At 39.3% G+C, this 144,179-nt stretch overlaps 6 protein-coding genes, 1 long non-coding RNA gene and 1 pseudogene across 8 annotated transcripts in view; 4 read left to right on the forward strand and 4 right to left on the reverse strand.

Annotated features, from left to right (window-relative positions):
* Nucleotides 1-1,276: 1,276 nt before the first annotated feature.
* LOC145490460 (uncharacterized) lies at nucleotides 1,277-2,939 on the forward strand. Its single transcript, XM_081469576.1, has 2 exons — nucleotides 1,277-1,318; nucleotides 1,365-2,939. The coding sequence occupies exons 1-2, from the start codon at nucleotides 1,277-1,279 to the stop codon at nucleotides 2,937-2,939; spliced, it is 1,617 nt and encodes a 538-aa protein (XP_081325702.1).
* A 2,182-nt stretch (nucleotides 2,940-5,121) lies between these two features.
* On the forward strand, nucleotides 5,122-8,000 carry LOC145490052 (vesicular inhibitory amino acid transporter-like). The gene has a single exon (XM_081469159.1). It carries the CDS (start codon nucleotides 5,549-5,551, stop codon nucleotides 6,863-6,865), a length of 1,317 nt encoding a protein of 438 aa, XP_081325285.1. The 5' UTR covers nucleotides 5,122-5,548; the 3' UTR covers nucleotides 6,866-8,000.
* A 13,492-nt stretch (nucleotides 8,001-21,492) lies between these two features.
* On the forward strand, nucleotides 21,493-23,648 carry LOC145490108 (uncharacterized). The gene is made up of 2 exons (XM_081469213.1): nucleotides 21,493-22,260; nucleotides 22,985-23,648. Exons 1-2 carry the CDS (start codon nucleotides 22,108-22,110, stop codon nucleotides 23,576-23,578), a joined length of 747 nt encoding a protein of 248 aa, XP_081325339.1. The 5' UTR covers nucleotides 21,493-22,107; the 3' UTR covers nucleotides 23,579-23,648.
* A 29,790-nt stretch (nucleotides 23,649-53,438) lies between these two features.
* Nucleotides 53,439-96,886, reverse strand: LOC145489624 (tectonin beta-propeller repeat-containing protein 1-like). The gene is made up of 18 exons (XM_081468631.1): nucleotides 96,337-96,886; nucleotides 88,535-88,675; nucleotides 88,304-88,426; nucleotides 87,927-88,049; nucleotides 87,218-87,395; nucleotides 86,051-86,166; nucleotides 85,092-85,208; nucleotides 83,888-84,077; nucleotides 83,286-83,569; nucleotides 78,906-79,582; nucleotides 78,476-78,652; nucleotides 77,612-77,668; nucleotides 76,809-76,977; nucleotides 65,523-65,658; nucleotides 57,899-57,988; nucleotides 55,905-56,011; nucleotides 55,631-55,720; nucleotides 53,439-54,734 (listed from the first exon to the last, which is right to left on the reverse strand). Exons 1-18 carry the CDS (start codon nucleotides 96,739-96,741, stop codon nucleotides 54,480-54,482), a joined length of 3,435 nt encoding a protein of 1,144 aa, XP_081324757.1. The 5' UTR covers nucleotides 96,742-96,886; the 3' UTR covers nucleotides 53,439-54,479.
* Nucleotides 57,984-65,379, reverse strand: LOC145489677 (uncharacterized; annotated as a pseudogene).
* Nucleotides 96,887-109,894: 13,008 nt separating the features above from the next.
* On the forward strand, nucleotides 109,895-111,805 carry LOC145489705 (uncharacterized). Its single transcript, XR_014049619.1, has 3 exons — nucleotides 109,895-110,006; nucleotides 110,912-110,989; nucleotides 111,496-111,805. It is a non-coding gene; the product is annotated as an uncharacterized LOC145489705 (long non-coding RNA).
* Nucleotides 111,806-116,650: 4,845 nt separating this feature from the next.
* On the reverse strand, nucleotides 116,651-121,928 carry LOC145490641 (uncharacterized). The gene is made up of 3 exons (XM_081469721.1): nucleotides 121,835-121,928; nucleotides 120,322-121,371; nucleotides 116,651-118,815 (listed from the first exon to the last, which is right to left on the reverse strand). The coding sequence occupies exons 1-3, from the start codon at nucleotides 121,905-121,907 to the stop codon at nucleotides 117,995-117,997; spliced, it is 1,944 nt and encodes a 647-aa protein (XP_081325847.1). The 5' UTR covers nucleotides 121,908-121,928; the 3' UTR covers nucleotides 116,651-117,994.
* A 13,473-nt stretch (nucleotides 121,929-135,401) lies between these two features.
* The window catches only part of LOC145489635 (putative sodium-coupled neutral amino acid transporter 10), a 37,837-nt gene continuing 29,059 nt past the window's right edge, over nucleotides 135,402-144,179 (reverse strand). For both annotated transcript variants that reach the window (XM_081468654.1, XM_081468653.1), the window contains exons 13-15: nucleotides 140,930-141,340; nucleotides 137,151-137,621; nucleotides 135,402-136,296 (exon numbers count right to left, since the gene is read on the reverse strand). In XM_081468654.1, coding sequence (XP_081324780.1) covers nucleotides 136,282-136,296; nucleotides 137,151-137,621; nucleotides 140,930-141,340 — 897 coding nt within the window. In that variant the 3' untranslated portion in view covers nucleotides 135,402-136,281. The remainder of the gene's footprint in view (nucleotides 136,297-137,150; nucleotides 137,622-140,929; nucleotides 141,341-144,179) is intronic.

The following is a 144,179-nucleotide window of genomic DNA, read 5'->3' on the forward strand; positions in this document are numbered from 1 at the left end:
AGCACTGCTAAGCCGTGGGGCTGCCGAACGTATGGGTCTCGTGGAGTACCACCTGGACCTGACCACGAGCACACCACTGCCAGTCATGGGGGAGACACGGCAAGTGACCGTTGACCTAGTCGAAGAGTACAAGGATGTGTTCTCGGGTTTAGGAAAGTTGAGAGGAGTCAAGATGAAATTGCACGTGGACCCAGACGCAAAAGGCGCCGTGCAGAAACAAAGAAGAATATCTCTACCACTCAAAGACAAATTTGATGAGATTCTGGACAAGTGGGAGCAAATGGGTAGAAGATGTTGGAGACGAACCAACAGAATGGTGCAGCAATGTTGTCCTCACTCCGAAGAAAGACGGGCTAGCTTTGGCATGACAGATGCCAACAAGTACTTAACGAGAACCAGACATGCCATCCCCACCTTAAGAGAGCTGGAGACGAGACTTAACGGGGCCAAGTATTTCTCTAACTTAGACATGAACGATGGATACATGCAGCTGGAGCTGGCCGAGGAAAGCAGGAAGCTTACCACATTTTACACGCATAGAGGGCTGAAGCGCTTCAAAAGGCTGCATTTCGGGGTCAACAGCGCGGCAGAGATCTTTAACGAGGAGGTTCGCAAGGTCGTAACACAAGAGCCAAATGCTGTCAGCATCTATGATGACATACTAGTCTTCGGCGCAACGCCCGAGGAGCATGACGAAGCACTCAGGCACATATTCAAGCTGTGGCGCGAGCACGGGCTCACACTTAGCCTGAAGAAGAGCAGGCTCAACCTCCGAGTTGTGAAGTTCTTTGGAAAGGTGTTCTCAAGCGAAGGAATATCACCAGACCCAGATAAAGTAGCAGCCCTGAAGGCAGCAGGTCCCCCACAGTCAGCAGCAGAGGTACGCTCCTTTCTATTCTTCGCTGGAGCAAGCGCAGACTTCATGGAGGCATTTGCACAGGCCACTGCACTGCTGAGAGAGCTACTCAAGGTGAATGCTAAGTTCCAGTGGACATCAGGGTACCAAAGGTCATTTGAACGGGTCCGGGAAATGCGGACGGACGACACAGTGATGGCATACTTTGATCCACGACGGAAGACAAGGCTGAAGACCAATGCAAGACCAGGTGGAATGGCAGCCGCCATGAAGCAGTATGACCCTGAGGCAAAGCCATGGCGACCTGTCACTTATCGATCAAGAGCATTCACCGACACTGAGAGTAGATACTCACAGCTAGAGAAGGAAGCCAAAGCTGTGGAGTAGGGTATCTTTGCCAATCAGATATACCTTTATGGCATGGGAGACACATTTGAGGTTGACACCGACCACAAACCACTGGTACCGCTGCTTTCAGTCTACAGGACAACTGCACCACTTCGTTTAGAGAGGATACGCGTCCGCCTACAAGGCTTCAACTATCAATTACGTACCCGGAAAGAAGGAGGGAGCAGAGAACAATAAAGCAGACTGCCATTCACAGCATCCAGAGCCACTGGATACGCAAAAGAGCCAGGCCAGTAAAACCCAAGCTGAATTTGAGCTAAGAGAGACGGTGGAAGAGTTCGAGAAGGATATCATGGCTATTGTGAAATCTTCAGTGCCCGAAACAGTCACCTGGCAGGAGCTGCTTGAAGAAACGCACTCAGACACTGAACTTTCAGACTTGAAGGAAGTCATAGCTAGAGGATACTTCAGGGCGCAAGAGAAGAGAGCGCTCGGGCCGCAGTACGACTCCATTTTCACTGAGTTGGCTGTTATAGGAGGGCTGGTAGCCCAAGGTCCAAGAATTGTAGTTCCCAGGACTCTGCGGAATAAGGTAGTCAAGCTCGCGCACGAAGGCCACCAAGGTATCACCAAGACTAAGGAGTACCTGCGTACCAGAGTGTGGTTTCCAGGGCTAGACAAAGTGGTGGAGGCGCACATCCAGCACTACCACCAGTGCCAAGTGGTGAACGTGTCACCGGAGCGAGAGCCGTTACGCAGGACACCCATGCCCAGTGGGCCTTGGAAAGATGTTGCTGTAGACTTCTGGGACCCCATCCATACCGGAGAGTATCTGCTGGTTACGGTGTGCAAGCAGTCTAGATGGGCGGAAGTAGAATTTGTCACCTCCACCAGCGCCAGGGCGGTGACACCAAAGGTGGATAAAACCTTTGCCTCGTTGGGCATACCAGTGTCGGTAAGCAGTGACAATGGGCCTCCGTTCAATAGCCAGGACTTCAGTGACTTCAGCAAGTACTATGGCTTCCGTCATGAGCAAAAGACGCCACTGAATCCGCAAGCTAATGCAGAGGCTGAACAATTCATGAGAGTACTGAAGAAGCTGTACCAAATAAGCAGGTTGACGGGATCGAATTTCAAGCAGGTATACAGATTCCTTCGTGCCTACAGAGCGACCCCTCATTGCACCACTAAAATTGCTCCGGTATATCTGTTGTATCCCCGTCGCGAGTTCCGCACCAGGCTTCCCATCGGAGTAATTCCTCGTGAGCATAACTTTGAAGAACTGTTCCAGAGGGATCTTGAGAAGAAAATGCAAATGAAAGGGTATGCAGACAACAAGAGGTATGTCAAACCTTCTGACATACAGGTGGGAGACTCTGTACTAGTCCGAAAGGAGGCAATCGACGAGGCCACACCTGCCTACGAGGCAGAACCATTGCGAGTGCAGTGCAGGAAAGGCACCAGGGTGGTAGCCAAAAGGCCCGATGGCAGCTCCATCACAAGGACCACAGCTCACTTCAAGAAAATTCCCTTCAGATCAATCGAAGAAGCCCACAGGTGGTCCAGTGCAGAATTACCAGCAGAGCCTGTCAATGAGCAGACTGATGGAAGCATGATTGGGACGGGCGACAATGAGTCCACCCCGCCGATGCTTGCCCGGGATCAGGGACCAAGGAGAAGTGAGAGGCACCTAAAAGACACTGACACGTATTTAAAGGAAAAGTACTCAGGCTGAAGTTAGATAACTGTTCCCGGTCTAGAATGGACTTTAGACACTGACTTCTTTCGTGATGAGTTGTTGTTTATTTTTCTGGGTGTCACCCCATAGAACTATCTGTAAGCAAGGGGGGAATGTAGTATCGTATGTTAGGACTGGGCCCTAGGCCCATTGCATGCTAGGCCAGCGCAGGCCCGGTTACCGTTGTCGTTGTAGTTTCGTAGCTAGCATGGCAGCCATAGTCTATTAAAGGAATAGCAATAGCAATAGCAATAGTAATAGTAATAGCAATAGCAATAGCAATAGCAATAGCAATAGCAATAGCAAAAGCAGCAGCAGCAGCAACAGCAACAGCAACAGCAACAGCAATAGCAACAACAGCAGCAGGAGCAGCAACAGCAACAGTAACAGTGACAGTGACAGTGACAGTGACAGTCATAGTCATAGTCATAGTCATAGTCATAGTCATAGTCATAGTCATAGTCATAGTCATAGTCATAGTCATAGTCATAGTCATAGTCATAGTCGTAGTCATAGTAATAGTAATAGTAATAATAATAGTAATAGCAATAGCAATAATAATGCAATGACCTTGCAATGAAATCGCAAATCGTGATTGCAAGGAATTTAAGAAAGATACTAGGGCACTTGAAACTTATATTAACAAAGGCAGATTCTTCAACTCGGATAAATTTTTCACCATTTATAAGCTTTTTGTGTGTTCATGCTGATCAGTAACAACAAAGAACATGATTCAGCTAACTTCCAAACACATGTCAGTATGTATTTCATTACACTCTGTTTGTTTTGCGGAAAATTTCTGTCTTTACACAACGACTCAAGCTCTCACCAGCTAACAGATTCTTAACCGGCGGTGAACTTCAATTCATTAGACTCGTCACCTTAAGGTGCCATTCTGTAGCGGCTTTGTCATTTTGTCGGTAGAAATCTGTATACTTTTATGACAAGGAAGAAACACCAAATGTAGTTAATATTTAATAATCATTCAGGTTACTGGGCGAAGTCTGATATAAATATTATCCCACGACTATCCGGCGTAGACTTAAGAAGATAAAGGATACAAAAAGGAAAAAAAAAAAATTCAGGGTGGCTTTGACAATATGTTTTGTGTGCCATTATCAACGTGAGCATAGCGGGTATTCTAACCGCAGCAATTGTGTAACGTTCGATTTTTAAGAATTTTCTTTTGTTGTTATGCACCTCTATCGGCTTGAACTTTGAAGCTGAGGTTCGCTCAGAAGAGAAACGTTGCTGAAAATTCAGGATATTGCTTTTTGAAAAAGAGGAAAGCTAAAAAAATTTTTCAGTGATAACTATAGCCTTGTTCGTTGAAATAGCTCAAAGCGAGTTGAAGTTGTGAAATGCAAGACACAATGCTTTCACAGAATTAAGAGGATTAGGCGGTGTTTTATGATCCATATGGTCGAAGTCACTTTAGATAGATTAGTGACAATACAAGATGAAATCTACAAAATTAAATTCAAACGGATATTTCAAAGAAAGACATATTTTGTGTGGGCGAACCAAGTTATTATTGGCAATCCGGCCTACTGTCAAGAGCCGATGCGCTTGTAAATAATACGATTAACTACCGCCATTCAAAACATTCAAAAAATAGTATCTATTATTTGGAATCCCAATCAAAAGACGACAATTTTGATAAGCTAATTTTGGTTTGGAAAAGGTAAACAATAAAAATAAGCGGCATCACTACAGTACAGACGCTCTTGATTATTTTCAATTTCGCATTTTGAGGCTTTTTATTTTAAGTAGAATTCTACTTACTGAACTTTTATTATTGGCAAAAATTACCGTGAAAAACTCTTGCCGTTGTTGACAATTATCACGTACGGAAACGAATTCATATCGGTGAAAGAAATATATATTGGGGAAGTATACAGTGTGGAGAGGAAAAAACATGATAAACAGGTCTTTTGCCACGTAATGACGTTGTTATCACTTATTACTATGTGGATTGATAATTTTTTTGTATCTTCCTTTCGTAAGTGAAGGTTCATAAATTATTACCTAACTCACCAAAAGTAGCCAATTTACTGTGCACTGAACACATGATTAAATTATTAATAAGTAGAAAGAATAGTTGAAACTGAATTGTCACATTCAACTTGACCAAAAACTATAGTGTTTCCTACGTTGAATTCGTTCTTAAAGCGCTACCTTAAATAACGATTTAGGTGAAAAGATTTTTTAGACTGTTTGCGCGAGAATTTTCAGGAAAACAGAGCACGTTACTAGCAGGTGGAAATTAGATATATTTTTCCACCAAGCTGTGTCGCTCTTCATTGGTTGTTAAGCGTTAAAGTCCAGCTAATTGGTTCGTGTGCTAATAACGTTTAAGAACTCCTACAAATAAATTGTTTGCGCGCAAGCTTGAACGTTTTATTCAAGGACAGTTCATTGAAAAACAGGAAAGGTTTTCCTTGAATCATTGTAAACCCGGTACGAGATGTAATCCTCCGGTTAAAGCACCGTAACAGCGCCCGAATAGATATCTGACATGAAGCTGAGCGAATTTGAAGCGAACAATATTTGCGAAAAAAGAAAACTTGATTGAAAGTGATACAATCAGTGGCCACGATCTTGCTATGAGTGAGTCTAGAACATCTTCGCCCCTTTTGGCGAAAGGAACCAAACCTGACCAAGAGGACGCCGAAAAAGAGTTAGACAACAAAACGTCTTCTCTTCAAGCGTTTTTCAATATTTTTAATGCTAACATGGGCACGGGAGTCCTCGCCATGCCATATGTTATACGCTTGACCGGTTATTGGGGAATTATTCTCATAATTCTCGTCGCTGCTCTGGGAAATTACACAGGAAAACTCCTGATCTACTGTCTGCGAGAGGACACGGCTTATGAAAATCTTTCTAAGTCGACGTACGCTGACCTAGGTGAGGCATTTTGGCCACGCTATGGCCGTGTTATGGTTCATATCACCAATTTTTTTGAGCAATTTTCGCATTGCACTCTGTTTCTGATCATGTGTGGAACTGTGTTACATCATACGTTCCCGGATAGCTTCGTGTCGGAGAGCGTTTGGATCGCCGTGGTGTCCATTGCCGTGCTGCCGTGTGCGGGCGTACGCACGATGAAGCACATTTCATGGATCAGTCTCTTGACCGTTATTGTCGCTCTGGTCACTTCAACCTGTGTGCTGGTATATGCTTTGGCTCATTATCAGCAATGGAGGACACACGAACTAGCTTCGTTGAGGTTCAAAGAAATGTCCATCGCCATGGGAATAATCGTGGTGACGTATTCCTCGCAGGCTTACCTACCGATCATTGAGAAGTCCATGCGATACCCAGGAGAGTTCAACGCCATCATGGATTTCACCTACACGCTTGTTACCATTATCAAGTTCAACTATGGAATCCTAGTGTTCTTTTGTTTTCGAGAACATACCGAGCAGATTATGACGTTAAGTGTACCGCATGGCGCTTTTCGTATCTCTCTTTCCTTGGCAGTTATCTTGACGGCGCTTTTGTTTTACGTTGTTCCTATGTTCACTCTTTATGACATTTTTGAACACCAGCTCAATATTCCTCTGTTTGCCGAAATGAAAGACGAACCATTGGGGTGCAACAAAAAATCAACGCCAAAATTGGTGTTCAGGTTCGTTTTTATCTTGCTCTCGACTCTAGTTGCAATTTTCGTGCCACACTTCGGTTTACTGATGGCCTTTGTCGGAAGTTTTACTGGCACTATTTTGGTTTTGATTTATCCTTGTCTTTTTCATATTAAGCTTCATTACTCTACTATGCCTTGGTATCACATATTATTCGATCTATCTATAGCTGTGTTTGGTATCGTAGGCTGCGTCTGTGGAGTGGTGTTTTCTTCCATTCAGATCGCTAAAGAGTATGATTTTTATAGAATGTGGGGAATCGAACCCGACGAGTAACGAATAACCTGGTTTCACAGCATTTTTGTTTTGAAAGAGAGAAAAAACAATGTTTTTATCTTTTACATGTAAGTATCCGGGGAGAATGTTCAAGATTGAAATCTACACTGACGTCAGACTGGCGTCATCATGAAAGCAATAATATAGGAATTAATTCTGATAATAATTAGTCGCCAATGGAGAAATCTTTTCAGAATTTCGTTCTTTCGTTTCATTGCCAGTAAACTTCAGGTTAGAAAACATATTTTTTTTGTCACGGTGGCACTATTAAAGAATAAATTTTCACCCAGAAAAATACTTATTTAGCACTTGTGTTAGCAATTCCAGTCCCCTACCAAGTATGAAATATGCATATTTACGTTAAAGCGGTTTTTGATTGAGTGTCTAAGACCAAACCCAAAGTAACCACTCTGACCAATCACAAAGAACAGAGAGGACGTTCAGAGACAATCCTGTGAACCAATCAAAATTTGAAACAAATCAAAGCAATTGAAAATTACTTTCAACACTCAAGTAAAAACCACCTTTTTCAACATTTGTTATGGACAGTTTTCTAATGGAATTCATAACACTTAACTACTCCTATTCACGATTAATGTGATGCAGTAAGCTCACCATATGCCACACCTACACGATAAAAAACTAATTAATTCACTGACATAATTAATACAGTCTTTTGCTTTTATTGTGAAAAATCTGACCTAGGTGCACGCGTGGAGAATAATTATCATTTACCGAAGGAAATTGTTTAATAACTTTCATTTATATGTGCACTGAATAACTTTTGTCACAGAAATAATCTTTTTATTTTCTTGTTTCTTTGTTCGTTTGTTTGGTTCTGAAAAACGGTTGTATTTTTTTATGCAGAGCTGTCTTCAAGCAATATTATCGTAGTCATTTCGCACATACACATATTGTAAATTAGTTATTGTGCAATTAAGTGCTAGTGGAAACAAGTAAAAAAATTGAAAGTGCATGCTTAAATGGAAAACTGTATTGGTGAAAATGTTAAAATAAAGGATCTTCTGATCTATGTTGGAGGAATGGAGTTTCCCTCTTGAGTCATTACCAGCTATAGGGAAATGAATTATGCAATTTGCTTTCAGTTTTAGCTTGGATTTGTTATTTTGTTGTCAGGTTCTGTTTAACAATCGACGAAAGTTCTCATTACGAGACATCAGTTTTTCACCACACTCATTCATTTTGTCGTAACGTAGCTGATGTTGCCTGTCGTGTCCATACATTTGTAAAACACAATAATAATTGATAATAAGTTATTTAAGGTCGAAGACGTATGAAGTGATTGCTCAATCTTCGGAGCCAGAGGACCCTGTTAACAACGCTCGACAAAATAGTGCTAAAATATAAAACAAGGTAAAGTGTAAATTATATGTCTAAAAATCAAGCCAAACCTAACTAAACAGATTGTAATTGGTCAACAAAAACCTATAAGGCGAATGGAAATAGACGCCGTAAAGAATTTTGATAAATTTATATTTCTAAAAACCATGAACAAGTGTTAAAGGTACACCCTTTAAATTCTACCATACTACTGATGCATTCACGAAAATTAGCAATGGATTTACTTTGTTTAACTGAGTCTGGTAAATTGTTCCAGCAATAAAAACAATATTAGATGAAAGTGGATTATGTAAGTAAGAACTACTATACGGTATTTCGTTACGTCATGGTCATAACCTCTTTTACGAGATACCGAGAACACCACTTACGCAGTATGACAAAAAAAATAAACACAAGTAGCAGGGCAAGCCCACCAAAGGACCTCTGAACTAAAGAAAATGACGTAATACAACGCCTATACTAAACCAAGCGCGTAGAGGCGAGGCTACGTAGCTCAACGAAAGATAATCTTTCTATACCTTTACGCTGTTTACAAGAAGTTTAAGTATAAAGACTTAACCAAAAATTATAGTTTTAAAATTATCCAAGGAGTACGCTAAAAAGGGTAACAGGATAACAAAGGGTAATAACAGTAGAAGGTGTAGTAACTCAACAAGGTGTAACAGTAGATGGTGTAGTAACAAAAGGTGAATAGTAACAGTAAAAGGTGCAGTAACAGAAGAAGGTGCAGTAACAGTGCTTCACAAATTTACACTGCACATCTGTCGCAAGTAGCCACAAGTTGAACTTACGTAGAGACTTGCGTTGGGTTGCCAAACGGACTCGGAAGTTTCCTCGCAAGTACACGCAGGTCGCAAAAAAAACCCATTTCAAGGCAGACATATCCTGTATTTCATTGGCTAATAATAGGTTAATGGACGTCACTCAACTTGCGTTGACTTGGGTTGGGCGGCCAGTCGGTGAAAAACTTGCGTCGACTTGCGTGCAAATTTGATCTCGACCAAAGTGAGCGCAAGTCATCGCAAGTCAGCGCAAGTGCACGCAAGGCCTGGCCAAACGGAGTCGCAAGTAGACGCAAGTTGAGAACTTGCGTCTACTTGCGAGTCCGTTTGGCCAGGGCTGTACTATTTAAGAAATGGTAAGCGTGCAGCGTGCAACTATCGAGTTATGGATGCACGTAGGAGGTTGCAGTAAGCACGAAAGAATCGCGAGAGTCGCACCAGGCGATAGCCGAGAGCGACTCTAGCTTCTTTCGTGCTTGGCAAACCTCCCAAGTGCATCCATAACTCGATAATTGCATGCTGCACGCTTACCCTTTCTTTTAGAACATTGAGACTTTTAACATCTTTCCTCGGATGGAAGTATTTATTGAATCTCGTCCTGCTTACATGGGGTCAAAAGCACGATCAACCGTGCGAAAATGTTCATTCAAATATCTGACAAGGCGACACAACAACATTTTTCTTGGATTGCGGTGAGTTAGTTTACGTTTTCTCGATCTCCGACAAAAAACAACTTGAAACTGCTCAGTTAACCTAAATATCAAGCTAACAAACAAAAACTGCTGTCGGTAAAAGCGTTTCTTAAAAGTTAGTAAAATTTGGATCGGTTTTCCGAGGATTGAAGACAAACTTTGGTGGTTGAGCTCTCTGTCCTTCACGGCCTCTTCGGCAAAAGAAAAGAAGAATATGGAACCGGACATTTGTTACAGCTGTAAAAGCGAGAGTGGGGAAGAAAGCGGACAAACGCCCCTGGCTTTGATCGGTTTAATTTGAGATGCTCTCCTTCAATAGCAGGTTTGTGGGTTACGTTTTCCTTTCCACTTCGTTTTAAGTTGATAGTTGCGCTTCTAAGGTTGAAATTGAACACATGATTGATGAATGACTTTAAAAACATGATCTCTGTTACTTTCGTTATTTGGTAAAATAAGGTTAATTGGAAAGAAAACTGAGGCCAAAAGGAAATGTTAGAAATGTAAGCTTACATTTGTGGACGATACAGTCGTTCCTTCAAGCGGCTGTTCCTTCAAGACGAATTCACGATCGAGCCGAAACTGAACCCCGGGCCGACTGAAATAATTCATCAGAGGCTACCAACACTTGATAAAACTTCCTTTATTAAAGTTCAGTAAAAGTACCATTATCTTAATTTAACGTTTTTGAAACAGAAGAATTTCGTATGTAAAGCTGCACTTAAAACAGAAATTTGGTAAAACTCTCATGTACAAGTCTTGCTCGCCGTAAGCATTTACATGTAACAGCCCATGTAAATGGCTTTCGACGCCAGAAAAGTTTTACAATGAAAGCTAGTGCTGAATTTTACTGTCGCCAAATCGCAGAAAAATTCTCTCTAAAATTCCCGCTATGCATTACTAATCTCGAAGGACTGATACAGACCACTTTGTTGTTTTTTGGGGGACCGTCTCCGAGCGCCGAGTGCCTTTATTCAACCAGCTGACTCAACTCCTGCTCACTTAAATGATCAAATCTCTTAGGTGGAGGCCTGGCAAAAAATTTGAGCTCGAAATATAAATTTGGTAGCTCACAGGAATAATCTTCCTCATGTCCGGAAGAATTATTACATTTTTTCCATATTTTACGAAACGAACAATAGGAATTATGTTTTAAAAAGTATCGACATCGATGAAAAAAATTGCCATGAAAAAGTACGCATAAACAAACTGACGTCAGCGTGCAACGCACAAGCAAATGGATCAAGCATATGAGCTAATCAGAACGCCCGCTTCGCTAAGGCTATGTTTATTTATTTTATTTATTTATTTATTTTAACTTTACTTATACACGGGTAAAACATCAGGACTTATAGTGTATACTAAATTTGCATTATTAAATTTGCATTACTTATAGTATATACTAAAATTGCATTATACACCTTCATGTGCTACTATACCTTCTACTGTTTTTACATTCTTGTACTGTTACTACATCTAGTGTTATTTCACCTTCTACTGTTACTACACCTTTTTTTTTAAATTACTAGATCTTATATACTGTTGGAACACCTACTGTTACGACACCTTCTACTGCTATCACACCTTCAACTGCAACACATTTTACTGTTACCACACCTTCCTATTGTTACTACGCCTTCTTACTGTTACTACACCTTTTACAGTCACTATACCTTGTTACTGTTACTACAACCTGTTACTATTACTACATCTGATACTGTTACTACACCTTCTTACTGTTAGCGGCCAGGACCCCCTTATTTTTGGGTAAAAGAGAACAAATCACAGAAGGAAGAAACGCCGGCAGCCCAAGCAAAACGAAACCGGGCACCCCCCCCCCCCCCCCCTCGCCCCTAAAGTTCAAGTTCTAAATTCGGCACTGTTACAACACCTTCTACTGTTACTATATCTACTTATTGTAACTACACCTTCTACTGTTACTACACCTTCTTACTGTTACTACACCTTCTACTGTTACTACACCTTCCAACTGTTACTACACCTTCTACTGTTACTACACCTTCCAACTGTTACTACACCTTCTACTGTTACTACACCTTCCAACTGTTACTACACCTTCTACTGTTACTACACCTTCTTACTGTTACTACACCTTCTACTGTTACTACACCTTCCAACTGTTACTACACCTTCTTACCGTCACTACGCCTTCTTACTGTTACTACACTTTCTACTATTACTGTATCTTCTACTGTTACTACACTTTCTACTGTTACTACACTTTCTACTGTTACTACACCTTCTGCTGTAATTAAATCTTCTACTGTTACTACACCTTCTTACTATAACTAAACCTTCTACTATTACTACACCTTCCACTATTACTACACCTTCTACTGTTACTACATCTTCTACTGTTACTACACCTTCCACTGTTTCTACACCTTCTACTATTACTACACCTTCTACTGTTACTACACTTTCTACTTTTACTGTACCCTCTACTATTACTACACCTTCCACTGTGACTACATCTTCCACTGTTACTACACCGTTTTAATGTTACTGCACCTTCAACTGTTACTACACCTTCTACTGTTCCTATACCTTCTAAAGTTACTACACCTTCTTACTGTTACTACACCTTCCACTGTTACTACATCTTGTACTGTTACTACATCTCATATAGTTGCAACACCTTCTACAGTTAATACACCTTCTACTGTAACTACACCTTGTACTGTTACTACATCTTATACTGTTGCAACAGCTTCTACAGTTAATACACCTTCTACTGTTACTACACCTTCTATTGTTACTACATATTCTATTGTTACTACACCTTATACTGTTGCAATACCTTTTACAGTTAATACACCTTCTACTGTTATACCTTACACCTTACACTGTTACTACACAGTTCAATGTTACTACACCTTCCATTGTTACTACATCTTATACTGTTACTACGCTATCAATCCAACTGATAGGTGATCATATTGTGAGTTTTAATTTGACAACTGCTTAAGTTGTATATATAATTTGACAACTGCCTATGTTGTCTATATAACTGCGATGATTAATCATGTCTTCATATCTTTTTTCGCAGTTCAAATATGAACTTTCATATATTCACTTCCATTATTCACCATCGACGGGTATATAACGAACTCACAATATGATCAGCTCTCAGTTTGCTTGATAGCTCAGTTGGTAGAGCAGTCCACCGGCATCGCAGAGGCCATGGGTTCGAATCTCGTTCAGGCCTAAATTTTTTTCAGGCTTAAATTTCACAACTGCCTAAGTTTTGTATATAACTGCGATGATCAATAATGTCTTCATATCTTTCTCTGCAGTTCAAATATATGCTCTTTCACATATTCTTTTGCATTCTTCACCATCGACGGGTATATAACGAACTCACAATATGATCAGCTCTCAGTTGGCTTGATAGCTCCGTTTATAGGTCACTGCACCGGTATCGTAGAGGTTATGGGTTCGAATCAACTTCAGGCCTGAATTGTTTCAGGCTTTAATTTCACAACTGCCTAAGTTGTGTATATAACTGCGATGATCAATCGTGTCTTTCCACCTTCTACTGTTGCAACACCTTCTACTGTTATATAATACACCTTCTACGGTTACTACATCTTGAAATGTGTCAACACCATCTAATGTTACTACACCTTCTACTGTTGTTACACCTTCTACTGTTACTACATCTTTTACTGTTACTACACCTTCTACTGTTACTACATCTTCTACTGTTACTACATCTTCTACTGTTACTACACCTTCTGCTGATATTACACCTCCTTACTGTTACTACCCCTTCTTACTGTTGCTGTACTTTCTTACTGTTACTACACCTTCTTACTGTTTCTACACCTTCTACTGTCACTACACCTTCTTACTGTTTCTACACCTTCTTCTGTTACTACACCTTCTTACTGCTACTTTTACACCTTCTTACTGTTACTACACTTTCTACTTTTACTACATCTTCTACTGTTACTACACCATCTTACAGTTACTATACCTGCTTACTGTTACCACACCTTCTTACTGCTTCTTTTACTGCTACATTTTTACTGCTACATCCTACTGTTACTACACCTTTCACCGACACTACACCTTTTCACTGTTACTAGACCTTATTGTTACTACACCTTTTTACTGACTACACCTTCTACTGTTACTACACCTGTTTACAGTTGCTACACTGTTACTACACCTTCTTACCGCTACTACATATACTTACTGTTACTATACCTTCTACTGTTACTACACCTGCTATTGTTACTACATCTTCCTACTGTTACTACACTTTCTATTGTTATTACATCTTGTGCTGTTCAGTACTCAACCTCCACTGTTACTGCACCTTTTACTGTTACTGCACCTTCCACTGTTACTACACTTTCTACTTTTACAACACTTTCTTACTGTTACTACACCTTCTTACTGTTACTACACCTTCTTACTGTTACTAAACCTTCCACTGTTACTACACCTTCTACTGTTACTACACTTTCCTGATCAGTGTGATGATGTCGCTGTCTATAAAAGTACAGAAAAAGCTAAACCACATTCGACTGTTAATTTGACTGTAGTAATATTTAAAGGGTAATAATCTCAAATAGGAGAGGGAAAGCTGAGACGTTTTAGTTGAATTTTAACCGGAGTAGGTCTTGCAAGGGATTAAAACTTTAGGCTCGGCAGTAACAGATCAGTGGACGAAAGTAAATAATCTATTAAGGTTAATCGTACCTGATGTTTCTGCCCTGCTGAGAAAGGTAGAAGATAAAATGTTAGGATTAAGAACAGCTACGGTGTCTGAGAGACAGCTACCATAGACTGACGACTAAGTATTTATCCTCTTCACTGATTAGTATCAGTAACTTTATTTAAGCATTTTAAACATTAATCCACTTCTTCTGGAAACTGTATTGTTACTGTTGCAAGTTCCCGGGAGAAAGCGAGGTCTCGAAGTTTCTTTTTTTGCTATTATGCGACTATTTGTTCGTGACTCTGTAAAATTCTCGAAGCTTCGCGAAATTCGGGAACCTTCGTCACGACAAACACTTATATTTTACCAAGATACCATTCTTTACTGTATCACGTTCAGCTATAGCTAATGATGACGATTAAGGAAACATGGACAATACATGACAAGATACATACTACTCTGTTTTACAGCACGAAATCAATTTCGTGCTTGCAAAAAAGTTCGTTATAGCCATGCTAATTCTTGACAGGCTGGCTGACCCCGGATGCTTCCCATTGTAACTTTCGGTCTTATTGCTGGTTTTCAGAGTCACGCAATTCAAAATAGATCAAAATAAAAATTAAAACCGGTCAATAGATAAAGTCCAGAATCTGGGAAATGAAAGAAGGTAAATATGCAAAGACTCTCGCCAAAATTCTGGTCACAGCAATTTTTCTTATGCGAGATATGCGAAGAAATTTTTTACCCAAATTTATAGAGATTTGTATGGAGACGCCATGCTGGTGCCCATCCGTATGGGCACCAACATGGCGACCGGAAACCAACAGAAACATCGGACACTGAGTTTTGCTACAAAAGCGTGAATTTATCCCTCGAGGAACTCTAAAACATTAAAATAATACTTTTTCTAAGACATGAACTGTTCAGATAGCCAAGTTCCCCAAAATAGGTCACTTTTTTAACCATCATTACAGCTCTCTAGGCCGTCATGTAAATGCCGCGTCACGCAAAAGCTTAGAAATTTAAGCGTAGCGTATCACAAAACCAAGAACCCATTCGGAGCGAAAATTCGTATGAATATTAGTTTTCAGCTGCTCTTATACATCATTTAAGTAAAATCTCAGGAAGATCAATAGTTTTGTAGTTCGAATTTTAGTGACGTCATGTGAAAACAGCTATTTGAACAAACCGGTTGTCAAATGTCTCTTCAGTACATAAAAACAAACTAACTAAGGATCAAAGAGATGACGCTAAACTGTAAGGTTTATTTGCTGCTGACCAGCGTGCCACTGGCAGTCATTAAAATATCAAAAACAACAGGAATCCTGAGGTCATCAGAGCCTCGGTTGGTTCCATATTGAATCATCAAAAAATCCGCCTGTAGTCAGATGAGGTGTGGTGAAGTGATCTTTAGTAAGTGGTCGCTTATTTATTCTGTAATAAAAGTGCTGCGCTCGTGATCTGATTGCTTAGTGATCTAGCTGGGCGAAACTTCTGGTATTTTTCGAACAGTAATGGTCTGCGCGACATAACTACTCGCTCAAAGAGAATCGACTGTAGTACACCATCTGTAAGTATCTTTACTTGACAATTTATGCCTTCTTATTTTTGCCTGTACTCTCCGGTACTCTCCTCATCCGCGTACCCCGTTACACTGCAAGAAACAAAGAAATTATGAAAGATTTGATGACTGTATTAAGAGGTTTTTAGCATTTCCAGGCTAAAGATAAACGGTGAATCGGAGGAAAAGTGCTAACTAGTAGAGAAGAGGCCATAACACTGTATATTTTCAAGGACAGAAACTGAACAATTAACAACGAGTTTGCGACTCAGAGCAAAAATTGATGTATTTTTCTTTTATAGTCTGGGTTCTCTTTTTTCTTGGCTCAGTAGTATTAAATTTTGCGATTTTTTTCCAAAACGCGAAAATCGCGAACGTACACGCGCGAAGATTAGTAAGAATAAGGTAGGCAGCGTTCAAGTTGAAGAGTAGAAGCAAAAGCCTCTAAACTATTTGACGCAAGGGGACAGTTGACCTTACTGGCGTTCCACAAATTCGTACAGTTGTTGGCCTCTACATACAGAACATACCTGCTATGAGGCCGGGGAACGCGAGACCTGTCAGAATTCGTCTACCTGTCGATTTCAACGCTTTCATTCGTTTCGGCAATAAGGGACCCATTTCATTGAGAACATGGCACTTTCGTTTTCTTCTTCGGTCGTGCAAAACCTTAAGATAAGGTTAATTATGTAGGGCGGCCGCTATTAATATTACTCAATCATCGGAGCGCAGAGCGCCAAATAGGTTGTAGTACAACCACACTGTTGTAGCGCCTTGTTGTACTCAATCGAAACGGCCAAAATAAAAGTAGTCGGGTTTTTCTTCATGATGGGTTTTTCGTTTTGGGTTTTGGGGAAATAGATCTCAGAGTTCATACGTGTTCCCTACAATGGTGTCGGTACCTGTCATCGCACGCCATAAGCATGGGAGTGAAAACGTCAGGTTAATTCAAAAAACGATGTCTTGAGATCGATAAAAGCAATTAAAAAGAAAGTTTTCTTTGGTATTTCCATTAATCTAAGCTACATTAGGCAATGACTCAGGTACTTCTTTGTTATGGAAATTTAAACTTTTCTCGTGACTAGAGGAAGGGATTTTATAAAACACTTGGACGCGCAGCCGGTCACGGGTGACTGTCTAACAAAGACGAAGTCAACATGCGGTGTGTTCTGCTACCTTGTAATCAAGTTATAAATATCACACAATAAACTCCTCACATTGTTTCTACAATGTCTAGATGTGGATGTATCTATGCAAAAGACTCAATTGAAAGAGAGATTTTAATCACCGTACAAATATTCTGGAATAAAACATGCTTCTCTTTCAATTGTCAGTTCCGCTGCAGTTTTTTTTTTGTGAACACGAGAAACTGAATGGAACAAGTTTGGCTGGGTCACGCACTTGCGGTATCGTTTGACCCGGCCTTTTTTCCGACAACACATTCACTTCCTGTCATCATTTTGCTGCGGAAAATAATCCCCTCATGCTGTACAGTGGCCGGGACAGGTCACGGCAATCATCACGTGCAACTCAACAGTAGTCTAACAATGCACCGACTTACGTTCCCGACGCCAAGGTTTCATTATTTTCGCGGGCAAACCAAAATGCATATATCGCAAGAAAAAAATGAATATCAAAACTCTAAGAAAAGTTTCTTATCGTTCTTTGTAAAATACTTCACCCGTGTTTTCGCCGTTTCTACGAGTCTCCTATAATTTAAATGGTCAGTGTTTGACCCGGTAAGAGACAACACTAAGTGTTGTTATTGTCTAATTACAAAGCCCGGTTGAGACAAAAGCTTTTATTACCTGATATGCGTGGAAACGGAAGTTTTAGTCCCAATCAGTGCCAATAGAAACAATGCCTTTATATTATAAATGATCATTTGCCTGTCAATTATCCATGCGGTCTCAATATCAAGCGCGCACTGGTGACCAAAGGTTGCAACGCATGATCACGTGCCAAACAAAACAAAAATCGAGTTGAAAGGTAGCCGGCGCGTATTCACATATATTGTGTGTGATCAAGCTAATGGAAATTTTCGCGCCAACGTACTTTCACGATTTTGAAAGGTATCTATTTCGCAATAGTAAATTTTCCGCGATTTGCCACCGATAAGGTCCCTTTATTTTGCGATTTCTGAGAGCAGGTTAAAGGTAATCCGGAAACGAGAAAAGGTAGTTGATAAGATAAAGGAAGAGAGAGAGAAAAAAAAATCGTTTTTATGGTTTGTTTGGTAAAATCCCGCGTACAAGAACCTACAGCCTGCAATCTGCCGTTTAAACACCATTTTCATAAGAACCAATTCAGCCTGAAACTTGGAACTGAAGGTTCTTATTTGTTAGGCAAGCAATACTGAATATTATAGATGAGAGATAAGACTGGGAGCTTGGCAGTGATATATTTTCAGAGGAAAGTGTTTCAGGGTATCGACTTCTTGCCGGCAAGATTTATTTTCATGAAACTGTTTCGGACTTAATAATCGAATATCTGAAATCTCGCAACTTTTACACCATACCTATGTTATACATCTGTATTTAAAATGTCATGACCTGTACCACTCTCAAAAAAAGAAGAACCTATTTAAGAACCAAATTTCTTATTTCGTCTTATAAAACCTATTCAGCCTGACCTGGAAAACGGCAGGTTCTTGTACGCGGGACTGTATTACATCATACAGAGAGAGAAGAAAGACTGAAGATAAAACAAAAATCCGCAACTATAATGTGACAGACGATAACGATGTCCTTGTATGAACCTTTTTGGGACATTTACATCAGTTTTACTATTTGATCTCACTTGACACATATTGAATAGATACTAAATAAAAATTAAACATTTAAACTAACTGACTTACTGACTTGCTAATTACTCCATCGTAAAAGGGATGTGAAATCGATGTGAAATTCCATGTTGGCCATGGTGTACCTCCTGATCAGTGAACTGACGTCATTACCGGTGATTTTTTGTTTATTAGGCTTGCAGAAAACATTTCAAAATGAAAAAAAGAGGAAATATTAAACGTTTCGATATCGTCAAGATGTCATGCAATAGTCTGAATATTTATGCTAAAATATCTGTCTCAATATGTGCATAATCTACTACTAGTGAAGACTAGACTCTAGTCACTCTTGAAGAGTTCAAAGTCTTAACACGGTTGGAATATCGAATGATGTTAAGGTTTGTGAGAAAAGCTCCCGGCATTGATCAACCAACAAAGCGTTGTTTACTTACTTCAACGTGGCTTGTTCGATGCAAGAGATGTCGGGTATACAGCTTGCAACGGCCGACACTTGTTTCAACGCATTGTTGAGCATGAGATCTCTCAGTCAGAAAACGTCACGACAGCACAATTTGGATTCAAAGAAACAAGCAGGAGTAAAGCTCGACTTAAGCGTCTGAACTAGTTCAAAAGAAGTACGTTGCTTAAGGACTCTGATATGTCAACATGTAAAACCATTGGTTCCGGTGTAAAACGGAGTGTTTTGTTTTAATATAAATATTCCACATACAGTGATATTTATTTTATCTGACTTGATATTCAGTGTTTCAAAAAGTATAAATATTTCTAAGCTGACAGATGCTAACACTAACACATCTTCATCTGGTAAATAATTTGAAGATATTTTGTCCAGAAAATCTGTCCGAGTGTCATCTCACCTCATTTCATTAATGTTCTGATGTGTAGCAGGCTCAAATGGAAAGATTCCACTGATCTGAAGTGTCTTAATAATCCTTGATACGACTGCTAATATAATCCAGGAAAACCGAAAGGTTATTGATTTAAGACACGTTAACAGTTAGGGCAGCTTCATCATTTCGTATCGTAAGACAGTTAGTACGGGGATTATATCATACACTGCGAAGGGAAACAAATACTCGTCCTCATAAAAAGAGCAAATATAGAATTAAAAATCAAACGTTATGAAGTCGTACTGACGAATCGTTACTCTCCCTGAAGGTTATTAAACCACATCACAAGACCACCAGTGGTTTGTATTTTCCGAGGACATTCAAAGGATTAGATCTGCTGACCAAACAAAGAACAAAAAAAAAAAAAAAAAAAAACATAATGCGCTAGACACTTCGTTTTCTCAGACAACAGCCATTTGTCGATGCCAAACTGATAAAGAACAAAACGATGGTTCTCGACAATTTGGCGACTCAAGGGTTTACAGCAATAAATGAAACTTTTTTTACTGATGAGCTGTTCAGTTTGGACTTGGCCACGGTCTCATCGAGTCTCATAAACTAAAACTCCTGGGAGGTAGAACGAAGTCATAAAATGTTGTCACAAAACTGAGTGGCCTGACAAATTACATCTTTGTTGTCAAACTATTGACCAAATTTCTTCATCTACCACAATAGCTGACTTACCCACTTCAGAAGTCTGCTTCCAAAATGGACAATTTATATGTTGACACGGTAACTGAAACTTCAGTCAAGCGGCCACCGCAAGTCACGTAACTGGAGTACCGCTTAGAGGGCCACTGACTGATTTTGTGCTGCAAATGATTTTTACAACCATGAACGGAATAAATTGTTATCTGGAAGACCTTAAGATAACATCTTATTCTGAGATGGTTTAGAAAGTGTAACAGTGATTAAGAGCTCAGTGGACAAACACAACAGAAACAAAGCTTCTCCAGTGCTAAAATTAGTTCGTTTCAAGTCAGGAGGGTTTACAAACGTCCGAATAATTTGTCTGTATTTCACCTGCTTAATACTATTCTTCGAGACGTGAGCTACAAAAAGAAAAACTCGCAAAGCTGATGGGAGGTCGAGACCCAGAGAGAAAAAAAAAACGGTGGGATTTTCTATTTATTGCCTGTAGGACTCCAGCCATTAATATTTTAACATAAACATACCATATTTATTAAAGCTGAGAGTACTTTTACATGGAAGGCGCCGGTCAAGAATAAAAAAAATGTCAGTGTAGCGCTAATGTCAATGAGTGGGAAACAGCATTTTATTTTAAAAAGCGTATCATCAATTTAGAAGGTGCGTGGGCGAATGCGCTGGTGATTCGGTCGACCAAAGACGATAAAACCTGAAGGTCACGCAATCAAAAGTTTTTTAAAAATACCTTGCTCTTTGCGGCAAACGTTAAACCACTGCGTGTTGTTGTAATTTTTAATGATCTACAAAGGAAAAAGTCCCTTTTGAAGTGAGCCGTTTTGAGTAAGCCAAGGCAATCTATATAATTTCAGTTGTTTTTGTCTTTTATGCCATTTCTTTTAAAATAAGTTTCAGGGTAAACAAACCCTCAATAAACAAAATTCTTACCTTTCCAACTCGCACTTCCAAATTTTCGGAGGTTGATCAATACAGGCATGTTCTGGTTTAAGCGACACTCATAATAACTTACTCTTCACTGAAGCTAAGCATATTTATTAACACGCATCAAGCTCTACCTAAATAAAGCAACCAAAGATGAAACAGTTTCTTTTGTATAAAACCTTTCTCCATTAAGCGTTACATGTGGCTGCGTAGCGTTCGTGTCAATGTTTCGCAATAACTAATTTGCGAGACGAAACGAGAGGTTCGCGAACGTTCTATATTGTAAACGGAGGTCGAAGATAGAACGAAATCTATTTCGGGAACCAATCGGGGTTTGCGAAGTAGATCCGAAGGTTACACGACCTTCTCGAAAATTCTGCGTGACAGAACGACTGCTGAAGCGAGTCGTTAATAATTCGAGGCTTTTCTTTTTGACCTATCGATTATCAACCTACTCTTTATGCACCCCCATTGTATACTTGACACAGAATTAATAGTTGTTTCAAACTTACGGTAACTATAAGGTAAATGCGGGCCGTACTGAACCTCTTCATTTGAGTTAAGATACGCTCTGTTGATGATTTGCTCTTGATCGCTACAGCGTGACCGCTCTTCACTTTAGCCTGGGGGGAAGTGTTTAGAATAGAATAACGGTGCACATCGAACTTTGCATAAGAAAACTCGGTCCTGCCAGATTAAAGCGGACTCGGCACCTGACTCTTGAACAGTAAGGATCCACGCAAACCCACGTCTAACAGTTTTGACACTGACACGCAATCAGGAAGACAAGGCGTGTTTTCTTTAAACTGCCAAACCTAACAGGAGTTAGTTCACCTCACAGTATTTAGTTTGGGCTGTCTTACAAAGAGGCGATCCTTATGCGTATCCGTATGGCTTATGCGAATTACGACGATTTGGTACGAGTGACAGAGAGTTTGAGGCACCCGAACTCCTACCAAGCCGAGGGAAATCCTTTAACGGCGGGGATCTATTCGCTACTCATTCCTAACAGTGAAGATGAGCTACAACAGGTTAGTGGTGATCCTTCTAAAGTAATTTGCTGTTCTTATTTGTGCTGATTGATAAACGGTCGCGTTCCCGAAACGTACGCTGGCTTTGAAATTAAAATACAATTCAACGGAAAGAAAAAGGTTATTGTCACGCTGTGATGATGCTCGCCATTTCACGTTTTAGTAGTGCTTGTAAATACTTGACGTGTACAGTGATAGGAAGTAAATTAGATACTCCCAAAAATTTCTTTAACTATTTTGGATTCGTAAAACGTTTAAGAGAAGCTTGATTAGTTAAGGTTATTACCAGATTCTTTTCCTCCCTCAGGGAATCCAAATAAAAGGTTATTTGTATATCCATATGAAAGTATATAAATCTGAACCGCAAGTCAGTAAATAAAGATATATATATTAGTAGTTTCTGAATTTTTCACTTAGTCGAAATCAAGTTGAACTAAACTCGAGGCCCATGAATGCGAAAAATGACAATTGGGTTTCCAGTTGTAAAAGGCTACAAGGGTCCGAGTTGATTCTTTAACTGCACTCTTAAAACGTCTACCATTCTGAAGTCCTAAATGCCTTCCCATTTCACAACCTCGATCACTCATAACAAAACCAAGGACCTTACCAGTGCGTTTGTTGCTGTCGGGAGGTTGTTAACTCAAATCTTGATTTCAGTTGATCATTGGAGCTCAAATGATCAAGCACAAAATGACAACCTTAAATCGACTTTTCTTTTTGGTAGACACTGATTGAAATGGATAGCTACCTGTGTTCCTCCGCTCCGGAAACCCCGCTGGAATCACCACCAAATGCAGACCCGTCGCAACCAAAGTTCGAAGAAGGGGTAAAAAGAGACTGTCGCTTTCCTGAACCTTTGGCCAGTGTATCTAATCCTGTACAAGCAGCACCTGTAGCTTCTCGTAACTTAAAGCTTGAGTGGCCACAAGTAACTCTTCAAACCACGACAACCACTAGTACTACATCGAGCGATCCGCGGAGCGCGTTTAGTTCCACTACACAACAAGCCTTTCCTACTTCATTCTCTGGCAGTGAACTGGAACTCAACCATGCGTTTCATTGTGATTTTCCCGGTTGTAAAAAGCGCTACACGAAGAGCTCGCATCTTGGGACTCACAAGCGGATTCATACCGGGGAGAAGCCCTTCCTGTGTCCGTGGGAAGATTGTGGGTGGTGTTTCCGCAGATCGGACGAACTTAAGCGGCACTATCGACGGCACACTGGAGAAAAACCCTACGTGTGTCCTCTTTGTGGAAGGTCTTTTAGCCGTTCGGATCACCGATCTTCTCACATAAAGAAAATACATCCGCTAATGTAGGACACTGCAATAAATTGTACAAAGTGCTCAGTTGTTCAGGTACGCGACGCATTTCATAACATGGAGAAATAACGACTCACAATTTGCTTAATCAAGTATTGTATATCCAATTTGTATGTTACATTGTGAAATTATGATTATTTAGTTTATGTAATGAGAATGAGCGTCGTTCAGTTGCATGAAACAGCATTATTTAACAAAATTGTTAAACAAATAGTAAATAATTGTACATACACTCTTATCCTAAGCCCATGTCGCGAAGTTATTGACATTAATTATTTTATTAATATGCCTGAAGTGAAACTCTTATTTGCTCGAGGAAACTCTCTCTTTTTATTCGTGGGACGTCATTCAAACATTGGTATAAGATTGGAAGACATTATATTGTTTTATCATGATGATAATTTAAATATATTCATGGCCACGAGTCTATGAGCGGAGCGGTGATTTTTCAGACATTGAGAGTACCAACTCACTCCGTGGTAAAAGAAGTAACATTTTTAACCGCCAGCCGGTCAACGATGACTTATTGCTGTAATTAACCTGTTATAAGAAAGATTTCTATGAGGGAACACGGGGGCTGGCTCCAAATGTTATGGTATTTAGTAATAAACCAGTAGAATTGTAAAATCGTGTTTTTCTGCCTTTAAACAATCTGAAAAGACTCCGGCCGTAGACAAAGCGTAGACAAACCCATTCCTTCTTGTCGAGGTGTGGAGCTGTAGAAGTGTTGAATTGTGAAGAGCTTTGGTCAACACGTCTTTGTAATTTAACAGACATAACTCTGAAATTATCGCCATTAAACAAACTGCCATGTATTTTCTGTCTTCAAAAGTCCCGTCCAGTTAAAAGCCAATTGAAATACACCAAGGGTCCGACTAGATTCTTTGTGGCTGTCTTTGATTTCACTATTAAAAATCATACATAAATACATCGTGGCTAAATATTACAAAGATGCTCTTGTTTATGAAATTGTATATTTAAAAGGTTGGCACCTACAAAATCGCCATTATGGTCTCACTTTGATGGGAAAGTACAAAGTTATCATCATCATTTTTGAATTTACATCAGTGAAGTTATGCTAATCAAAATCAAGATGGTATATCTGGTTGCTGATTTGCATTTAAACCATATTTTCTAAAGCACAACCAAGATGGGGAGGAAAGCTGGATTCTTGTCCACCTAGCCTCGATGCTTGACAACGTGAACAGTCAAGGGTAAACACAAACTCTGACTTGGCTTCATGAATCACAAAAACGTTCGTGTTTCAAGTGTACCGTGTGTTTATTGAGTTTCAGCGTTTGAAGGTTGGAGTGGGACTTTCTATCCATCTTTCTCTCTTTCTTTGCAAATTAAACATAGACAGAGTAGTTTAAAGCTTAAGGCAAGCTCCTTAGTAACCAGCGAGAAACGTACTTTGGCAACAAATGCCTGCAGCACATCCAAATAATAACTTGATGTGAACGCTGCCACTAACAGTTCAAGATAACTATCTAGTTTGTTAGATCGATCAATAAATATATCTTAAGATATTGAAACGAAACGGAGAATGAAAGATTCATCTCTGGCTGCTAATTCAAGCTGGCAAATCGGGTGAATGTATCCCATTAGGTTATAAAGAGAGCAGAGACCATGTTGGCTAATAGCTGTAATAGACAGAAAGCATTGAAGCTAAAAAAGTCCTCTCCCGGGATTTGATTTGACATTTCCGATCTGTTCGATGTTTGGGTTCAATTGTCTTAAGACTGTAATTTGTGAGCAAGCTCCTTTCAAAAACTGGTTTTTGTTTTGAGCAAATTTATTTGACTTCTTAGTTCCATTTTAGCTCACAAGTCTTTCCAAAAGTTCGCTTCATTTTATTATTTAAGACTTTGCCAGCGGTTTACCTTCGAAGTAAAAAAGTGTTTACATTGCTCGGTAGGTCCCAGTTTCTCGGCGAACAAGATGGCGGACTTTTTAGTATAGCTAACTTCTAAAAATGTCCTTGGAAGCACAAGAACGTCAGGAGTTTTCTGTTTAGAAGCCAAGGAAGCTACAATCAGTTTCAAAAAAGTAAAATATTGGCAAGAGTTTTAAGCTGTTCCTCAACCGTCAGTTTATTTCAGTCTTTGCGGCGATTCTGTACCAGTTGAAGCCACATATTTCAAAATAGTTCTCACAATATAAATCAGTTCATATTTGTGGTATTAGGAACCACGAGAAGAATCCATAGTCGCGACGATTATTGATTGTTATGCTACCGACAAAAGCAGGCTATTGTACTGATGCGTGTGGGTTGCCACATACTAGTGTAAGCACGTGGAAAATGTTATTGTTTAAATCAAATGGTGCAGCACGTTTTTACTGGTACCACCGGCAAACAATTGTGAGCGAAGTTCACACCACTTAATGGTTCCTAACACAAAGAAAACGGAAGGAAATTCTTTTTCTTTTAAAAAGCTTAAAGATTGGTGGCCTATTAGCCTTCCTTAGCAGGCATTAATCGAGGCGGTAGCCCACGCAGTCTTAGTCAGTATTGAACAGCGTCCACCTCACGTCCACGCCCTGTGAAAGATAAATGTGCTCGACATCCTGTCTCACTACCAACTGTTTATTTAACCATTAACCTTTTACGCCTCCTCTTATTTTTTACTCACTACCAGGCTCCACACGCATAAACTTCACGAAGAAATCAAGGTATCGGTTTACATTAAATCACCCACAAGAGTTTTTTTGACTGATAGAAAGTACTTCGCTCATCATTTGGTACGGCAAATGGATATACGTCGAAACTTGTCCTACCACAAAAACCTCTGCTAACATTACGAGAGCGGCCCCCGCACTCATATAACTATTTCACAATCTCATAGCGCCCAACAGCACGCAAGCCAGATATACATGCCACTTTCATTCTCCCCCAAAAAATAATATAGGGCGATTTTGTTTGAATAATGATAGTTTTGGCATCCGGAATGTTATTGGCAAGTCGGTAATGTTTCGAAGGGCGGAAGGGAACTAATGGGCTGGTTACACATCTATTCCTTGCACTTCACTGAAACCTCTTTATGCAATTTTTCTCCAATTTCCATCACTAAATCGTTTGCAGTGTTGTTCCTTGACTGTTGTCTGCAGGTGAGTGGCCTGACAAGATTATAAGACATACAGTGATACAAAATGTAATGCTATACTTCAAGGGTATATCTGAATATCTGAATGCAATATTTTAACCTTGTTTACACTCGACCACATGAAGGTTTGGGAGCGTAGTACAATCAATTGACAACACCTGTAAATAAAATATGCTAACAAACCAAGAGAAGAATATATAGCACAAAGGAAATTTGTTAAAAAAGGTGATTTAACACGATGAATCGTTTCTAATTTACATTTGATACAGAATTTATCGACTATGGTATACCCAAATCTCACCTGTATAATAAATTGTTTGCCAATCGCATAAGAATTATCCGCTACCAATTTAAGTAATTTTTCAGCTATGAATATTTCGTTTGTAAGTTCCGTGTAGTGATTATGATGATCACACCAAAACTAGATGTTAAAAGCTGTTCAGTTGAAGTTAAAAGGATATTTTCTTCATGTTGCTAATTAAGATTTACTCAACGAACGATGACGTCAAAAGTAAGATCTACCACTTTTGACAGTTCTTTCAAAAGTTTTAGCCATACATTAAACGTGGCAAAAACTATTAGTTCTAAACTAAATTTTGTATTCAGGAATTTGTTTACTGATCGGAAACATGATCTTCATATTTCAAACTTGCACTTAGCTCTATGGTTTAGTTTAAGTAAAACTGCACCAGCTTTTTTACATATATGCCACGAAAGATATGCCATCTTGTTTGCTTACTTGATTACTTTGTCATTACCTTAACTACTTACCTATTTGCTTGTTTAGTTTTTCACACTTTTACCCTCTAATTCCTTCTTTTAGCTCCTTCCAGGACAAATCAACTCGGACATCTACTGGTTAGCAAACTTTACATTCTTGGTCTGAGAGATCTTGTATTGATAAATCTAACTTCCTATCACTCATGTTTACGTTATCACTTTCTTGTCTACTTGTTTACTTGATCACTTTCTTGTCTACTTGTTTACTTGATCACTTTCTTGTCTACTTGTTTTCTTTATCACTTTCTTGTCTACTTCTTTACTTGATCACTTTCTTGTCTACTTGTTTACTTTATCACTTTCTTGTCTACCTGTTTATGTTATCAATTTCTTATCTACTTGTTTACTTTATCACTCTTTGATCTACTTGTTTACTTGATCACTTTCTAATCCACTTGTTTACTTTATCACTTTCTTGTCTACTTGTTTACTTTATCACTTTCTTGTCTACTTGTTTGTTTTTTGCTTACTTTGTCACTTTCTTGTCTACTTGTTTGTTTTTTGCTTACTTTGTCACTTTCTTGTCTACTTCTTTGTTTTTTGCTCACTTAATTACCTTCTTGTTTACTTGTTTTCTTAATCACTTTCTTGCCTACTTGTTCACATTGTCACTTTCTTGTCTACTTGTTTACTTTAGCACTTTCTTGTCCACTTGTTTACTTTACCACTTTCCGTGGCCTAGTTGTTCACATTATCACTTTCTCGTCTACCTGTTTACTGTGACACTTTCTTGTCTACTTGTTTACTTTATCACTTTCTTGTCTATTTGTTTTCTTGATCACTTTCTTGTCTGCTTGTTTACTTGATCACTTTTTTGCCTACTTGTTTACTTGATCACTTTCTTGTCTAATTGTTTGCTTTCTTGTTTACTCTATCCCTTTCTTGTATACTTGTTTGTTTTCTTGTTTACTATATCACTTTCTTGTCTACTTGTTTTCTTGATCACTTTCTTGTCTACTTGTTTACTTGATCACTTTCTTGTCTAGTTGTTTACTTGATCACTTTCTTGTCTAATTGTTTGCTTTCTTGTTTACTCTATCCCTTTCTTGTATACTTGTTTGTTTTCTTGTTTACTATATCACTTTCTTGTCTACTTGTTTACTTGATCACTTTCTTGTCTACTTGTTTACTTGATCACTTTCTTGTCTACTTGTTTACTTGATCACTTTCTTGTCTAGTTGTTTACTTGATCACTTTCTTGTCTAATTGTTTGCTTTCTTGTTTACTCTATCCCTTTCTTGTATACTTGTTTGTTTTCTTGTTTACTATATCACTTTCTTGTCTACTTGTTTACTTGATCACTTTCTTGTCTACTTGTTTACTTGATCACTTTCTTGTCTACTTGTTTACTTGATCACTTTCTTGTCTACTTGTTTACTTGATCACTTTCTTGTCTACTTGTTTACTTGATCACTTTCTTGTCTAATTGTTTGCTTTCTTGTTTACTCTATCCCTTTCTTGTATACTTGTTTGTTTTCTTGTTTACTATATCACTTTCTTGTCTACTTGTTTACTTGATCACTTTCTTGTCTACTTGTTTACTTGATCACTTTCTTGTCTAGTTGTTTACTTGATCACTTTCTTGTCTAATTGTTTGCTTTCTTGTTTACTCTATCCCTTTCTTGTATACTTGTTTGTTTTCTTGTTTACTATATCACTTTCTTGTCTACTTGTTTACTTGATCACTTTCTTGTCTACTTGTTTACTTGATCACTTTCTTGTCTAGTTGTTTACTTTATCACTTTCTTGTATACTTGTTTTCTTGATCACTTTCTTGTCTGCTTGTTTACTTGATCACTTTCTTGCCTACGTGTTTACTTGATCACTTTCTTGTTTAATTGTTTGCTTTCTTGTTTACTTTATCCCTTTCTTGTATACTTGTTTGTTTTCTTGTTTACTATATCACTTTCTTGTCTACTTGTTTGTTTTCTTGCTCACTATATCACTTTCCTGTCTGCTTGTTTACTTTATTACCTTCTTGCCTGCTTGTTTACTTTATCACTTTCTTGTGTACTTGTTCACATTATCACTTTCTCGTCTACTTGTTTACTTAATCACTTTCTTGTCTACTTGCTTACTTTATCACTTTCTTGTCTACTTGTTTACTTGATCACTTTCTTGTCTACTTGTTTTCTTGATCACTTTTTTGTCTACTTGTTTACTTGATCACTTTCTTGCCTACTTGTTTACTTGATCGCTTTCTTGTCTAATTGTTTGCTTTCCTGTTTACTTTATCCCTTTCTTGTTTACTTGTTTGTTTTCTTGTTTACTCTATCACTTTCTTGTCTACTTGTTTGTTTTCTTGCTTACTATATCACTTTCCTGTTTGCTTGTTTACTTTATCACTTTCTTGCCAACCTGTTTACTTGATCACCTTCTTGTGTACTTGTTTACTTGATCACTTTCTTGTCTACTTGTTTACTTAATCACTTTCTTGTCTACTTGTTTGCCATATCACTTTCTTGTGTGCTTGTTTTTTTCTTAATTAATCACTTTCTAATGTTTACTTCTTTGTTTTCTATTGTTTACCATATCACTTGTCTACTTGTTTACTTTATCACTTTCTTGTGTACTTGTTTACTTTTTCACTTTCTCGTCTACTTGTTTACTTTATCACTTTCCTATCTACTTGTTTACTTTACCACTTTCTTTTCTAGTTGTTTACTTGATCACTTTCTTGTCTACTTGTGTACTTTATCACTTTCTTGTCTACGGTCTGGATAATAACAAACCTACACAATTTTACATGCTTTTGGGGCCAGATATCAGTTTTCTCCTAACCTTTTTAGTCACACTCCATCACAAAATCAATGTGTTTTTGGTGATCGAAAAGAACCCGGCACTGACTACATCACTTTCTTGTCTACTTGTTTACTTGATCACTTCTTGCCTACTTGTTTACTCTCTCTCTTTTTTGTCTACGTGTTTGTTTTCTAGCTTACTTTCTCGACTTGTTTGTGTCTTTGCTTGTTTCAGATTACGGTCTGGATAATAACAAATCTACACAATTTTACATGCTTTTGGGGCCAGATATCAGTTTTCTCTTAACGTTCTTAGTCACACTCCGTCACAAAATCAATGCTGTTGTTGGTGATCGAAAAGAACCCGGCATTGACTACATCAAGAAGTGAAGATAACAGGTGTGCAGTAACACCGGCTCAAAAACGTGAAATTCAAACCCATTTACCAGACAGAAAATTTGAGACTAAAAATGTTTATGGAGCATATTTTTCTGTTTACGCAAAGTGTCCATGGAAGGTGTAACTGAGCGATACTTCCTGCTAAATTTCACTTTCAGGCACCCTTTTTGGTGCTTCTGGAGAAGTCATTTACACGTTTCCCTTTTTCCCAGTAATGGGTTTTCACTGACAAGAAGTCAAGCTTTTACTAGCAATTGACATATACCTTTTTTTCTATTCATTTGTATTGTTATGTGCAAACGATATTTTGGATTCACTAGATATTTTTGACAGCGTTGCCATTAATTTCTAGAAAGAAACAAATGGCCTTCCGGAATAGGCAATCAGGGACGAAGTTAGGGAACAAAGAAAACGTTGCAGTACATTAGAGAATGCTATATCCACTCTTTGTCAGTGTCTCAGCGGAGTTTTTAATGTCGATAGGCGGTTGGATAAACAGCCAGTGTCAGAACGCTAACGACCAAACTACAAGGACCAAATTTCAATCCCAATTTGACAAAGCACTCATTGCTCCGCTTGTGATTACTCGCATATCATCATATTTGGCTATAAGCGCATCCAGAGACTGATAACTTTTCGTTACTTTTTGCTACACGCGTATGCTGCAAACAAATATGCCCTAAATAATATTACGAAACCTTTCCCCAGAATAGCTTGTTATTTTCACCAATGCTGACGTATGAAATACATGGTGGACAATTTTCAAGCACCACAGCTTTCAGTATGTCTACTACGTAGACCCATCACACAACTGAAACGACGTTTACTACTCGTGGGACGAGAACTTATCGTATGACACGTCACAAAACTGGATAATTCCCTTTTTCGACGTTGTAAAAACAGGCGGGAAATCTGTTTAGCTCCAAGGAACATGGCGCAGATGAGTCTTGTTTAACTCCAATTCCAGCTAAATTTATCGTAGAATTGTATTCATTGGAGTGCAAATCGATCTTTGTTTACGTGATCATTGTACGTGATCAAGCTAATAGCCACGCGATCTTGTCACGTTCGAGTGGCGCTTAGCTTGATCACGTACAATGATCAAGATGAACAAGATTAACATGCGCCGCATTTGTACTAGGAATTTAGCCATGTGTCTAATTGTATAGCTAATGGCCGCACTAGCGATTATATTACGCAACATTGTCCTTGCACCGACAAAGCGACGGACGAGAAAGGTGGGCGTAAAAAACATTTCTCTGTTACGCAACATAATTCAATAATTAGTCGGGTAGTTCAAAATAAAGTAATTAGTGCTATTTTTAACCGCAATGTTGATATTGCTATAGGGACCAAAAAACTCGCGCAATTGGCGAGTTTATTTCGGGAAAATGTTTGATCGATGTTCTGTTAACTTATGAATGTTTTTTCAATACAGTGATTCTGTTGAAATCGAAGCTTCTTGAAAATTCATAGGATGTCACGTTATAACCTGAGGTGTTTTGACGGCACGTGGCTCGCCTTGCATAATACTTTCTTGAGGCTGAGTCACGCAAAAAGACTTCAACGTAAGACTATTTATAACCATAGCACATGTTGAACTTATTCGTTTCCTGTAAACCTCGTGATAATTGCTCACCGCAAAATAATTTATCAAAGTCTTATCTTATGCCACTCCTCGATTTCATCTTACCAGCTTACGTGGATAAGTATGCAAAGTCCATGTCTTGCGAAATAGTCAGTGATATGCAAATTCGTGTCTTTTGAATATACCTTCAAAAGTTATCATTAAACTCCTCTGAGGGTATTCGATCTTTGTTCAGAAATACCAAGCGGTTCTAAATAATGTTCTGGTTTTGTAGTGGACGAATTCTCCGAGCTTGGGTACACTATAGAATTTCTGACTGCAGGGTTTTTATTTTTTTAAAAAACCGTAGCCGTCACAACACGAATTCACTCTTTCTTTTTTTAGAATATATTTTATTAGGATACCGAGACTGAAAGTTGCGAAATTTTAAGAATATCTTAAGAATAAATCCGAGGCTGAAAAGAATATCATTTTGTGTGTTGAAAATCCGTAGATACAATACAATTATACGTTTTAAACTAAACCGTTTTAAACTAAATTCTTCCTTTCTCTAAACGCAAAGCTAGCCAAAAGGCAACAAAAACATCCCTAGCCGTATTTTCGATGATAATAACATTTCTGCAAGAAGTTATGTGTGTCATATCATGCTTTACTACCCTGCAGGCTGGCTTCAAAATTACTTTAACACCATCAAGGCACCGAATACATTCGAAAACAAAAATGTCATACTCTATAATCTTAGGATATTCACAAGAATATTTTCAGCCTAAAATCGGCAGAAAAATAAGAATATTCAGCCTCGGCCGGAAAAATTCTTACAAAAAAGAGTGCCTTTTCTAAGTGCCGAAAGAAAAATTGGAAAATTTGTCAGTTACAAAACAAAAACATTGCTCGAAGTCGCTTGTCGTTTCTGACCAAAGATCGTATATTCAGAAGGTTTCAGTGATAATTTTGGTGCAAATTGATTATCTACAAGTTTTAGGTTTTTTAAAATTGTGCCCAAATTACTTCGATTTGTCTGATAGCCTCCAACATGAGAAACCAGGCCGTGAGGTCTTTTTATCGAATTGTCATACAAAGGTCTTTACGTCAGCATGCGGAAAAATTAAATATTAGCAAGGGCTTTAGGAATTCACAAAGAAAATTGGGGGTAGTCAAGCCTTTTTCCAAGATAAGTGGCCTTGTGAGCGCAGAAGGACGTATCCTCTCGTTGTCACAGATATTCCGAACTCGTTTCAAAACGTTCCCCAGAATAATGTTCGTGACACAGTCTATTGTAAACAGCATTTCCTGAAGCGAAGCGATGTGCATAGGATGATGCGAAGCGTAACGAATCAAATATCGAAGCGAGGCATTGAAGCGTTGAAAAGAGGCTTTGTTGAGAAACGAATGAAAAACGCGTTTACAATATCTGTGACGATGAGAAGATACGTCCTGTCAGTAACGTTAAGTTCTGCGCTCACATTCGCTTCGAAACTTCTGTGTCAACGTGAGGGATTTCACATGCGTTGAGTTATGCCTAATTAAGCGTGTGTTCTTAATACAATGACACGTTGACTAGATCTGAAGGTTTTTCTGAACACGTTAGAAGAAATGTAGCCTAATACAAAGCATAATAGATTTCTTTGTTTCTTTTACCGTACGTGGGCAAACACATCCGCAAAAATAACCACAAAAAGGGGCGTCCTATGATTAATACAAAGAAACTTTTAAGACTAGACAGGAAATTAAAAACCATAAAACATTCGGTAGTAACAAGCCTGTAATCTCCATCAAAAATGCTGACATTAGCATTTTTCTTTAAGAGAAGGAGAAGATATTTCTTCGCACATTTCCTTAGAATTCACTATTACATACAGAAAAGCCAACATATTTAAAAGATCTTTAAACTACACGGTGAAAGGTAACATAAAACCAATTTCGGTACGTTTTTAATAACAAAATCGTCGTTACAGCGCTTTTAGCGTCCCTGGCAGTTCTCCTCTGCTTTGGCCATAGTACAGTCTAAATAGCTTTTCCTAAACATCCAGAAAATAATCACATGTTGAATAGGCTTGCCACTTCCATTTCGTAGCATAAAATGAAGGGGTAACCACGCGTTTTAAAAGTTAGACGAGTTGTTTTCATCTTTTTTGAAAACTTTTTCGGTGCCCGTCACATTTTTTCATGTCACCTCTCCAGCAAGTGAAGCATTTGCGTCTCTCGCACCTGTTTTGCTTGCACATTATGCCATCTGCAGGTAAATGTTTACAGTTGGATTTCAGTATAATTTAACAGTTAGGAGTTAGCGGTATTCTGTTATTCTGGTTTTCCTGGTTTTAGCACAGGTTCATTAAACCTGTTACCTATCCTCCACGTGCCTCATGGCACATATGGTCGTTACAGAGGTCTTCCACTGTTCTCTGTCTGCTGCAATCATCCTCGTTTCCTCCCATGATCTTCACCCTACCTAGGTTCATTAAACAGCAAAAAGATTTTGCTTTCATTCTAGTCGCGTACTTGGTTGCTTAGTTGATTACGACAGTCTCAACCCTAGCGCACGCGTGGCATATAAACCATGTCTTGCGTGTGCGCAGAACGTGTTAGCACTAACTTAGGTAAGCATCTTCCTGACGGGAAAGAGTTTTGGACCTGGTTAAATCCTTGATTTTATGTGCCTCAATGAAATCTAGGAAATAGCATCAAAGACGCCGCCATTTTTTTCACGGACGAGTTTCAGGGGAATGGGGCGAGCGGCACAAAGCGGGCAAGGACTGATATTTCATATATATTAGGTCAGACATGATAAAGATGAAATGAATTAGTTATGCTTAAATCAATCTTGCTTTTGCTTTACATTTTCACCCTGCAAGCAGAGCCTCTTTTATCTCTTTTTGCCTTATCATATGTACCGTAAGAAAAGGCTCTGCTTGCAGGGTGTACATTTTCTGCTATTCAAATGTGTTTCACAAGACTATGATAATGATGATAATGCAACTGACTCGAAATCCGTCGATCAGAAGTTCTCTCACCTGTCCTATTGCGCCAAGATATCAGTTTGAAAACAATGGACAACATTTGCAAATTGTTAGTGGATTTTCATCAGCAAAATGATGCAAAATGATTACAAAAATCTAGAAATAGGAAACTTGTCAAAAAAAAAAAAAATACAAGAAGTAGATGATCACTAATTTCGCGCCAGAAGTGCGGCTTAGTGCTGCACTGAGCAAGCGTACATGGGTCACGCCTTTTACGCGATTTCGGTAATCATCTCAAACATATTAAGAAGCTATAAAAATCGCCAGTCTGTTCACCTGATTTATCCCAAAAAAGGGGTCAGTGCATTTAAGGTAAGATGATAGGAACCGAACTAAGGAACACAAAGCCAAATCGCTTCGCGACTCGGGCAAGTTTGTGAAAACTTTGAAAATACTCGTAAAATCTGATTAAGCCTTATTGCCCATGCGATTGCATCTATTAACTAAAGTGACACTTGAAAATCATCAGGCTATCGATTTCGAGGTGGAGAAGACTTGAACTCTTACAACCTGCTGAAAACAGCAATAAAATAAATAAGGCAAATACTGTACATATGCTGGACTTAGTATTACCTTCAAAACACTTTTCAGTGTATTGCTTTAACTTGAAATTGTTATTCTCGTGGGAAATTCAAAAGTCTCAAACTGCAAAAGTTTGAAACCGACGGCAAATTGTCGCTGTTTGACGGGCTATATAAAACGAAAGCCATCAGACGTTGTCAAAAGTTGTCAAAAGCTAATCAAAACCGTTCATAGGTGGCAATGTTAGGGCGCGTAGCACTGTAACGATAATACATTCACCGCTGGTTTTTTAGCGTCACATTTCTCACTGGATTTTCTATGTTAGGTGTCGGAGGACGCTTAGTGCAAAGTTGTGATCGTTCGATTTACGGCAGTCTCGTTCGATCTCTCTCGCTTGCAATCCTACACTTATTATCCTTCGAGCCGGTCAAGTTCTCTATTTTATACGAGTATAGCGCGTCGATATGATCGAGGATGCCTGTTCCCGGAGACGGCGCAGAACCTAGCGTTACAGAATCTAGTTTTGCTGGTACTTCTAATCCCGGTAATTCGCCTGTCATTAAGAAGTCTTCTCGATGATCAAAAGCTATCTTGAAGTTAAACTGGATGAGAACGGTACAAACAGATCGAGTCGAAATCGAAAGTTGACAAGCAGGTTACTCTCATGAACTTCAAAGGTAACCAGAAGCAGTTGAACATAATGCCTAGATCGATTCAATTTTTTAAGATTAACCTCCGCGAATGTTCCTGAAAACAAAGATTAATTTGATTGTCCAAGGCAAGGAATTGATCCGTAAGCGCCAAAAGTTGATCCGAATGGCCGATAAGAGTGCCGACGGTTGGAGAGCACGTAATGGACGAGTACGTCTTTGATGAATTGGCCTCCGGTTCTGAGGACGAAAAGCGGTTGAAGAAGGCCGCGCTAAGGACGCAGCAAACCGTAAACGAAGTTAGGGTTACAGTATACCTTCGGGTCGGCAATTTTCTTCAAATTTGGATTTTTGGGTCAAAATAGTGGTCGAAGAATAATCTCTAATTTCTGAAGAAAATTTTTGAAAAAGGCTAAATATTGGCGGAGAAATGGCGGTTTTACGTTTTCACCGGAAGTAAAAGTTTACCTCTTGATTGACAGCCCTATGGCGCGTATGCAATCAACCGAGACGATTTTGCGGGAATTACCTATATGGATGTCACGAATTGACTACTCAGTTGATCAGCATTGTTGTTCTGACTACCCAGCATTTTTGGTATTAGGCGTGTCTCTATTAAGTTATAAGTAAACATAGACCACGTTTAAACCATGGACCAGTTCGAAAAAGAGAAAACAGCGAAGAACGAATGAAAATACATCAATGAGTGAAGAAGTTCGCCACGAGGATGAAGCTATAGTTATCGTATAAGGCGGGCAAATACTCGTGGTAAGAGGTAAGAAAGGTTCTGTAAAAATTTCGGAACTTGACAGCAATAATATTTCAAATGGTCTCAACGAGTCCGACGATTCGTCGATATCGGACTCATCAGAAGAGTCTCTGTCAGCATCCCTGTTATTCATGCACAGTTGCCCACACACAGTTGCTCTCCGCGCTTTCTTTTGTTTGTTTCCTTCGCTCAGCCACTCTAGTGTTCGTATCCTTTTTAGTCTTCCTCATTTTGCCAGACCAGCTTCAAGAAAAACCGAGCTACCGAAAAATTATCTCTCTGCCTTCGGTTCCTTGAGCGCATTGCGAAACACAAGACTTTTTTTAGAGATTCGCGCGTAAATTTCACCAGGAGGGTAACGGTAGTAAACTTTTCCTGCACTCATTGGCTTAGTTATCTGAGAACCCAGTTGAAGGCGTTTGTGGGCGGAGTTTGTTTGCGAAGCAGAAAATTTTTCTTAGCGCTGTTTTCTCGAATAAATTTTTTCACTTGAAGCAGACACTTTAAAGAGTTATAACTCAAAGGGAATTTGTTCAATTGCTCTTAAATTTGGACAGTGGCTAGTTTAACATATAAACTACAAAAGCGTGTCTGGGAATTGTTAATTTCGAAATACTTTTTCTTCGAGAGCGATTTTTGTACGATCACTCCACATTTTTTAAATCCTATTTCGAAAATGTTCTGTAACTTTTTACTGCAATTGAATATGCCAAAACGCAGACACGTTTTTTGAGCGCTTTGGGCCCTGAAACCGAGGAAAAAATTAAATTGGCGAAAAACGAAATTCGCTTTGACTTGTAGCTTTCGAAAGGTGATTCGGGCGCTCGCATTTAGTGGTCGTGAAAAATTCGAGAATTCATTTTCTTTCAAAATTCTTGGTATAGTTTGATAGCCAGCTCCATAAGCTTTAATTTGATATAGGGGTTTAGGTATCTACAGCTTAAACTGCCCGCGCTACATCGCTTGCGCGCGAGACACCCCTGAAGGTATACTGTAACCTTAAGCCGCCCAAACTAGCCCCGCGCCAGAAAAGAGAACCACTCCTCCCTTTCTTCGACAGATCAACAGCTTTTTCGCCGTGAGCCTACGTATAGCATTATTTTTTTGTGAGTGTGTGTGTATGTTTCCTCCAGTATTGCTTGTTTTCTGTTGTTTCTTCTAGTTGAGGTACTTTGTTTTTTCTCTATTCTTTAGGGTCCGCATGCGATCCACCCATGCTTTGTTGTACCTGTTTTGCGCATATTTAAGCGGTAAATAATTTACGTTCGTTTGAACGTAGTGAATTAGAACGTAAATATATTTTCCGCTGGTATTTTAGCGTCACATTCCTCACTGGACTTTCTGTGTTAGGTGTCGGAGGACGCTCTCGCGGCGAAGTCGTGATTGGTCGTTCCTTTCTAGTTATACTTTACGGCAGTTTCGTTTGATCTCTCTCGCTTGCTACCCTACACTTATTATCCTTCGGGCCGGTCACGTTCTCTGTTTTACATGAGTATAGCCCGCCAGCCCACCCTCTTTCCGATATGTTCCTTTAATCTGTTCCTGTTTATCCATTGCCTGATACTGCCTCTGTTTTGTTTTCATTTATTTCCAGGCGGCAGAGAGGCTTACATGGATCGCACACGATGCTTCAGATGCTTTAAGCTCGGCCACTGGGCAAGAGACTGTACCAGCGCTTGGTCGAGCCCCAGAAATGCCTACCGTGGAACCGGCTACTCTTACCTCTCCAACAAGCCCAGTCAGGGAATGCAATCCCATCCCGGTCCTAAGCAGTGAGGTGTTTGAAGAGGAAGTTTGGATATTGCACAGGTACACATGTACATTGCGAAAGCGAATTGTTTGAGTTTGAGTTGACTGACCATCCGCCACTTGTTAATGTTAAAGAAAATCTTCGAAGAATTTTGGAGGCGTATTGGAACCTCGAAATTTATTCTTAAAGTGCCTATGAAGTAAAAAATAATTGCTGCTGATTTGAAAGGCTTTTCAAAGTAAAGAAGAATGGCGTTTTACTTTTTGGAATATCTTTTTTCGTTTTAGAGATATTCACGTTTTTGTATTATAAGTGATGACGTCATAGGTGGTTCCACTAAAACAGTTCAACACTCAATCAAGAATATCTCTAGAAATATTAAAGCAGTGTTCTTTAAACTTGGCACCAGAAATGTACATCACAAAAGAAAAAAAATGACACCCGTCGTGCCGTCGCCATGACAACAGTTATGTCACTGTTCCTGTTTTAATTAAAACTAACAATACCAGATTTTATCTTAAACAAGGATCATCCACTCCCAACAATCTAATGGGGAGAGTTTAGACAATATGGAAATCATGTGTGTTCCGAGCAAGACCCTCTGTCTCTTTTCGAAGGGTTGCAAATTGGCATATTTGGTTTTTCACCGAAAGAGACTGGAGCCGAAAGTGTTGCCATAGCAACGTCACAGAAGGTGTCATTCTGTTTCTTTTGTGATGCACATTTGTGGTGCCAAGTTTGAAGAACGCTGCTCCAATATTTCTAGAGATATTCTTGATTCAGTGTTTTACTGTTCAAGTGGAACCACCTATGACGTCATCACTTTCCTCATTTGCATAATACAAAAACGTAAATATCTCTAGAACGAAAACAGATATTCCAAAAGGGGAAACGCCATTCTTCTTTACTTTGAAAAGCTTTTCAAATAAGCAGCAATTATTTTTTACTTCATAGGCACTTTAATGTTAAAGAGAGGGGATATTTGCTACCTTCCCTTAGTCTTCCAGAACGAGCAGTATTTATAAACAACAGATCATCCCTTGCCCATGCTGAATTTGTTGAGGATGCTATACGTAATCTAGTTGAATCGTGTCGTGGTCTTGAAGTTGTCGTACCTTCGGCGTCGACAAAATCTGGATCGGACCGGACCGGATCACGGATCGGATCGCGGATCGGATCACGGACCGGATCACGGACCGGATCACGGACCGGATCACGGACCGGATCACGGACCGGATCACGGACCGGATCACGGACCGGGTCACGGACCGGATCACGGATTCCACGGACCGGATCACGGATCGGATCACGGATCGGATCACAGCAAAAAAAACAAAGTTTTGAAGAAAAAAATATCCCACAAAAAATCAAATCGTTTATAAGATAATAATGAATAAAAAATAAAAGTGGAAGACTAAAATATGTTAAATGAAAATAAGAATCCCGAATTTGACGCAATGACATGTTAATTACAGAGAATGACAAGAGGTCATTTAAAAAGCCACATAACTGCTTAATTTACGAGGAATTTAAATTGTAGTGAACAGGCATATGTTGTTATATTTGAACGTTAGTTGGCTCGAAGCTTGCGTGAACCTCCCATTTTCGTTTTTGAAATTGTTGTTCGTATCAGTAGCTAATTCTCCGCTACATTTTCGTGTCAGATGTGAGCGTTACAGTTGGCGTTACAGTTAATGAGAAAACTTACGTACGAAAACCTATGGACATGGCTTGCTTTACAGGAGCTACGTTACGATTTGCGCGTCTTGAAAAAACTAGCCTAGTTTTTCAAGTTCGTCATTTGCAGTCGTCGTTAATCTCTGCCATCCTTAATGATCCTCATTCCGTTTTGATTTGTTCTTGCCTCTTAAGTGTTTTCTATCATAGAACATGATCATTTTAAGGTTTTATTCTATTTAAAGGCAACTCTTTACGACCCTAAAAATAACTCTAAAAATCGTGACGTAACTCCTAAAATGTTGTTTATTCTCGGGTTGCGTTATCGTTCACACTATCGATGTTATTCCTATAATTTTTTGTAAAACAGCTATATTTCCTTGAAATACAAATGGTTTGTTTCGTTTTATTCCAGTGCGAAATATCGTATTCCAAACCCACATCTTGTAAAAGTATAGACTTGTCTCAAAAACGGAAATTGTTTGAAATCATCAGGTGTTTAATTTTTTAAGTGTTTTTAGTTTTTGCGTTTCGATTCATACGTTCGTCCTATTATTACCATGCTGACTCGTTGTATGACAGTTTACCTTTGATCCAAGTGAATATACGAAATATCATTTATCTGAACTGCGGAGAAAGATATGAGGACATGATTGATCATCGCAATCAAAACCCAACAGCCTGAAAAAAATTCATCTGTGACCAGCTCCCAGTTGCCTTGATATTATAAAAAAATAAAGGAATATCACACCTGAATTAAATAAATCGTTCTGCTCAGAATAGTCACTCTAGTGTAATTTGCTCAACAAAATTTTGAATTTTGAATTTTTTTTCTTGATCCGATCCGTGATCCGATCCGTGATCCGGTCCGATCCAGATTTTGTCAACGCCGTCGTACCTTCGTTGATGGTCAATTCATTGTCAGTTTCCGTTCAAGCCACTGGCAAAAAGAGGCTCATTCTTGATATGCGATACATTAATTAGTCTCTGAGAAAGATGCGCGTCAAATATGAAGACTGGAAAATTGCCTTATCCCACTTCATGACAGAAGCCTTTGTGTTTTCTTTTGACCTGAAGAGCGGATACCACCATATTGAAATTTTTGAGGGTCATCAAACCTACCTCGGTTTCTCTGGGAAGCATGGTAGCTCTAATTTTATTTTACGTGTTTACAGTTTTGCCTTTTGGTTTATCGTCCGCGCCTTAGATTTGCACCAAAACATTTAAGCCTGTAGAAAAACATTGGAGACATCAGAGCATATGCATTGCTATTTTTCTTGACGATGGAAAGAGATCGCCAAGTGTGTAGTAGCATAACTAAAGCAGTAAAAACCGATCTTGGTGAGGCAGGTTTTATCACAAATGACGAGAAATCGATATGGGAACCTTGCCAGCGTGTCGATTGGTTGGGTCTTACATGGGACAGTGCGCGAGGAGCCATTGAAATCGTCGATAGGAGGTGTGCCAAAATACTCAGTACTATTGACAGTATTGCTGACTCTGGCTTCGTTATTTCTGCTAGAAAATTGGCTTCTTTCACAGGGCAAATCATTTCTACATCACCAGTTTCCGGGAACATCTCCAAAATCATGACTAGGCATTGTGTTTTGTCTACGTTAAGTGTCCAGCATTGGGAGGAGAAAATTGAATTAGATCAGTATTGCATTGAAGAGTTGCTTTTCTGGAGAACAGATTTGAATAGCTGTTATTGCAGCTATCAGCGGCTTGACCCACGAACGAGGCGAAAAGGTCAATTCTGCATTGTATTGACCCTTTGGCCTCGTTTGCATGCCTTTTAAAACAAAAAAATATTTGACCGCAGACGCAACTGCAATAACAGCCATTCCCTCAAGGTTCGGGATTGTTTCCTCATTCATAAGCCTCAACGTTTCGTTTATTCCGATGCGAGTGCTACTGGGTGTGGTTCAGTTATCACCCTTAATGAGGAGCATATCGTCATAGACTTTGAGAACCATCCAAATGCTCCAAAAGTTCTACTTGGAGAGAGCTTGCCGCCGTTGATTTTTCTCTCGAATCGTTCGCCCCAGTTCTGGAGGGTTCCCTCGTCAAGTGGTTTACGGATGGTCAGTCGGCTGCGAAAATCGTCGAAGTGAGAAGCATGAAGTTAGATCTACACAGACTAGCTGTCGAGCATAATATTCGTTTGGAGGTCAAGTGGACCTCGCGAACGGAAAATGTTAAAGCAGATATATTATATCAGTCGTCTTATTGACTTTAATGATTGGCAGATTACTCCGGAATTTTTTCTCCGTTTAGAAGAGTTATGGGGCCCGCGCACAGTTGACTGTTTTACTAATTTTTATACAGCGAAACTACCAAGATTTTTTTCCCGTTTTTCAGTTGAAACCCCGTGACATTAGGGGTGGACTTTTTTGTTCAAAATCTAGAGTCTGAGAACTGTTTGGTGGTTCCTCCAGTACCTCTTGTTGCTCGCACCCTCCATTATCTGAGTCCCCAGAGGGCGACGGCTACGATTGTGATACCACTTCTACAAAGGTAAAAGATGGCCATTGTGATGGCCTTCGTCCAGTTTCTGGCCTCTACTTACAAGTAAATACAAGCAGTTTATGAAAGGTTGTTTCCAACAGAATGGAACTGAGGCTCTCACTTTAGGAAGAAATTTGAATTCGTTCCAAATATCCATTAAACCCCTTTTTATTTGCCTGTAAATTTTACAGGCAACGCTGTCGCCCTTAGACTGGAGTTTTTGCAAAGAAATTCTTGCGCGTTTCCTTTATTTGAATGACTTACTGTAGTTCGATTTTCAAGAGTCGTATGACACTAGTCATGAGGAGGATGGATATGTTTAGAGAAATGACACTGGTCATATGCAGCGGTAATTGCTTACAGGAGTGTGAGCTGAAGCACTTGAGTGTTCCAAAAGGGGGCTAAGAGGGTCGGATTTATCCCTCACATATTGCACGAAACTTTATGTAGGGCAGCTGTGTCCGTCCGTCTTATGTTCACGGGCTGACTTTGGGCCCACTGTGTGTCAGACTATCTGACCGAACATGTGAAAACTTGTGCTAGCCTTTCTCACCACGCTATTAGTTTGTAGTTATAAATGTTGACTCTTTTGCGGTGCATGCCTTTTCTAGGGCCTCCGTGTTTTGTCTGGTTTGTCTGTTCCTGCGGGCGTCGGGAATTTGTTTTTGAGTTAGGATTTTTAGGCGTGGCTAATTTATGCCCCAGTGCCGTTACATTACGATATTACAGAGTTTAGTTTTTCTTTGGCATATATTTTAGGTGTTTATTTGTTAGGTCGTTTGATTCAGGTTTTATTTTCCTTTTCTTTTCCTTTGTTATAAACTTTATATTCATAATTTTTCTTGCAGGTCGTAATTGCAAGTAAAGCTTGGACGTTACACCCTTCTGCTCTTAGGCCTGATCGCAATTCCTTATTTAGTGCCTTGCGTAGTTCCAGAGCTAATTCTACTGCGAGAAAGTACACCAGCGAAATTAAAAAGTTTTTTGTGTGGTGTGAGAGTATACAGATTTCTGTTCAGATACCTTTTTTCTGCCTTTTATTTATTTAACTTAGATCAACAGCTTAGGTCCCTCGATGGTGTTGGTCCATGCCGCGCTTAAATGGCTTAAATGGCTACATTCTTTCACGCCTGATGACGGCCCTAATCCTTGGACAACGCCTGCTGCAGAAGCGTGATCGAGTGTGCCAAGAGAACAAGGAGCCTTCCAGTTAGCAGGAAGAAGCCCGTTAATGCTCACGTCGTTAAAAGTATTATCGACAGATTTCGTGCTGAAGGCGCATCGTTGAAGGACTTACGTATTGCGGCAGTGACCTCCTTAGGCTTTGCTGGAGTTTTTCGTTTTAATGAATTAGCTAACATTCAGCCCAACCACATATTCTTTCACGAGGAGTTTCTTAAAGTATATGTACCAAAGAGTAAAACAGATGTGTACAGGGACGGGAACTATGTGAATATCTCCAAGTTAGAGAGTAATTATTGTCATGTTGCGGTGTTGCGTAGATATATCCAAGTAGCCGATATTGAGCTATCTAGTCAGTTGGCCTTGTTCAGGCCATTAACAACAACAACAACAACAACAACTAGCTTTATTTGCATGACCATAAATGCATACAGTGTTGCAAAAACTTTTGTAATCTAAAACTAAAACAGTAACGATTATCGTGATCATATAATGTTATGATATAGTAACCAAGTTACACTGGTTTGATTTGAAAGTAGAATATTAATATTGCGTAGATCAAAGCAAGATGAAATAAATTTTGCTAATTGAATATTAATATAATGATTTGAAGCAGTCATAAGTTCGCCAATGGCTTGTAACGAAGATAATTGTTTAAAATTCGGAATGATATGTTCTATTTTTTTTTATAAAATTTATTTCTTAGAATAGAGTATTTATTGCAATATATAAGAAAATGAGATTCGTCTTCAATTTGATTACATGCACAAATAGGGCAGAGTCTGTTAGCCCTTGGAATTTGATCATATCTACCAGTCTCAATCCTTAGTTTGTGATTGCCTATCCTAAATGTCAATAGTTCTTTTCTTTCGCTTAGTTTGCTTGTTAGACCTAAATAAGAGGAGGGTGTATAATCGTTCTTAAAAGTTTTGAAAAATTTTAGTTTAGCAGAGTTTTGCATGGTATGTTGCCAATATAAAATATACTTTTGCTGCATTAGGCCAACATAATGTTTGATTTTAGCGTTAGTTAAGCACGTAAGATTAAAACAAGGGAAATTATAATATTCAGACATACTTATTATATTAGAATAATAACTATTTTTTACCAGCATGATGAAGATCTTGCGACATGAGAAAGATTTGTTTAACAATTGACCAATTATCCTTAATTAGAAGATATGAGGAGTAATTCATGATTTCCTGATTGATAGCTATAATGAGAGGAAACGTACCAAGTTCAGCTCTGAATGCTACATTGGATGCCTTATTGCTTACTTCTAAATAACGTTTACAGAATTGGAGATTTGTTTTTTCAATCAGGGAACTGTCCCAAGACTTGAGATCAGATTTTGCATATGCACTCCAGACTTCACTGTTATATGTCAAAATTGGGTAGATCATTGCGTCGAAAATTTTATTCGCTAAGAATGGAGGTATAGTTTGCTGAAATTTGTGTGTTCTAAGACTGAGAAGGGCGTGAATTGAAGGGTCTTTTCTTTCAATTTATCAAGTGCCAATGAAAAGTTACCCGTTAAAGAAATGAGTGTTCCCAAATAAGTATAATTTTGAACAATTTCAACAGGCTCATTGTCGATATGAAAATTAGACTCGATACATTTCTTGACACGTTTTTGAAAGATCATGACTTTGGGTTTTTTTGGATTGATACTTAACATCCATGTACTGCAATAGGATGATAGAGTGTTTTGCAGTCTTATTTTTGATCTTGACAATATGCTAAATGGTCTGCATATAAAAGTGAATTTAATTTTGCGCCGTTTGGTAGGACAAAGGGATCAGATATGGTATGTCTATGGTATGTATGGAATGTACTGGAATGTATGGTATGGTATTAACGAAGAAGAAGTTACGGACTACCCTCAGGAATGGCAAATTATCAAACACCCGTTGTAGGACGCTTTAAAGGATGTGGGCTATGATCCCAAAGATTACGGCCTCCATAGTTTACATTCTGGTGGGGTAACTTCTGTTGTTAGTAACGACCTCTCGCATAACGTTTCTGAGAGATTGTTAAAGCTTCACGGACGCTGGAAAAGTGACGAGGCGAAGGACATGTACATATTAGAACCACAGTGTAGCCGATTACTAGTAACAAAATATCCAGGAATTTAGCTCATGGTCCATTATATTATTCTCTTGAAATGTATCTTTAAAAAAAGGGTAATAAAAGTGTTAGGGTCCGCATGCGATCCACCCATGCTTCGTTGAACCTTTTTTCACAGATATTTAAGTGGTAAAAAATTACGTTCGTTTAAACGTAGTGAATTAGAACGTAATTTTCTTTTACCTTTGTAGAAAATTCCATTTGTAACCAATTGTGTAAAGACGTTCTTGTGAACAACAGGAATTGAAACGTAACACACACCAAAGCTTGTTTATGCACACCTGTCAAGTAGACAGGATGCTGGTCATTGCTATTCCATTGATTTTATGTGTATCCATTTTCGGAGCACAAGCTACTTTTAATAAGAATAATACATTTTCATGGCAATTGAATCTTCTGGCTGGGTTCTCACCCAGTGATCATGAAAAAACCAATTAATATTTGTGAGAAAGAACAGTCTCAGCACTGAAGAAATTAATGAAATAATTTTACTGTTCAAAATGTTCAGAAACAACAACTTGAGCATTGGCTATAAACAGAGGTTGGTACCTCTGAGATAAGCATCAGGTGGTCACAGACCTACTGCGCCAGTCTACTTTACCCTTTTAAGAGGCCTATCATGAAGGTGTTCGCCATGCCAACTTATTTTGACGTTACCATTCCAGCGTGGTCAAATGTTATCTTCGCTGCAAGTTACTTCTTTCTTCTTCCTTCCAAAACCAGGCCCTAGGCAAAAATGCGTACAGATATATATATTGCAGAGCTTTCATCTGTAAAAATATTCGCACAGACAACTCAGGCTAAAAAAATCACACACTGCAACAGTTTTGACTCTATTTTACTTGGCCCCTCTTATGAATTCAAACTGAATGAATCCATCAGATTTCACAGGAAATTATACATAAAGAAAAAAGTCCACATAAAGAAACTAGCCTTATAAATCTTGAATCAAATGAGTATTGGGTGTAATTAGCGATAAGGCAGAGTGAGTTGTGCTGATAAACGTCCTAAAACACTTAAATATAAAATCATTTAATCTTTTATCTTCTAAAATAGTATCACTATTATTAAAACACTAAGTCACGCTCGGACATCGGACTCGTCGTCACCAAGGTAACTTGCCGACTGTGTCCGACTGATTGTCGATGGTCCTCGATTGAGCCTATTGAATGAAGCGCCTCGATTTAGTCTTGTCCTACTACCCTGACGGTAGCTAAGCGAACCCGTTTCGTCGTCCATATAGTAGTCATCGTTTGTGTGGGCCCCTCGCGAAGAAACTGACATTTTCGCCTTTTGATGACCCGTTAGACAAATTGCACTGTTCCAACGAGTATTTGACGCCATTTTTCGTCGAGAGTTACGTTGGCCATTGTGTTTCAGCGATTGCTGTGACAAATAATCGTCCCCATTTTTTTGCCTGCTGCTATTATTTCTCGATCCACGGCCATGCCTATCCCGTTCATTCGGTTCTTCGTCGGCAAATCGAACACTGGACAAAGATATATTGGATCGCCTTTGAGTACGGGAGGACTCTACGCTTCCTGATGACTCGGATATTTGATAAGCTGAAACGGGAACTGAAGAACGGGTTCCATTACGTTGAGGGAAGTAAGGGTCTTCTGCATCATCTTCTTCAAACGAAGTTAAACGACTGGAATGACGAAATTTTGGGGGAGGTACCCTCTTGGTATATTTGCCGCGGTTTGAGTTGGGAGCAAACCTGGTTTTGCTTGAAAACCTTTCTGAACTCCAGTCTCCATCTTGATGATGACCCGAGTCATCTTCAAACACGGAAACTCCTTCAGGATCCTCGTATGACACTGAACAGTGAAGGTTGCGAGGCTTGTGACTCACCGAAGATTGATAATCATCGTTCAGGTCAGGCCGTTTTAAGCTGTTTACCTTAGACTTTGGATTACGTTGGTTTCTTTCTCCATAATCTTCCAGACCTTCATATGACGATGAACTGCGATGCGGTCTAGTTTCTCTTCCACCGTGTCCACCCCAAATATCTGGGGTACCACGACCAGAGATCCCGGGATTCCCGAAAGTTTCGGCATCGAGATTTTGACTTAGAACTGGATTTGGAACACTATGGCCGCCCTCCCATTCGTGCAAAGACACCGGGCCGCTGCATCTACTAACGTTACGCTCTCCCAGATCTTTAAAACGATCCCAAACAGATGGAGGACTACGAGCAGATCTTTCAGCTATTGCACGACTCTCTCTATCAACCTTTAGTTGTTCTCCTTCTAAAAATCCATCTGGACCACTGACACCTCTCTCTGGCTCGTGCAAAGATGCTCGAGCTCGAGCTCCATTAGGAACCTCCCGTTGAACAATCACTGATGCGTCTACATGGGGACTTCCGTCTCGACGTGTTTCCTTAGTGAGTCTTCCGGCCATTTCATCTCTAGAGCCGAGCCATGCCGGTTTGAGTGCCATGGTGTCGGTTGCCATGTTCACGTTTGCGCTTGGTTTACCACTGTATCTGATCTCCTCGATGGTTGCGTCTCTCATCTCCATCAGTGCTGTATCTGGCATGCTAAGAACCGAGCTACGCAGAGTATCCAATGGCGAATTTCTCGGCATTTGGGCGTACTGTCCAGCAGAACCGTGGTTTAAGTATTGAGGTTCACTTCGATGGAGCGGCTGCGTGTTGTCGCGATCGGTCTGCGTAGACGTGGTTATAAGATATTTGTATTGCGTGTACATGGGCATAAAACTCTGTGGTTGTTTCAGCGTGCTCCTTGGAGGTTGATATGAAACGCAATCAAAATAAACAGAATCGCTGTCAACAGATTCTGTTGATCCTTTAACGTCAGTCGAAGAAACTTTTTCTATACTGTTTTCACTCTTCTGACTCGCAGACGAAGACCCACCTTTCTTTTTACTTACAACGCGAACAACCAAACGTACTAGCCGAATAGCGATGTGTAACATACTGCCCGACTTTTTACGAGTCTCCTCCACTCCTCGTCGAGTCGTCTGATCAAGAGTTTGCGCAGCAGATTCAGCCACATTGGAGGAGTTCTTAACTACGCCTGATGCCATGTCAATAGGATTTTTGTTCAGGTGATACTCAGAAGTCTGCTTGTCTTCGTCAAGGGGACTTATGTCTGGAGTGCTGTCCTCTATTGAAATTCTTGTTTCTGGCAAAGGGGCTCGTTCAATTCCGTGCTTGATCTCAAAAGCACCTTTCTCAACTCCTCTTGCCAGCTGCCTGGAATTCCATCTCAACTGTCGTTCTGTTGAAATAACGCTACTTTTTGCTGCATTTTGCCAGTTCGAATCATCCAAATTCTTTCCACGGTCAGCGACGTTTAAATCAATTATTACTGATTCGTTGCCTCCACACGTGGTAGACGCAAGCGGCTTGCGGTTATCCACTGGTAAAGTTGAAACACCTGCCAATGCGGGCGTCTTCCCGGACTGCCATTCGTTTTGTTGTGCGATTCCCAGCGGTGTGTCTAGCCCTATTACAGAATCATGTTTTTCAACATCTTTCGATGTTCCCTCACCTCCACCCGTAGCTTCTGTGCTCTGTATATCCTCTTGCTGGCCCTCATCTTTCTTCTTCTTAAGCCGGGCGATAATACCAGTGGCAAGGACAGCAACCGCGATCACCTTGCGTGTGATGTTTTGATTGCTGTCCGCAGGTGCGTTGGAAACGTTTGCATCTGCCTGTCTTTCTCCGTCCCCAATACCTTGCAGTTCTCCTATTTCCCCAAGCGGGAGATTCACGTTACTTCCCACTACATCTCCAAGAACATCGCCCAAATCGCCTTCGCCTGCGCCACCCTCGGCATCCATATCTTCCAGTCCTTCGGCTACATCTTCAACAACCTCCATTACATCTTCTATAGCCTCAAAGGCGTCTGCTAAACCTTCTGGTACATCCGAGTCTCTCTTGCCCTTTCTTTTTTTTGCGCCAAATAGAAACACTCCAGTCGTAACGATGAAAGAAAATGTTGGAAAAAACGCCATTTTCCAGCCTTCAAACCCAAAAAGTCCCAATACGTCCTTTATAAGTCCCATTCCGGAATCTACAACGGCCAGGAAAGTGACAATTTCAAACATAAATTTGTCAATAACATCTGCGAAATCTTCCATAATTTGCAGTAATTCTTCAGTAGCCGAAGGCATATTTTCCGGATCTTCGAATTCTTCAGGGGGAACTAAATCATCCATTGTGCTTTAAATATTTGTTAGATATTTCCTAAAAATCTTGGTCAAGTAGGATGCTCAAGGCTTAGTTTCTTACGATAAGAGTTGTTACAACTTTGTTTTTTTCATGTTCCCCGTTGTTACCAGTACCTCAAAGCCCCTGACACCTGTTATGTTGAAAGTGTTAACTCACAATTAATTTAATTATATTCAGTAAGCTTACAACCAGACTTACAGCGGCCAGAATTACTAGAAACTCCTAGAATCACACATACACACAACAAAACCTTCAATATTAATCTATGTTTTTATTGAGTTCTATTGGTATTTCAAAGTTTTGCACTTTGAACTGATCCAGTTTGCTTTACTTTTCTCCTTTTTACCGCACAAATGACACCTGCAACTACACAACGTAATTATGTCACCGGCTTATAATCAGGTTGTAATCACTCTTATGCTGACAGAGTTGGCAAAGCAATACGATACCAGGTTTTATGAACGACTGTGTCAAAGTAGAATTTTATTCTTAAAATGGTGCATGGATATGGCATTAAAATAAAGTTGGATAGAGGCTTCAATTAAGAAAGGAATGTGATTATTTTCGAGCTCGGATTAAAAAACGTCTTGGTTGTCCGAATGAAAAATTTATGACACAATTTATGCCAGACCCCTGTTTGCCTTCTAACCTGTCATATAAACTGATTGTTTGGTAAATAGCATTAGCGAGGCTCAGAAGTTAATTTCATAAGCTCTCTCTGTTTATCGTTTATTGAACCTGTGTAGATACTATAAAATGCGCAATTATAAATGCGTTAATTGTGACTAATTATATCTCTGATTACCTTCATTACCACGAGGGATCTAGTATAGTACGCAACTCCCTCCAAATACAGAATCCCGGCCATGCAATTCAAATTAGAGATTTTCCCGACATTCATAATACACTAACCGATATGTAATATATCAATACACTTATGTAATATGCAATACTGATAATCTCTCCTAAAGTAAGCAATACTATTCTGGACAAACTTATTCTCAATTGAAATGTTTCTCAAATAAATTCAGCGACATTGTGAATTCTCTAATCATGTATTTTCACCAAGTAATTTGGCTTTTTCATGTTTCACAGTAGGACAAACAGAGCGAGAAATGATTGGTTTTGATGCTTCTAATACACATTTACTGAGTACGTTTCACTGTTGAGCATTCTGCAGTGTCAGTCAGTGGTTGGATCAAACCCAGTCCATCACATACCTTCTTTTTGTAACACCTCCTCAGGAAGTTCAGATCCGAGACAAAGGAGTGCATTTTAAAGCAGTACACGACGCTGATAGGAAAACTGGAGGGTCAGCACATATTCCATCTGAAGGAAGAGGTTATCCCGTTTTGTATGACCACCCAAAGGCGAGTATCACTGCCATGATGAAGAAAACGTTTCAGCGTCTGCCCTTCGGAATATCATCAGCCTGTAAATGTTCGAAAAAGATGAATAATGAAAAGTCTGGAATAGAGGGGGTGAGGTGCCGCATGGACAATATTCTAGTCATCGAGAGAGACCAACCGGAACATGATCAGTGACTTAAACCAGGCTGCAATGATTTGGTTCAAAACATTGACACTGAAGGAGTCAGGAGAGATCTCTCGAAGGTTATAGCCATCACTGATTTGGTAGAACCCCGGAAGATTGAGTGCCTGAGGCGTTCCTTAGGATTGGTCAATCACTTTATGACGTATTTTTCCGAATCTGGCGGAGAAGATCAGAACAAGCCCTGAAAAGACTTGCAAAAACAGGAGAATGCTCAGTTGGGCCACGGCCCCGTCAGATGTAAGCAGTTTTGGACTTGGTGTAGCCGAGTGATGTTATGCATAAGCAGCCTTATCGTAAGATGACGCCGGTGGCTTATTTTAGGAAATTTTTGACCGAGACGGAGCGGCGATATTCCCAAATTGAAAAAGAGGTGTTGATTGTCACATGGGAACTTGAACACTGGGTAGAGTTCTTTATCGGAATGGTCACAAGCCATTGATTCCGTAGTATTCCATCATAAAACTGGACGGAAAGTTCGATGCGCATTGTTATTATTTTAGAGAGAATTTTACAACCGACATTGAGCAGCAGCATGTCTTTTTTCCAGATTTCCTTACTCTTTGGAATAAGGTAACTGATTTCTCTTCTTTGGGATTTTGAAAACTGAATTTCATGGAAGGATTCACTGAAGCAATCCAGATTATTTTAACTAAATAGATCTATAGAAGATTTCATAGAATTTGACATGTAAGCCGACGCCTCCCAGACTTAGAGTTTGACAGCTTTGGGTATACCTCGCGAGATTGTCCTCTTTTCCAGAAATTCAGGAAAATGCTTTTCCTTTTCTGGAACTGTAAACCCGAATTTTTGGATGGACAGACAGCGCAATGTAATTTTGTCAAAGGAGCCGACCTCACTACGGGTCAACTGGGTAACAAGACACCTTACAACTCTGAAAAGACGATAAAGTTTGTTCGAGTTGTTTTCCTGGCCCACCCGAATTGGGTTTACACGTTATTTAGTGGGATATTGCTAGACAGTTAGTTTTACTCAGTTTTAGTACCTTCTATATATGCCATGGAAAGACCCGAAATATATCTTGCATTTCCTTTCATTTTATTACAGTATATCGCCCGAAGAATGCAGGAAATAACAAGGCTGAAAGAATACTCATTCACTGGCGCCAATAGTGATATCCCTGTCATATTCAACCTTGTCAAAAGGTATCCTTCATCTTTGGTTGGAGTGGCTACTATCTTGGACTTAAAACGTGCGACCCTGGCAAGGGATAAATTGCAAGAAAATAGATGACAGTGAACTTGGTGCTAAAAATCAACAACTGCACTTAAACATAAACAAAATCGTTTTCTTTAAGTTTATTTCATGTCCGACCTTTCGCTATGTTACTATCTTTCAGTACACTTCTTCTTTTCATACAAAATCTCTATGAAAGATAAATTTATCTTGCAAAACGCCTTTAATAATATCTAATTAAAAATATGACTTAATGCTATTAAAATCCCGTATATTTTCAACAGTGAAAGATTATTTACGTTATTTGTTTCCACTGGACCTGAAAAGTCGTCGGCAATATATATATAATATTTCTTTATTTATTGCTATTTAAACATAAAATGAAAAAAAATTTTGTAATATTTTTTTAAAACTACCCATTTCAAGCAGGCTTTCACGAAGACCTTAACGGTTACAGTCATTCTCCAGACATATCGTCAAATATAGCACCTCTGGCAATATTTTCTTTAATCTTCCCACGATAACTTTTTAGAATTCTAAACAACGAAGCATTTCCCACAGAAACATTTTATGACTTTGAAAATGACTTGAACAAATTTTCATTCCATCTATAGAAATGCTACGTTATAAATCGCCTTTTACATGAATATTAAGAGAAAAGGCTATATCCCAGTTGCCTTTTGCCTCTGTCTCAAAACGAGTCTTTGTGCGAAACCATTCATATGAAAACGTGTTCTAACCACAGGTTCATTTTCATTCAAATCAAACTCCTTTCCATATGAAAGGTTTTGAACGAGGAATCGTATTGAAACAGAGGTACAAGGTAAATTGGAAATGGCCTATTCCATAAATGGCAAATTCTATAAATGGTACAACTGGAAATATGCCGACAACAGAACCCGTAATCTAATGTGTTAGCAATGCGCAAAGAAAGTCCACTTGAAAAACTGAAAGCGTTTGAAATAAGTAGTATGCTTTGGTCATTACTTCGGTAAACATAAGGTAATTTTCGAAAACGAGAGAAAGCAGCATCTCCCCATTTCCTCGTAAAACGAAAATTCAAATTTTCCTTCCACTCGAATAGTTTGATGGTACTAAACTATACAACCGAAGAAGGCTACACGACAGGAATTTATGTTTCTCTGTCGTTGCCATTCGCATTTTTTGTTCCGTTAAACAACTCATCTTCTTCTATTTCGCTGCCGGGCGTTTCTACGGTGTCATTCTGACCGTACATGCTGTAAATATCCACCTCACTGAGGTCGAGTTTTGCAAGCAAACTGTTGGGCCCTGAGACGAGAACTTCGGCCTTGACTATGTCTTCCGCCTCGTCCACATCTTCATCCGGTCCAATGGCAGCCCTGACACTAATCCATCGCCAGCACTCCTACAAGAAAATTGCAATTACAGACAATATTGAAAAACGCAAATTTTAACTCGCACAGATTTTCTTGGGTGCCTCCTTGTTTCTCCGAAGACAATAAAATGTTTAAGAATGAAGCGCGCAGCAGGTGTGGCGATGCAGTTTCTGCACCACTGAATAGCGAGAGAGTTAAGAATTTTCAAAGAAAAGTTGGACTGAACATTATCTGTTTACAATAAAGGGACACGCGTGTGTTTTACCGTCAAAATACGCCGCGATGACTTAGGTTTGTTCAACGGGTAACCAAATGCAGCCACAGGTTAACACAATTGTCAATTTTCGTTAACCTGCTTGCGTGTTCGTCTGCCGAGGACTGCCGTATGTGTTAGTGTGGATTACAGGTCAGGTTGGCACGCTGGATACTATTCTTTATTCAGATTATTATTCTAGCAACCTACATAACCTGGGTTTAATGAAAATCATTAAACACATCAATCAATCAATTAATCAATCACTCACTCACTCACTCACTCACTCACTCACTCACTCACTCACTCACTCACTCACTCACTCACTCACTCACTCACTCACTCACTCACTCACTCACTCACTCACTCACTCACTCACTCACTCACTCACTCACTCACTCACTCACTCACTCACTCACTCACTCACTCACTCACTCACTCACTCACTCACTCACTCACTCACTCACTCACTCACTCACTCACTCACTCACTCACTCACTCACTCACTCACTCACTCACTCACTCACTCACTCACTCACTCACTCACTCACTCACTCACTCACTCACTCACTCACTCACTCACTCACTCACTCACTCACTCACTCACTCAGTCAGTCAGTCAGTCAGTCAGTCGATCGATCAATCGATCGATTGATGAATCAGTCAACTTACTGATAAGATGACCTCCCAGCCCCTCCCTAGTGGGTCACTTGCTGTTACTTTGTAGCGCCTTTCAATTGAGTTTCGGTTGATCATCCAAACCTTTGGATTAACACACATAATCAAAATAAGAAACACCGGTCTGACACAAATACCACAGCTATCCTTCCTATACAGTTTACACATAAAAAAAATCAAGCATTTATCCAAGATGAAAACAATATCTTGCAGGTATGGATTCAAACATCCTAGCTTGAGCAAACGTTTTCACAGTAATGTAACGTACATGGTTGTTAGGTCCCACAGATAGAGACGCCACCTGAAATTGTTGAGACTGCCACGCAGTGCCTTCTGGGTAGGTATCCGTGATGTGCTGACGATACCAGCATGTACCTGTAGAAATGGCGCGAAAATCAATCACTGTCCAATTGCTCTAAAAAGGCTCACACAGAAATATCATTTCCATGCACAACTTTATCATGATAAGACACCGTGAGTAAAATGACAGACCCTTCCTTAAAGTCTCAATTCTTCACGTATCAAAATCCGATATTTGATGACATTTTCACGACCTTATTCACTCCACGGATTCTCTCGACCTAATGTCATTTTTCCTTTCCTCTCTAAGGTCTGGAGGGTAATTTTTTGTTGTGTTTTATTATAACCGTGCGAGCCATGTTTATAAGACTACAAATATTCACCTTATCTATGTTCAGCCAGACTCTATAAAGTTAAAGATATTGCCGACACAACGTTGCATTTCGTGGCCGTCCTATTCAAAACAACAGCGTGACATGACCGAGTCCTGCGTATTTTGGAGAACGTGAACCATGACAGTAAATGTTTCGTATTCCAATGCGAACGCTGGCACTAACAGCAAGTTTTGAGACCAATAGACTTGCTGATAGGACCCAGCTAAGTACTGCACATAATCTGAAGGTTAAATATAACTTCAAGTTACTAGGCGTTGTCCTCGGCATAGCCCGCTTAAGAGGCTGTCTCTGTAAGAACCGACCACTGATTTTACTTCGAAAATTCGATTTTTCTCATAAGCTGGGATTTCGAAGCCCTTACCTAGTCAATCACTAAAATGAGTTTTGTTTCATTAAAAATTCCAATTGAAGTTTTCTAGGATTGATTGAAGTTCGGTCCGCTCGACACAAGTTTCATGCCCGCCGAAATCTTCTCATTATACTCACGGGAAAGATTGGGAACTAAATCACTTGTTGTAAACACAAAATGGCCGTGGCATTTATCAATTCTTCCTTGGCTTCCCGAATCACCGTTTACTGTTCATACATGTATGCGTGCCGAGAGTTGTCCAAAAGAGTGCTTCTACAAACCTTTCAAGAGGAGTCTACATGATTAAACCGGCTTCGAGGAAAACAATGGTCAGTAATACAAAGAACATCGAAGTATGTGACGGTCACGCTCGACACAGATGAGGAATGTATAAATCTACTTTATATACAAACCTTCAGTTGGAAGGAAAAGCTGGCAGTTTTAATGCTACCTAGGTTTCAAGGATCGCTGCAAAGGACCAAAACTTTAATCTTGAAGCCAGGTAGGAGATTTACGGGAATTTATCGGAGCACTTTACGAAGGCGAGTGTGTTAGTTACTTACTGGGATGTTTTCAAAATTTCCTGAACTTTAAGCGGTCGTTAGTTTTGAAAACCTAGTGGGCAGACAAATTTTATTATTGTTTTAAATTAAGGGACATTTATACTTTCTATTCATGTAGTTCAGCGGTTTCAAACAGGTGCCACATTTTTAAAACGTGCCTTCAAAGTAGAGCTATTTTCGCGTTTGGTTCAAAACTCGATTTAACGGGTAGAAAATCTTCTTTTAACCGTTGAAGGAACAACATTGAATTATAATTGCAACATGGCTAAACAAACTGCTATAATATATCTATAGTTGAAAAAAAGAATTGGGACTTTTGAGCGAATATTATGATATTTTTTAGAGCGCCGGCAATATGTGCTATTTTTCCAGTTTCGGCGGGCATGAAACTTGTGTCGAGCGGACCGAACTTCAATCAATCCTAGAAAACTTCAATTGGAATTTTTAATGAAACAAAACTCATTTTAGTGATTGACTAGGTAAGGGCTTCGAAATCCCAGCTTATGAGAAAAATCGAATTTTCGAAGTAAAATCAGTGGTCGGTTCTTACAGAGACAGCCTCTTAAGCTCTCTAATGTCAGTCAGTTCACCCTTTTATACGCTTTTACGCTTTTTATACGCTTAAAACTGTTAGATTAGAAGAAAGTGATCGTACCATCTTTCTCGCGAGCCCACACTGATGTCTTTCCAGTAGACACTTGATACAGATGAGGAGGCCTTTCACTTATGTGAAACCACCTGTCCCCTACAAGAAAAAAAAAACAGAACAAAGAAAACAGAGGTAGGTTCCATAGTTGAGCTGAAACTGGTGTGGGCTATTCTAGAGTAACTCTTGAAACGCAGTACAGTGCTACAGTCGTTCACTCGTACTACAGTCGCACACTCGTTCCACAGTCGTTCTGGAGTTTCAGTGATGGTAGTGCATTAACATGGCGCAAATGAGCTCCTTGAGTAACTTCACCCTAAATGTACGGCCGACATCAGTCCGTTTGGATCTCGCTTTTCTCCGCCAACCAGCGTGAGGCCAGCGGGGAAGTTTGCAAAAAGTCTAGTAGGATCTTCAATGTTCAAAAAGGTGTGAGAGACGAGAGCAACGGCTTGACCGTCCCTACCTCGAAGATCACTGTTTTCCTTGAGCTACGCTCTCCGAAAACTGATCACTTCTCGGAACAGGTAATGTCCGCGGACAAATATCCGAGCATATTTTCGCGTCAAATGGAGGCTATTGTTATAAAGATGGTGACTGACGCTTTGTTTTCGTTTTTGAATTTGTATACCAACATACCCAGTTTTAAAGTAATCTTTGAACATTGAAATGTCGTATATCTGAATACTGAAAGACACTTAAGGACCAACTAACTGTCCCAGGGAATTGAGCCCGATGTACTAAATATTTTTGTGTGATGCAGGTTTAAAACCTCTGTATTTTACAAAGAATGAATGGGCTCGTCATCGCTTTTGCCATCTGCAAATTCCGCGTTTTTGAAAAACAATTCAGTCTTCAAATATTCGTATGATATCTTCTCTACGCAAAACCACGTGCTACTGCGACAAAATGTAAACAACGACATCAGCAGCTCTTGTCCTGCAAGATTTAATTGTTCACGAAGAAATGGAAAATGTTTGAGGAAAAGCAAGAGAATGGACTGTGGCCTTGTAGCGGTAAGGGAACTTGTGTGTTTCTATTATCCCGAGAACTATACAGGCTGAGAACTCAATCTCCCTGGCAGATTCAATCATGCCGGGCAGGTCAGAGGATAGAAGCCTGACTTAAGGACAGTCCCTGGCCCTCCAGGTTGGAGGTTTGGCGCGGGGCCTTAGGTGGCCATATGGTCTTAAGTGACCTGCGGGGCACGGTGAGGGATGATGATGATGATGATGATGATGATGATGATGATGATGATGATGAACAGAATGAAGAGTAAGTTACCCTTCATCCTCAAGCAAGCATACATCTTAATGAGAGTTATACTAGGGCTACGAAGCGGCCTGAAGTTATAATTCAAATTATGTGAACAGATGAAGTGAGAAATACATGAGACAACAAACGGTAGGAATTTCCCAGTTAGCGCTTCAAACCACTTTTTAACGCCATCAGATGGGCGAACCCCCCTAAAGAAACAATAAAAGGGACCTGGGTATACCCACAAGGCCCTGGGACCTAGATCTCGTGGTCCCGTGATGCTTCGGTGGCTTTTTGACGCCATGGAATAGACAGGCAAAAGAGAGACTCCATAGGAGGGAGGGAAGAAGGGTGGGAAGCTCATATATTTCTCACTTCATCTGTTCGTATAATTTGAATTATAACTTCAGGCCGCTTCGCGGCCCTAGTATAACTCTCATTATATTTCACAGACTCCGTTCGACATATATGAGACAACAAATGGTAGTTTTTGACGCTGCTACTAAGAGCAATAAAACAGCCATGGTTCCACATAACAAAACATTTAAATTATATATATATTATATATATAAATCAAAACTCAACAGGAGAATAGCTGAGTTTACAAGTAGATCTACTTTGAGGATAAGAACCCAGTAGCAAAGTCTGAAGTAAACAAGGGTTTATAGTAAAATGTTCTGAAAGTTGAAGCACAAGACCAGTCGGCCATTGACATGATAGTCGACAGCGGGACAAATGCATTGACAGCTGCTGTCGTAGATGCACCACGCACAGAGTGAGCTTTAAAAACGTGACTGTCTATTCCTACTGCACTCATAAAGGTTCGTAGCTAACGCCCCAACGATGTAGAAGTGACCAGTTTGTGGGGACGTTTAAATGAAATAAACAACTTATCGGGAAGATAAGACGGGATAACGGGTCGAACGTTCCTGGATGATTTTAGATATTGTCTAAAACAATCTATGGGACAGAGCTTCTTGTCTTGGTCAAAGCGGGCAAAAAATGCTTCCGCTGGTTTATCTGCACTGCCAGTTTTTCTAGGGACGGTGAGTTTGAAAAAAACACCCCTTCTGGAAGGACGCTGCAATGTCTGAGATCCAGGGAAACCAAGGCGGAAATCCGTTCAGGACAGGTTAATGCAAACAGGGTGACTAACTTCATTGAGATAGCTTTAAGTGATAGGGTGCTGTTTTTCCCCAAAGAAATCATGTATGTAGTCATAACATCAGAATTCCAAGTATGGGAATGCCTGGGCTTTGGAGGACGTTTATTGGGAGCTCCTTTAAGGAACCTAGTAACGTAAGGATGCTGACCCATTGAAAAAACCGTCTATCTTTGGATGAGTTGACGAAATGGCAGAACGAAGGACGGTAAGTGATCGGTATGCTAAGCCTTCGTTAAAGAGTTCTTTTAAAAAAATTAGAATGTCACTTATAGATGACGAAAGATGATCAATTTGCCGTCTAGTGATACGACGAAGTGGAGGTACTAGTAGCTGCAATGAGTAGATCGACAACGTTTGTTGGAATGCCCTCAGCTTGGAAACGTTAGTAGAGATGTGAAACACGGCCAAATGAAGGCGAGGATACATTGGATGAACTCGGTTCAGGTCGGTCGGGTCCGTTAAGAGGATTGGACCGTTCGGTATTAACACTGGCTGAGATATAGAAGTCTCAGCAGAATCAGCCACCAGGGCTGGGCTTCCCAAACTGGAGCAACGAGAATTAGTTCCGTTTAGTCGCTTGTTACCTTCGTCAGGATTTTGAATATCACATTGAAGTGGGGTGGGGCATAGCCCGTAGAGGAGCCCAGTTTATCGTAAAGGCTTCGTGTAGATGGCTCCAGGGTCGGGTCTCCAACTGATGTAATCCGTGAGTTGGTTGGTTAGACGACTCGCAAGCAGATCCGTCTGACAATTCAGCAGAAAAGGCTGAATAAGTGTTGGTACCAACTTCCACTCGCTCATGTCCTTGAATTCTTTGGACTCCTTGTCCGCTGAGACGTTGTCTCTTCCTGGGATGTGAGAAGCTATCAAAAGGATGTCTCTTTCCTGACACCAATCCCACATCTCTAAGATCAGAGTCATAAGTTGGCATGGGGGAACGTGTACCCCCTTTGTTATTGATGTAAGCGATGGCGGTAGTGTTGATACGGTTACGTGAGACTTACCTTTGAGACAGGTTTTTCAGTAAAGCCAAAAAAGGACACCTTTAGCTCTAGATAATTGATTTGTTGGAGACACTCTTTTGTGACCATCCTTTTGCACCCCAACCTTTCTTGGATGCGTCAGTTGTGATCATATCCGGCGGAGGAAGGTGCACGGGATTGCCGTTTGCATTGAGGGTGTGTTTCAACCACTAAGCACGTTCTACTTTGGCATTCGGTGAGAGGACATGCAAAGCGTCGTAACGCTCCTGGTTCATTTGTAGGCCTCTTATCAGATCTGACTGCAAGTGACAAAGTGTAGTGGAACTCGCCAAATGGCTGGTCTCGAGGACTCTAACAGTCCTATCAAACTTGCTAGGTTTCGCAATTTGATACTTTGAGAAACGAGCAGCCGGCGACAACAGTCTAAAATTTTGTTGGCTTTTTCTGTCGGTAGTGATATCATCATGCACATTGAGTCGATTTGGAAACCCGGGAAGGTTATCACTTGTGTTGGAATCAGTAATGATTTCTTGAGGTTTATTTTAAAACCTAGAGACTGAAGGAGAGTCACTACCAGCTGAGTATTTTTCACAGCTACCTCCATTGTGGCAGCCAAAAGAAGAAAGTCGTCCAGGAAAATAAGGACTCAAATGGCCTTCCTCCTCAGGAATGCCGCAGCAGGTTTTAGAACTTTCGTAAAAATTCTGGGGGCTGAACACAGGCCGAATGGAAGAGCTTTGAACTGGTAACAAGTTCCCTTCCAAAGGAAGCGAAGGAACTTTCGGCAAGACTCGTGAGCAGGCACAGAAAGGCAAGCATCTTTTAAATCTGTATATGTTTGTATAAAATCTCTGGTATAAGCAACGTCTTTAGGCAACTGAGGTTTTCCATCTGGAAATGCTCGTTTACAATGAACTTGTTCAAAGAACGTATCATCGGACGCAAAGGTCCTCCCTTTTTGAATACAAGGAACAGGCGGCTGTTAAAAAACTGTCTCTGGTAAAAGGGGTCTTATGTATGGCCCCTTTTTGCAATAACTCGTTCACTTCCTGGGATATTAGGAGTGACTCCTGACCCGATGATTGGATAAATGGTTGAGACTTCTGAAAAGGAGTTTTGAGGAAACTTATATTGTAACCTGGAACAATTGAGAGAATCGGCGGGTCCCATGTTAGGGTTCTCCAAGACACTATGCACTCTGGGAGTCTGGCTGACGTCCCTTCTGGGGAGGGGGACGAAAAAGCCTGTTTTTTGAACGAGGCCCTTAGTAATTTGACTGAGATTTAGAAGGGTTGGAATACCCAGTGGATTGATACTTGTTAAAGGTGTCTCCTCGATGTCTGCTTTGAGACTGGGACTATTACTACATCTAGAAAAGGATTTCCCTGTAGTCTGTGCCAAATTTTTTGAGAGACCCCTTGACAATTCGGCCTGTTTTGAGGCCAAGGAGGGGAAATCATCTATAAATAGCCATGATTTTGCATTAGGCAGAGGTAGTTCCGCGAGGTTTGTCCTCGAACGGTTTGTGACTGCGAGGACTCTCTGTCGTTTCAGGATAGACATTTGAGCATTGGCTGAGCCTAAAAGGCAAAGAACTTGTTCAAAAGCTACTTTAATTTCCTCATAAAGTGGAGCTGAATCATTTTTGATACAATCATGAAGGCCACAAAGTGGACCCGTGGCAATTAAGATAGCATACTGAACATTAAACATTTCCTTATCCCTTTCTTGTACAAACTTTTTCACTTTAAATTGTTGCTCGAGTTTTAGAGCAGAGAGTGCATCCACTTCAGGAGTCGCCCAGTCATCCAAAATAACAAGACATGACTGGTAAGATAAAATGTAATTTTCTCCAAAAATTAGTATCCAGAAACTTGGAGAAAGAAGCTGATGGTTTCCAGGAGGTTGACTTGGCAACTGGGTCTAACAGCCCATGATCATCACTAGATTTCGTTGAGTTTTCAGCTTCGTCAGATGTCTTGCTAGACTCTGTTGGTGCCTTAGTAGGCGCTACGGGTGCCTGAATAGGCTCTACGGGTGCCTTAATAGGCTCTACGGGTGCCCCAACGGGCGTAGTAGCAGTCTTAAAAGACGCTTCGGTCGCCAAAGATTCGCTAATCCCAAAGCCTGACGTTTCATCAGCCATAATCGACAAAGCATCATCATCAGTATCTGCCATAGTTTCTGGCTGATTTGCTCGGGACTCAAACGAGTCTCTTCGGTTGGAAAGACGTTCAATCGACTGAAGAATCTTCTGAAGGGAATCGTTTTCGTCTTTGCGCCGTTTCGGCGGGGACTCTTCATGATGTACGTCAGGCGACGAAACAGAGTTTTGGCGGGAAGATGGCGACCGAGAGCGAGACCTTTTTCGCGACTTGTGTCTTCTATGGGACATGCTCAGCGATTTTAAATATCCTGAAAAGCGACAAAAATCACCTAAACGAAAACTTACTGTGTAAAAACACAGAGGCTAAGCCTAAAAAATGGTTCGAATTTGTAAATAAGCAGGGCAAAAGCAAAATACTTACCGAATGGTTTGAAGCACAAGGAAAAAAAGCCACCGAAGCATCACGGGACCACGAGATCTAGGTCCCAGGGCCTTGTGGGTATACCCAGGCCCCTTTTATTGTTTCTTTAGGGGGGTTCGCCCTTCTGATGGCGTTAAAAAGTGGTTTTAAACACTAACTGGGAAATTCCTACCATTTGTTGTCTCATATATTTCGAACGGAGTCTGTGAAATATAATTTGTATTCAGTACAGCAAATCTTTTACACTGTGAACCTAAGATCGCGCATTTCCCTTACTCATAATCAATTCAGACTTTGTTAGGTGAATTCTCTGAATTTTGAACATCGATTCCCTAAAACTTTTCAGAGATGTTGGGGATGATGGCATTACACCTGAAGCTCCAGAGAATGCAATTTTGTGTCCAAGTTCATCTAGAGGAGCGTTTCAAATTAAATGCGGCTTATGGGCAATATTCTTTTACAATATTTGACTCATTAGCATAAGCGATCCAACTTCTGATCAAACTACAAAAATATCAGTTCTGAAAATTGATAGGTCACAGCAGGAGTAACTGTGCCAAAGAATTCGAAAACGATGTATTGAATACTTTCTGTGCCACGGGTGTTAAAAACTCAAAATTTAGTAACGAATTTACGGGTTCATTAGCGCTTTTGCCACTTAATCTCCATCAATGTCGTCTACAAAGAGCTAAAACGTTCACCATGTACAAGAGTTCTTGAATTAAATGTTTGGAGTCAATTCGTATCTAACAAGATGCCTTTTGTACGGAAATTCGTATGTTAATGAAGCAAAATGTAAACAATAACGTCAGCAAGGATCGCCAAATGGAGAAGATATCATTGACAAACATAGGTTTTCTTATTTAAATTTGCCAACCAGTTTTAAACAACAGACTCTTTTTTGGCAGTCATCTCTTTGTGGAGATGGCTGGAACATGTCCTACGGATGGACACATAAGATAGAAGAGCGTGAGCCGGTTAGCTTATCGGAAAATACTTTCCATTTTTCTTATCCTTCTGTCTTTATCATGAAAACATCATCGATATATCTGCAACAAGTTTGAGGTTAAAAGGGGGCGTTAGCAAGAGCATTATCTCCGAAAAGGCCACTAGCTTACATAATCATTTTATTTGGTACGCTCCTCTAGATAAAACGTGGACACAAAATTCCATGCCTACAGTAGAGGAACTTGAAACATCACTGTGAACGGTACTCTGCCAGCAAAAAGACGACCATGATGTGATTACGCCATCCTCCAATATCACTCATAGGATTTATAGGACTGATCGACGTTCAAAATTTAGAGAATTAAATTTTCACAAGCTAACACTCATTCAAGAAATTGTGTTAATACGTTAAGTAATTTGTTCATTCAAAGACGACTGTTGGAAATTCAGCAACTCAAGTGAAAAAAATAATTGACAAACACTATTCACTTGACCCTGAAAATGACTTCCACTCAAATCATCGAAACGTCAATCGCCAACAACAGTTCTCTTCACAGCTACCCGCTCTTCGGACGATCACATTAGCTATTGGAAAATATTAAATTTATTTGATTCCATACATTTTCACTTTATTTCTGAAAATTTGGTGATACAACAAGACAATATCCCGTACCTAATTTTTTCGGAGATCGCCTTAGCACTGTGTTGATATTGTAAGGAGACTTTAATTGTTGATCGCCATAAATGTGTACCTGTGATCTGCTTTTCTCCAAATCCTGCCCTGAAATAGGCGGTGCCATTCTCAGCTATTCCCCAGACCCTTCTCTTAGATCCAACAGAGATACTGATAAAAGGCAGATCTGTTAAAATGTGCTCCCACGCTGTGCCCTACCACAAATACGACACAACCAGAAATTATTAGTGACAACTTACTTACTTATAACTCATCGCGAATGACATAAATAATTATTAAAAATATTCGCATAGGGGAAGAGCCGACCAGAATTTATTTTAGCAAAATCAGTGAAAGGAGGCGGGGATAGGGGGGAGGGCGTGTTTCCCTACAAGTGCAAAGCTGTCGCATTTATTTTGCAAAGTCTGACACAACATATCTTGCTTAAAAAGGGATTTCATATTGTACAAAAGAACCTGTCTTTTCTTAATAAACAAACACTGCTAATTTGACAAAGGGACTGAATTTTCTTCACAGAAGGAAACTGAACGGACCTTATTTTTCTATATTATACTCTGCTTAATTTTTCTAACCTTTAGACGTTTAGACGTCACGTATAAAAAAAAATCATAAGGCCCAGCAAGTGCTAAGTCAATAACGCTCAGTACAAATGAAGTATTTCTTTTGTTCCCCAGACTGAAAATGGAAATGACACAAACCTTTCGCCAGATTTTTGATTATTTAGAAAACTCATTAATACAGTGCCTCCTGTAAGGATTTCAAAACTTTCAGCAACTGTAAAATTGTGGAAATACGACAAACTTAGTTTAGTGCGAAACTCTCATCTTTCATATTTAGAACGAAACATAAACTATTCTTTATCACACAGCGAAATTACCGATGAAAAAGTAGTAGAGTTGGCGCTGGACGGGTAGACGGGTAATTTCTACAATGGGCAAATGTTTCCGTTCGCAGAAGGAGAACGATTCCAAAGTTAAAACTTTCAATCGCTGGCTATAACATCACCCAAGTTTCCAGTATTTTCTGCTGTTAACAACCAGCTCATCGCTACAATGAACCAAAAAATGTTGTTGGAAAGAGAGCAGTTCAATATTAGTAAACCGCAATAAAACATGACATCGGTTCCTCTCTCCTTTCCGGAGGCCTTACCTAGAACTCGTTTTAATATTATTGGCAGCAAACCCAACTAAAAACTTCCCTGACAGCTTGTCTGACCTGTCTAATCTTCCAACAATACAAAATCGGGTTTAGCACAGAGTTAAAATACAGCAGTGTTATAGCGTAAGCGTGAGCGATAAGAATCGCTTCACTGCTGCCGTAAACCGCCCAAAGTGCGGCCACAATCATGTACGGTAAAGAACACATGAGTAAAACACAGTAAACCCACAATGCAGTAGATACTGTACTCTTATATCGCCGAGTGCTGAACGCTGACGTGCTCGCTTCGTTGACGCTCTGACTCGGTTGATCCCAAGCGATTTGTCTTTCTTGCCGTCGTTTCTCTCGCTGGTGAAGAAGAATGTGGATTGTCGTGTAGCTGAATGATGAAACAGCGATGCTGAGGAACACTCCAATTATTTGTAGGATAGTGAAAGTTTCTCGGTTGCACAGACTTGCTGATCCAGCCGCGAAACTTACTAGCCATGTCATTAAGACAACCAAGCGCGTGCGCCCAAGAGAAACGACCTCTCTGTACCTGAGCTTCAAACGGAGCGCTAGCAAGCGATCGACGCTGATCTCAGAGGTGGTTAAAAGAGAAATCCCGGACATTGCAAACCCAATCACATCCCAATACGGCAGCGCGCTCGAGCAAAGCGCGGCTTGGCCCTTTGCCGTGGATATCATGTAGATCAGGTTGAATGGCTGCACAATAAAACCAACACAGATATCGCTGGTTGCCAGAGAGTACAAGAGTGTTCGCGATGGAGGATGAATAGAGGACACTCCACGAAGAACCCACAAGATCACTGCATTTCCAAGCACCGCAACGAAAAGTAACACGCCATTGACACCAGATAGTAAAACGAGAGAGGCAACGAAGAATAAGGATCGCTTCGAAATTTCTTCCAAATCAGGACACTGCGTTGCGTGAAACGATTGTTCGATGCCCTCAGATGTCGAGTTGGTCTCCATTACTTATCAAACTTCCAGTCAAATAGACGGTGAAGACACCGACTTATCACTTCCAGACAGCCACTACCAGCAAGTATCCTCCAATTTTATACGACTCTGTTGAAAGTTGTATTGTTCCACTAAATACTGACATCTGTACGTTTTAAACTGGCAGTGCAATCATAGTCGCTTTGATTGTTTGTGAAGTGTTGTTATCAATGTAGTGACATCAAACTTTGCCTCAATTACTTTTACAATGCTTGTATAGCAAATTGTAATGTAAATTACTTATGATTTTCAGCGACAAACACGCAAAACACCTTAATAAAGGAACAAGTTGTTTCGGACACCAAAATATCATGAATCAAGAAAGAAGAAAATTGCTACCGCGCGACATGCACTGTATGCTCATTTTTCAAACAAAACAACATCGCGTTAAAAAACACAACATAAAGTTTTCACTTCTCGTGTTCTCATTTGCTTAATCTTGCCAAAACCACCAGTTTTTTGGCCTACGGCGTAAAATGAACTAAAGAGAAGCCGGCTTGGCTGCTTTCTGTGTTTCTGCATGTAGTTGTTTCAGCCTCAAGCTATTGAATGGAACAAAAACTGGCGCCGGAATCAATGATCATCTTTAAGCAAGATTGGTTTCGTTATTTAATTCCGTGCAACAGGAAGCTTAAATGGACCACAACAGAAACGGGAGCGTTGCTAAACAAACGTTTTATTGAATAGTAGGATGGCTCTGCAGAAGCCTTATCCATCTTTGCACATATCTTCGCAATTCTCTACAAAAATAAAACAACAAAATCCCTAAACTGCGCATATTTATAGGAAAAAAATTCGACAACGAATTTTGTGTTTCTTTTCCGACCTTGACATGGGAACCTAAACAGCCACCAGTGGGACTACGTTTTGCCAGCTGGAAGCCAAATTAACTGTTCTATATCGCAGCGTCCACAAGCAACGCTTTTAAAGAGTCTGTGATAATCCTCCTGACTACAAAACAGACAGAAGATCTTTTCACTCAAATCCTATACTTGTTTTCACCAACTCTTCTCGTCTTTTCTAATTAATTCTTACATTGTCTAGTAGTTACAACATATGTTAGATAAATTACATTGGTAGCATTTTTGCGATTTCTAGTTTCAAAAGACCGGAGTTTCCATTAAAAAACATGGTTGTATTTAGTGTTTTAAGGGTAAATATCTCTTTTCCCTTGCGTACGTGGTATACATAATGATATTGGAACATTTAAATAGAACTGAATGCCGTAAAAAGAAAAAAAAAAAAATGGTTGTACAAAATTTATCACACATCATCTCATATAATAACACTACTCTGGACAGCCCAACATGAATTTATCAAACTGAAAACTTAAGATCATTTGCGACACATCAGGAATTAATAAATCCACCTGCAGTTGGATCACCGCCACTAGTTTCACATTAAAGAAAAAAAAAGACTTATCGAGGCATGATGCATATCTTATTTTTCTCAATTATCGTTTTTCAGAGACAATGGCTCTGCACGAGCGTTTTACATTTTAATGCATATCTTTGCCACCTTCCACAAAACAACATATTAAGGTATCATGGTAGGTGGATTGACAGTGTTTGGAAATCGCGCTCTTACGCTGGCGCTTTGAAAGAAAACCCCATCAACCTATACATTTTCTGAAAGCTTAATAGTTATAGAATACAATCATATCTTTGAAATTTTCTAAAAAGTTATTGTCGCAGTGATATTAAAAGAAATACCCAGAAACACTGCTTCGCTTAAACTGGTTAGCTTCCGCGCGTGAATTATCGGAGCGGCGCGATTTACATCGGAAGTGTTTTCTCACACATCACCCTCAAAAATCGTGTCTGCGATTTTCCAGATGTGGTTTGGTTTTTTTTCTACACCCTCCTAAACTTTGATATTTTTAATGCGGACGTTTCCTTCTACAAAAGAGGCCATAACTTTGAAACGGAAGCGAAATTAAACAAAGCCCGACACGGTTTTTCGAAGGAGGTATCCTAGAAGATACTTGCCGATTTTCAGCCAATTCCATCGGAAGACGCGCGTAAACGAACTAAAAATGTTCATCCTTATATGCAGTTTTATTTTATCGAGAAAAACACGAAAAACCTTTCATGAGATTTGTATGAATAGGTGTTAAAAATCCCCTCCACACTGACAGATGTCGGCATGGGTCAGTTTACCACAACAATGGGTTATGACAACTTGAAATAAACAGACGACTAACATTCTGGCGCGCAAACCCGCGTCGCAGTGAAGTCGTCCGAGAAGGGACAAACTACAAGTTAAACTGCCGTGATCTTTTACTTAAAAGATTTCGTCGGCGGCATTGGTATTATGTTGCTTAAGTTTAGGCTCCTTCGTTCTCCAGACATTTTTTGAAACCATGCCTCGTGAAGCAAAAAGCATTAAAAAGAGGAAATCTCGAGGTCTACATTGTCAACATCTGAATCTGCGCTTCATTCTCTCGTTGTGGAAGTTTCGGAATCGCGTCCGTTCTACAACAATTTCGTTCGACTAGCACTTGTTGTATTTTGTCCTTTAGCTTCATTGGCGGGACTAGTGTCCTCGAGTTCCTTCAACCATTCTTCTTGGTTACAGTGCGACCCACGGTCGCTCAGAGCCAAAGATCTTGTTCGACGCTGAACCTGTGGGTTCCACCAGATTTTCGCCTCTTCGACCTCTTCGAAGACGAAAATGGTCAAGAATTTTTTGTCGTGACATAAAGAAAATTTGACAAGAACGAAAGCCAACTTGCGATGAAACAACCAGATCAAGAACAGTCCGCGTGCACAAATGAAATATCACACCGTAATTCGCGTTACTTGTGACAACTGGCGGTGAATCTTAATTAGAGGTGTCAACGCGCTGTAAGGGGTTAATAATATTCAAAAATAGTTTCTTTGCTTTAACTTAAAAAGTAAAAAAGCCCTTTCCCCCATTCTTTCTGCAAAATATTTATCTCAGTCTTCTCAATTTGAACAACCAAAAAAAGATTTTTCGCATTTTTCGTAAAAATCCACCTACCACGATACCTTAAGAGCAGCTTCGTCTAAATATCAACTATACTTGGAAATAGCAAAAAAAATCGAATTTCTTCAAACTCGCCCAGAATGAAGCCCTACGGGCACTAGTTACAAAAATATTGTTTTAAGTTAGATAAATCAAAAATTATTTTTTTTCCGCAATTTTTTCGTTTCGATGTCCCAAATCGGCCAAAATCCATCGAAAATGAGAGGCAAATTCAGAGGCTCATAAACTCAAAAGTAAAAATCTTCATTACAAACTGATTGTACGTCGTATTTGTACTTCCTTTATTGTCTATTTAGAGCTAAATAGATCGTGATTTGATTAGAACAAAAATATTTGATGAGTAGTTCGTATAGTGTGATCGTCCGGGTGAGTGTAGTTCTGAAAAGAACTGTTGTTGGTGACTGACGTTTCGACAACCTGAGCGGAAGTCATCTTCAGAGTCAAGTGAATAGTGTTTGTCAGTCGATGATCTTATAAGTCTGGTCCGTCGAGCGTGATTGGTCAGTATAGCCATGATGGTATTGGCTGAAAGACTCGTGTAAAGTTTGTCATCAGTCATTGGTGACTGACCTATTTGACTAACAACAGACGGATCAAACCCAATACCATCATGGCTATACTGACCAATCACGTTCGACGGACCAGACTTATAAGATCATCGACTGACAAACACTATTCACTTGACTCTGAAGATGACTTCCGCTCAGGTTGTCGAAACGTCAGTCACCAACAACAGTTCTTTTCAGAACTACACTCACCCGGACGATCACACTATACGAACTACTGATACTCCTGGGTTCAAACCATTTACTGTGAAAAATATTTGATGAATTTTCTAAATTAACGACCAAAGACTCAGTCAGTCTGCACGGTCTGCAGTGCTTTGGCGTGACCGATACTACGCAGTATTCGAACGTGACAGTAACTACTGAGTGAACAAAGTAAAATCAAGCACTTTTTAAAGGTAATGGAATTTGACTCTAGCTTCTAACTGTTCATGAAGACAGTCAATTTCACTTTACATTTTTGGGATCGATTGTTTATTTTGGAGTTGCCCATGGAAACTGTCAGTGGAGTTCAGTTGGTTTTACGACAAACATGCGGTTGGCATGTGCATGGAATTTATAGCAGCGGGCAGGTCACGGAACATTGAACATTTCTTCTTTTAGAGGTTTCCAAATCTGGGTCCAGCTTCTTTAGAAGGTTAATCCAAGAAGACGACTCTTCTATAGATATCAATATTCAGGTAAGTATCGGCTAACATATTTCAAGTTTGCAAATTTCACTGGAATTGACTTCAATTCAATTCTCAGCAAACAAAGTTATTGTGTCAAAATGCGTCCTTTAGCTCCTTCCTTCACCCTGTAAGATTTCATATCTGGAAATATTTTCTTGCAATCATGGTTTCGGAGAGATATCCCTAGAAATTGTTTCAAAATAACAAAGCGTTTGCTTTTCTTCCGGGTTTTCTTACAGTAATCGGTTTCGTTACACTTGGGTCAAAGGTCACGTTTTCAGGAAGAAGTGCTGCATTTAGTTCGCTATCTCAGCGCTCGCGATTTTATTTACCCCAAAATTTTATTTCACTAATTTGAAGAAGAAACAATGCTCTTTCAGACCAAACTAGGCGTTTTGGGAAAAGCCGCGTACCAGAACGCCTTTTTAGCATTTGAAAATAGGCTAAATGTAGACCTCTTGTAAAGCTGTCTTGGGTCGTTAATTTAGAAAATTCATCAAATATTTTTGTTTTAATCAAATCACGATCTATTTAGCTCTAAATAGACAAGAAAGGAAGTACAAATACGACGTGCAATCAGTTTGTAATGAAGATTTTTACTTTTGAGTTTACGAGCCTCTGAATATGCCGCTCATTTTCGATGGATTTTGGCCGATTTGGGGCATCGAAACGAAAAAATTGCGGGAAAAAAATCATTTTTGATTTATCTAACTTAAAACAATATTTTTGTAACTAGTGCCCGTAGGGCTTCATTCTGGGCGAGTTTGAAGAAATTTGATTTTTTCGCTATTTCCAAGTCTAGTTGATATTTAGGCGAAGTTGCTCTTAAAAATTCTGCCACAGCGAATTTGTCAAGTTCTTTTCGAACCTCCACATTACAAGCTCTACAGGCGTCAGTGGAATAACTTTTACGAGCTTGGGGCATGGAGCTTCATTGTTTGAAGCTAATTTCTAGTCGATAAAGTAGTGGTTATTTGAGTTGGCATGCATTGCTTCAAAGAGTTGGGAGGCGATCCCAAAAATCCGATACCGATCCTTAAAATTCCATAATGATCCCAAAAATCCCAGACCTCTTTACATCAAACTTCCCCATTTGTCATACAGGTTTTTATATTCAATTCCCCCATAGTCTGTCACAACATAATTTTATCCAGATAAATTACAATGGCAGGATTTTTCACAAGCCCGGGTTTCCATTACACACAGATTGTCACAGAAAATCGGACGGCCGAAAATGAATTAGCCAAGCTGAAAATCATTAGACATACATCAGGAAGGTTTCAGGATCTATAAAATCCACTTGGATCAATGCCGAATGTTTTGTCTTGTTTTTCTCAATTAACCTTTATAATTTTAATGTTTAATTTCGCTGAAACTCATCAGAGATGAGCCGCTGTAGCAGATTGTTCTAAAAATAGATTGAGCTGTCTTGATCTTGGACGGTTTCTGTGATTTCAAACCAAATTTACTGTTTGTTACATTAAATTGTAACGAGCCGTTACATTATGTATTCAACACTACAATATTAAGAGTATTCTAGAGAGCAGTTTTTAATTACGTGATTAAGTCAGTGGCGAAACGATTTTAGGAACGCCTGCTTGTTATTCGCTGAACAAGAGCCGCACATTCTAAGGTGGCTGGTACCAGTTTTCTCGCGCGGGGAGTAGATCACCATCGTGCGTCACGCGTGAGTAACACGCACGATAGAAAAAACCCGAAAGACCAAAACAAATATGGCGTCGCGCGGCTTTATTCGCGCAAGGTCACTTTTGTATTGATGGAGACGAAATTCGCATATAAAGGAGGCTTTACCTGCTAGAACAACTTTAGTCAATTCTGTGTATTTAAGAAAAATTGTTTCGGGAATTCAATGTTTCCCAAATTTCAAAGGCAACTCGATCGATCGTGACAGCCACAGGCAGCGTATAAAGGGCTCGCAAAACATATCAAATCTACCCAGAATTTGTGTAAAAATCCTACAGAGTAAGCCCAGGAGGTTGTCTTTAACGACAGCTACAACTGTAAATGATGTTTTAGCAGCAAACAAAACAAAACGCCTGTTCGGAGCCCGCTCCCCCGCGCGGGCACACGAAGCAGTCAGCGGTAGTCAAAACAGCTCATGAGCAACTGCTGATCTTATAAAGTCTGGATTTTTGAATGCGTGTCTACGCGCGTGGGAATAACGGAACTCTCGAAGGGTTTTACATGAAAACAAGCCTGGTGATCTCTTCTTTTGATTGATTTAATATAATATTATTATTGAGAGGAAACGTCAAAAAAAAAAAAATTCTACGGAAGGAAATTTGCACTTTGTGCAAACTGTCGTTTTTTCAAGTTTACGAGAAATCGGCTCCGTAAAATTATTTTAAAATTGTTGTGCATTTTCATTTTTAGATGTCAAAAGCTATTGATTAAAAAACACTCGGGGTCACCGGGTTAATTTTTTAGTTATTAGTGACATAAACGAAAAATCAGGTCTTCCTTTTGGAATGTTGCCATGGTAACTGCTGACGACAGAATAACAGCTGTTTCAGGTCAAGTATAAATTATATAATCCAAACCTACAAAAATATTACAGTGGCCCTGGTCTGCCTTTTTGTTACATTCTTACAAAGGTATGAGCCGTCAAAAACCTGAAAACTGGTACGAGCCACCTTAAGGGGAAAGGTTCACAGTAATACGGCTCCGCATAAATATGGGACATTGATCAAGTGTGAGGTCAAGATGGCTTGATATTGGTCAAGTTCTCTTTTTTTTGCGTGTTTATGGACCGAGACGAAGTCGACTCCATAATTCGCAACAAAAAGAACGAGGCCAATATCCAGCCATCTTGACCGAACAAGCTTTGTCAATAAAGGATTTATTATATGGCTTTCGGGAAGATTTTTCTTGCGAGACACAGCGGGTAATCCCGAGCGGGCAAGAGAGCGCCATCTTGCTCGCTCGGGTAGCCAATCAGAGAGCAGGATTTGATTCATCTTGCCTGCTGACGGAGCTAGCCATATAATAAAAGGATATGCTTCTCCATTTTAAACCAGTGACATTCTGAGTGAAGATAGTCTATATCTAAGGTTAACTTTTGTTGCAAACCACAAATAAAAACGTTCAAGGTTTGCTACTACTCTGAGAACAAAGAACTTGACATGAAGAAATAGTATTGCTATAAAGTAAACAACTGAGTGACATTCAGCAGGTAAGAAGCAATCGTTAATTTCACACTAACAAAGCTTCTGACAAAATAATTGAGCCGCCAGTCAGGACCAGAAGCCGGGTTTCCCTTATCGCAAAGATAATAACTTCCGATAGCTAGGGAAAATTAAGCGATGAAAAAAGAAATGACGGTGTATTTGACGCTTTCCCATTTTGTCTTTATGTTTTCTTGTTTAACTTTGGTCCTTTCGCTTATCAACACCCGAATTCACTTTTCTTACACTGACTCAGATTAAGCCAATTCGGATATACTAGAGGATATTTGATCAACCTTTAATAATAAACCAAACGTCAAGTGAATTAATTTGAATGAAATCATGCATTCTAAGCTGGTTAATAATACCAAATATTAAGAAATACATCGTTGGAAGCGTTTTCTGCAAGCAGTCACACAGTCTAGTTCAACAACAACAACAGAGGATAAAGGGTGAGGGAGTCAATCCTGCCAATGAGCGGTTCTCAATTGAGTAAGACTAAAACCAAGTTATCACCCTAGCCAGTCGGAAAGGACAATCCAGTGATCCGATCAATTTTTTCAGCAGATACATTTAGCTAACGTGTGCGAGAGAGTCACGATTGGTTTTGGTTTAACTTCTGATTGGATGACAAAGTGCTGCGAGAGTGTACAAACCAATGAAATTAAATGGCAATGACTTTTCACAGTCAAGTGAAAACTGCTCTATTCCCGAGGTAATACCTGTCAAGTTATTTTTCAGATCACTCCGGAGTCTCCCGGTTTCGGAAATCCTAGGAGAGTCTAGAAAAACCAATTCTGTGACGCGGATTTTGGTCACGTGGACAGCCCAAGCGACTTCACACGGATTTCTTCCTCCACAAAACATCCGCGACACGCGCGTGGTAACATCCACAGAAGAACTACCTTATTGCTACTTCATTTCGCGGGTCTTTAATTCCGCGATTTTCGCGATTGTAAACAAATCGCGAAATTTAACACCCATATAGCGAATTCAAATCAAAGAAGAACAAATGATTAACGTGTACTAACAACAACATATACAAGATATGTATCGACAAATACGCAAACTATAAACTGGTTTTACTGGTAAGTTCCATTCTGTACCTTCTGTTGTGAAATAGCGTCAATTTGCAAAGATGGAGTAGAGAATCTAGCTATCGTCTTCATCTGAATCGCTAGATTCGTGCAAATCCCTTAGAATAAAATGAAGTTGAGAACGCTTGAATCGCGAAACTTGATGCCCTTTTTCCATATTTGCCTATTGAAATCGCGAAAATAAAACCCCGCGAAATACTGTCTCGCCAAATTCGCGAAATCAAGTACCCGCGAAATTAAGTACCAATAAGGTAGGTACTATGTCTAAAAATAACTTGAGAGGGAATAATAAGAGAGGGAATAAGGCATAAACATGAAAGGGGCAACTTCAGGAATCAGGCTTATATGGGGAGCAATCCTATAGACATTGACTCATTTTGTACGGCGACAGAAACTTAAGATTACGCGCCATCACAGCGCCGAGCTACAAACAAACAAACAAAATCCCACAACTAAATTTACGCTCACGCACTCGGAAAAAATAAGCAATTAGCAATAAGAATTTGCAATGATAACAAGCTAGTCAGAAATGAGATTGATCATAACAGGTCGCCACCATCAGTATACATGAGTAACAACTCCATCCAAATCCGCTGGCTTGAACAACTGAACAAAGCGTAAGTCTCATATCTAGAATAGTACAAGTTTTTATTTACCTGTGGGCAATCTCCTGTGACACCATGTCGGTATAGGACATCACCTTTTGTCCCCACAGCCCACACCGCTATCAAGCCGTCAAGTAAATCGATTTGAATCGATACGTCACGCAGTCTCACTTGAGGTGTCACTTGAATCCATGGACCAGTTGTTGTCAGTTTACAACGTCTTAAGAGAAAAAAATTATTTGGTCCTGTCAGGGTTAAGTAATCGAAAAATAACGGAACAAATGTCCTGCTTGCAGATTTCACTGCGCACGAGGAATCGGAAAGTCAAAGATGAATTTTTTCACTTTTGCTTTCGCCCATCACGGCAAACTAGTTATTTTTACTGAATCAAAGAAGGAGCCCAGCACTCTTCAATGGAACGAACCTGTGCAAAGACCTTACCCTGTGGGGCTTTGGTTTTCAAAATATGACGGTTAGAAACCTTCCTTAGCAACAAATTAATGACCAATCGGTAGTTAACAAGGACCTCCCCCTTCCCCTTAAATAAAATTAAATAAAAAAAGAACAGTTGTGAATGGAAGAGGCTCGTGGGAGCTGTGTTCTCTTAAATCATCCTCTCTTGATTGAATAAAATGTGCCCGACTAGATGGCAACATCAGTCGCCGAATGAGTTCGAACCCTAATCTAACACTTTGATTACAACCCATGATACTTGATCATTACTATACTCCATGCCACAAAAAGATCGATAAAAGTACATACGGTGTCATTTACATGTGTTAAGTTCGAGATCTTTTTAGTCTGATCTGTTAACTGAGTAAGCATGTAAAGTAAACACACAAATGAAATCCAACCTTTTCCACCGTCTTCGCCTCACATAGTCATTCCAGCCTCGCTCACGGTGATAACTTCTGCAAAATAGAATTACTTGATATTAAACAATGGCAACGAACAAAGACATTTGGGTGTTCATCACAACGTGTGGAGTTGAAGTTTTGAGTGCTTTTAATATTTGTTCAGGGGCACTTGCATGACTTTCATTTCCATCTACAAGGCAAGGCAGTAAACTTCAGCACATGACACAGATTCCTTAGCCTGTTCCAGGCTCTCAGTTCGTGGGGACGATGGAAAAAGCAGGGGGGCGAAAGCAAAAAAGGTGGGGTCTCGTTTCTCTCTCACCCCGGCACTCGCATTTCCGATCGTCCCCACTAACCGGCGAGAGCTTGGAACAGGATCCAGATTCCTGAGAAAACAGGACAGAAATGTGAATGTGGACTTATTTTAATATAAGTCCATTTCTCTCTCATGTCATTTACCAGTGACACAAACCCTCTAATATTTGGCGAATACCTTGCAGTAGAAACATCTCACTTTCTCTTCCTAGCGAATATTTGACAAGTTTTACATGTGTTTGTGTTCGTTTTCTAATTCATTGACCCCTCAGTTAGCCAAAAAACCGAATAAGCATGCAGCACATTGAAACTAAATAGTTAACGTTTATGAAATGGCAAACCAACAAAAACTTTTTGTTGGCTTGCCATGAGTTATCCAAACCCGATCACATGGTGCATCAACTGATAAACCTAGCCTAAAATGTCAGTCATCTCCCGCTCGCCCACCCTCAACCTAATTCCCGGGAGAGGGAAGCCGTCTCTCGCCCGGGAATTAGGATGAGGGCGGGAGATGCGTGACATTTCAGACTACTGATAAACTCAAACCTTGGAAAATCCACAGCATACTGCCAGCCATCCTTGTCAGTTATGTTAGGCTTAGTCTCCACTGTCCATTGTTCATCTGCCCACTGCCACTGACTGGATGGAAGAGCATATCCTTCTCTTGTTCGTTCATAAACTCCGCTCTCATCGCTCCAGTTCCATCGGTCACTTGGTAAGCGTCTGCAATGGTCGCCAACAAGATATCACTCAGAATGAGGGTGTGTGGTTGGTGTACATCTGTACTGAGGAGTTTATAGAGGGTGTCCAGTAGGACTCTTCAGGGGAAGGAAAATGTTCGATATAGCGGGAGTTTGAGATAGCCGACAGTAAATGACTGAACACGCATGTCAAAGGGAACGTGATTTGATACTAATACACAAACTGTACTTAAAACAGTACGCGGATTCAATCTAGCAATTATTCATTCACTCACCTATCAGAGTATCCTTCTAATGGATTCCAGCGTTGATTCTCATAAATATAATGCCAATCATAATCCTCCTGCTGATGAATCCCAGAGACGCTACTGTCAAAACCGGTAAAAATACCCCCGCCGTACCCGCCAGAGTAATAATATGGCATCCCGTCGAAACCGACCGCCCACACCACTCCCGACATTCCTCCTTCCACTTTATGCATGTGCCCGCCAATCTGGCGCCAAAAGAGTTGAGTTGGCTGCATCTCACTTTCTAGTACAGGCGGCTCGCAAAAGAAAACGTCACCACAGAGAGATGTCGACCAGATCGCTCTCGATGAAGCGGACCCCTCGCAGTCATGTACCCGTGAAATAGCCCTTGACATTGACGTGAGCCAGTCATTAAGGTCCTTTTCACTACCTGTGTGGATCACCAGAGGGTTTCGTTCCTGAGTTCGTAGAGGAGTATGAATGGCAAAACAGTGATTCCGCGACATTTTGTGAATTACACAAACGCATATTATGTCCCGCAAAGCAATCCGCATTTCTTCGTAAACAGAGTTTTTCTCGTAGTAACAAAGCAATGCTCCTTCTCGTCCCTCGGCTCCTTGGTCGAGTTTTACCACACACTCGTACCATAGGTTAGAATCCGCATCGAGTAGCATTTGAAAACGAGACTTTTTACACCATTCACCCTATAAAGTAAAATACAGAGGATAATGTTATGTACTTCGAAGCAAGTAAAAATAAAAGTGACATGTTTGTTGCCGAAAATCGCGTATAACTTAAATGAAGACCGCGATTAATATTTCAAGCTCAGAAAGGGTAAATAATCTTTTGAAATAATTATTTAATTTCCTGTAGTTTGCACAATTGATTCATTGCTCCGTGAAACAATCACATCAAAACCAGGTCGCAACTAGCCAATCACGGCAAACATATTGTTTTCCAGCCAATCAGGAGCGAAACCTAAGCAAATCATTATTTCCCCGCGCTTGCGGATGTTTACATGTGAACAGTAAATTTGTCGAACTTCTTTTATTTTCATTATGCGCCAAACTCTGGTCACGACGAGCACACCATAGATGAAGAACCGACAGAAGAATTTCATAAAATTTCAAATCCGCTCGCAGCTCAATACACGAGTGCAGTTCTGTCACGTCCCGGCATGAAAATACACACACACAAAAAATGTAAATTCAAATTATATTTCGTTCATTTATTCAACTCTTTATGTGCTCCCTGTGATCTCATCTCGACGAACGTTCTTCATTTTACCACAAACAAAGTTTTCCTCAGGTCGTTTTAAATAATTTTTACAATCCGCCTTAGAACAGACTTCGAGTTACTGACCAGGTCTTTCACTAGCTGTCACCTCAAGGTCTGCCGTCTTGGATTTGGTCTAAGAATGTAACGAGCAGGAGACCTCAGCGCTCTGTGAACGTTTCTGTGTGAGCTTTTGACTGAGCACTTAAAAGGAAAACGCCCGCTCCATCACGAATGACATGGTTTGGATTCAAATGTTGTTTTAAATGGATCCAAATGTTGTTCCTCTCAGGGAGAGGAGAGGAAGATTTAGAAATTCCTTGTTTTCATGAAAGTCCTAATTTACAGAAATATTGAGACAATTTTTTCAAACGCGCTATCGCCTTTTCCATAAACAAAGGAACTAATCTAGAAAAAAATGTTTTTCCAGTTCCTGACAAACCATCGCGCGCACTTATTCCTTTGATTTGTCACAATGGAAAAAAAAAAATGTTCAATCAGAGAAAACAAATTGTGTTGAGCAGAAGACTATCTAAAGCTCTCAGTATATTAGCAGTAAAGAAGCGGAGAATTAAGATGGGAATTGCTTGGAGCACTTACAAATCAAAAAGAGAGGAGAGAACCAAGGCGAAAAGGTATGAAACCCGGCGAAATTCTTCGATGTTAAATGAGGGTAAATCAACAACACAGTTTCTACAGTTTTTTTTTTAACCTTTCTCGCAGGCTACGGAATGAGAAACGCTACGCTGAGAGATCGGCAAAGATAACAAGATGAAAGACAAAAATCTGCCCCTTAGAGGAAACGCAAACTTTGATGAAAGACAGCTAATTGCGAAAGAAGAATGGAAACTACCAAAGAAGAATTTAAGTTACACTTCGCTTGTAAAAAGTACTTTGGTAGATAACTGGTATTTTAGTGTGAATATGCAATATTATCTAATCCTGAAGTAAGATCCACTAGAAAGTGAACAATTTACAGGTTCAAAAGAGTCGCAGTACTGCCCGGAATTAAACAGTGCATATGTACAAGGGTGTCTAGTTACGAATGGAATCAAGATGAATGAAAAATAAAATCCTTTTAATGATCATTCCTCTACGAAAGGGATCACTATTTTGTCATCAAAACACATAAAGGCATGAAGAGTTGGTGTAACTCTTTTTCAGAAAAGTACAATTGCAAATATTGTTAAATAATTGATTTCTCAAAAGAAGAGGGTAGGCTTATACAGGTCACCTTTGCTTCTTCAACTGATTAACCGTGATTTTCACTTGTCTCGTTACAGAACTCTTAAAAACAATCAGTGCATACAGCAGCAGGATGTTATTTTGGATGAACCATACCTCTCTACCTCTCTGATTTAAAAACCAGACTTGAAGCCTGGCAGTTTTACCAGTTCACAACACAACATCCGCTGGATAAGTGGACCGTTAGTTCACTTTCTAATCTGTGTTTCACTGACGTTTAACTTTGAGCTCATTACAGAGTCCAACAATTTCACCTGTATTGCATCACTGACTGTCATGTGCTTGGAAATGTGACTGTGGCAACATCACGTTTGTTTCCAACTTGCGAGTAGCATTATTTGTACATGGGATAATAGCGTTTTTTTCCCTCGTATGTACTGTGATTTTTCACGCAAAGTACCTTATTGAAGAGAAAAGAAGTGTGTTTTGAGAATACTTGATTTACACTATACACTTAGAATATCCAGTTTCCTTTGAGTCCACGTTTGTTATGAGTGTTGTTAGCTGGAAGCTGAAAATCGACCATTTTCATTCGATTCGCATTTCGCAACCATTGAGCGCAGAAAAGTTGTGATACAAACAGCTTATTGCAGAACTATTCCTTGTCTAACAAAGGACAATTTTAAGAATATTGGATCAATCTAATTATTTGACGGTAAACAAAACCAGAGTGTTCTCCAAAATTGAGTTAGTCAGTCGGTGAAAAGAATTGTCATTTTGACCATGTGCCATGTCTCGGAATTCCACAAGATTCTAACTATACTAGGATAGGTATTTCAATATATGTAAAGTTTAGTTTGGGCAAATGATTAGGCACTCGTCAAAAAATCATTCAAAATCGTTCACAAAAGACACAGAATCACACCAGTAGCTACCGAGTGCGTGACCAAAAGTATCATCAGCATATCGGCATTTAATACTTCAGTTCGAAACGTCATCATTACCAAGCAGTATAAATAATAATAATAATAATAATAATAATAATAATAATAATAATAATAAAGATCTTTCAACAGGGAGCCCACTTCACATACATGTGGTTTTCAGTGGGGCCCTGCAAAAATAAAATTGCAAAAGCTAAAGAAATAGTAGATTAAAAATAATAACATACACATACACGCATTTTGGACAAGGAATAGTACTGCATTAAGTTGGTTGTATTACAACTTTTTTGCGCTCAATAGTTGCGAAATGCGAATCGAATGAAAATGGTCGATTTTCAGCCCAGTTAGCACTCGTTAGATTGATGTCTGGACGTGAAATCGATAATGTCGTTTTTCTCGGAAATACCAGGATATTTGAAGAAAAAACTACATAACATTTTTACTTTTACTAAGGCCTACTTATATGCAACAGTAGGGCAAATTCGATTTTTCAAGCCTTACCGAACTATTTTTGATTTTTGTGTACATTTGCTCTTAATTCGTGTCATGTAACTGGTTTGTACTAGCTGACATTTTGCTTGCGAACGGCGATGAACCGAACTTAATTTGTGCCCTCTTTACATTTTTTCTCATCAGGCTTTTTGGCACTTCCATAAATAAATATTGTTAGAAGAAAAAAGTCAATCTTTTCGCATTTTAGTTTGCAACTTTTTCACCGCAAAATGTAACCGGTCTAGATAGGGGTCTAGATGGGAAAATCTAGACCGCTTTCAATATCGGTTCAGCCAATCAAATTCGTGAATTCGGTAGCCCCAGTCCTTGTGAGACAAAGCCACATAACAATGAATTAGAATGGAGTTCAAGTTTTCACATTTCTCAGAAAAAAAAGAAAACAAAACTGCGACTGGACTTGTGCAAATACAACAGCGACTTTGTTCGTTTTTTCAACTAAAACTTACAAACACCCTGTGTAGTTCATTACAGCAGAAGCTTCTTTACACACCTGTGAAATAGCTTCCTCATATTGCTCCACAAAGCGGCTTGTTTCTGTTTGGTCCCGCGCACGCAGTCTCTGGATTAAGCTCTTCCTCCAAGCAGCATCCCTACTGCTCAGACTTATAAGATTCATGCTGCTAGCTGAAGACAAAAGACTGCCGCTGATCTCGGTAAATATGGAAGAGTCCACTTCACAGGCGCCGCTACTTAGCCAAGTCAAGAATTCGATATTGGAAGGAAGACTGCAGGTAGCTTCAAGACTATATCTATCGTCATACTCGGTGAATACACCTACAAGTAATAAGTACGACAAATAAGGCACATCATTGGAGCTATCTACAGCGCTACATTCCAGACTCCTAACTTTCCAAGCAGAGAAATGTCCGCCAGAAAATCTCCTATCTCTGTTTCTAGGCAGCCAATTATTCGTATCGTTTATTATATAGCTTCACTCGTTGTATCACTTATAAAATCGTGTCTATTTCATGTATTCAGTGGGTTTCCTGTTAAAATGCCACGTTTAGTTTGGTTTAGACAAAATACGCAGAATTTCCAATATTTCTCAGTCTTTTCAATCTTTCCCGTATTAAAAGACATAACAAGCCATACTTTCATTAGCCTGACTGCTGCTGCTGCTGCTGCTATCTACAGAACTGAGTGTATCCATGCTGGTGGCTTGACTGCATGATATCTGAGGTCTGTTCATATGTACAACCTTCCATGTTCTTCCTACGAGTTCATTTGGCGTCACATCTGTACGGAAATAGATGTGGTCTCCCAGAGTACTGAGGGCAAACACCTGACAAAGCAACAAATCTTGAGCGCCTTGTTAAACTACTACACGTATTAAAACCATAAAACTGAGTCCTTATTACATCTTATTTATAACAATTTAACATCATTTTCTGTCTGGATTAGTCTGAGTAGTTTATGCTTCTTGCACGAAAATGACAGCGGCAAATTAAAAAATAAAAAATAAGAGCTGATGTCGTCTCTTCCCACTCCGCTTAACAGGTCATTCAGGTGGACCACTTGTTTCCCTGGCAGCTAAAAATTTTGCCAAATGTTGTGCATGCTAAAGCAGAATAAGCCCATGACACGAGAAATCTGGGTAACAAGTAACTTAAGTGTTACGGATGGGAACGTGATACACTCAACAGAAGTAAATGGTTTTATGTTACTTTAATAGGGAACAACACTTGTTTTCAACCAATGTGATCCGGGTTCAAATCCCAGACCTCGCATCATAGTCGAGTTTCTCGTTGTTTCTCATTCTTGCTTCAGTGTTTTCTCGATTCCCCGCAGGTCCTCTCGTCCAAAGTTGTGGCCTACGTCTTTGGGCTTTTCAGTTTTTTAAAATTTTTTTCCACCTTTCCTTTTTCTCCTTTTCTTATCTTTCTGTTGCAGTTGTTGACCTTCTTCTGGGTTTGCTGCTAGTTCCGAGAAAGCATCATGAAGACGGACAATTCTTACCACGGAGTAGCCAAGTGTAGTTGAGGGAAATTTTGCTCCGAGTTCTTCAATCCAATTTCTGAGCATTTTCGTGCGTATTTCAGGCTCAATTGACCCAATCACTGTGATCTGGGTATCATTGGAAATATCTTTTCCTCCTGCAGAACTTGAGTACAAGTGATGCCAATTTTGGTCAAAGGTGATGACGTCAGAAGTGGAACAAGGGTCAACGCTCGTCACGGCCGATTATGGCCAGCACAGGCGTCAATGGATTAAAAAAACTCAAGAAAACCAGAGAACAAGAGAACGATTTCCAAGTTTCTTAAGAGTTCCATCAGCAGAAAAGAAAGGCCACACTTACTTGATCATTCAATCCCACGGTAATGAGGGAAAATTTTCCGACCATTTCCACCCATCTTGATCCAGTCACAGCCTTTTCTTGGTCATTTGTCCTAGACACACCCTTCCTAAACCAAACCTATGAAGAAATAACAAATCAGCTACACTGACAGTAGGCTGTAGTAAGTAACTTGTATTCAGTTTGTCAAGAGCATGGGACAAACAAACAATTCCGAGTCCCTGATGACGGTTGAATCCTTTATTTTTGTGCACTGGTCCAACCTGAGTGCACAAGGGTTCGACCCCCATTCAACTGGAGACTCACAATTCGATCTTTGTCCTATCCTCATGATAAACTGTCTCCAGGTTACTGATACTGCATTATGTCTAGCTCATCATCTCATCACTGTCAGTAGGCCAGCCTCAATTAGAGCAATAGCTAGTACCTTTCTCACGTAACTCCTACATGTATTTTGCAGTCTGTAACTTATAGAAAATTATTCGGAAATGTCCTCTTCATGATCCCAATTTTTCCACCACTCACGATTCAACTCCAATTCCATACTGATGTTTACATACACAAAACTAACTACAAATTAGATTGGTGTTGTTTGTCAAATTGAAAACCAAGAACAAGACACTAAAGGAAGCTTCATAGAGCCCTCAGAAGGGAGTTTCTGGGTTAGTAGCTGTTACTTCAGGGTTGTCATGGACCACATCACAACCCCCAAAAACAATGATACACAGGAGAATTGTGCAGTTTACTTCAGTAGAAGTTTTTTCCCTTTTTTCTCAACCTTTTCAGAAGTTTATAACAAAGCAATAACATCATGCTTTTGTTACCATAACACGATAACGAAAAAGGCTGCCTATGTGTACACTATTTTTATGTTTGAAAATAAGAATAAAATGCCTTTCTTGTAGTAACTGAGCAATGCATGACTATTTAGTTTTACTTTACACTTGTGGCCATTAGTTTACCTGGCCATCTTTTGTCAGGGCCCATACACTGTTCATGCCTGCAGACACTTGTAAAAGCTGACAAGGTCCCACTTCTGCTGATACAATGGGTGATGCAACTTTTTCCCAAGCTGATCCTTAACAAGTTAAATTTAGAGATCAGTCAAATACACATGTACATGTTCTCTCAAGATATACATGTACTGCTGCTTGTTTCTAATTTCTGTTTCAATATAAAGTCAACATCTTTATTGTTGTTATTATAGGAAGTTTTCAGTTCATATGATTAAGCTTCTGTTGAAAGTAAAATAGATGAGTTTCACAAAGACCATGACATGAGCCTTGTCTAATACTAAGCAAAGGAGCCTACAGCCAAATAGACAAGTTCCTTAAAATAAACCGTTCAGATGATAATACAATTAAAGGGCCAACACTAACCATAACAAAATAGTCTGACATTTATTTCACTACATTTAGTTCACTACATATTTTATTAGTTGAGGCTCAGCAAATGTAGCATTTTTGCACTATTAATAAGAACTGTTTGCTTCACTACACTTGGTCTATAAATTTTATTTGCATTTTTAGTTGTCTAGTCTGTATCAGTTAGTACAATCAGGAACAGACAGAATAATTTCACTGTAATTATTTCCTGTTTATATTTGACTGCTTTTCATCAAAAATAAAAATCATTCAATAAATAGTTATTTTTAAGAAATGGACAACAACTTTAAGTTTAAAACAAGACATGTTTTGATCATTCAATGATCACCTTCAGTTGTGAATTCATTAACAAGTTCGGTTGAACTAATACAGGCAATGGTGTATAAGTAAAACGTGATACAATTCAAAATTTTGACAAATTTTACGTACAATTTTAGGAAGCACGAGACATGGAATAACACTTGCGCGAGCACTACACTTAACACAAGGAAGAAAATTGTAAAAATATAAATAATTAAATAAGCAGCTGAGACATGCTGACTTAACTCTCTCGTTCTGATATTATTCTTTACGTATATACATTTATTTAGTACCGGTTTATTTTATATCTTTTGTTCAAAACATTTTGTGTTATAATCATTGTAATTATTTCTATTTCTATTTTCTTCCTTGTATTAAGTGTAGTGCAGGCACAAGTGTTATTCCATGTCTCAAAAAGTAAATTAAAGTAAATTTCTTCCTCACCAGTTGGTTCATAATAAGAGACACCAACCCTTACCACAGCCACACCCTCCCAGGTAACTCCCCACACCACCCCTGATGGGCTCACAGACAGTTGAAAAATGCTGACTTGGGGGGAGGGTATGTCTATCCACTTGTCACCCTCAGGACATTTTTCTGACACTCCAGAACGGTAAATAACCTAAAAATAACAAGTGAAAACAGATTAAAATAACAAAACATCCTCAATGCATGGCCGAAAACAATCTCAAATCCTGTCTGCTAGCTAACATTGTACTATTCCAAGAACAGTTAGTAACTTAACTTAGGGCACAAATACATGTTGATGTAAAGTATACATGTATTGTTAGAGACACTTCCACACAGGTTTTATTCTATGAAAAGTACAGTTGGCATCTCTATCATCAGATATATCTCTACAGTGTACTTCAGTCTATAACATGGATACCTCCATAATATGGACACTGGCTCTTTGCTGAGTTTATTTAAGGGGTTCAACTGTAGATTCAAGCCTTAACTCATTAAGATTACAAGTATAACTTGCACCTGGAGGATACCACTGGTATTCATCAGTAATATTGTAACGTTTTACTTTTAAACCTGATGAACCAATACCACCAGGAAACAGAGAACAACACTGGTATAATTAAACCATCTATTGTAAGATGTTTCTTGAAGAAAACACTACTCATTTTTTTCAAGTAGAACTGACCTTTCCATGAAAAGTGACAGCCCAAACAGCCAAGTAGCCTGGCTCCTGTCCAGGAATAGCTGTCCCACCAACAGCAATATCTTGAAATGGTTGCTTAACTGGATCTTCATTAAGACCAGGAACCTACATATACAATGTTCAACATTTTGATAGTCTACTTTAACCTTAATTTTGCACTGAAGTAACTCTTTTAGGAGAACAGAACATTTTTTCACCATTTCAGATGACAAAATAACTTTACCAAAATTAAATCAATCTGAAAATTTAGAATTCAAGATAATTTCATCACTAACTAAATCAATGTATATACAATCTAAATGTACATGCTCCAATTGATTTTTAGCCCTTGAAACTGAGAGCAGTATGGTTAAACTGACCTTAATCCACCGATCATAGCCATCAAATCTGTAGTATCTTGACCAAAGTCGTCTTCTAACACAAGAAACTTTGCTTTGTTTTGAATGATAGGTTCTTGGAAAGTCAAGAGCATATTGCCAACCCTTCATAAAATTAAAAGAATAATATCATTACAAGACTTGATATGTAATATCCTCTTAAATCAGCTGAAGTTTCCATTACATCACATGTAACATAAGAAAATCAATTACATCATTATCAGCATCGATTCCATGATCTATGTACCAATCTCCTTCCCATATCCATTCAACTGATGGTAACTGAAACGACTCCTTTGGAAGATGCTGCTTGCCATCTTTACTACTCCACGCCCATCGATCAGTCACAAACATCTGGAAAAGAATTGATATTCATAATTCAAATCCTTGTAATTGCTATCAATATCATATGTCTTGAAAGAAGATATTTTCAATTTTCTCTTGAGCAGGCAGTGTGTGTCAGGGCGGCTAACGTGCATACGTGTCTATATAATAGAAGTCATACTAATAGAGGGAGTCTCTGGCAAATCTGCCGACTGGTTTTCTTGGCTTTGCTGCTCAAAGACAGCTTTTGAGGGTTAAGACAAACATTTTTGCCCTCTTGAAAGAATGATCTTAATCGCATTACATTATCTTAATCACAAGATGTTAATTAGTTCATCAAGTGTGCGATGCTATCGTCTTTTCCAGAGTTTAAAAAGTTTAACATGAATGAGACGGTCAAGAGGGCAATTTTAGTCATAGGAAAACGGGCTTGGGCAATTCAAATTTCCTTCGAATTCCTTTGCTTTCACAATGCTCCCCCAAAGAAATGGCTGCTCACATCTGAACCACATTCCTATGACAAAATTAGCCAATCACAGCTTCCGTTTCACTTTCAAGAACGTTTTCACGTCAAATTCGCCCTTTGAGACTTGTCCAATCAGAGATTGTTTTTTATCTTTGCATCCCATTGTGGGACTTTTCACAAATATACATGGTGACACTGGCCTGTGAACACAGATGGATTTCCGGCTTTTGTTAGAGCTGCTGAAAAATACTGGTGACGCTTGAAAGAGCTTTTTATGTAGCATCTTCAAAGTTCAAAATTTTTGAGCTCAATGCTTATTACAAGCTTGCAATTCGAAACATAGGCACGCAAGGCGTGCAAGAGTTATTTTTTGTGTGTGTGAAGTCTCGGAGATAGGAGCATTCATGGAGCTGTTTACAGTAATGATTTGGTTAATTTTAAGGTTTTTTTGGTTGCGATGTACAGCAAGAAAAAAACTGGGAATTTATGATGTACATACGATGTCACATTGGTAATGGTAAGATAGCTAAATAGTAAGCCATAAAATGTTTGACTGAACAAACTACAGTAATCTGACACGTCTCCAGATTAATGTAGATACCATCTTATTTTTTTTCTTTGATTCGTTCTTTGATAAAACCCACATTGTGATTGGTGTGACACGTGCACATGCATAACTCCCTCACTCACCGATCACATAGCCCTTCCAACCCCCAAGAGGAATTTTTGCTCAAAAATACTCAAGTTAAGAGACCTTTTCGCATTTTATGCGTGTCGTAAGTTTACCCTTTTACACAACACAACACAACACAACAACACTACTTCACCGAAAATAGAAAGAAACAGAAAAAAACCTCTCCGACACATTGAAAGTCTGATTTAATTAAATTGCTCTTTAACTTGGTGCCACGCAGTCTTCAAAGAACATTTGAGCAGTTTTGATAATTTTTACCTTTAAAAATATCGGACTGAAAAGAATGTCATAAAACGCCCATCAAATAAAAATAAACTGCTACTGAAGAGACGTAAAAACCGTCCAGAAATGAAAGCTTTTTTTGTTTATAATTCTGGGAACAATAGCCGATAACTTGTCAGCTCTAACTGAATTTACTTCCATATAAAAAACAAGTGTTAAGTTACCATTTGTAACTAAAGATAGCAAACATCTTGTGGGAAAGAGTGGTGACAATTCGTCAGCTCTAATTGAATTTACTCCATTGTGAAAAACAAGAGTGTCAAATTACCCTTTGTAACTAAAAAATAAAAGCATCTCGTTATATTTGCATGCAACAAGAACAAAACAATCGTCACCTGCACTTACTAGTCTCGTTTCCTCTAAAACATGTCCTAAGAACTAGAAGCGATGACTCGTGACCTCTAATTGAATTTACTCCTTGTGAAAAACAAAAGTATCAAGTTACCTGTGTAACTAAAAATAAAAATATCTCGTTGCATTTGCATACTACTAACACACGAACTGTTCCAAACCTTAAGGCTCATCTCGTTCGTAACTAAAATCCTCAGCCTAACCCACAGAAAATGTCGAAGTAAGCTCAATATATGAATACTTCCTCCTCTTTCATAGAAGAATAAATATGGCCATTCTAAACTGTGTCGGGATCAAATCTTCTCACATACCATTTACCTTTACAACAAGAAATTTGATTGCCTGTTTATAGTAGATCCAATCTGATTGGTGTGACATACATACATTGCTCACTCACTCACTCACTCACTCATCCATTGACCCGTCCATAACATACCCGACGCGCCGACTAAGAGGTATTTTTTTTACAAAAAAATAACTCAAAAATTATCTCAAGAAAGAAATCTTCTTTAGCCTGCCTAATAAAGAAACTGGGAAATCAAGTGGTTAAGACAAGTGAGTTCTGAATGCCACTTATTTCCTCCTGATTTCAATCTGTAGGAAGCCTTTAGTCCTTGGCCAGACTTGAAAGGCATCTTGAATCTTATTTTATTATTTTTAGCCCTAATTTCTCAGTAACTCACTGAAACTTCAAAAGCTATTTATAACACAATGTCTTGCAAACAAACAATTTACTCTTTTGCGTCATTAGCATAGAGTTTGACGTTTGAATGAAATAGAAACAAAAGTGGAGACACAAAGAAATGGAAACCTCTTACAGGATATATGAGGATTTAATTCATATTCTAGATTATATTTTCTATACCTTAGTATCGGTATCTATCTCCTACCCATTAGTCCATTCCTAATCTCCTGTCAGATGCATAACTCATTTTACCTATAATGTACCACATGCCTTTGGTCTGTTTTTTATGTTTCTATAATACAACCTCAAGCTGTAATGATAACTATCGATTTTTCTTCTTTTTTTCTTTGCCCCTTGTTGTCACTGTACTGGTTAGTAGTGTAAGTAGTGTAACTGTATTTGTTAGTAGTGTAAGTCATTTAGATATTGTAATTTAAATATTGCAAATAATTAGAGCAATATAATGTTAATAGAGTAGTGTTGTATTACCCGTGTTCTAAGGCAACCTGTTACCCCAAGGGTTTTATTAATCATACGCCCCATTTTGCTCTCCTGGTTGGGTGAGCAGGATTTTTCTATGATTTGGACTGCCTTCACACTAGCATTCTTTTGTTTTCTTCGCTGCAGTGAATTTACATATCAAGGGGTATCTAAGTTTCGTCCTCGATTTGACCTATTGGCCAATTGTGTGTTATTTCATCCCTCTCTGGCCAGCCCGTGGCAGATGTCAATTATTCTTAAATCTTCTAAGACTGACGTTTTTTGGGAGGGTCACCGGCTTTTAATTGTGTGTTCACCCTCACCGCTCTGCACAGTGACTGCCATGCATTCATACTTCCTCGCCACGTGCCCTCGGGGGCCCTTATTCTCATTTCAGTCTGGCCGATACCTTACTAGGTCGGCGGTAGTACACCTCCTTAGGGACGCAGCCCGTTACGCTAGTCTCCCTTATAAATCCCTTAAGGGTCATAGTTTTTGCATTGGTGCTGCCTCTACAGCAGCTGCTGCTGGTCTCCCAGACTGGTTAACTAAAGTTCTTGGCAGATGGTCTTCAGAATGTTACCAACTGTACATCCGTACACCTCAAAATGTCCTATTGTCCGCTGTGCCACGTATGGCCAGCGTTCTCTTTTCTTAATTTAGAACTTCTTTTGCTTGGGGGGATACCTGCTCCACAGGTATCAGTGGCGGTTAAGTCTTGCAGCGACTTCCCCAAGCTTTGTTTTCGCTAATTCAGTGGCGCTATTTAATGCTCTTTTATGCCTCTTCTTGTCCGATCCAGCACGTGCCAGCAGAGTCGGCTTGTAGTGCTGGGGAGATAAGTAAGGCTTGAGAACTGTCTACACTCTAGCACGATGCTGACCGGAGGTCAGTGCATAGTGCCGTTTAGAGTTACGCTACTAGGACACGCAAGCTTTTGGCCTCGCCGACTTGTCCGATCAAGTGCAGAATTAACCACTGGGGAGATAAGTTTGGCATTAGGTCACGCAATGGAAGTTCATCTCTCACGCCGATTGCAGAGCGGTGTTCCCCCCTTTATGCCATAGAACGCGTGTTTATTGCTTGTGTTTGCTGGGGTATTTAAAGCATTACCCCCTAGGAACTGCAACATTAATAAAGCTTTAAAGTCAATTGTTAAAGCACAGTTAATGGAGTGTGATGCTATTTACATACAGTCACTAGCTTACTATTGTTAAACGTAACGCAATAGAACTGTTACACGTTAGAACATTATAGAAGTCTTTCTTGTCTAGTTTAAACAATATTCACAATAGCCTTTCACACATGCATGTTGCAACAACGTCTGGTTTAACTATATCATGCGTTTTGTATGGCTAGTCTTTTAAATAGCCCCATTCTTGTTTCGTTCAAGGCCACATGGGCTCCATACTTTTCATGGTACATGATTTTATATTGGTTTAAACCCAGACATCACTCTACCTATAAAAGAGTCTTAGCTTGGACTTAAGCATCATTTGCTCGTTATATCACTACTGTAACTTTTAGTTAGCCCTCGAAGTTGTAACTCCCACCTTTCCCTCCCTTTGGAGGTTTACTGTTGTTGTTCATTAATATAAATAATAAACCGGTGTTCACCTCTCGTGACACGCTATCGGTTAAATCTTGCAGCCACTTCCCCAAGCTTCATTTTCCCTAATTTAGTGGCGCTGTTTAACGCTCTTTTATGTCTCTTCTTGTCCGATCCAGCACATGCCGGCAGAATCGGCTCCTAGTGCTGGGGAGTTAAGCGCTATTAACCGCTGGGGAGATAAGTTTGGCATTTGGTCACGCAATGGAAGTTTGTCTGTCATGCCAATTGCGGAGCGGTGTTCCCCCCTTTACGCCACAGAACGCATGTTTATTGCTTGTGTTTGTCGGGTATTTAAAGCACTACTCCCTAGGAGCTGCAACATTAACTATCTATTTTTCTTCTTTTTTTCTTTGCCCCTTGTCGTCACTGTACTTGTTAGTAGTGTAAGTAGTGTAACTGTATTTGTTAGTAGTGTAAGTCGTTTAGATATTGTAATTTAAATATTGTAAATAATTAGAGCAATATAATGTAAATAGAGCTAGTGTTGTAATCATTGTTTTCCCTTGTGTTATTGCAAATAAAAAAATTTTAAAAAAATAAAAAATTTGATTTTTCCAGAAAATATATATTCTTTCATTAGCTGAGCACAGCTATGAGCATGTGAAACACTTGGCGCTTTCATTCACATTTTTTGTTTTCATTCGTCATTATCATAACTAGCAAACACAGCCTATTTTTTGGCAGTGCACGGTGTAAAACAAAAGCCAAAATCCCTCAGTGTTTGCACTGCATGCTATCATGATCAATACACTAGAGATTATCTGCCACATCTTTTTCATGTGAAAGCTTACATCATTCACACTTTGCTGTTATGTGATTGGTCTGTTTAACAGAACACAAGCAAACCACAAACACAAAAGGAAAGGAATGTGCTTCAAACGCGAGCAGCCATTTCTTTGGGGGAGCATTGCCTGACAGCCCAAAAAATGGCTGCGGAGGAGACTAATCTCTCATACATCATGTTTGTTTTTTTGGCTGCAATTGAAGTAAAACTAAAAAAGTCAATAACAATCAATGAAAATCGATACTCACAACTCTTTTGATCATTGATTTTTATTGATTTCTGATATTAATTGATATTGATTGAAATCAATTATATCGATTACTGGTTTTCATTGATTGGGCACACTGGGCTTCTTGGCATGCGATGGAAAGAGTAAAAAATATTGTACTTTGTAGTACCTTGTTGTACATACCCTGCGTAGTAGGCGTGTAAAGGGGAGGGGGTGGGGTAGGAGAAAGAGAATTCGGGGGAAAAGAAACGGAGGATAAAGGGGAGGGGGTGGGGGAGGAGGAAGAGAATTTTGGGGTGAAAAAACAGAGGAGAGGGGGGAAGGGGAAAAAGGAACACCTGCTATAAAGACCCCTGTTGGTTCATTTCTGCAGTCGTTGACGGCCGCAAAATTCTGATTGGTTAATCGGACAATAGGACGGTTTTGTGAAGTAATGTGCAAACAACTAAAATGGCGGCTGAAGTGGATGTGCCAGCGAGAGCTTTGGCTGATTTGAACGTCGTTGCTTGTGGTGAATTCAAATTCAAACCAGAGCAAGAAGTTGCAGTAAAAATCTCTTCCGGATGGAAAAGATGTATTAGCGGTGTTACCCTCAGGATACAGCAAAAGCCTCATATATCAAATGTTTGTTTGCGCCAAGGACTGTGTAAAATGGGGTTGACTAGCCTACATGACTTCTACAGTTCATGGCATTTGTACATTTGCTGTTCTCTGTTCGGTCATTCGACCTTTCTTTGTGGCTTCACTCGTGCTTATGAAGGGCAGTTCATGTTGTGTAATAAGGAGGAATTTTAATTAGAGTTAAGCCTTTAGATCGTGCTATGGCAAATCTTTATAGATCAAAGGTCTGCATGGTTTCCGCTGTTGTCTGCGTGTCGCTTCGTAGAGTTTGAGACCTCTGTAATTTGCCATGTGTTTATGCATTGTTTAAGCTCATTTCTATTGCAAGATATGCTTTTAAGTCTCCACGAATTTGCTTTTGAGGGACAAAATATGAAATTTACCGTGAACATGTTGCTTACTTGCATTCTATATTGTGACGCCGGGCCGGCTGTGATTAGAACTGTTTGCAAGTACAGTAGGTAGATCCTTATCACGGATGTCATATTTGTTCTCGTACTATTTTTTTCGGAGACACTGTAGCTTTCCTTCGAGAAAACTATACGTCGAGTTGTGCTAGTGGCAACTAGAGACGTACAGAGCATTCTAGAAATACTGGCAACTGATGAGATCCACATGGAGGATCGAAACCATGGTCTTGCCTGAACTAAGTCAAGCAATGGCATATACAACACGCAAAACAGTCAACAAGACTTGACCGTAAACAGCTTCATTTGAATCATGTGGTGCCAGAACAACCAAAGGGAAATAGATTTTCAAATGAAAGTTTGAAGGAAAGAAGTAAAGTTTACTCCACAAAACTGCAGCTGCTGTTTTAATGTCTATCTTTGGTTTTCTTTCTCTTTTACAAACCTTTGTGGGAGTTGCTGACATTACAGGGCTTGAAGATTTTCTCACAATGCTCGCTGCTATGAATATTTTTTCATGCTTTCCCGCGTAAAGTCAGTCATGCAGAAAAACGCGTGCCTTATTCTGATTAGTCATTGAACCGACAGCTATGTTAATCCGATTACCGTAAAACAGTAGGCGGAGATGCAGAAGAAGCGGCTTTTGTAGCAGGCGTTCCCTTCCCCGAATTCTCTTCCTCCTCCCCCACCCCCTCTCCTTTATACGCCTGCTACGCAGGCTAAGTTGTACATGTATGCATGCAGTCTTAAAATTATATAGACAGGAAATATATCGGGATAAAAGGTTGGAAAATAAATTTTGCATTATTAAAACCATTTTATAACGAAATTGTTCAAACATATCATCTAAATATCACACTTAGTAAACCCCATGCCATCAGTGCCAGACACATCAGCCTGTTTCGTCACTATTGCACAATAGAACACACATTTTCCGAATACAGTACATTTCTGGGATGTAAATATCCGGAAGCATTCATTGCAACTAACACCTGTTTAAATCCGTCAAAGTATGTACACAAATAGCATTTAACTGTGTCCAGGAATTGTAAAATAAGCTACACAGAATTATCTCCTTACCGACTTCTTTGACCAACCATTTACAATTCCCCATCTTTGATTTTCGTACGTTTCTACTTTGACTCTGATCGGAAGTTCAGTGGCATGAACGAACACGTATGGTTGTTGGTTGGCACTTATCGCCCATGCACATTGTTCAAGGGCTGAGACACGTTTAAAACAGTTTCTTGAACCAAGTTCCGGAGTAGAGATCTGTCGCCAAGATTTGTCTCTCACACTGAACAGAAACACACGTCCATCACGATCAATTACCCACAAATGACTTGTTCCCATCACCTGCTTGATACTTTCTATTGTATCATGAGCTGTTGCAGCCACTAGCCAGCCGCTTTGCAGCTCGGAAATAATCAGAAAAAGATGAGAAGAGTTTCGCGTTTGTTCCGCTTTACAGCAAAATGACAACATCAACCAGGCGAAAAAACAGTTTAGTCACCATGACCCTAGTATTGACGCGGCCAATGAGGCACACAGCAAGGTGGGCGTACTCTGCAGGTCAACTAATTTTCGTACAGTAGGCTCATTCGGTGTTTTTCTTGTTCTAAAGCCCCGCCACCCCACCCCCACCAAGTTATTCCCACGATTTATATATCATACTTTAACTTTTTACTTACCCTATTACATGAAATTTTCGCGACACGTTAATTTCGCGATTTTTTTTAAAGTTGAATATTAACACTATTGTGAATGATATGAATGTAGACATGACAACCACTCATTAGTTTCACAGCTGGGTTCAGTCACAGCATAATGTTATAGCAAGTCAATAAAATTCCACTACGTACTTAAGAGTAAAATAACTGTAAACTCAACTATTGTGGTGTCAATATTTGCCGTTGGAGAGAAAAGTTTCCCGAGGAAAACTCTTTTCCTCGGCCTTCGCAGAATGTGCTGGGAATTCGATTCCCCAGTGATAACAATGGGGTGACAGGCCTACACAACTCCTATCCACGTGTAATAGCCACTTTGAGAGTTTTGCTCGAACTGAGATAACAATGGGGTGGCAGGCCTACACAACTCCTATCCACGTGTAATAGCCGCTTTGAAAGTTTTGCTCGAATTACTATATCTTTGAGGATCTGCCCCTTTTGTATGGTACGATAAGGGGATCTTTGAATATTTCGCTAAGCAATAATCCTGTTTTTAGGAGGACATTTCACCAGAGTAGAGCCGTTAGAGGTCATGGGTCTGCGTGGTTTCCGCTGTTATCCACGTGTAATTTGTAGAGTTCGACACCTCTGTTTTTTGCCACGTGCTAGTTTTTATTGGCTCATTGTACTGCAAGATATGTTTTAAGGTGGTATGGTACCCTCAATATGGGCCAAAAAGTTTGTTTAAATATGGTGAAGAAAGATCAATTGTGTGCTATTGCACTCAAGAAGAGAAATTAAATTTCTAGAGTTTTACTCAAAATGGTTGCTATGGAAACCAGCCACAGCCTTTTGAAGAAGTGTTTTATAGTATTGACGCCAACACTTCCTGCTCTTTTACAAAACAAGAATTGACTGTCAAATGAATATATCATGTAAGTTTCTGTTTTGTTCTGTGATATGAACCTAAGTTTTGACAGTTAACTCTTATTTTCAGTGCTTTTTACAGCTTTATTTGGAAATAACCTTATTTTTTACCACACCTAGTGGACAAATCATCTCATGTCACGTGACAGACCTTAAAATGTTACGATTTTTTTGGTTTATATCATCACGACACTATTGGTCTTTGATGAGCCCAAGTTCAGAAATTCTACTTTAAAACCTTGCAAAGTAGAAATGTTGGCGCGAAGTCAGTCGGTACAAAATTAAACTTTTGAGAAAAATGTACTTAAAGTTTTTTACACGAAGTATTAAGCATTTAACGAGCCACAAATAGTGTGGGGGGGGGGGGGTGCAGATTGGATCTCGGGGGACGGGGTGCAATGGTTGTTCTATTTTGTAAAAAGTTACCGCAGTTGTGGGAAATATTCCTTGTCATAAGGGAAATGAATGAGCCTGTGATGGCAATTTGAGGCAAAGCTTTTCACAAATAATTATACCAATCGAGTTGTGCATGTCTTAAAAGTTTTTTCTAAATAGTTTCGTTCATATAAGTTAAAAATAATCTATATTTTTGGTCACGTTCTTATAGTAAACAGTCGTTGCTATGGCCGTTGCCACGTGAAAAAACTTATACCACTGTGTACTTTCCTTAAATTTCACACTCATCTGGAAGGAAATTCGGCAAGATCGTTTCAGAATGTTTTTGACAAGTCCTCAAGGGTCTTAAGTCTTGTATTTCCAAGAAATTGAATTTTTCATGAACATCGCCATATTTTAGGGTACCATACCACCTTAAGCTCTATATGTTTTAAGCGGCTGTTACACGTGGATAGGAGTTGTGTAGGCCTGTCACCCCATTGTTATCACTACTGATTTTTACCAGGCAGGCCCCGTCCTATCACGTACGAGTACAAACCAGGAGCCATAATCGGGGACAGAGACCGTAAGCGCGCGCTATTTCTAGTATTGGGGCTGTCCCTATGATATGGCCAATTTTTCTATTTTTAGAACAAATTGCGCCATCGCCTGCGGCACACGCGCGTTTATGCTGCGAGGATTTTTGCGGATGTAGCGCGGGGAAATGGCGTCCGAAATTCCCGAAATGTTTGATGCTTTTGGCCCACAACTCAATACGTTCATGTCTGTTGGAATTTTACTTCAGTATTTTCGTCGTAAGCTGCTCCAGTTTGAGTGAAATAAGACAGTGTCGAATTTAGTTTTGTGCCGCTTTATGATATCACTGACCAAGTTGTGTTCCGCTGCTTCTTTTCGTATAGTGTTGTTTTACAAGAGCTTCACATTACTCCACTCTAAGTTTCACATATGTTGAAGATTAACAGCTTTTCCAAAGCACAGCGAAAAACTAGTTGGATATAGTTAGATATAGCAGCGTTTCAGGACTTCAAAGTTTCCCTCCTCTTGCCACACGCTTGCGAGGATTTCGCCAGAGTCTATCTCGACCGAACAGTGAAAAAAAAAATAGTAATAATAATTGCAAGTTTGAGTTTCGCCTGAATTGTAAGGAACGCTTGATATTTTATCAAGGCCAACAAGTGACAATAAAGTTTGTCTGTAGATGCTGCTCAGTTTTGTTTGTATAAAAATCCAATAAATTGTCTGTTGTCGATGAATAAGAGCGCCCGCCGATTCGTGTTTTGTAAGTATAGGTAATCATACGGTTTCGAGTTCAATTTGGAATTAATTTGCACGACTGAGTTTTTCAAAAAGCTGAAATTGCACGAGCCGCTTCGGCGAGTGTAATTTCAGCTTTTTGAAAAACTCACAAGTGCAAATTAACTCCAAATTGAACGAGAAAAACCGTATGATTACTTATTAATAATATAAACATGAAAAAATTCGCGCGGAAGAAGTGCCGGAAGGTCTTTCTTGAAGCCATTTTTTTGTCATTTGAGAAAACTTTTTTCAAAGTTTCAACACAAAATTTTCGTCGTCATTTTACGTGATATCATTTTATTAGAAAAGTTCCTATTTTCTTTCAGTCAATCATAATCCAGAATTTCGATGTGTAATTTGCACTGGTGTTACACTTTTTACACGGATGTTACACTTTTTGCACTGGTGTTACACTTGAACCGCACTGCTCTCAGCCAATCAGAATCGAGTAATTTTTTCATGTGTATTATTAAGTCAGTAAAACATGACAAATTGGACTTCCCCACTTTCGTGTGAAAACGACATCGAACTAATATAATATATGTGGTTTTTAAATACGTTTAAGGTTGATAAATGTTTGAGAACATATTAAAAGCTTAGCTGAAAATATGTGAATACAGCAGAAATAATCAGCAAAATTACGATGACGCTTTCTTTAATCAACTCGAATAAAGATTTCGATTTTGTTGGTCGAGTTATCAAAACAGGCCTTGTCTATTTTATTTTCGCAGTGTAAAATTTCACTATGTTAAAGAAACACACATGATGTTAGTAGCCTTTTGGCATTGGTAAAAATTGTTGCAGCATCTCGGCACAAAAGACAACGAAATAAATCTTTGTCAAGATTTGTTAACAATTGAAAACACTGACTCGGACTTGAACGTGCACGCGCTGCACTATGCAGCTGAATGAGCTACTTGTACGCGTCAGACTTTCCTTTCAAAAACGTTTGCAAACTCGCCAAACAAACAGAAACAATACAAAACTATCAAAACAGGGTTTGGTTATGACTGAGCATTGTTTCAATCAACTCGATACCAGAGTAAAGAGTTTTCTTACATAACTTTTCTTTACAGAAAAAGCGCAAAAGCTCACGCGTACAAGTAGCGCGAGCAGATATTATTCATTCACAGCGCGAAATCGAAGTCATGTTTTCGAGCCTGAAAAATTCACGTTTTCCATTAGCTCAGAGCATAAAACTACATATAAGAGCCCTGGTTCTTATTCCCTGCCTTATTCCCTGCCATCGCTGTGAAAAATCTGCAAGAGAATCTCGCCACTCTCACCATTTGATCACACAACGTGACAACATCCACACGAGAGCCCCCGACATGTGCGTAGATCCGCGCGGATATATGACCTCAGGATGGCGCAATTTGTTCTAAAAATAGAAAAATTGTCCCATATCATAGGTGCGCGCGGATCCCAAGACGTACGGTCTCCGTCCCCGGTTATGGCCCCTGTACAAACTTAATCCAATCACAGCATGTGAGTCCAAGGTGTACATTAGCGACACTGAAAACAAAGGATAAACATACGAAATGCGTGCAAAATACTCTACACAACCCTCCAAAACTTGGAGATATGCCGTATAATTACAACGCATAACTATCTTACGCTTTATCCTTAAATTCAAATCACACATGCTGGGGAAAATAAGCGTTGTAGCCATCATAGAAAACACAGTGTCAAGCTGTGTACAATAGGATCGAAGACTTTATGCTCACCATTCGCTGTTGGCAAAACTACCAATCACTATCAAGAATTCTCGATCCGCCAAAAAAATATGCCAGGTGCGGAGTGTTACCGAGCATTGGTCTCTACCACTCCCAGTTATCGGCAACTGATGAGATCCAGAAGGATCGAAACCGCGGTATTGCCTGATCTACAAGGCTACGAGCCTCCTAACAAAAGAGGGACTATTAACAGTCTCAAGAAAACCTGACAACATCGCAAATAAAGCAATGACAACCACAACGTGGAGCTGGATGAACAATCATAGGAAGAACTCCTAAATTCAGAGCTTTTGCCTCAACAAAACCACACAATATCATAAACAACACGCAAAACAGTCCACAGACTTGCGCGTGAACATATCTACATTTGCAGTTCCAGAACGAACAAACTGGAAGGACAAAACGCTCAATGATATGGCAAGAAACATAAGAACGTCTCTCTAAGACAGACTCATAGTTTTCAACAAGGAAAGCTACAGCTATCTCTGGCGAAGCCGAACAAAGATAATATGACACCCGTGATAAGAAGCAGCATATATAACTTGCAACAGTTAATCAAACAGCCGATCCCGGCGTAATAATACAAAGTGCAAGTAACCAACATGTTCACGGTATATTTCAAACTTTGTCCCTCCAGAGCTAATATTTAGAGAGCTTAAAACATATCTTGCAATACAAATGAGCCAATAAAAACTAGCACGAGGCAAAAAAAAAAAAACAGAAGTGTCGAACTCTACAAATTACACGCGGATAGCAGTGGAAACCACGCAGACCTATGACCTCTAACGGCTCTACTCTGGTGAAATGTCCTCCTAAAAACAGGATTATTGCTTAGCGAAATATTCAGAAATCCCCCTATCGTACCATACAAAAGGGGCAGATCCTCAAAGATATACTGGTTCGAGCAAAACTCTCAAAGCGGCTATTACACGTGGATAGGAGTTGTGTAGGCCTGTCACCCCATTGTTATCACGGTATTAAAATACCTAGTATGTAACCTAGTATTAGGATCTAGCGTACACCAGTATCATTCTAGCAATAGTGCAATAGCTATCTATTATTCGCGCTTTTTCAAGTTACCAGCATGTCAGCCTGGATGCGGCAATCCAGCCAGCGAGCACACCTGGGGAATTCCCAGCAAATTCTGCGAAGGCGAGGAAAAGAGTTCTCCTCGGAAACTTTTCACTCCAACGGCAAATATTGACACCACAATAGCTGAGTTGGAAGAGGAGCTTGCCAGCCTTGACTTCGAGGAGGAACAACAGGCCAAGCAGCGAAAGGTGGCTTCACTTCGACGTAGTATAGAAGAGAAGCGTGCAAAAATTCAAGCCGCTAAACAACTGGATTCCCCTTCATCCTTCGGGATTCCACTCACTGACATCGCGGAATTAAAGCGGCAAGTTCCTAAAACGCCACTAGATGGAATTCTGCAACCACTTCAACAAGCGGCGCCTAATGCAGCCCAGTGCAGCGACGGAACAGCGATGATGCAGCAATACAACGACTGGCAACACAAACTAGAAACCTCAGAGAGGTTCTTAAAGCCAGCACAGCTCCCCAAGGGTGAGAAAATTTTAAGGATTGTCGACTTTGGTGATAATATTGTTCCCAGAGAGGATGAGAGAACAATTTCCGACGGTGGAAACACCAAACTTATTGTCTCCTATGGCACTAAGAAGCCTAAACTAGAGCAAGTCACCCTTCAGCAATGGGTGGTTAGTAGCAAATATTCTATAATTTACTAGCTAGTCGTAAGCTGTTATCTCTCGAAGACATCCAGCATTATCTAGCATATACAATTAAGATTATGGAGTTAGCTAATCGCTTTCGGTGGGTTTCTCTTTTAAACTATGGCGATGAATTTCGTCTTTTGCAAGCCAGTTAAAATTATCCTTGGAGCTTTGACTCCAATCATTTGCACACGGTTCTATTAGAGCCCATTCCCAAACCGCAACTAACGCCTCGCAATGGTAATCGCCCTAACCAAAACTCACAGTTTGCGGCCATCACTAACAAAGGGCGCACTATTTGCCGGAATTTTAACAGCTCTAGGGGTTGTAGTCTCACCGCTTGCTTGTATGAGCATGCTTGCAAACGCCGCGTAGCCGGGGTTCACAGCCTGTAGTCAAAATAACTTGGGGTTTTCCCGTAACTCCCAAACTCAGCAACCACCAAGGGCCCCAACCCAATGACTACCCCTTTCTAATTTACCTCTTAACCAAAATTTGTGGTTACGGGAACTCGCGGGCGACGAAGATGATTTTAGCGAACGGCATTATTAACGGCTTTCAATTGGCACCCATTAGCGTTTCGTTCACAGCAGTGGACATGCATAACTACAAATCAGCTACCAACCCCTCCACTAAGGCTAAAGTGGAGCAAACCATTCGCGAGGAACTTTTGCAGGGCAATTACGTTATTACTGCGTTCTAGACCCACAGTTGTGAGCACGTTAAGAGCGTTAAGAACTCTTGATTGGTTCAAATCGTATTTGACGAATCGCACACAACGGTTATCTCTCTGACTTCACCACTCTTAAATGTGGTGTGCCACAGGGAACGATCCTTGGTCCTCTTTTATTTCCAATTTATATTAACGATTTGCCTAACTGTTTATCGTTCAGGGTACCTAGAATGTATGCTGATGACACCCACATTACTTATGCTGGTTCTGATTTACATTTGATCCAGTCTAATCTATCTCACGACCCTGAAAAGCTAAGCAAATGGCTAGTGTCTAACAAACGTACCTTGAACGCTACAAAAACTGAATTTATGCTGATCGGCTCCAGGCAAAGATTAAGTACTCTATCTGATACACTCGAACTTTCCATTGATAATGTTCCGATTGAACAAGTTTTTTTCTGTGAAATCCCTTGGAATACATATCGATGAAAATTTAACGTGGCATTCCCACATTGATAAACTGTGTAAAAAGATCGCTTCCGCTGTTGGAGCCATAAAGCGAGTTAAGCCATTTGTACCTCAATCCACCCTACTCGATATTTACAACTCACTAGTTCAACCTCACTTTGATTACTGCAGCCTTGTCTGGGGTAATTGTGGCAAAAAATTATCTAAAAAGCTACAAAAACTACAGAACCGTGCTGTTCGTGTTATAACTTCATCAAACTATGACGTGGATGTCGATTCCTTGTTTCACAAACTCAGCTGGAAAGACTTGAAATCTCAACGTCAAATTCAGAACGCCTTAATGGTTTTCAAGTCTTTAAACGGTCTTGTTCCGGAATATCTCACGTCTAAATTTATAAAGCGAAATGAATCAAGCTATTCTCTGAGGGACTCGGTAAACAAACTTGTTGTCCCCCTTTCCAAGAACTAACTACATGAAAAATAGTTTTATTTACAGCGGCGCTACCCTTCAGAACAGCTTACCCTGTAACATTAGAAAGTCTGGTTCATTTAACAAATTTAAACACCTTCTCTACCATAATGTTTAAACACGGCATTCATGGAAACCAGGATTTTTCTTAAGTGGCATATTAATGTAAGTTAATATAATGTTAGGATTTGGATTTTTAGTCATTATTATGTAATTTTTTCTACCTGATGTTTTTACCGTGTATAAATGATGATTAAAGATTAAAGATTAAAGAAAGATTATTCCTAAGCCTAATTCAACTGAAATACGCGTCATTTATGATTGCTCTCGGCCGCATGGGCATGCGGTCAACGATTACATTATTACGCGCTCTTTGAAATTTCAAACTCTCGATGACGCGATTAAATTGGTCAAACCAAATTATCACATGGCTAAGATAGATCTCAAGCACGCTTACCGTTCCGTTCCGATTCATCCCGCAAACTACCAGGCAACTGGCCGTAAGTGGCGGTTCACGGGGCACAATTTAGATACTTTTTTCTACGACACGCGTCTTCCTTTCGGGGCGAAGAGCTCTCCCGAAATCTTGCATCGTATCACGCAAGCTGTGCGCCGTATGATGGCCAATCGAGGCTATGATGACATCGTGGTAAATGACCCTTTTACCACGGGAAACTGCATTTAGTGAGTATGACCAATATTTCTGGATGTAAATTTCCCCGGTGTGGTTAATACCCATGGATACATAAAAAAGATCACATGCAGCGCCCTTGACATTTAATGTAGTAATTATATATATAAGTTGCATTGGTGTTTTGATGTCCAAGGTAAAAGTCCGCAGACATATGTCCAAACAAAAGTCAGCAGACATACATATAGCCCCAAGTTATTAGGGGGGGGGGGGGTCATTGAGAGAGTCATTAAAGTAAACACATTTTGCAGGTTAGGCTTGTTTTTCGCAGCAGGGGCGAAAACAAATGACATCATCGAAAGGCAAGTGCACACGAGAAGGTTTAGTTTTTAGTTGTGATTCTGGACCGTGCAATCAGCAATAACGTGGCCTTTTTCGTCGGGATGCCAGATGACGTGCTACATCACTGGGACAATTAACGTTCACGAACACAACTTTTGAATCGCGTTGGCTTGGGGATGTTTACTGTGGGAACAGCTTTATTTCATGGCCTACATTTGTCCTGGGATGTGTTGATTAGTTCCAGTGGAGAAAAATAGTTCAGTTAGCCTCAGCTCTTACGCAGACGCACCCCCCTCCCCCCGTCTATGTACATGGAACGGCATCAGAAATGTTGTTGCTGCGGAGCGTGCGGAGCGAGCGTAGCGAGCCAGCAGCAACATAATCAGGATTTAAGAAGAATATATAGAAGGGGGTACGAATTCTCGAATTCATCACTTTTTACCAGAATGCATTGCAGTTAACCAGACTGCACTGCGCCACTTTTACTGGAGTGCATTGCGCCACGACCAACACGAGGATGTCACACTCGTCGAGCCGTCGTCCTTTTTCGCGTGGATTCCACTGAGAAAGTTTGCTCTGATTTCCCTGTAAAGCGATGTGAAGGAGATCGTGCTTGACTTTCACAACTCTTGCTATGCAGTATGTGAAAGTTTGTAAATCTGGACGATTAATTGTGACATCTTAATCTTAGTATGTCATTTCTTAGCAGTCTCGCCTCCTTCGCCGAATTCTTAAATGAAGAGAAATCGTCGTTACTAAAGCCTGTAGAATAATTAAAACAAACGAAAACCGTGGAACACGCTGATTTCATAAATGCTGCAATCTATTCCTTTTCATCGAAACATGAATTTAAGCTAAAGCTTGAGCATTTTCACACATCGCGGTGGACACGTTCTCGACACAGTCTGTGTGTTCTTCTGTCGAGTTCTAGAGATATTTAATGCGTGCCAGTACAGAATTTATAAGTTAGATTTCTGCTCCTACAATTTCCACGTCTTCCGATTTTCGCCATCTGGTAAAGGAGAGGCTGATGTGCATCGTTTTATGTCCAAACATACTTCAGATCACGATGTGCTTTTTTGTCTCGATCCTTTGTCACACCTCGCCATCGATGCGTCATCATGCATGAAGTTGATGCATACAACGACAGATTTTAAGTGATACCACGATTTGACACTACTTTGAGAAATAACAGTTAATGTAAGTCTTGGAACGCGCAGGTAAATGAATCACGGCGTTAAATATGTCACTATCAACAGAATGTGCCGCAGCATTACTATCTTTTAGATACCCTAGTCTACTTTTAGTTGTCAGCGGAAAAATTAGAATCGGTCGCTGGTTGCACGGAGTTTGTTGACGATAAATCAGCTCCGATTGTAAATGTCAGCTAATATTCGTGCTTCCAGCTGACAAAACTGTACGTAAATTATACTTTTAGAAATTAGCTTTTCTGCTTAAACATGACCTGAAAATGTTTAGCGTGAAGTTTGAAGGCAAATGCAAATATTTAGTCCTGTTAAACTTGAGTCTAAGGAAACGCAACGTATCAAGAAATCATGGTTTATCAGTCTAGAGGACCTCAACTTGCTAACCATAAATACGCAGGAAAACACTGGGCTTTGTCATTGTGTTATATCTGTCCGTGAAACTTCGGTTGTTGATATAAAAATGCTGATTTTAGCAATAGACGGGAGTTGAAAGTGTTGAAATCAATCAAGCGTAAATTTTCTTCCGACAGTTGCAAACTGCGCGGCGCGACATGCACAATGTTTACTAGAACATATGACTAGAATTTCATTTCCACAGAAATTGTCGGGATTTTCATCTGAACGAAGGAATTTCAATGTGACATAATTTAAATATGTAATTGCAGAAAGTTCTGTCCGAAAACTGGAACTTCGTATGATTGTTGTATGATTGTTCCTTATTCATCCAAGAATTTCGCGCAAATACAGAAAGCGAATGTTTACCCACCTTATAATAAATGGCGCGTCAACAATAAATACGGCAGCGAGTGTCTGAAAAACACTAAGACCTAAGGCCTAAGACTCCCTCCGAATCTCAAAAACAAGTCAAAACACGGCACGAAAAATTGGATTTACTCTAAATTTGATCCTGATCAAAGTCGAAGTCAAATATGATCATAGCTTTGATCCAAACTTTGACGCGCGTCAAATGTGTGTCAAAAATGTCATGGCTTTGCCGATACATTTGATCCATGACAAAGAGGAGGGCAAATTTGATCTTAACTTTGACTCCACCTTTGACCCACGTAAAAAGGGGGAATCAAACTTCTTATGAATTTGCCATACATTTGATCCCTGCCAAAGGCGAGGTCAAACATGTCAATAACTTTGACTACAGTTTTGACGCGCGCTAAAGGCGTTCAAAGACACCACGGCTTTGCATACCTTTGATCTCTTATGTCAAAGGCGTTCAAAGGCGGCATGGCTTTGTACAACTTTGATCCTACGTCATGTCATGTCAAAGGCGAGGTCAAATATGGCCATATCTTGCGACTCCACTTTTAACGCCCTAATAACCTGCGTTTTCGTATTTTTTGCTGTTTTAACGATAAAATGAAAGCTTGCTTTTTTGTCAATGTGTATTTTTTTAATAAAAAAGTTTTCACTTGACCTGGAGGTGGCACAAGGAAACAACTCGAAAACAGCGGGAAAACGCGGCTGCCAGCGGCTTCCCGCATTTTTCTGGCCAATCGGAATAAAGGTCAACGAAGTCGGCTGTGAGGAAAGCAGACATTTTTCTTCATTTGGCTTCATTATGGCGGCTTTGGTGAAATTTTCGTTGTGTTTTGGACCAGGAAAAGGTAAGTCTCTGAATTTCGTTCATTTGTTTTCAATGTTCAGAGAATAACGGAGTTTAAAAAGTAAATTAAACGCAGCAATGGCTACATAAAGAGCTGTGAATTGCGTATATTTATGGCAAGGCAGATCCTCGGCAGTGAAAACAATTTGGTCGAAGGTTAATTGCACTTGACTGAATCACAGTTCATCGGCAAAGCTCTTCGTTAAGAAAGACCAAACTTTATTTTCAATTCACATATACTTATTTACAAACGTTGACAAAGATAATTTTTTTTTCTCACTCAGTCAAGTCTTGTGCATTAAATTGAAGTGTCTGTCATAGCATAGATTTTAGCATGATCAGTGCTTGAAATAAACGTAACTTAATAATTAAGCTTAAACTTAACTCTATTTATGTATAAATGGTTGTGCACAATGCCTCTGGTAATTTCTGAGCTTAAACAATTCCCTTGAAAGAAAGCTCATGTAAATATAAAGGAAATTTGCATTGAAGGAAAAACTCAGTCAGCCATGCATGACAATCCATCACGACCTGACTTAATTATCATATTCATTATACCATTAAAAGAGTTGTTGACTCTGAAAATTTAATCTATGGATAAGTTTCTGCTTTTGTCTCTAGTTACCATTCTATTGAAAAAAAGCTCTGTTTGTTGCCACAGTTGAAATTATGATGATGTTTGTTCATTAATGTTGATAAATGACTTCACTGGGTTGAATTTAACAAATTGCATATGGTTTAGTGTGGTCTGTACTCTTATCGACAATGATACGCACCATCACAGTGGTCAAAATGTTGTGGACTCACGAAGCGCAGCTGAGTGAGTCCACAACAAATTTTGACCACTGAGATAGTGAGATCAGTAGCAATTGTAGTAAAAATATGTTTTGATATTTGTTGTATCAGGCTTATGGATCAGTCATTTGGAACTCCACTATCTCCTGCCCAACCATCCCCCCCACCCCACCCCGAACCTGCCAGGCATTTGACATTTTGAACTGTCTCCTGGGCTAAGAATGGTGTCATACCAGGTGATCAAATGCACCTACCCTGTGACATTTGCAAAACTGAGTAATAGAAATGTAGATTGAGTGTCAACCGAGGTGTCAATGGAGTGTTGATTGAGTATCGATCGGGTGTTGATAGAGAGTCGATTTAGAGGATCGATCAAGGGTATCAATTGACACTCGACCACGGATGCCTTTAGTACACATAATCCAGCTTATCTGTTAGTAGGTGAAATTGTTACAATGTTTGATAAAAAATCAAACTTGCCATTAGTAGCAAATTAAAAAGCTGACCCCATAATATTATTATGCGACCTCTCTGGACAATACCAGTAGTTTTAGAGTTTCATGTCTTGGTCTTTTGAGCAGTAAACAATTAAATGCCAATAAATATGTGACTAGTGGAAATTTGCTTATGAATGTTGTTTTTATCCTTCAGCTAGCCACTCTAGAAGAACTGAAGAAATTAACAGAATAAATTGTGGGAGAGGATACAATATACAACTCTGTAGCTCATAGTCAACTCAGATGCAGTTAAATCATGCAATGCTCCAAAGTGTGCAAACATCAGAACATTTTGGTAAGTAAAAGGCTGGAATATTCATTTGTTATTTCTATAAGTTGTAGCATAGACCATCTTATAATTTCTTCAGCCACAACTTTTAATATCTTTTTCCAGTAAAGAAAGGATATAAATAGATTTTGAAAACCTGGCTATAGCTTATTAATGTTATTTTAATTGATCATTTTTATTACAGTCTCACTCTGAAAAAAAAAGTTGTTTCTTTTTGGTTCATTTAAGGGCAAGTAAGGAAATGTTGTCTTTCTTAAGGGACAAATACATCAACTGGCTCACCTGGATGAAAATTAAGTAATTAAAATGTTATTGAAAACATGCAAGGGGTGGGAATCTTTTTGGTAAATGAATCAAAGTTGCAGAATGTTGCAAACCAGTCTCAGGAAATGTTGGTTTTTGACTGGTAAAAGCTGAGTTTTGAAACTAAATTTTGAGTGGTTGTCTGCAATATCGACTGTTTTGGTTTGGCCATCAGGTTTCCAAACCAAATTTTTCCAAGCAAAATTAATAGTATGATTAATTCATAACTATTGATGGGATCAGTAGAAAATTTAAGGCGTAGAGGATTTGATAATAACTTAGTAAAAGAAAATTGACAAAGACATTTATTTGCTTTTACTCAATTTAAAATTTTGTTGGCAAATTTGACTGGATTAAATAGCCATTTCCCTCTATGAGATGCGGCTGCACTGGGAATCATAGTGGTTGTATTCATCATCTTGGACTGGATTTTTGTTTCAATGAATGAGCCATGCGATTCCATGCAGGCATGTCTCATGTTAAATCATTTAATTTCAGGAATTTTTTTCAGTGGAAAAAAGTGTACAAGTAGTTGCTAACTGTTTACTAATCAAATGTGCAATTATTTTGATATGTTTATATGCTCCTTTTCACATATGATCTACAAGGAAAATAAGGAAAAAGATTACACCACTGAACATGAAGAGATCTGTGGAAATTACACAGGAACAGCAATATTCCCAAAGGTGTGTGTATTCCTCATTTCTTGTCACAGTTTATGTCAGATTTGTTGATTTTTAGATTGCTATTCTGCAACCATAAAAGATCTTTGTTGTAAGAGGTCTGTAAGATGTCTTTAAGAGACATGCAGACAGATGGACTGGTTAACTGGCTCTAGGCTTTTTGTTTATTTGTGCCAAGCTGTACACTTTTAAAATGACCCCAAGTCTTTGTTCTCTTATGAAATTCTAGCTGGGGATAACTCTTGTTCAGCTGGTGAAATTAGCTTGTTAAACTGGTTCTTAATGACATACCTGTGTGACCAAATCTCTGAGTAGAGTGGAGAGAAATACAGAAAAAAGGCTACTACTGACAGAAGCACAAACTATTCGAAGGAGGAGTAATGATCTGATTGGTCACGTTTTATTAATGTGATATTAGCGAAAACTATAGGCAAACTTTAAGGAATAGAATGCCAAGATTCACCCTTAATATTCATTTCAAACGTTTTTGTCTGTTTGCTTCTGTTTAGACAAATGCGGACAAGCAGTGGTCGACAGGATGGACTTATCCAGTGAAGATGCATTGATTAATTTCGTCAACGTCTTAGACTTTGTCAAAATGTGTCTTCCCTAGAAATAATGGGGATTTAGTTGGCATTGACCCCCAACAAGGCAGTTTAACCACTTTGATGAGAAAGAAGTGGAAAACACTGTATTCCATTCCACTTATAATGCAAGAATGAGCAAGTGCAAGAAGCAGAAAAGGAGAACTGCCAAAACATAAGGAGTTCCATGCAACGGACTGTACGTGCCATCTGGAAAGGACGCTTATACACTAGTTGACTTTAATTGTGCGAAGTTTGCTATATCTTTCCCGAAATTTTGCGGTTCTCTTCTTTATTGTCTAGTCTGGTCTAGTAAGTTTAAGGAACTGAGAATTTAGCCGTAGTACTGCAATGTTAGATAAATGCACTTTGTACCATGGAAGATTTGTTGACTGTTGTTTTCACGATAGACAGAACAATGTTTTCCTTATGATCAGTCTCATTACGTGTAGTTTGAAACCAAGCCTGTAACGTGGCTTTTTGAAACCTGAAGCCCAAAACATTTATGTAAGGTACTTGAAGGTATTTACTCTTGATAAAAACGGGAAAAAAAATTGAAACTGAGATGAAGTTGAACATATTTATTTTCTTAAAATTAGGTGCAATGATCTTTCCGGGCCGCTTTTCCGTTAACATTTGTCAATAGTTTGGTACAAAATAACCTTATTAAAGCTGATATATTCTTCAAAACTTGTCAGACATAAATCAAGAGTACGGATCTAATTGCATCTTTCGTATGCGGAGCTACAAAGCTAGTGTAGTAAGCAGAAAAAAGCGTATAAGATGTGGATCGCGCGAAACGTGATCAACGGTCGCGCAGCGCGAAAGAGGAGCGCGAGCGAGAAGTTCGGGCGAGACGCGCGAGCGCGGAACGCGCAGAGTACCTTTGACAAACCTTTGGCCTGCGTCACAGGCATCTTCGACCATGTCTTTAGCAAACCTTTGACTCGAATCGCAGACAAATTTGATTACACTTTTGATCCGCCTTTGACAGTGCGCAAAGGCGTATTAAAGGATCACCTTTAACCCTAAAAACACAGGCGTTCAAAGGTGAGTAAAAACGGCCTTTCACGCCTTTGATTTGGTGGTAAGGGTTTATTCACAGATGATCTTTGATTCGCGTCACAGATCGTCAAAAGCGTGCAAAGACGACCTTTACAAAACCTTTAACAACACATTTGACGCGCGGTAAAGGCGATTTTTCGTGCCGTGAAATTTGCCAAAAAACAACATCCGCTAAGAGTAATCACAGTAATGGCCACCGTACAAAAACACTCAACCTTTTGCCAGTGGAACCCAGTCTACACGACAAGTAGAAACCACGTGACAAATGCTTTGCTCTCGTGGACAAATAAATAAATAAATAAATAAATAAATAAATAAATAAATATCGCTGGCGTTGAGAAAGAGTGGGAAATCCCACACAAAAATTAAAGTGCACCTTACCCCCAAAATTGTTTTTCGCTAAAACGAATCTACTTGTCATTTGAAATACTTCTGCGAAAAAAGTTTGGATTCGGTTAAATCCTCGATTTTCTGTACCCCGACGAAATCTCGAAAATAGCTCCAAAACACCGCCATTTTGTTTCACGACCGAGTTTGAGGAGAATGGGTCGAGCGACTATTGTGACGTCTACCCAGGAAGGTTGAATAGCTTACGTCCTCTCATTTCCTTCAGGATGGTGCAATACACATTCGAAAAGTGCGCAGAAACGCCTTCCAGCAGTGCTATCGGCTGTTGCAGCAATATCCCAGATTTAAAGAAAGATATACTGTACAATTTACTGTCGATGATCGGTCAATGGTACAATAAAGACGTAAACGATGGTTGATTTCGTCGAACCGAAACAAGCGAACTGACTGTGAGAACCATTGAAGAACTCTCACTGGGATTTGTTCCGCAGACTTTAAACGCTATTTTCAAACTTTTCTGCTTAAAGCCAACCAGCAATTTGTAGAAATACTACCGAAAACCTATATCTTCCAATCCCGCAGTAGTTATAACATAGCCGGCAAATTTGTGTGATCAATCAAGGGGCGTTACGACCAAATATACTGATATGTAACTAGCTCGCAACTGTAGGCCGCCAGCCAACACTTATTTCTCTTTCGATTGAGATAAAAGTCGAAGATTAATCCTTTAGAATTACATGATAACAAAACTGTTAGACTCACAGGGTTTTTCGAAGGTTTGGAAATCAGCAATGCGACAAGCATTCTGTGCAATAGTGTCGAAAATATGACCGCGTAACATTATCTGCGGACCGCTCAGGGAACACATCCTTTTCGCTTATCCGACGAATTTCACTGCAAACTTTGAAAAAAATTTACATTGGTTATTTGGAGTTACGACTTAAAACGTTTGGCAATGTGAAATCGGTAATTGCATGAAATGTTTCCTTCCACATTGCTTCCCGCAGCTTCAAAAATACAGGTCCAAACAATTCTACGATTTTCAATCGATCGAAGCCGGTGTTTTGGAGGTCATCAAGCTTCGAAAACTGCAACACGTACGTCGCTCTTATAAACATGAAGCATTCCAGAAAGTAAAACACAAACTGGATTTAATGGAACAATCATAACTTGACAAAATGCATTCTCGCTGAGGACAAATGTAAACGGGCTATAAACACGCGTGGGAGTCTTGTGTTTAGGTGACGAAATTACCATCCAAAGCAGTCCTTGAGTTTTCTTTCCTGCTTTTCGTTTGCCTGCTCCTCCACTTCGTATCTCACATTATGTTACTGTTGATACATAGTCCCGCCGTTGGTGTTTTTGTTAATTTTGACGTTATTGTTCCTTTGATAAAGTCAGTTTAGCAAATTCAAGAATGTGATAAGTAACATTGTCAAGGATATAAATTGTGTGTTGCTCAAAAACGCGAAGTTAAAGCGATTCTAAACACAAAATTTTCTCAAAATCGCGGAATAGTTAAGTGTCGCGAAATATGCGCACCTCAAAATCGCTAAATAAACGTGTCGCGAAAATTTCATGTAATAAGGTATCTAGTAGAGCACAATTTTACCTACCACTACTGACGGAGTTGGGGAATGAGTTTAATTCTGAAAAGCCTGCAGCTCAGAGGCACTAACCTGACTAACCACCAATATGTTATGTTGTGTTATTTTCGTTTTTTATATTTGTGTTTAATTCCCCCCTTTGTTTTTGAGTGTCAATCTTTGACTGACAGAAGCTAATGTATGGAAGGCGCAGCCTGAGCCTCGGCCTGGCGTAGCCCTGCCTTCGCGTGCCGTTGTCATGCTGACGCGTGCCTTTTGCAGTTTGCGCTGTGCAAAGTTGTTTGTTAGTAGTTCCCAAACTCCCCTTTCATTCCCCCAGTCCCCTCCCCGTTTCCCGTTTTCCCTTCTCCACTGACTTCGGCCAGTGTGACTTTGCAAAGGGCCTCGCTGTGGCGTCGGTTTCTATAGCAACCGTCCAAGTATCGATCCCCCAGACGGGTCCCCTCTTTCGCCTCGGGGCCACTCCACTGGTGCCTTGTCCCTTTGCATTCTAGCCACACCCCACCTCCATTCGTTGCGTAGAGGAACAGATGTTTGTCCAATCCTTTCTCGCGCTCTAGCTCCGCATGTTGAGCTCCGGGAGGGCGAGAAGATGAGACACCCTAGGAACGAGGTTATCGTTTGTTTTGTTTATTGTTGTTGTTTTTTTCCTTTTTGCAACCTTGCAAGAAAGTGACTGAGTCACAGTATACACCAGGACTGAACGCCATCCTACGAAACTAAAGAATATTCCCGGTGGACTAAACAGACATCTATGCAATTTTCTGAAATTGTCAACTGATGAAGGCCGCCGTCCGTGTGATTTACATCATTTACAGGTAAATAGAACAGGTAAAGCCTCTTAGGTCCAACCGGTTCGTAGTTCTCGGTTCTTATCTCCGGTTTCTGAAGCTTGAAGCAGCTTGGAGTATCGTTACTCCCCCCTGGATGGGATGCTAGACCATGGAAGGATTCTGTCAGGTGGCCTCAACCGATCATATTAGATAAGCGACGCGAGGGAAGTTCTGAAGAAGACGCTTCTTCCCAGAAAGTCTCCAGCACCAGACCTTACGCACTCGCGTGAACTGGGTAGATAGCGACTGGTACAAGCCCAGACCCGGCCAACAAGGTTAACTCTTTATCATATTTTAGTAATCAGATCTAAGTTTGTAAAATAATTTGTTTCTTTTTCCTTTTTGAGGGCAAATAAAGTGTTAATTGTTGTTGTCGTCTGATGCGAGCTAAGGGTAAAGGCTATGGAAATAGATAGACCAGCAGGTCCAAAATGATGTCAAAGGGATTTTTTCAGTTTCTGTATGAAACCGTTAATCAAGCCGATCTATTGGTCTACTAGATCCTACTAGTCTTCTACATGAAGCATTTTAGGCCTGTGTACGCCTTCATTTTCTTTTAATTTTCTAGCATTGCCATAACTGTGTAATTGATGATACTGCAGACCACTTTGTTCCTGACTGGATATGAACTCAAAGCGTTGACAAGTCAAATGGACCGGAGCGAAAACATGGCTGGATGAACAGCCTGCTCAGAACTGAGAGCATGCACAAGGAATGACAAAGACCAACTTCATCAGGTCAGCTGGGGATAAAATCGGAACGTTGACTTTAAAATGGAACGAGCAAGATAATTTCTTTCCGGCAGTTTTATACCTTGGATACCTCTGGGCCGAAATAGTAGGGAAAAAGCTATGCCATTAAACGTAATTCACTTTTAATCAGTGGAAATTCACGTCTTCTGAACGAATTCCCAACGTAATCAATCTCAAGGTATCTTTAGATCATATTCCGGGGGGTCTACAAGTCGCCAATCCTAACTAGGGACGCGAGTTTACAAAGGTCGACAACTAGGCATTTTCATTCTCCAAGAAAAGTGTCACGCATCGTTCGTCGTCACAACGTCTACAATGTCTAAAAATAACTAGAGGAATGACCTATATAGCGGAGAACTCTCTTAACCTTCATCTTTAATTGGTCCAAAAAACGGACGATTTGACTCCCCCCCCCCCCCCCCCCGCCCAAAAAAGAAAAAATAATACTAAAATGACTGTATTTAGTGGTTACGACTATAAATTGGGAACACTTTCTTAGACTAGTTTAATTTAAAAATCACAACCTAAAAATTCTTAATTCAAATTACTTTGTTACAGCGGGATACAAATGTGCTCATTCGTGTAGACTTACGATTGTCAAGACATGTCACGGTGACTTGTGTTATGGCTTAGAAAAGTGTCCAGCTTCAAAAACAATCTTCATCGTAACAATGTTATGGGCCTGTGAATTCTGACAATGTTTCAATCATTCACATCTGGCATTCACAATGGTTAAGATTTACCCTGTGTAACGTGCCCAATTATAGATACAAGTACATAAACAGCGCAGCTAAACTATTTATATTGAATAAATAAGTAAATACACAGATAAATAAATAAATAAATAAATATATATATAAAAATAAATAAATTAATTAATAATTACTTGAGAGGTAATTTCAGTTCTAACAATATATTCTGCTATGACCCCTTCCGAGGTCTTCCTAAACTACAAATGACCTGAAATAGTCTAAAAAAGGAGAGAAAATTTCTTCATTTGGCATTGGAATAGAATCCTCCTTTCAAATTTGGTTTCTTACCGGAACATTTGCAGGCTTAAACAAATTATTTTAAAAGACTAATGAACAAGGATATTTTTTTCTTAGGTAGTCAGTTAGCTGAGCTTGCTTACTCAATCCAAGGAGAACGTCATGTTGATGAAGGCCACAGGTGCAAACATGGTGTGAAAAACATGTGACAAACATAGTACTTGTATTGCAATTTCTAGCAAATTTGACTGCTGAAATATTCATGTTATCTGTAAACATCTGACACTTTGCAACAGATTTTCCTGAAAAAATACGACGTACGGATGGTTGTGAATTCAGTTGTCCGTGTATATGTCCGATACACTATGTCAAAGTCAGGAACGTAAACGACTACACTACGTTCAGGAAATCAGCATTAGAATCCCTCAACTGAAGTCGATCAGTTCCATGTTTTACTGTCAGCTGCCACACTGAATATTCCACGAGTGTCCGCGACAGAAATTTCAGATTGCCATTATTCCCAAACAAACATTTCTAAATTTCTGCATTTCACGCCATGTTTGCACTCTTTTGGAAAGACACATGAAAATAAACAGAAGGTCGATTTACCTTCTAACACAATTGCCACTTTGAAAAATTATATAATAATAACATTTAACATGTTTATATAATGAAGATTACAGTTGTACGCCAAGTATTCTTGGGTCTGTAAAGGGACCGTCCAGTTTTCGTTGTGAACAGAGTGAACATGAACATATCACATGCTCACATGGATATGACAGTGTTACTCATTTCATTCCAATACGTGAATATATCAACGTTTCTTGGGGCTAATTGTGTGCACTTCTTAAACTTGCCAGTCTTTCAGCTCTGTCTTCTTCCCTGACACTTTTCATTTCATCTGCATAATCACAATCTGAGTCATCTGAGTCAGAATCGTTGTCAATCATTTTCCTCTTAGTTCCAGTGTTCTGTTTTGTTTTCTCGTGAGTCACCATGTGTTTGTTCAGTTCCTGCCGGCGGCTGAATTTCTTTTGACACTGTGAACACTCGTAGGGTTTCTCTCCAGTGTGTGTCCTCTCATGGAACTGCAGCTGACATCCCTGGGCAAAGGCTTTACTGCAGTAACTGCATTTGTAAGGCTTCTCTCCAGTGTGTGTGCGGATATGCCTCACAAGGCTGTATTTATCAACAAATGCTTTATCACACTGATCACAAGCATATGGCTTCTCACCAGTGTGAGATCGTTCATGAATTTTGTGGCGAGATGGATCAGCATATGCCATGGAGCAGTACCTGCATTTGTATGGTTTTACACCTGTATGTTTGTTGACGTGAATTTCTAATTGGAATTTACTCACAGTGGTAAAAGAGCATTGTTCACAATGTAAAACGTTACCGGTATGCATTCTAACGTGACGTCCCAATAAAGTCGAGTTAGAAAAAGATCTGGAGCAAAATTTACACACGTATGGTTTTTCACCAGTGTGAGTTTTTAGATGAATACGCATTTTCTGCACATTAGAAAACGTCTTTTGGCAAATCCAACACTCTGTCACCATATGGCTGTAAACCCTGTGCTCCAAACAGCCTCTCAGTGAATCAAACTCTTCAACACAATGGCAACAGCGAAAGTAACCTGGACTTGCACCTGAAAATAAATAATCTAAATATTAGTCTGTACTCACTCTGTACACAATAGTAAAGGTTGAATAGTCAGGATAATTTCTACTGTGTGTAGGATTAGGGTTCCTCAAAAAAAATCGTCTGACGTAAATGGTAAATTTTTCAACCTAAAAAGCCATTATCAGGGATGGAGACTGTAACTTCATGGTCATTATAAGTTTAATCAGCCACGAAACAAATATAATTAATGCCTTGTCCCATTTGTGTGTAAATAACAAGAAACATAATCAAGATGAAATGTTCCATGAGCATGGGACAAAGAAAAAAAAATCAGCAATGTCAAAAGCGTCATGTGTGATAAATGGAAGATGGTAAATTTGCATTCATCACACACATGACGTTTTCTACACTGCTGATCCTAACATTGTCAGCAGCTGCAGGACATGTGTCACATACGAACCTAGTAAAATGGCCTAGCTCACAAAGAGCATCTCTGTAGCTCAGTGGTTAGAGCGCCCAATCGGTATCTGGGAGGTCATAGACCCTTGGCATAACATTAAATGGCACAAAAATTTGAATAAGAATACTTTATACATTCTTAGCCCTGTACTTATGTTTCCAGGCAAAGGATTTTTCAGATGAATGTGAGGCTTACGATGTATAAGTATTGTCCCTGACATATCGGCGCCACTTATACAAAGGGCTATGGATTTGACCTCAGATTTTTTCTTTGTCCCATGCTCGTGGCAACATTTCATTTGTTGGAAGAATGCAAATTCACTGAGAAAGATGGCCTAGATTTTACTTTCATCGAATATATCTGGGTCCATGATCGATGGAGATTGATAGATGGATGGGCACAAGTTCCATGAACTTGATCCTGGAGAAACTGGCACTATGAATAGAGAACTTAAGCAATGATGACAGTGACTCTGAGGGCAACGCCTTAAAAAAATAAGTTTATATTTTACCTTTGAATTTTGCAATTGTCTAGATCTGTTCAGAGCGTCTATTGGTCTCACAACTTGGTCAAGCTAAATAACGCCAGTGTTCAATTCCAAATGAAAATACGACAAATTAGCCACCGGTGTTCGTGTTCTCCAAAATACGCAGCACTTAGCCATTTCGCTTTGTTGTTGAGCAGAGAATGGCAAAGAAATATACCAAGACAATATAACACACATGCGCCGCTATTGTTCTAAGTTCATGAAACCTTCTGTTTGGTGGCGTTCGTGTTGCCATTGTTATCCTGGTTTGCTTAAGTTCTCTAACACAAAATTGTGGCTTTACGACACGGAGAAATGTAGCAAGTCTTTCTTGATTTGGCCTGTTTTTGAGAGCAATTTTAACATTCAAAATCATGTCCTGCTTTGTTTTAAAAATTATTTCCAGCACTGCGTCAGTACAAATTTCAATGGGTATGCCCAGGAGGTGGGAGGAGATAGATGAGGTACAACCATGCATTATTATCTAACTGAGATTAAAACATTCAGTATTCTATGAACATCCAGCACAAAATCACACTCCTTACCTCGCAATGCACTTTCTATGGTGGACTTGTGGGCCACGCTACAAGGATCTTTGTCTTTGTGACACAAAACAACATGCTTCAATAGACTTCTATAACATCGCCCTGAGGTAGAGCTGAACACTTCTGTACAATAAGGGCATTTCTTACCATGCATCTTATGAATGTGCAGACTGCGATCACTATCTGAATTGAATCTAACAGAGCACATAGGGCATTTGTAACCAATGTCATTGACTGGCAACTGACCACATGCTTCACTGTTCACAAACTTAGGACCATGGCTGGAAAGGACACCAAAGCTTGAGGACTTAGGAGGATGAAGGCTTGTAGCATTCATATTATTTTTTCCCACATACATGTACATGTAAACCGCTGGTTGGAAAGACTTTCCTTGCACGATATATTTTACATCTGGCATCGTTTTCATTAAATTGGCAAGCGTCAAGACAGTCTTTTCACTGGAACCATCAGAATAAATCACTGGCTGTATATGAGCTGGAACAGATGCACCTGTATAATGGGTCAACGACTGGTTTCCATTATTTTGATGAGAAGAGGAGACAGTGACAGTGCTTGGCACTTTTGTAACCAGGTAATCTGTAGAATCTAAATCTTTGTTGTAGAAACATTGAGCACCAGAGAAAGGAAGTTCAGAAGACCTTTCAAGGACTGTGCCACCTACAAGTACATCTTTGCTTTTGTTGTATGTGCCTTGAGGGAGCTTAATATTTTTACTCACTGGAGTTGAGAGTTCTGTTTCATTTTTAGTCACATTACATGTGTATAACACCAGTGGGCATCCACTACTTTTATTAGAAAGATTTTTGCCATTGTTTAAAACTAAACCAAGGCCCTTGTTAGGGACAACGCAAACAGGACTACTCTGTTGTACAGGTACAAGTGAATTGCTGGAGTAAAAACCATTAACAGTGTTAGGCATGTTCTTGTTCCCAGGAAATGAAGTTTGCTCAGTGGAATAAACATATGTGTAGCAGCTGGAGGCTGTCTCTCCGATTTGTGTAAAAGAACTTGGCAAGTCAGTCAAATAATCTGTAAAATTAAAGATCATGATGATCATGTGAGTAATAAGTATGACAGAAAATGTTTGTAATGCTAGGCATGTTTCATATCCAGATCCTCCCCTTTACATAACAGAAAGTAAGTATGACTAGACAAAACAACTTAGCACTCTTGGATCAGGAGTCAAATACCTAATTAATGTTCAGTGCTTAACAGGCCTTATGTATGAGTGCCTCAAAGTCTTGTATACTGTACACATAATGCTCCTTGAACACCTAATCTCTTCACCCTGTTTTACAAACATTTTTTTTTTTTCATTTTGCTCCTATGGAAATTTGTTTTTCGCTAACCACACTTCTGGTTGAGGGCTAACAGGCGCAGCCTAGAGGCTAAATTATCGACTAAATTACCCAATATCGAGAGATTTGCCAACTTCATCTTATAAAACAGTTATAAAAATGTTGTAATGATAAATCTTACTACCTAACCATACCTTGCGAAGTCATTATTTCAAACGCAAATGGTGGGCCTTTTCCAAGATTTTTATCCACCTCGAGATCCCTCATGAGTGCCCTCCTGGTCCCCTCGTGGCTGACCTCGTGGCTCTTTTTCCTCATAGACTTAGCTCGTTCTGACCAGCGGTGAACGATAACTAGGTGGTATAATACTCATATAATGACTCATATAATGGCTCGGTAGGCGCTCGTTTTACTATGCAAGATCGATCGCAGAAACATTAGAAATAAGTTTATATGCACCTCGGTTTTTATCCGAAGTGATGAACATATTCTTCTTGGATTGGAAAAGAGAGGATTTAGTGTTGGGTGTGGAATGGCTTTGGCGGGAAAGTGAACTCCGACATATGAAACCATTTTGGAATCTGCTAAGAGGTCAACATTAATTAAGCTTGAGCTTATTAAGCTTAAGTTTAGATAGCGTATTTTTGAATTATAAAACAGAACTGGTGTCATAAAAATGTTCAAAATTCAAGTGAGACACGATCCGCTGGCGAGGGTTCATCGCAAAGTTTCTGGCATTTTTTGGTCTTAAGTACTTTACACTTCGACGGATCAATACTTCCACTCTTTTCAGGTGATGTTACAATAAGTGATCAAGCTGCAGTCATCTTCATGGCATAATAGTTTACCATAGCAACAGAAAACCATAGGCCTTTTGCAACAGTTGTCACGTGACCGATAATTTCTAAACTGTTATGCACATATCAATGTTAAGCCGCTGGGGGAGTGGGAGGCCGGACAAAGGCGGGGGATTTGAACTCCGATCATCTTTTCAGTTCAAATGCCCGACCCCAGGGAAATTAACTTTGGTCAAAAGAGTGCAAATTCCCCATCCCAGAGATATTAGTGTTGTTCAAAAGAATGCAAATTCTCCATCTCTATCTAGAAAAAGGTATAGGTCTGTCAAAAAAAGAATTAAACATCAAAAAGTTGTAAATAAAAGGCTACAAAGCAACAACTTCAAAGTGCAACGTCTGTTTAATATAGAAATGTCACCTAATTTATATTAAAATTGTGACGACTGCCTAAACTTATACGACTAAACAAGACTGAAAACATGGAAATTCATATCACGACTAATGTCCTACACCATTGTGACATTTCAATTACTTACATTTTAAACAGAAACGATGGAAATAAAATATTAACCTCTATCTGTAGTAGAGAGATATTCAAAAAGCCCCATAAGAGGACTCAAGATCTTAGATTTATTCACCAATTCATAAAAATACACTGCACATGGTAGGCTCATAAAGATGAAGTTCAATAATTCAATTTCGTTTTAGTACTAAAATTGTAACCCTGCTTAGAAACAACATACATTGCAAATTCAATGAATGTATTAAGGTGAATACAGAATACCATCCTGTAAAATGTTTCATAATTTCAATTCATTTGAGCTTAAATTAAAAACAGTCTTACGTTATGTAGGATTCGGAAATTTGTTTCCATACACAACTTTCAAAATACAAATCAATGATGTTTAGCAATGGAGTTAACCTTTAACGAAGGAAAAACTGAGATCTGTAAAAAAGGCCTTGTTTACAGAATGTCTGCATCAATGTTCAGTTCAACACCAAACTTCTGAGCATCTCATGCACAGCCAGCGATCTGGAACATTGTTTTCTTCCAGTTCTGTACAGTTTGTTTCCAGTCATTCTCGGTCATCCAAGATGGCAGATATTGCGGATATCCAAGATAGCGTCGGTAGGGCTCAGTCTACTAATGGTTGAAGTCAAAAGTTCCGACTCCCGGGACCCGGTGAATGATCAAAAGTCCCAACCACGGGTAGACTTGTTATGTCAAAACCCCGCCTATGCCCGGCCTCCCCTCCCAGCAGCTTAACATTGATAGGTGCATTAGCTATTAGAACTGGAAAGAGCATGCTTGAAATAGCTAGAACACCAGTTTTTAGACCAAAATATGCTCTGTAAGGTTCAGATCTAATGATGATTTGAATGTTGCAAAAATTAGAAGGTTTTGTATGGAAGCGAGGAAGCTTTGCCCTCCAGAAATCACTAGAAAAGGGAGCTGCCATGCATATAACAGATATAACTATTTGACATAGTAAGAGGGGTAAAATATGACGAAGGATGGAAAATTCTAGGCTCTTAAACCGAAAGGCAAAGATTTTATGACAGCTCGAAAGCCTGCAGAATTAGAGGGATTTGTCTGGAAAACCACTCGAGGGTGACAGCGTGGCAAAGCATCTTTTTCGCATACAAATCCTTCTGATTTCTAATGTCCATAACTTCCCTCTTAAAGGTCTTAAAGGATATAAACCTAGCAAAATTATGCTTCATGAGGAAGCTAACGTAGAAACCGAAGGCTCAAAAATGACCTTGGCACCTTTTAAAGGGACACTATCATGCATTGCGCATGTACGAGCTTTTGATCTAGCGTTTGAAAACATCAATCCACGATTTCATCAGTTCATGTGTGAAATTCAAGATGGTGTCGACAAGTGGAAATTCTGTAGTGAATGTACCCTGGCCAGTACGTAGTGCATCTTGACCACCAAATCATAATTTTCTTAAGGTTACAGTATACCTTCGGGTCGGCAATTTTCTTCAAATTTGGATTTTTGGGTCAAAATAGTGGTCGAAGTATAATCTCTAATTTCTGAAAAAAATTTTTGAAAAAGATTAAATATTGGCGGAGAAATGGCGGTTTTACGTTTTCAGCGGCAGTAAAAGTTTACCTCTTGATTGACAGCCCTATGGCGCGAATCCAATCAACCGAGACGATTTTCGCGGGAATTACCTATATGGATGTCACGAATTGACTACTCAGTTGATCAGCATTGTTGTTCTGACTACCCAGCATTTTTGGTATTAGGCGTGTCTCTATTAAGTCATAAGTAAACATAGACCACGTTTAAACCATGGACCGGTTCGAAAAAGCGAAAACAGCGAAGAACGAATGAAAATACATCAATGAGTGAAGAAGCGAAAGTTCGCCACGCGGGTGAAGCTATAGTTATCGTATAAGGCGGGCAAATATTCGTGGTAAGAGAAAAGAAAGGTTCTGTAAAAATTTCGGAACCTGACAGCAATAACAGGGATGCTGACAGAGACTTCTGATGAGTCCGATATCGACGAATCGTCGGACTCTTTGTGACCATTTGAAATATTATCCATGCACAGTTGCCCACACGCAGTTGCTCTCGGCGCTTTCTTTTGTTTGTTTCCTTCGCTCAGCCACTCTAACGTTCGTATCCTTTTTAGTCTTCCCCATTTTGCCAGACCAGCTTCAAGAAAAACCGAGCTACAGAAAAATTATCTCTCTGCCTTCGGCTCCTTGAGCGCATTGCGAAACACAAGAGTTTTTTAGAGATTCGCGCGTAAATTTCACCAGGAGGTTAACGGTAGTAAACTTTCCCTGCACTGATTGGCTTAGTTATCTGAGAACCCAGTTGAAGGCGTTTGTGGGCGGAGTTTGTTTGCGAAGCAGAAAATTTTTCTTAGCGCTGTTTTCTCGAATAACTTTTTTCACTTGAAGCAGACACTTTAAAGAGTTATAACTCAAAGGGAATTTGTTCAATTGCTCTTAAATTTGGACAGTGGCTAGTTTAACATATAAACTACAAAAGCGTGTCTGGGAATTGTTAATTTCGAAATACTTTTTCTTCGAGAGCGATTTTTGTACGATCACTCCACATTTTTTAAATCCTATTTCGAAAATGTTCTGTAACTTTTTACTGCAATTGAATATGCCAAAACGCAGACACGTTTTTTGAGCGCTTTGGGCCCTGAAACCGAGGAAAAAATTGAATTGGCGAAAAACGAAATTCGCTTTGACTTGTAGCTTTTGAAAGGTGATTCGGGCGCTCGCATTTAGTGGTCGTGAAAAATTCGACAATTCATTTTCTTTCAAAATTCTTGGTATGGTTTGATAGCCAGCTCCATAAGCTTTAATTTGATATAGGGGTTTAGGTATCTATAGCTTAAACTGCACGCGCTACATCGCTTGCGCGCGAGACACCCCTGAAGGTATACTGTAACCTTAAGAATCTACATTCATGACTTAGCTTTCAACTGACAAATTGAACATAGAATTCTGTGCAGATATGCTGTAGAAAACAAGTTATTTGTAATATAATATTTCAAAGATGCATGGATTGCATGTCAATTTGATGGTAACTTTGGTGAAACTAAACGACATGATTTTTTTGACATTTAAAATACGATGTCAAGGCATTCAGAAAACCTCACCGCAAAGTTAGAAAACTCAAATTAAAATTCTATCTTTTCTTGGGTTAGCTTAATCGGGCTCTGAACAACCCGGCCCAGGAGTTACGCTTTTAGGCTGACCTAAATCTACATATTAAGAGACTTTCTAGTCAAATCTTTGACAGACCTTTACAATTTTCTCTGATTACTATAATTATTTGAGTTTGGGATACAGATGATAGCTGCAGTGTGCTGCAATACAAGTACATGTGTATTGCTTTCTAATAACTTGTTTTTTTTAGATGTATTATGATCAAAAATCAAATAAAAATGTAAAATTCCTGAGAAATATTTTTAACCTGCTTACCTCAAAGGTTCCCTAAATATAGTATTATAATTTAGCCTTTTGTGTATCATCCTTTAACTTACTGGTAAAATGGCACATTCTTTTCGTTAACAAATATACCCAAATCATTCATTTGTGGCATTTATTTATACTATACGTAATTTAGATACAACTCCCATTTAGACGTATTTTCAGACAGTTGTCTCATGAGAATCTGTTCTTGTCCAATGAATCAATTAAACCTACAAAATGCAAATGTTTGAAAATGGTTTAACTTTTGATAGCTTAAAAAACAAATTTAGCTACCTTTTTCGGAAATATGATCTTTCAAATATTGCCTGGGAAAGAACGAATTATCAATCAAACAGGCAACTAAAGTTAACTGTACTTTTGACTGGTACTATACTGACAAAGTTGCTAACCTATTCGCATTTGCATTAACCTTATAAATCATTAAATATTTTTATAACCTTTGGTCATTTTTATCTTTCAGACATGATCCCTAGATGGTTTCCAATCTCAGATGTCCCATTTGATAACATGTGGCAAGATGATATTCTGTGGTTTCCATTCCTGTTAAAGGGACAGAAAATTTCCGGATATTTTAAGTTTAACGGACACTCCGAAATACTTGATTATACATCAGTACCATCCGGTTCACAGTTGAAAGTTGCTGACTACAAAGAGTAACAATTTACATGTTTTCATCATAGATAATCGACGCACAATATTTTTGAAAATGTAAGAGTTTGCATGGAATTTAGGGCTGAGACTTTCTGCCGATAAGTAACGTCAAAATCTCAAAATAGAGTTCACTAAATAATATCTCCTTTCTATCGCTACGTTGTGTTTCTAAGTGGTACAATTTGAGCGATTTTTGCTCAGTATATTTTGTATTATGTAAGACTGTTGCTTTTATATAAATAAAGGATATTACACGAGAAAATGAAATTCATATCTTCAAGCCACCGCGCAATTTTCTTTTTTCACATAGACAAACTGAATGTTTGTAGAAACTACCGTGAAACATAGGCACGCAAGGCGTGCAAGAGTTTTTTTTTTTGTGAAGTCTCGGAAATAGGAGCATTCATGTCAAATTACCCAAATCATTACTGTAAGTTATAATAATGATTTGGTTAATTTGACAAGTTGTTTTCGTTGCGATGTACAGCAAGAAAGAAACTGGGAATTTATGATGTACATACGATGTTACATCGGTAATGGTAAGATAGCTAAATAGTAAGCCATAAAATGTTTGACTACAGTAATCTGACACGTCTCCAGATTAATGTAGATACCATGTTATTTTTTTTCTTTGACTCGTTCTTTGATACAACCCACACTTTGATTTGTGTGACACTCGCACATGCATAACTCACTCACCGATCACATAACCCTTCCAACCCCCAAGAGGAATTTTTGCTCACAAATACTCAAGTTAAGAGACCTTTTCGCATTTTATACGAGTCGTAAGTTTACGCTTTTTACACAACACAACAAAACTACTTTGCCGAAAATAGAGAGAGAAAAAAAACGTCTCTGACATATTGAAAGTTTGATTTAATTAAATTGCACTTTAACTTGGTGCCACGCAGTCTTCAAAGAACATTTGAGCAGTTTTGATACTTTTTACCTTTAAAAATATCGGACTGAAAAGAAGCCCATCAAATAAAAATAAACTGCTACTGTAGAGACGTAAAAACCGTCCAGAAATGAAAGCTTTTTTTGTTTAATATCCTGAGAACAATAGCCGATAACTTGTCAGCTCTAATTGAATTTACTCCCATATGAAAAACAAAAGTGTTAAGTTACATTTGTAACTAAAGATAGCAAAAATCTCGTGGGAAAGAGTGGTGACGATTCGTCAGCTCTAATTGAATTTACTCCCTTGTGAAAAACAAGAGTGTCAAATTACCCTTTGTAACTAAAAAATAAAAATATCTCGTTATATTTGCATGCAACAAGAACAAAACAATCGTCACCTGCACTTACTATTGTAAACTTTAGAACTGTTTCAAATCTGAATAGTCTCGTCTCCTCTAAAACATGTCCTGAGAACTAGAAGCGACGATTCGTGACCTCTAATTGAATTTACTCCTTGTGAAAAACAAAAGAATCAAGTTACCTTTGTAACTTAAAATAAACATAGGCACGCAAGGCGTGCAAGAGTTATTTTTTTGTGAAGTCTCGGAGATAGGAGCATTCATGGAGCTGTTTACAGTGATGATTTGTTTAATTCGACAAGTTATTTTGGTTGCGGTGTACAGCAAGAAAGAAACTGGGAATTTATGATGTACATACGATGTTACATCGGTAATGGTAAGATAGCTAAATAGTAAGCCGTAAGAAGTTTGACTGAACAAACTACAGTAATCTAACACGTCTCAGATTAATGTAAATACCATCTTATTTTTTTCTTTGATCCGTTCTTTGATAAACCCACACTGTGATTGGTGTGACACGTGCACATGCATAACTCCCTCACTCACCGATCACATAGCCCTTCCAACCTCCAAGAGGAATATTTGCTCACAAATACTCAAGTTAAGAGACCTTTTCGCATTTTATACAAGTCGTAAGTTTACCCTTTTTACACAACACAACACAACAACACTACTTCACCGAAAATTTAAAGAAAGAGAAAAAAACCTCTCTGACATATTGAAAGTCTGATTTAATTAAATTGCACTTTAACTTGGTGCCACGCAGTCTTCAAAGAACATTTGAGCAGTTTTGATACTTTTTACCTTTAAAAATATCGGACTGAAAAGAAGCCCATCAAATAAAAATAAACTGCTACTGCAGAGACGTAAAAACCGTCCAGAAATGAAAGCTTTTTTTGTTTAATATCCTGAGAACAATAGCCGATAACTTGTCAGCTCTAATTGAATTTACTCCCATATGAAAAACAAAAGTGTTAAGTTACATTTGTAACTAAAGATAGCAAAAATCTCGTGGGAAAGAGTGGTGACGATTCGTCAGCTCTAATTGAATTTACTCCCTTGTGAAAAACAAGAGTGTCAAATTACCCTTTGTAACTAAAAAATAAAAATATCTCGTTATATTTGCATGCAACAAGAACAAAACAATCGTCACCTGCACTTACTATTGTAAACTTTAGAACTGTTTCAAATCTGAATAGTCTCGTCTCCTCTAAAACATGTCCTAAGAACTAGAAGCGACGATTCGTGACCTCTAATTGAATTTACTCCTTTTAAAAAACAAAAGTATTAAGTTACCTTTGTTGCTAAAAATAAAAATATCTCGTTGCATTTTTGAGTTATTTTTTTGTAAAAAAAATACCTCTTAGTCGGCGGGTCGGGTATGTTATGGACGGGTCAATGGGTGAGTGAGTGAGTGAGTGAGTGAGTGAGTGAATGAGTGAGTGAGTGAGTGAGAGATATATGTATGTCACACCAATCAGATTGGATCTACTATAAACAGCCAATCAAATTTCTTGTTGTCAAGGTAACTGGTATGTGAGAAGATTTGATCCCGATAGAGTTCAGAACGGCCATATTTATTCTTCTATAAAAGAGGAGGAAGTATTCATATACTGGGTTTACCTCGACATTTTCTGTGGGTCAGGCTGAGGATTTTAGTTAAATGAACGAGATGAGCCTTGAGGTTTGAAACAGTTCGTGAGTTAGTAGCATGCAAATGCAACGAGATATTTTCATTTTTAGTTACAAAGGTAACTTGATACTTTTGTTTTTCACAAGGAGTAAATTCAATTAGAGGTCACGAATCGTCGCGTCTAGTTCTTAGGACATGTTTTATAGGGGACGAGACTTTAGATTTGAAACAGTTCTAACGTTTACAATAGTAAGTGCGGGTAACAATTGTTTTGTTCTTGTTGCATGCAAATATAACGAGACATTTTTGTTTTTTAGTTACAAAGGGTAATTTGACACTCTTGTTTTTCACAAGGGAGTAAATTCAATTAGAGCGGACGAATCGTCACCACTCTTTCCCACGAGATGTTTGCTATCTTTAGTAACAAATGGTAACTTAACACTTTTGTTTTTTATATGGTAGTAAATTCAGTTAGAGCTGACAAGTTATCGGCTATTGTTTCCAGGATATTAAACAAAAAAGAAGGTTTCATTTCTGGACGGTTTTTACGTCTTTGCAGTAGCAGTTTAATAGTTTTATTTGATGACATTCATTTCAGTCCGATATTTTTAAAGGTAAAAAGTATGAAAACTGTTCAAATGTTCTTTGAAGACTGCGTGGCACCAAGTTAAAGTGCATTTAATTAAATCAGAATTTCAACGTGTCAGAGGTTTTTTTTCTCTTTCTTTCTATTTTCGGTGAAGTTGTGTTGTGTTGTGTAAAAGGGTAAACTTACGACTTGTATAAAATGCGAAAAAGTCTCTAAATTAACTTGAGTATTTTTGAGCAAAAATTCCTCTTGGGGGTTGGAAGGGTTATGTGATCGGTCAGTGAGGGAGTTATGCATGTGCGCGTGTCACACCAATCACAGTGCGGGTTGTATCAAAGAACGAATCAAATTGCCTGTTAGAAAATAAGATGGTATCTACATTAATCTGGAGACGTGTCAGATTACTGTAGTTTGTTCAGTCAAACATTTTATGGCTTACTATTTAGCTATCTTACCATGACCGATGTAACATCGCAACCAAAAAAACTTGTCAAATTAACCAAATCATTACTGTACCATGAATGCTTCTATCTCCAAAACTTCACAGAAAAAAATAACTCTTGCACGCCTTGCGTGCCTATGTTTTTCTTTGTGGATTTCAATAGCCCTTGTAAAGATCTATTTTTTCCGCGTGGTCCTAATCTGGCCCAAAAACCTTTGTATTTAGTAAGCGCCGTCCTTAAGAGACAAACTTGATATCAGTGAAATCATCGATATCTTCACTAGTGAGGATATGGAAAATACGCCACTCGAGTCCCGGATGTGGTTTCATATGAATTTTACGAGTGGTGTATTTTCCAGTACACACTCGTGCCTATATAATAAATCGTGTTATTTCCATAATATCGAGTGCTAACACCGTAAACAGGGTCTTTCAGGCTAATCGGAGTGAAAGTCTGCACTCCACGCGGTATGCCTAAATAGCGCTCCGGTTAGCCTCAATATCACTCCGGTTAGTAATTTTGATGAACGTGTACTTGTACATTTCGGTGACATGTTGACAATCGCAAAGATCATTGCGTGGAACAAAATTCGTATTTTTTTATTCTTATTTATTTATTTATTTATTTATTTATTTATTAGATCGACGACAGGTGAATAATAGGTGACGAACTGTCCACCTTAGTGCCAGATAGCTGTACACCAGTCTGATGTTCTATTTTTGACTATTTATGGAAACAACTGTCTCCCTTTGGTACAGAGTTGAAACTCTGACTGTTTTACGGAGTCTTCTTTCTTTCATCTCATGTCCTATTCTTGGCATTGGTATCCCAAAGAGTAATAAATTTCCCTTTTTTAGAAGAATGCTTTGTATATTCAGCGGAAATAGCTGTACACTTCATTTTAGGTTTCCACGTTCAGCAGACTTAACGTAATAGCTAGAACTCCCAACAATTGAACCTTACATTTCGCCTGTTGGGTTATATTAATCAGAATAAACAGCTTTTAAGGCCTCTTTGTGTCACATTCACTGCTTAACTATTATAATCGTGTCAGTGAGGTCTGCGTGGAGCCGAGAGAAGCAGGCATGCCCCACGCGAGGAGCTGACTGAAATAACAGCCTTGGGTACTTTGTGGGCTTGATCTAACATTTTGGATCTAATCATGATAGCTGCACCACAATACTCGAATCTCGTTGGTTTTCAGCACGGCCTATTTTTTTTTAGCCAATTGAAGTGCGAGCAGCAAAGGAGTTATATAAAAAAGTGTCTAAAAGATGTCAAACCTGGTAACATTATCAAAAATCGTCTTTGAAAGAGAATAAATTGACGCGCTATGAGCCAAATCAGCATACTGAAATTTTTGAATGTATACTATTACAGACAATACGGACTGAATTGAACTCCACTTAAATTTGTTACCATATACAGTCTTTCCAGTGCCGGTAAAATTCTTAGTGTACCTGAAGGAGGCTGGCATGGGTCTGTGCTTTTATATTCTTCATTCTGTTGAAGAGGCGCCAAGACATCCCCTCTCGCATGTGCGTTCCCCAAATGTCAGTCTACCGGCAGGCTAGATGTGGTACAGGGTATTGGTACAAGTTTCTCGTGAATTGTGATTTCCTTAGTAACCGTGAGCCACGATTTCCAAAATATTGATGTGTAAAATGAGAAATGAACGTTCAACAGGTCAATCCGTTCCGTTGCAAAGCGAAGGAAAACCTCCAACGCTTTGTGGGTGTCTTCTTTGATATTTTAAGTACAAGCACAGGAGCTTCGGCTCTTCGGCTATGTTTTAACACATTGTGAAACTTTAATAGGACCTAGCAGGAGTTTAAATGCACAAAGACAACTGAACTAAGTAGACAAACGAGTGTAAAGCAAACAAACGCCCAAACACAACGCAACCGAACAAACAGATCGGCCGTTGGCCGTCGTAGTTCACGTTTTCTCGAATGTGCAGAATGTGGCTATTTCACGTATGTTTTATAAGGAACGGCAAAGAAATGAGCTTACACAGCCATTGTACTCGTTGCCGTTGCGGTTTGCCCTTTAAACTCCCTAAAACCGAATAAACGGCAAAATAATGAACAGCCAAACGAGCACAAAGCAAACGAAAGCCCAGCGGAACAAAAAGGGCTTAGAGTGCAAAAAACATCTCTGCTACAGAAACGTCTTTTGAAAATCAAAACATATAAAATGACTTACAAACGACTTATCCAAGACGAAAACGAAACCGACAAACGGACTTCTAACAGACCAACTTAATTTGACTAACAATAGACGGACCTAAAAACCGACTAATTTAATTAACAATAGACGGATCGAAACCGACCAATGACTGATGACAAACTTTACACGAGTCTTTCAGCCAATACCATCATGGCTAAACTGACCAATAACGTTGAACGGACCAGACTTATAACATCATCGACTGACAACCACTATTCACTTGACTCTGAAGATGACTTCCGCTCAGGTTGTCGAAACGTCAGTCACCAACAACAGTTCTTTTCAGAAATACCCTCATCCGGACGATCACACTATACGAACTTTGTTTGACTTTGTTGTAGCCTCCAACGCAGACACTCGTAGTGCTCGTCACGCGTTGCGTGGAAGGCTAACTTTGTTGCTGAGGACAGGTCTCAAAAACCGCTAATTGCAACAAGTAGGCTCGATTTCCAGCCGCTGTTCGGGAAACAAGCCCGCACTCCGCAGAAATCGAGCCTATGCAACAAGTGAACGTAACGAACAACACATCTACGCGCGTACGTAATCAAACAAACATATTCGCTCTTGGCAAATGTTTAATGAAAAGGTTTTACAGGCGGTTCATACTTTAGAGTAAAAAGCTGTGGATGGTTTTCAAACTCTTACAAATACGATCGGCCATTGATCAAAAAGCGCATCATCGACATGGCGAGAAAGAGAGAGATTGGAAAGGGTAAAACGAACCATTTCGACGTTGGCGAACTGACATATAAGCGTAGGCGAACTGATCCTAGCCTCTTGCAGGTGTTCAGTTAGTTGGGGCGCAGCGCGATAAACGGCGAGCGAAAAAATAGGGGAGAAGCGCGGCAAGAGAAAGCAAAAGAACTTCTGTGGGCAAACTTAACAAAAGGTCGTTCCGGTATACCAGGACCTGGTGTACCCTCTGATTGGTCAATGTTGACAGGTTCATCTGCTGAAAACTGAAAACCACAAGCCGGCGGTCATGTTACGGGTCCCAGTATGCGGACTATAAGTGGACGGAACGACATTTAGTTACGTTTTCCCACAGACCTTCTTTCTTTTTCTCTCGCCGCACTTCTCCCCTACAATCGTGGGCAAAAGTCCTTGGGACACTTATGGCGGTAATTTAACGAATTATTTGTGTTTTACTACTGAAGTTTGAAGAAAACGCTGCCTTCCTTTTGAAAACGCGTTACTGTTCCCCTCCCCGCCCAACACAATGTTGAAAATCAGAAGAAATTGCAGGAAGTAGTTTTCAACATTGTATGAGGGATGGGGGGCGAGGTTAGGCAGGTGAAGTAGTATTCGCGTCTGGCGAGTGCGCAAAAGCACTAAAAGAGCAAATTTGTTCTAAGACTTTTGTCCATGAGTGCAGTTTTTCGCTCGCCCCACTATGGTGAGGCCTATTGTCTACATACACTAATCGGGAAGAATTTGATAAGTCAGGTGCACTGAATACATGGACGGAAAAAATTTGAAAACGGCGGCAACAAGCAGTAGCTACGTGGGTTCAATTAAAACCTTACTACGCGCATGCTCTAGGGCGCACCAATGCGTTTCATTCTCGTCCCAATGCCACATGTGTTTTAAAACATGTCAACCACGTGACCAAAAGAAACTGTTGCATTTTACAATTTCTCTGGCCTAGTGTGGAAGGAAAACATGTGATTCGTTTTCAGAATGAAAATCCCGTTTTCAAAGTGTGAACGGGACATTTTAAGTACTTAATAGTGCTACCTCGTCCAAGTTTTCGGTCAGTTGGAACGAGATTGTATATTTTGGCATGCCTGTGCCCCTCTCATTTCTTGTAAAGAATGCACGGTCCCCCGTAACGTCCAAAGCAGAACTCGTCCTTTAGAATTGTAGCATTAGTGTAATTTCTAGTCAGACGACCAGGAACAACAAGATTTTATCACCTTTGGGAATTCAAAAGATAAACTAAGCAGTTATTCAAATAGTTTTCCCAATTGCAAAGTTTTATTGAGGTAAGAAATTCAGAAGATAGCAAAGAGTATCTTAAACCTTTTTTGTTGCATATAAGGTGGAGAACAGAAAATATAAACCAATTGGCTCACTTAGGAAACAATGAGCAAACGAACATTGTATTGTGGAGGGGAAATGGCTTGAGTGGCTTAGAATACAATAAGAATTAATTTATTGAAAAATTGACATCGCATACGAGAACACTTTCGTTGATACCTTTATTCTTAAAAATAATAACTGAAGCTAGTTCTGTTTACGCGTAGCTTTTAAAGCACAACGAATACAGTGAAATGGATTGAATTGAAATGAAATGCACAAATGATCGATGAACTTATATGACAAACCGATGCAAGAAACTGACAGATTATTTAGATAATAAATTCTGTCGAAACATTCCTTCAAACCTTACTCAGATCCCTAACATTAATTAAGTAAAACAACATAAAAGTATTATGTGACAGTCACAATACAAGTTATAGCACAAATAAATAATATCCTCCGATGTCCAGGAACTGACCCTCCCTCCGCCCAGTGGCCCTATCTGTGAAGAAGCAGTAACTAGCAAAATACTGAAACATTATCCAGTGTTCGCTTGAGCTGAAACTGTGTCAGAACTCTATGAAACAATTTGGACATTTGTTGAAGTTCTATGCCAAGGAACCGTTGGCCTAGTAACTTTGACATAGAAAAAGACACACGCAAATACTTCACCAGTGTACCACCAACCACAAATGTTTATACTGTCATTACAACCTGCCAGTGAAAATGAAGACTATATGACTGCCCGCAGTCATTGTACTGTCACCAAGGACATAACAAAGTGCCTGCTTGTTGTCTTAACACAATACTCGACCTTTAAAAGGTAGGTTTATCTTTTACTTTACTGTCATCAAATTGTGATATTTCTTTAAAGGTATGTTTCTTTGGCCTAACGGTGAGCAAAATATGTATGAATAATAACGGCTTCCCTTTTGATGAATTCCCATTTATCAGAATAGTGCTCGGGAAACGAGCTTTATGTTTGTTCTGTGGCAGAGTTGTCCCGTTCATCCATCCCTTCAGTCTTCGCAGCTATTGCTCTTTACTATTTCGCCTCTCCCTACAAAGCACAGAAAAACATATCAATACACCTAAATTCATAAATGGCCGCCACGTAATGTTTTGTTTTACTAGGATTTCCCATATGCTAACGAAATCACGCTAATAAGCACTGTATTAAATGTAATATCTTAAAAAAAATTGAGTTTTATTCAAACTAAATTTAAGACATTTCCTTGTGAGAACCAAACCTAAACAACCTTCCTTTCACGTTTTGCCAAAATTGAATTGACATTCAGTCATTGAAGATGCAATAACAAAATTCTAGCGCTTCATACACATTTCTAACTGACTGCGACAACAGACATTAGCAGTGATGCTAGCCTGCGAACGCTGACGTATTTCCGGCTGTCGCTTGTCTCCGCCGAAAATAACGTCTGCGAACCCGAGCTAGGAAACGATTTCTGTGACGTAGGAATTTTAAGCCAATCACAGTTTGGCTCAAGCAGCCCCAGAACTACTGCGCGAGGTATTCGCTGCGAGGAGCACTCGAGTTTCATTCTATCATGGAATCTGATTGGTCAAGGAGAAGCAAAAGTCATTACGACATAGAAATCGTTTCCTGGCTCGGGTTCGCAGACGTTATTTTCGGCGGAGACAAGCGACAACCGGAAATACGTCTGCGTTCGCAGGCTACAGTGATGCATGTGGACATGGTTTTAGTTTCCTCATGCAGAAATGCCAGAAAAAGTGATCTAAATTGTAATTCGACACGGAGCTACTTCAATCAATAACAAGGAAAAGCTTCCTGGCTGCTACACAAAATAAAGAAATTTGTTAAAAAAAATCCCACCAGCCGTTCTTGATACCTTGTATTAATTTTAATAGGACTTGACAAAGCAAATGTTCACTTACCTGCAGTCTGCTTCTCTTTGAACGCTTTGATTTTTGCTTTGAAAGAAAGCTTTTCATGGATCTTGATGATAGAGAACTAGTTTGCCGCACACTTTCTCTTACATTTGATTTGAGGTCTCTAATTTTAATGCTCTCCTCCTTCTTAGGACTCTCATCCGGAAGAGGATTACTGTTATTTGAATTCGTTTGTTTGTCAAAAGAATGTTCTCTGGACTCAGGAAGGTCTTTGCTAACTTGACGGCTGACTTCTTTGTCTTGTAAATTTGTTTGATTGCCACTATTGTGTGAATCAACGTTATCATTCCTTAAGATCCCCGGTTTGTTCTCAACTGATACATAGTCTGATGACAGTTGCAGCTCCCTTTTAACTAAGCTTCTCTCCTGATCGTCTTCTCGTGGTTTGACTTCATTAGAAAGATCACTTGCAGAATCTTTGGAATCTGCTTCCTTGACAGCAACATCTCCTGGTACCTTGATGCATGGATTAAAGACATGTTACTACTTGATATAATGAAAAAGAAAAAAAAGAAAGAAAGTAAATGATGATAATAATAATGACAATAACAATAACAATAACAACAACAACAACAACAACAACAACAACAATAATAATAATAATAATAACAACAACAACAGTGTTTTACGTAGCTCGATCTGTCCACTTTTGGTCATTGAAACCTACAATAAATACCACTAATATATTTGCAAGCTGTCCAAAATCTGGGGCGGGTCCAGGAAAATTAGAAACCTGCAGTATTACCCATTGCAGCAAAAGGAAAAGCTTCTGTCATGACTAAACGCCAGGAATCTTTAAAAACATAAACAATTTCCAAGTCAAAAAGGGGCATGAGGTTTCTGACCCATGCTTCCCCCCGAAAAAAAACCGTTTACAAAAGTAGTCTCTGGCTCCTTGCTATTTACCAATTTGAAGTTGCTGAGGGTAAATTGACCATCATAGTGGGTTTGTGAAGATGACATTTCGTGATTTTATGGCAGCTAGAGAAGTGTAAAAGGCTTTCCGAAACTTTTTTAGTTTTCTACAGTTCTGACGAATCTCCTTAGGCCTGTACTATCGTTGAAATTTCAGCAATGGTGAAATTTGGCCAGGAAATATGTTTGTTTTATGAGATCATATTTGTTCTAGCGATCACTGTCAAACCTATTCTCTATCTTTCAACGTTCTTCCAGAGGTGAAAACTTATAACTGATTTTTTTTCCCATCAATTCTTGAAGTGTTACAGATTTTCAAGCAGGTCAAAATGCTCGGTGGTTGGAAGGCCAGAAGAATACATGACAAGAACAAGAACATAAATTTTATAACACGACTACGTTAGTTTAGAGGGGCAATGTCTAAAATAAACCAGTGGGATATCTATTTAAAATTACTGCCACTCCTATATTTTTTAAGTATTGCCTGGGCACTGTCCCAGATCATCCTACATGACAACTCTTGACCGCTATTTTGCAGTAACATACATGTAAGAGATTAGTTTTCTTTTCCTTCCATGTTTCATTTCATTTTCAGACACGAGTACACATTAAGTCAGGTGTCAATCAGAACTGTGTGCTTTTGAGAAGTTTACAATGACTTGTGGGACTTTTTTTCATTCACTACAGATTTTCAGTCATGTAATAAATCTCTTATTAACCCAGCTTGTTTGGAACCGTACTGAGAGAATATTAGTCCTCGGACTTTTTTGTAGGGACTCTACTTTGTCCATACTTTCAAGACAGTACAGTACTCCGTTAGCTGTATTAACTTTCGTTCGTACTAAGTAGAAAAGAAAATTAATAAAACTAATTGACAATAGTGGTTAAAAGCCATTGATAGTATTAGTTCATTTCAGGAATGATTTCAAGGGTTGTAAGACTGAAACGAGAACCTAATAAATATTATAGAAAAGAGAAAAAAGGATTTGCTAATACACAAAGATTGATGGCCAAAGCGTTTTTAGTTATTTCCATATGAAAAAAATATTAACACCGTTTTGAATAAAATTACAATAAACTCATGAATTAATTTATATTTATGAACAATACAAAATGTTTCGTGTCTTCAGATTCTGATTTAACATTACCTACTCCTACTGGCTTAATATTACCATGACAACAGTAACAGAGAACAACTAGAAGGTGTATTATGTCACAAAAGCCCAAGTTTAACACTTACTGTGTAAATGTGAATTTCTACTCCAATTGAGGGATAGAAAAGCAGAATTCCAGTAGTACCTAACTAAGGTTTAAATCCTCCACAAAGTAAAATGACATCACAGATTATACCAAATACAACACACATGCACTGCTAATTTAATTGGAAGATCATTTCATAAAAAAAAATTGTGCACAACAGACACCCTTTGGTTGCAGCATTTATTGTTGTATTTGTTACATAAGTATATTTTGTGTTACTACCTCACTATTATTCCTGTACTTCACTATTTTCCACTACATTAACTAGCACACAGCACTGTAAACACTAGCCATAACTAAATTAAAATTCAGTTCCTCAATTTATTGTACTAAACAAAATAATTCAGTGATATTATAAGTTTAAAGATGGCATCTACAGGTAATCTACAATCATCTGAATGTTCTATCTGCAGTGTCATCCATTTTATGAAGTTTTTATGAAGCCCAGGTTGCCAGCCCAGGGTTAAGCTGGAAAACATTCATTTTAATCTTGGTTTAAAATTTAGTAACTGGTCTTGATGATACATGTATATTAGATCAACAGTTAAACTTTGCCAGATTAACAACTAAATGTAAGGGGATTTGGTTATAATGATCTCAGGGATGTCTCACAAAAATTAGTTCTAGATTCCAAGACCAAGAACTGACTACCGTAAGCATGGCTTCAGTTTCAGTAGTGCTTTTCTATAGAGCAGTCTTTCTAAAGAACCACACTCTATTGATTTCTTAGGCAACTTTCCGTTAACTTATCAGTTGGTTTTCTGCATTAACTCAGCCACATGCTAAATATAAAAAGCAAGGTTATAAAGAATTGTATTTTTGATATTATACTGACAATTTTAACTGTTCATTCATGATCATTAATTTTAGTCTAAAAAAATCTGCGGCTGTATTACAGCTATGATCTTTACTTGCCTACAGATGAGTTAATTTGATTGTTTTTGCTACAATGTTGATGAACCTTACATGCAAGTCCATAAAGATTCATGATCAACATTACAGTGCATGAATTTAAAATAGGAACCTCCGCCTATATATGCTACCAAAGCACCTACAATTTTATAAACTGCATGTACCAACAGACTGTTAATTAAAAATAATTAATTTATATTATATTTTATTTGTAGATGAGATAGAACATCTTACTATGTGATTAAAGTACTTCAAGAAAAGTGTTTAAATTTAATTACTCTAAATGTAGCTTTGGCCACCAATCTGGGTGTTCCGTTACTTAATCAGGAGGTTGAAAATGTTCATTAGTGAAGAACTGTGACGCTACAAAAGCTGATTTCCAGCTTTTGTAGCATCAGCAATGAAATAACAACTACTGAATGCATACAGCTGCCTGCATTTTGCTTTTACATGCTGAAAAGTTCTCAGTAAGGGAACAAGCACCTTTTTGGCAAAACCTATCCAGATAACCCGAAGACTACATACATGACTAGCACTGACAATCTTGCCATCCCAGTTGGGCAGCAAGGATAACTAAACAACCTGACTCAAAAACAATTTGATTCAGACAATTCTTAAAAACACTGGGATTTTAACCGAAAGGGTAGCTTGTTCCCCTAACTGATTTATTAAGAAACCTTATCTGTATGCTCCAGTTTCTTCAGTTCCTCATCAATTTCATGTTCCGAGACCTTGATATTAATGGGGCTATCAGCATTCCCAGCAGCTGCATTCAATTTCTCATATTTGTCAGAGTTTGTTGATTTCTCATCCTCTGTTTTACTCATCAGTTGCCGCTTTTCATTCTTTAAATGTTCTTCCTCACCTTGTATCTGATCAGGTGATTTGTCTTGAGGGGCATGAGGAACTGGAGGCTCTTGCCGCTTCACCTCACCTTCAACTGCTTCAACAGGTTCCTCTGCCTTCCTCACCCCTCCATTTGTAACAGCATCAATGGGTTTTATATTCCCAGGCTTTTCTTCGCCAAGTTTTGCATCGTTAACAACTTTTTCATCTTTGTTGACAATTTTGTCTGCTCCTAGACCAACCTACATGAAAAAAAAAAAAAAAAAAAAAAAAAAAAAAAAAAATGGGACAAACATTGTAAACTGATTATTGTTTTGTGATCTTGATGCATATCTCACTGACAACAGATCAAGAGAAATAAAAAGAAAAGTCAACACAGCAACATTTCTTCACACCTGCATCATTTTTGTTAGATACTGTCCAACCAAAGAAGGAATCACCTAAACTTAACATAAGCTAATGAAAAGAATAACCTCTACTCTTGCACACAATATAATAATCCTGCACATGTCTATTGTAGTACTCTTTTTCAATTTAAGCAAGAAAATTAATGAAAGTAAAGCAACTTGACATTTTGACAACTTCATGTCATCATTGTCACATGAACAAATTAAAAATAATGGCAAGGGATATTTATAGAAATTAGGATGCGAGGATGTAAATAATTAGCAAAGGTGACATGAAAGCATTCACGACAGGTAAAAAGTTTCGTGCAAATGGAATCCACTTGTCTGTTCAGTTTTGGTCTTTTACAGTTCTTAATCCACAGCATTTCAAAGATCAAACATTCGATTCCATTTGGATTCCATTCCCGCAGAACTTATTTCTTTTATTTTTACGAATTCTGTGGAGCATCAAGATGAGCAGGGCTAAAAATTAACTTCAGTGCTTGGTGGCCAGTTGGGCCAGTTTCCTTGAATTCTTAGTGGCCCATCCCAAAATGAAGTAGCCCTTGATTTCCTCTAGTTTAAAATGAAAAACTTAAATAAACGCCCCATGGGTTTTAACGGAGCATTAACTAAAAGGAAAGAACACAAAAAGGTAATACCCCCAGTAATGCCATGAGACATTTTTCGTTAACATTTCGGCCATTCATTTGGGACTATAAAATTATTAGAGGTGTTATTAGATTCTTCCTCAAAGTCACTGTCATCATCTACTCCAGAATCTCTTTCTTCATCATCACCTGTGCAACTGTTTTGAAATGGCCACTGCCTTTTGTTCTTTTCATAATTTTTAGTACTTTCGGAGACATCTTCCTTACTTTTCACTCTTTTTGGTGGCGGCAGCTCACAACCAGGGTGGAATCTCCACTTTTTTTGTCTCAAATCTATTCTTGGTTTTCACCAGTCATGTGATCAAAACTAAAAATCGTAACCATTCAATAAATAAATTCAAGAATCTAGGATATGATAGATGATTGCTATATAAACAACCTCGCCAAGAATCAGGTTTCTGCTGTTGTTCATTTGCTCGTTATTCGCAGAAGCGTGTCATCCAAATTTATAGAGCTTTGTATGGAGACGCCATGTTTGTGCCCTTCGGAGGGGCACAAACATGGTGACCGTAAAATAACAAAAACATCCGTCCTTGAGTTTTGCTATTGAAACGAACATTTTTACTCTAGTGCTCCGACACATTGAAATAAATGCTTCTTCTAGTGCAAGCACCGTTTATTTAACAAAAACTAAAGCGATAACTCGTCTTTTGACCTACGCGACAGTCTTTTCTGGCCGCCATTTTCATGTCACGCAACGCAAAAGCTTGGAGTGCTCTGTTACAAAAAGAAGAACTCTGTCGAGCTAAAACATTGCCAAACGTCACGTTCCTACAGGGCCTTTTATCTGATGAAACTAAAACCTCAGAAGGAAGGATAATTTCTAATTTTGGAATATGACTACGTCACATGAAAACCAAGAATATTCCAATCTTGGTGTAAAGTCTGTTCTCAAAGCAAAAACGTGTGCTTCGAAACCATCCCATACAGAACTCTGGGTAAGTCCATAGACACGTAGGAATCACAAAATCAAAATGGCGTCTATATGTTGAGAATGTGGATTGCTCATGAAATCACTGTTAAAACAGCTCTGAATTTCCACTTCAGAACTAAAAATTCACTAATTAAAAATGGATTATCTCAGAGTCCAGGCAAAGAAACAAAGAGAAAGGTAGTCCAATTAAGGTCATTCCACTGAAATAGGACCTGCACTGAGATTTTTGTCAAACTTTGCCTATTGATTGTTTATATTATAGGAACTTAAATTCTGAAATAAAAATGAGGGGTCCCCATGTTCATTTAGGAGCAACAGCATCTTGTTTATACCCATATAAATCCTTATAATAGCACCATGATTGTAGTCATGATTGCTTGCTAAATTCACGTTTCCAACAATTGTTTTTTGTTCTACACTGAGAATTGGTCCATATTTATTTCACACAGAGAAATTCATTACTCAATTCAAAACAAAAGAAAAAAATGATAGGTCACCATACTCATTTGCGAGAAAATGATGATTTACCTCTATGGCGAGATCCAGCTGTAAAGAAAAAGCCGCCATTTTTTAATGCGTGCACGCTAATCACGCATGAAATTATGCGCAGTAGGGATGCGCAATGCAATACTGGGGAATGACCTTAAACTACACATTGAGTTTTATTTTTTCCCAAGAAGGCACGGTAATGAATCCTGCCATCTGATTGGTTCTTAGCGCGGTCGGATTTTCCTACCTCTGACCACGGTCATGGTAATGGTGGGAAACCGCGCGGGTGAAATTGTCGTGTTGGTCAATTTTCGTGAGTGAACTGGCGTTAACCGTTAACCTTTTACACTTTCATCGACGATTAATCAAAGCAAGTTTTTCCCTATTTAACCACACGGCCATGGGCTGAGCGCGGTTCATGTTCTACCCATGTTTTCTTTTGTGTGTGTATAAGTGACCAGACCCAAACTTCCTCTCGGCCAAATTTTGAATCACGCAACCTGTGATGTTTATTTGCCAAAAGCTGTTGAAACATTAATACAACGACAATGTTACGGATATTGTTTTCTTTCTTTGTGTGTAAAATATATTTTCTTTTGAT

This window comes from Orbicella franksi, chromosome 6, assembly GCF_964199315.1.
Source record: "Orbicella franksi chromosome 6, jaOrbFran1.1, whole genome shotgun sequence".
In the NCBI taxonomy this organism is placed as follows: domain Eukaryota; kingdom Metazoa; phylum Cnidaria; class Anthozoa; order Scleractinia; family Merulinidae; genus Orbicella; species Orbicella franksi.

Bases quoted from the DNA above. Each gene is read 5' to 3' on its own strand.
- LOC145490460 (XM_081469576.1), top strand. From the start codon at position 1,277: ATGGGAGACACATTTGAGGTTGACACCGACCACAAACCACTG. The intron at 1,319-1,364 runs GTACCGCTGCTT...CACTTCGTTTAG, and splicing joins ACACCGACCACAAACCACTG to AGAGGATACGCGTCCGCCTA.
- LOC145490052 (XM_081469159.1), top strand. From the start codon at position 5,549: ATGAGTGAGTCTAGAACATCTTCGCCCCTTTTGGCGAAAGGAACCAAA.
- LOC145490108 (XM_081469213.1), top strand. From the start codon at position 22,108: ATGCGTATCCGTATGGCTTATGCGAATTACGACGATTTGGTACGAGTG. The intron at 22,261-22,984 runs GTTAGTGGTGAT...TCTTTTTGGTAG, and splicing joins GTGAAGATGAGCTACAACAG to ACACTGATTGAAATGGATAG.
- LOC145489624 (XM_081468631.1), bottom strand. From the start codon at position 96,741: ATGTTGTCATTTTGCTGTAAAGCGGAACAAACGCGAAACTCTTCTCAT. The intron at 84,078-85,091 runs GTAAGTGTGGCC...TTGCTTTGTCAG, and splicing joins CCGTGGGATTGAATGATCAA to GTGTTTGCCCTCAGTACTCT. The intron at 78,653-78,905 runs GTGAGTGAATGA...CGACCATTGCAG, and splicing joins TTAGAAGGATACTCTGATAG to ACGCTTACCAAGTGACCGAT.
- LOC145490641 (XM_081469721.1), bottom strand. From the start codon at position 121,907: ATGAGGGATCTCGAGGTGGATAAAAATCTTGGAAAAGGCCCACCATTT. The intron at 121,372-121,834 runs GTATGGTTAGGT...TTAATTTTACAG, and splicing joins TGAAATAATGACTTCGCAAG to ATTATTTGACTGACTTGCCA. The intron at 118,816-120,321 runs GTAAGGAGTGTG...ATTTATTTTCAG, and splicing joins CATAGAAAGTGCATTGCGAG to GTGCAAGTCCAGGTTACTTT.